At 39.1% G+C, this 142,621-nt stretch overlaps 11 protein-coding genes across 18 annotated transcripts in view; 6 read left to right on the forward strand and 5 right to left on the reverse strand.

Moving 5' to 3' along the window:
* The window catches only part of nsfa (N-ethylmaleimide-sensitive factor a), a 19,218-nt gene extending 6,536 nt beyond the window's left edge, over window positions 1-12,682 (forward strand). Inside the window, exons 2-22 of one of the 2 annotated variants that reach the window (XM_060892932.1) lie at window positions 1,522-1,607; window positions 2,403-2,502; window positions 3,130-3,169; window positions 3,266-3,432; window positions 3,920-4,027; window positions 4,262-4,337; window positions 4,431-4,586; window positions 4,877-5,076; window positions 5,245-5,410; window positions 5,596-5,670; window positions 6,124-6,311; window positions 6,465-6,560; window positions 6,651-6,807; window positions 7,362-7,495; window positions 8,093-8,159; window positions 8,259-8,338; window positions 8,434-8,568; window positions 9,253-9,366; window positions 9,491-9,546; window positions 10,370-10,417; window positions 11,619-12,682. In XM_060892932.1, the coding sequence (XP_060748915.1) occupies window positions 1,522-1,607; window positions 2,403-2,502; window positions 3,130-3,169; window positions 3,266-3,432; window positions 3,920-4,027; window positions 4,262-4,337; window positions 4,431-4,586; window positions 4,877-5,076; window positions 5,245-5,410; window positions 5,596-5,670; window positions 6,124-6,311; window positions 6,465-6,560; window positions 6,651-6,807; window positions 7,362-7,495; window positions 8,093-8,159; window positions 8,259-8,338; window positions 8,434-8,568; window positions 9,253-9,366; window positions 9,491-9,546; window positions 10,370-10,400 (2,232 nt within the window). In that variant the 3' untranslated portion in view covers window positions 10,401-10,417; window positions 11,619-12,682. The remainder of the gene's footprint in view (window positions 1-1,521; window positions 1,608-2,402; window positions 2,503-3,129; window positions 3,170-3,265; window positions 3,433-3,919; window positions 4,028-4,261; window positions 4,338-4,430; window positions 4,587-4,876; window positions 5,077-5,244; window positions 5,411-5,595; window positions 5,671-6,123; window positions 6,312-6,464; window positions 6,561-6,650; window positions 6,808-7,361; window positions 7,496-8,092; window positions 8,160-8,258; window positions 8,339-8,433; window positions 8,569-9,252; window positions 9,367-9,490; window positions 9,547-10,369; window positions 10,418-11,618) is intronic. The other variant, XM_060892933.1, reaches the window with a different exon arrangement.
* An 895-nt stretch (window positions 12,683-13,577) lies between these two features.
* stx18 (syntaxin 18) lies at window positions 13,578-26,277 on the reverse strand. Of its 3 annotated transcripts, none has more exons than XM_060892819.1 (11): window positions 26,080-26,277; window positions 22,438-22,505; window positions 21,747-21,848; window positions 20,912-20,989; window positions 18,003-18,069; window positions 17,818-17,903; window positions 17,389-17,471; window positions 17,245-17,303; window positions 16,376-16,445; window positions 16,205-16,285; window positions 13,578-14,335 (listed from the first exon to the last, which is right to left on the reverse strand). In XM_060892819.1, exons 2-11 carry the CDS (start codon window positions 22,445-22,447, stop codon window positions 14,240-14,242), a joined length of 732 nt encoding a protein of 243 aa, XP_060748802.1. In that variant the 5' UTR covers window positions 22,448-22,505; window positions 26,080-26,277; the 3' UTR covers window positions 13,578-14,239. The 3 variants fall into 3 exon arrangements, with proteins under 3 accessions (XP_060748802.1, XP_060748801.1, XP_060748800.1); XM_060892818.1 differs by having other exon boundaries at window positions 20,912-20,986; window positions 21,747-21,862; XM_060892817.1 differs by having other exon boundaries at window positions 21,747-21,862.
* A 20,011-nt stretch (window positions 26,278-46,288) lies between these two features.
* Window positions 46,289-48,075, forward strand: msx1a (muscle segment homeobox 1a). The gene is made up of 2 exons (XM_060892390.1): window positions 46,289-46,859; window positions 47,250-48,075. The coding sequence occupies exons 1-2, from the start codon at window positions 46,577-46,579 to the stop codon at window positions 47,678-47,680; spliced, it is 714 nt and encodes a 237-aa protein (XP_060748373.1). The 5' UTR covers window positions 46,289-46,576; the 3' UTR covers window positions 47,681-48,075.
* A 4,802-nt stretch (window positions 48,076-52,877) lies between these two features.
* Window positions 52,878-57,975, reverse strand: LOC132861353 (cytokine-like protein 1). The gene is made up of 4 exons (XM_060892840.1): window positions 57,757-57,975; window positions 57,592-57,636; window positions 55,784-55,930; window positions 52,878-54,063 (listed from the first exon to the last, which is right to left on the reverse strand). Exons 1-4 carry the CDS (start codon window positions 57,919-57,921, stop codon window positions 53,962-53,964), a joined length of 459 nt encoding a protein of 152 aa, XP_060748823.1. The 5' UTR covers window positions 57,922-57,975; the 3' UTR covers window positions 52,878-53,961.
* A 1,287-nt stretch (window positions 57,976-59,262) lies between these two features.
* Window positions 59,263-76,695, forward strand: LOC132861352 (serine/threonine-protein kinase 32B-like). Its single transcript, XM_060892838.1, has 12 exons — window positions 59,263-59,690; window positions 66,745-66,800; window positions 68,161-68,312; window positions 71,842-72,015; window positions 72,189-72,226; window positions 72,776-72,865; window positions 72,952-73,055; window positions 73,632-73,748; window positions 73,830-73,955; window positions 74,225-74,350; window positions 74,480-74,544; window positions 74,925-76,695. Exons 1-12 carry the CDS (start codon window positions 59,639-59,641, stop codon window positions 75,064-75,066), a joined length of 1,242 nt encoding a protein of 413 aa, XP_060748821.1. The 5' UTR covers window positions 59,263-59,638; the 3' UTR covers window positions 75,067-76,695.
* Window positions 76,696-78,906: 2,211 nt separating this feature from the next.
* gpc2 (glypican 2) lies at window positions 78,907-88,288 on the reverse strand. Its single transcript, XM_060893184.1, has 11 exons — window positions 88,132-88,288; window positions 85,267-85,425; window positions 84,753-84,887; window positions 82,725-82,900; window positions 82,005-82,085; window positions 81,495-81,660; window positions 80,611-80,741; window positions 80,338-80,511; window positions 80,000-80,136; window positions 79,621-79,790; window positions 78,907-79,543 (listed from the first exon to the last, which is right to left on the reverse strand). The coding sequence occupies exons 1-11, from the start codon at window positions 88,286-88,288 to the stop codon at window positions 79,314-79,316; spliced, it is 1,716 nt and encodes a 571-aa protein (XP_060749167.1). The 3' UTR covers window positions 78,907-79,313.
* Window positions 88,289-91,938: 3,650 nt separating this feature from the next.
* LOC132860910 (cohesin subunit SA-3) lies at window positions 91,939-108,847 on the forward strand. Of its 2 annotated transcripts, none has more exons than XM_060892221.1 (32): window positions 91,939-91,990; window positions 93,009-93,113; window positions 93,217-93,319; window positions 93,867-94,049; window positions 94,651-94,747; window positions 94,917-94,993; window positions 95,108-95,312; window positions 95,821-95,972; window positions 97,413-97,610; window positions 97,700-97,798; window positions 97,896-97,975; window positions 98,291-98,398; window positions 98,482-98,581; window positions 98,790-98,904; window positions 98,971-99,074; window positions 99,165-99,251; window positions 99,511-99,603; window positions 100,880-101,080; window positions 101,932-101,999; window positions 102,221-102,308; window positions 102,564-102,647; window positions 102,844-102,936; window positions 103,479-103,641; window positions 104,299-104,435; window positions 105,007-105,108; window positions 106,012-106,142; window positions 106,322-106,438; window positions 106,557-106,711; window positions 106,786-106,930; window positions 107,147-107,227; window positions 108,350-108,449; window positions 108,632-108,847. In XM_060892221.1, the coding sequence occupies exons 2-32, from the start codon at window positions 93,085-93,087 to the stop codon at window positions 108,677-108,679; spliced, it is 3,543 nt and encodes a 1,180-aa protein (XP_060748204.1). In that variant the 5' UTR covers window positions 91,939-91,990; window positions 93,009-93,084; the 3' UTR covers window positions 108,680-108,847. The 2 variants fall into 2 exon arrangements, with proteins under 2 accessions (XP_060748204.1, XP_060748205.1); XM_060892222.1 differs by having other exon boundaries at window positions 106,789-106,930.
* A 738-nt stretch (window positions 108,848-109,585) lies between these two features.
* mcm7 (minichromosome maintenance complex component 7) lies at window positions 109,586-118,358 on the forward strand. Of its 2 annotated transcripts, none has more exons than XM_060892223.1 (15): window positions 109,586-109,796; window positions 111,432-111,511; window positions 111,949-112,113; window positions 112,212-112,336; window positions 112,781-112,961; window positions 113,084-113,221; window positions 113,314-113,463; window positions 113,637-113,751; window positions 114,042-114,173; window positions 114,261-114,344; window positions 114,436-114,647; window positions 115,086-115,351; window positions 115,909-116,077; window positions 117,265-117,374; window positions 117,940-118,358. In XM_060892223.1, the coding sequence occupies exons 1-15, from the start codon at window positions 109,766-109,768 to the stop codon at window positions 118,148-118,150; spliced, it is 2,169 nt and encodes a 722-aa protein (XP_060748206.1). In that variant the 5' UTR covers window positions 109,586-109,765; the 3' UTR covers window positions 118,151-118,358. The 2 variants fall into 2 exon arrangements, with proteins under 2 accessions (XP_060748206.1, XP_060748207.1); XM_060892224.1 differs by lacking the exon at window positions 109,586-109,796 and adding an exon at window positions 110,828-110,986.
* Window positions 118,359-126,367: 8,009 nt separating this feature from the next.
* Window positions 126,368-129,188, forward strand: LOC132861466 (uncharacterized). Its single transcript, XM_060893001.1, has 4 exons — window positions 126,368-126,417; window positions 127,589-127,633; window positions 127,744-127,877; window positions 128,460-129,188. The coding sequence occupies exons 1-4, from the start codon at window positions 126,369-126,371 to the stop codon at window positions 129,186-129,188; spliced, it is 957 nt and encodes a 318-aa protein (XP_060748984.1). The 5' UTR covers window position 126,368.
* Window positions 129,189-130,292: 1,104 nt separating this feature from the next.
* Window positions 130,293-136,630, reverse strand: cops6 (COP9 signalosome subunit 6). Its single transcript, XM_060893003.1, has 10 exons — window positions 136,470-136,630; window positions 135,591-135,716; window positions 135,376-135,507; window positions 135,204-135,292; window positions 135,015-135,077; window positions 134,878-134,925; window positions 134,679-134,793; window positions 132,598-132,690; window positions 132,405-132,505; window positions 130,293-130,608 (listed from the first exon to the last, which is right to left on the reverse strand). The coding sequence occupies exons 1-10, from the start codon at window positions 136,510-136,512 to the stop codon at window positions 130,468-130,470; spliced, it is 951 nt and encodes a 316-aa protein (XP_060748986.1). The 5' UTR covers window positions 136,513-136,630; the 3' UTR covers window positions 130,293-130,467.
* A 943-nt stretch (window positions 136,631-137,573) lies between these two features.
* LOC132861372 (evC complex member EVC) overlaps window positions 137,574-142,621 on the reverse strand; it is a 7,683-nt gene continuing 2,635 nt past the window's right edge. For 2 of the 3 annotated variants that reach the window (XM_060892864.1, XM_060892863.1), the window contains exons 5-22: window positions 142,048-142,226; window positions 141,836-141,920; window positions 141,672-141,731; window positions 141,317-141,445; window positions 141,045-141,197; window positions 140,469-140,685; window positions 140,225-140,367; window positions 139,987-140,085; window positions 139,689-139,901; window positions 139,485-139,594; window positions 139,156-139,285; window positions 138,920-139,078; window positions 138,636-138,771; window positions 138,425-138,527; window positions 138,194-138,299; window positions 137,978-138,053; window positions 137,816-137,884; window positions 137,592-137,687 (exon numbers count right to left, since the gene is read on the reverse strand). In XM_060892864.1, the coding sequence (XP_060748847.1) occupies window positions 137,680-137,687; window positions 137,816-137,884; window positions 137,978-138,053; window positions 138,194-138,299; window positions 138,425-138,527; window positions 138,636-138,771; window positions 138,920-139,078; window positions 139,156-139,285; window positions 139,485-139,594; window positions 139,689-139,901; window positions 139,987-140,085; window positions 140,225-140,367; window positions 140,469-140,685; window positions 141,045-141,197; window positions 141,317-141,445; window positions 141,672-141,731; window positions 141,836-141,920; window positions 142,048-142,226 (2,175 nt within the window). In that variant the 3' untranslated portion in view covers window positions 137,592-137,679. Of the gene's footprint in view, window positions 137,688-137,815; window positions 137,885-137,977; window positions 138,054-138,193; window positions 138,300-138,424; window positions 138,528-138,635; window positions 138,772-138,919; window positions 139,079-139,155; window positions 139,286-139,484; window positions 139,595-139,688; window positions 139,902-139,986; window positions 140,086-140,224; window positions 140,368-140,468; window positions 140,686-141,044; window positions 141,198-141,316; window positions 141,446-141,671; window positions 141,732-141,835; window positions 141,921-142,047; window positions 142,227-142,621 lie in introns of all 3 variants that reach the window. The other variant, XM_060892865.1, reaches the window with a different exon arrangement.

Genomic DNA, 142,621 nt, shown 5'->3' on the forward strand with positions numbered 1-142,621 from the left:
CTTGTTTCTAGTTACTGCTCATCGCTTTTGGAGTAGCCATTTTATTTACGATGGGAATTCACCACGGTTTTCATTGTCGGAGTGTACATTCCCCCAGTGCTGATGCTAAAGAGGCGCTATGTAAACTCTATGGGGCTATTAGCAATCTGCAGAAGGTTTATCCCGATGGACTGTTTATCATCGCCGGATTTCAATCATGCAAATCTCAAATCAGTGCTCCCTAAATTCCATCAGTATGTGTACTTTGCAACAAAAGGGGAAAACACGCTAAATCTTGTTTACACATTCCCGTCATGTATCGTGCGGAGCCTCGCCCACACCTCGGCTACTCAGACCACATCTCTGTTATGCTAATTCCAGCATACAAACCACTTGTCAGATGCTCTAAACTGGTTCTGAAGCAGGTGAAAACCTGGCCAGCTGGAGCCACCTCTGCTCTTCAGGACTGCTTTGAGGGCACTGACTGGAACATCTTCAGGGAGGCTGCAACCAGCAGCGATTCCGTCAACTTTGAGGAATGCACGGCATCAGTGACCAGCTACATTGGCAAGTGCATTGATGACGTGACCATCTCCAAGACCATCACAACACGCTCCAACCAGAAGCCATGGACGACCGCTAAAGTGCGTGCGCTGCTGAAGACTAGAGACCTAACCTTCAGAACAGGGCGGCCCTAAGAACAACCCTAAGAACCTCCCCCAACGATCAGGTACTCTGTCTATCCACGGTCGACGTGAGGAGAACTCTATGCAGAGTTAACCTACGGAAGACTGCTGGACTAGACAACATTCCTTTCAGGGTGCTCATGGGATGCACAGAACAGCTAGCGGATGTCTTCACTGACAGATTCAACATTTCCTGGAGAAGCGCTTTTGTTCCTACGTGCCTCAAGAAAACCGCCATTGTCCCTGTCCCAAAGAAGTCTACAGTGTCCTGCTTCAATGACTATCGTCCTGTCGCACTCACACCCATCGTTATGAAGTGCTTCGAGAAGCTCGTCATGAGGCACATCAAAACCCAGTTACCACCCTCACTGGACCCCCACACTTCGCGTATCGTCCAAACCGCTCCACGGATGATGCCATTGCCACGGCCCTTCATTTAGCCCTCACCCACCTGGACAATAAAGACACTTATGTTTGAATGCTGTTCATAGACTTTATTTCAGCATTTAACACAATCATCCCTGAGCATCTGATTGAGAAGCTGAGCCTGCTGGGATTGAACAACTCCCTCTGCATCTGGATCCTGGACTTTCTGACTGCGAGACCTCGGTCAGTCTGGATCGGGAACAGCATCTCCAGCACCACAATCTTCTTGCAGAGTCTCAAGATTATCAAAGCAAACAGAACATTTTGGAGTATCTAAGGATTTGACTCTGTATGAAAAGGTTTTCTATTGCGAATGTAGATGTTTGACTAGAAATATGATTTGAAATTGTAACCCAGGAAGGTAAGACAATAAAAGATCACTTTCTCACACTTTCCAGATTACTTACTCTCTTGGTTTGTGTCATTTCAGACAATGCAAGCGGCGCGATGCCCCACTGACGAGCTGTCATTAACAAACTGTGCTGTGGTAAATGAGAAAGACCTGCAGTCTGGACAGTGAGTATTACTCTAATATACCACATCATTCATTTATTCATTCATTCATTCATTCATTCATTTTCTACCGCTTATCTGAACTACCTTGGGTCACGGGGAGCCTGTGCCATTCTCAGGGGTCAATGGGGATCAAAGCAGGACAATTTTACAGAGATACCAATTGACCTACCATGCAGGACCGGGGGAGGAAACCGGAGTACCCGGAGGAAACCCCCGAGGCACGGGGAGAACATGCAAACTCCACACATACAAGGCGGAGGCGGGAATCGAACCCCCAACCCTGGAGGTGTGAGGCAAAAGTGCTAACCACTAAGCCACCGTGCCCCTATACCACATCATATTTTATTAAAAACAGTATTGATACAGTATTTGAAATATATGAAGAAGGTATTTAAATAAAAAAAGGATCTAAAGTTAAAAAGCTTTAACTTTAAGCTTATTATTAATTATTATTGGGTCTCTAACTTTAAGCTTATTATTATTAATCTTATTAATAACCATGGCTTATTAATAAGATTAATAATGTTTGACTAAAATGTTTGAATAAGAGTATTAATATATATAATATATATAACATATATAAATATATAATATAACATATATAATATAATATATATATATGTTAATGTGCCTTACAAACAAAACTGTTGTCAGAGATGTTAATCAACACCTTGTGATCATGATCCTGTGCATGTTCTCCCTGGATGTCTGTCCCACAGACATGACCATGACCATGAGTGGTTTCTAAAGACAAATGAATGAATTAGTGATTGTGTAATGCTTATCTTTCTGCAGGCACGTTAGTGTTAAAACCACTCCGAACCACAAGTTTGTGTTCACGGTGAAGGGTCATCACACGGTAACACCTGGAACTATAGCATTCAGCTTACCACAGGTATACAGACACACACACACATTATGTTCTTGGGGTTGTATTCAGAGTTGAGTGTAGTACGTGTAGTAAGGATCTAAATCCTAAATTGAATATTGTGGCATTCAGACCTCAGTCATAACTACTTACAGTGAGCATTTGTCAGAATATACAGACATTTTGACTGTATTTCCTTAAGAGAAGCATAGTATTAAGACCAGAAACTATATGTCACAGGAATACAATGAAAAAAACTATGAAATACCATTCAAGACCAATATTAAATATATACTGTATACAAATCATCAATGTAGTCTCTGTAAAGTTCACAATAAGGACATTAACATCTTAGACAGCATCTTAAAGATTGTGTATCTTTTATTAAAATTCTAACCAACACTAAAGTTATCTGAATGCTCAGTCAGCTTCTCTGCCAATCTGTGGGCTCCTTGAAACATAGGTCAATTGTGAAATTAAAAATTGTACTTAAGCAGCTGCGTAACCCGACTCTAAACACGAGAAACTTTCCTCACATATCGTCTTTAACATTTGGACTGATCACCGACTCTGAATGCAGCTTTCTCTGTAGATTTTTCATCTGTTTATATAAAAGCTCAGGGTTACACTGTGACACTGTTATCTCTCCGACAGAGGAAATGGGCCGGACTCTCTATCGGACAAGAAGTGGAAGGTGTGAATAATAATAATAATTAAATCATTCTTGGTTTAGAATACTGTACCTTTCATCTATCAAGTTAAAAAATGTTCATTTCTACCCTGATTTTAGTATTAAACTATAACTTTGACAAATCGAAGCAGTGCATCGGTGCAATGATGATCGAGATCGACTTCCTGCAAAAGAAAAGCACCGACTCATCTCCATATGATTCAGACAAAATGGCGAGTGAATTCATTCAGCAGTTCAATAACCAGGCTTTCACCGTGGGACAGCAGGTACAAAATAATTAATTCATTATTTATATTTTAAACATGAATAACTTAAAGGCTTATAATCAAATTGATATTCATAAAGTGAGGAGTCATATGTATTAATTACCCTCTGTTTAAATGTTGACACACAATGTGCACACACATTGAATAATGCTCAGTGAATCTATTACAGTAAGTTACAAAATGTCCTTAATGTTGGTCAATGTGGGTTTTAATTCAGTTTATTGATAGTGTGAATGATTTTTTTAGGTTAACGGTTTAAAAAAAATCAGTTGATACAAGTGTTTATTACTTTGGTAATGTTAATTATAGTTATTATAATATTGTTATTGAATAATGTGTTAAATAATATCAGTTAATGGAAGCTGTAAGTAAACCAGTATTTTTTTTTCTTCTTCTTCTTCTTATTATTATTCATATTATTATAGTATGTATAGTAAGTAGTAGTATTGAACATGCTGATTGTGTGTGTGTGTGTGTGTGTGTGTAGTTGGTGTTTAGTTTCTGTGATAAACTCTTTGGCCTGCTGGTGAAAGACATTGAGGCAATGGATGCGAGCATACTGAAAGGAGAGACAGCAACTGGAAAAAAACAAAAGGTCTGTATCTATCTATCTATCTATCTATCTATCTATCTATCTATCTATCTATCTATCTATCTATCTGTCTATTTGTATGTCTGTCTGGCTGGCTTTCTGGCTGGCTGTCTATCTATCTATCATTGATACAATTTAATAAACCCAGTCAAACCTTAGCAGCAACTTGTTTATTTAACCACAGCGCAATTGTTTTACACCTTTATTTCTGCTGTTTTTGTATCTGTTTCCTATCAGATTGAGATCGGTCTGTTGGTGGGAAACAGTCAGGTGATCTTTGAGAAAGCAGAGAATTCCTCCCTTACGCTCGTTGGTAAGATTTGCTTCATGAAGACAGATGGAAACATTTGCTTAAATCTCAAACACTGAAATATTTCCTATGTATCCTTTTTTTGTCATACGCCAGGAAAAGCCAAAACCAAAGAGGCACGTCAGACAATCATTAATCCAGACTGGAACTTTGAGCGCATGGGCATCGGTGGCCTGGATAAAGAGTTCTCCGACATCTTTCGGAGAGCGTTCGCCTCGCGAGTCTTTCCTCCTGACATAGTGGAACAGCTGGGTACAGTCAGTCTTCTTACCGTCCATCTCCTCCTGTAGTCTACACTAGTTTGCATCATTCAGTCATATAAAGCCTAAAGTCCATGACTACTAAAAATCCTGTATCAGTTATTATTTTTCTATGGATTTTTTTTCTTATGAGGCGGTGAGAAACAGGAAGGTCAGGCGAAAGCTAAACACGCACCAAAGCGAATAAAGATTGTCCCATGGCAATTTTTCCCCACACTTTAAACACAGTAGTTTAAACTGTGTCTATTAGTGAGTGTGCTTTGTCTGTCTCACTCTGTGCAGGATGTAAACACGTTAAAGGCATCCTCCTCTTTGGTCCTCCTGGTTGTGGTAAGACTCTGATGGCAAGACAGATCGGTAAGATGTTGAACGCACGAGAGCCAAAAGTCGTAAACGGACCAGAGATTCTCAATAAGTATGTTGGAGAGTCTGAGGCCAACATCAGGAAACTGTTCGCCGATGCTGAGGAGGAGCAGAAGAGGGTATGTAACAAATAAACATGAAAAACATCACTCAGTTAACTTCCAAGGTTATATGACTAAGAGACATGTTCTTAGATTTGCCCTTTGGGATGGAGCCTTAACCTTGATTTGGTTGTCTTCTCTCTATTTCTGTGCATGTGTGTGTGTGTGTGTGTGTGTGTGTGGTAGCTGGGTGCTAACAGCGGGCTGCACATTATCATCTTCGATGAGTTGGATGCCATCTGTAAGCAGCGTGGTACAGGAGCAAGCAGCACCGGAGTCCACGACACTGTGGTCAATCAGCTGCTATCCAAAATTGATGGTGTGGAGCAACTCAACAATATCCTTGTTATAGGTATACAACACTACACACAGACACACTACACTACAGTATGTAACAATGAGTCTCACTCTTCATTTAATTCACTACACACTAAAGATAATAAAGTAGAGTTACGTCCTTAATCCCTCATTGAACATCAGCAGCTTAAAACTAACTACATGTCACACTTCTCATATGTGTCTGTTGTTCTTGTACAGGAATGACTAACAGACCTGATCTGATAGACGATGCTCTGATGAGACCTGGCAGATTTGAAGTCAAAATGGAGATCGGTAAGACAATAGATAATTCTCATCTCATTTTCTACCGCTTTTCCGAACTACCTCGGGTCACGGGGAGCCTGTGCCTATCTCAGGCGTCATCGGGCATCAAGGCAGGATACACCCTGGACGGAGTGCCAACCCATCGCATGGCACACACACACTCTCATTCACTCACGCAATCACACACTACGGACAATTTCCCAGAGATGCCAATCGACCTACCATGCATGTCTTTGGACCGGCGGAGGAAACCGGAGTACCCGGAGGAAACCCCCGAGGCACGGGGAGAACATGCAAACTCCACACACACAAGGTGGAGGCGGGAATCGAACCCCCAACCCTGGAGGTGTGAGGCAAACGTGCTAACCAATAAGCCACCGTGCCCCCACAATAGATAATTGATTTAAAAAAAAAATCAACCAGTTTTTCTTTCTCATCTCTCATGTTCTCTCATTCCTGTAGGTCTGCCGGATGAGAAGGGTCGTGTCCAGATCCTGAGCATTCACACGGCTAAAATGCGCGAGTTTAAACTGCTAGGGGATGATGTTGATTTGAAGGAACTGGCAGCAGAAACGAAGAACTACAGCGGTGCTGAACTGGAGGGATTAGTGAGAGCTGCTCAATCAACCGCCATGAATCGACACATCAAGGTTAATAACGCAGCACAAAGAATAGCAGCACAACATACATAGCATTGTAACTCTATAACATACCCAAAACAAAAAATATTTTTCTTTAACAGCACATTCTACTTCTATCACAGCAAACATACAAAATACTTTGGTTATTGTGTGTGTGTTTAGGCCACAGCCACAGTGGAAGTAGACCTGGAGAAAGCTGAGAAGCTGAAGGTGGTCAGAGACGATTTTGTGGGATCGCTCAACAACGACATCAAACCTGTGAGTAAGATGCAGCATTACGACTCCTAGTTCTGTTCTTTCTCTTCTCGCTCTGTGTTCAATCACATCGATTTTATCCATTTGTTCCAGGCGTTTGGTACGAACCAGGAGGATTATGCGAGCTACATCATGAACGGCATTATTAAATGGGGCGATCCAGTGAGTCACGTGCTGGATGACGGAGAGCTGCTGGTTCAACAAACCAAGAACAGCGACAGAACTCCGCTGGTAGCCGTGCTGCTTGAAGGTCAGGATAAATCACATCACACATAATAAAACGATATATTTAGAAATATAAAAGATGTATCAGCTAGTATTATTGTATAATGTGTGGAAGAGTTTTGAGTCAAGACGGTCAGTAATATTAGTGCTTAGAGCTATTGTTTATCTCAGCTCTACATTCTGAATGGATTTAGCAAATGTTAGCTTGATATTACTGTGTGTAGGACTGTTTAGCATCTTAGCCTTGACTTGACTCATTCTTCAGGTGTGGATTTGTCCATGAATTTGCCAGAGAAAGGAGTATTTTAAATTATGAGTCCATTTGTTAGACACACCAGACACAACACGCTGAGACTGTTTTCTTGTTTATGACCTAATGATAATATCAGATGACCTTGAAATTTTCAAAGTGGCAAATAAATAAATAAATAAACCAGCAATGTTTGTTTGAAAGACAAACATTTATAATATTGATTAAGTTAGCTTTTATGCTCTGTACAGATTCACTACTAGACAAAATATCCTGGCTTTCAGAGAAGTTGTTGTGTCTATTGTTGATTTTTTGTGTCTGATATTTAGGTCCTCCTCACAGCGGGAAAACGGCGTTAGCTGCTAAAATTGCAGAGGATTCACAGTTTCCCTTCATTAAGATCTGCAGCCCAGATAAAATGATCGGCTTCTCCGAGATTTCAAAATGCCAAGCCATCAAAAAGGTCTGTTTTTATCTGTAATATTGTATAAAATATATTTGATCATTTTATGTACATGTCACGGGCGCGGGGATAAAAACGGATCCAAATGCAGGATAGCATTAAAAAAAAAAACAGGATTTATTAACTACAAAAAAACATGAAACAGACACAGACTCGAGACAGGACGACAACAAAAGACAACAGAGGATTCTGCGCTGCTCAAGGCAACACGGCTCAACTAAATAGAAAAATCACAACAATTACAGTAGACACATGAGGAACAGGTGTGCATAGGCGGGGAGGAAGAGACAAGTGACACAAAACAAACAAAAGTGTCCGGTATGAGTCCTGACAGTACAGTTTTTAGGCAAGGAGCTGAAATTGATTTAGGAATAAAATAAAAATTAAATGTATAAAAGTACTGAGAGAATAGTTTAAATCACTTTGAGGTGGACTTGTCACAGAAGTGGTCTGATCTCACACACAGTGATCTCAACCTCAGTCAAATCCTCACTTCATACATGGAAACATCTTTCTTTACTGTGTGTGTGTGTGTGTCTGTGTGTGTGTGTGTGTGTGTGTGTGTGTGTGTGTGTGTGTGTTTGTTATACAACACAGATTTTTGATGATGCTTATAAATCCCAGCTCAGCTGTGTGGTGGTGGACGACATTGAACGCCTGCTCGGTGAGTCTCACTCACACCCTGATTGTGCCTTTGTGTTATGGTTTAGATTTCCCACTTTTTGCAAACTGATTATCCTCATTTCCTCATAACGACCCACAGATTATGTTCCCATTGGCCCGAGATTCTCTAACCTCGTCCTCCAAGCATTGCTGGTTTTACTGAAGAAAGTGCCGCCTCAGGTGTGTATCACACATCTCTTTAACATTCCCTTTTAATATTATGTGTGTGTGTATAGGTTGTGTATAATATGTGTTTGATGTGATAATGTCTGCAGGGCCGTAAGCTGCTCATCATCGGCACCACGAGTCGTAAAGACGTCCTGCAGGAGATGGAGATGCTCGACGCCTTCAGCACCACTATACACATCCCTAACATCAGCACCGGAGCTCACCTGGTGGAGGCGCTAGAGGTCTTTTATTAACTATACTCTGCTCTCTGGGTGGGAGGAATGTGACACTTATGCCAAAGAGTTTGTGATGTTACATAAGTTATGACAAAACATCTGCTTCCCATATCAGAAGAAGACAGTAGGTGCTTTCATGCAGTTAGCCAGTGGATGAGAATTGGCTAACGTCTAACATTAACTCGATGATATAACTCAACATTAACTCGATGAAAATGATATAAACTAACACTAAATGGTCACATAATTTCTAGGTGTAACCTGCCCCAGGAATTGTGAAGCACTTTATGAAAAGGTGAATCCAATATAAACAATGCCAAATAAAATAGTCCAAAATCAACTAATTCAAGTTACTAATCAAAAAAAGAAATGCCATTTAACCAATGCCACTCATTCAAATCCAACACACCCAAAACAAGTTAACCAATTAACATATTATCTTCTAAACTGATTCTTTCTGTTTAATTCTACACAAAATAATGAACACATATGAACATAAAATAAATTGAGTAATCATGACTGAATGACTGATGAAGGTACAATAGATCTACATTTCCACAGCAGTAAACAACAACAGATATAGTTAGTAACCTTTTTCTCTTAAGTAAGAGTAAGAGTTGGGGCAATGGAAGGTCCTCTGATAGGTGCTAAAACCAGTATGTGTGTGTGTGTGTGTGTGTGTGTGTGTAGTTGTTGGGCTGCTTCACGGATGCAGAGCGAGCAACTATCGCCCAGAAGGTGAAGGGAAAGAGAGTGTTTATTGGAATTAAGAAACTCCTCATGCTCATCGAGATGTCAATGCAGGTATCTTGTTTATAAACTTTTACTCACCTGGTGTTGAGACCATGCAGACCAGCAAGCACCAAGTGCCGAGACTGTACTGAGTTTAATGCAGTGTTATCACTAAAGTATGTGTGTTTATCTGCAGATGGAACAGGAATACCGTGTCAGCAAATTCCTCACCCTGCTCCAGGATCAAGGGGCGTGAGTACTCGAAACTTTACTATATATATGTTAATTGGATTTTATTTCAATATAATCCTTAATAGTGGGATCTCGCAAGCTGGAAAAATGCTACGTTCACACATACAGTGATTTTAATCGCTGCAAAAGGCTAGTCGATGAAGTCTATGAAGTCTCTAGTAGGCGTTCTTACTACTCGTTGCCATAACAATAATGTTTATCAGAGGGTGGCGCGTAAATGAAACATTCTTGAGGGAGTTTTGGTTTGTGTATAAAATTCAGGAGTGTTTATCTGCATCATTTCATATGAGATGTGTGCTGTACTGTCTTTGGTCCCGTTGATAGACGCTGCAATAAGTTGCAATCATATTTGCATAACGTTCAACTTTTCTCAGTTTTGTCATGTCACTGGAAGTCGGCAGCTCTAATGAAAACGAATGATCTCCGGTCGTTGCCGCTGTGAGTTGCTGTATGTGTGAATGTAGCATTGTTGTTCCATACCTATATTCCGTGGTCCTCCTTGATGAGGCAGCACAGGAACGTCATGTTCTATAGGATTTTTTTTTTCTCCACTAACATAACACTATTTTGTTGTTATATTCTCACACACTTTACATACAATTTTAATCAATACCAGAAATCAATACCAAAGAGAACATTTATGTACAGTATAGCATTAAAGGTATAGTTTGTAATGAAGTTTCTGAAGTGTGTTAATAGGCACAATACTAACAATACTAGTAGGTGGAAAGGTTTGTCAGTGTTTTCACTGTGATTCACTGTGCAAATAGAAAAATGACAGACTGCTCCTCTGGTTTGTTTTTGTAAATGTTATAATCATCAGGCTGGATGAGGGCAATCACATCCGAATTTAACATCTCCCTGCCTTCTGGTAAGACAACTGATCAGAAAAGTTGTGCTTTTAGAATAGATATAGTAGAAATATTAATGGGTAATAATATGTTTAAGTGATTTGTGGCACGGTGGCTTAGTGGTTAGCACGTTCGCCTCACACCTCCAGGTTTGGGGTTTGATTCCCGCCTCCACCTTGTGTGTGTGGAGTTTGCATGTTCTCCCCGTTCCTCGGGGGTTTCCTCCGGGTACTCCGGTTTCCTCCGCCGGTCCAAAGACATGCATGGTAGGTTGATTGGCATCTCTGGAAAAATTGTCCGTAGTGTGTGAGTGTGTGAGTGAATGAGAGTGTGTGTGTGCCCTGTGATGGGTTGGCACTCCGTCCAGGGTGTATCCTGCCTTGATGCCCGATGACACCTGAGATAGGCACAGGCTCCCCGTGACCCGAGGTAGTTCGGATAAGCGGTAGAAAATGAATGAATGAATGAATGAATGAAATACTGAACCCCCTCTGAGCTTTAACTGTAGTTAATTCTGTCATCATATCATCTCTTTAAGAGGCTCATGTTACACAGCAGATTTTGGTTCAATAATTAAACTGTGAATTGAAGAGGAGTGAGATGGAAAATACCAAAATACAAATTTTGTCTAGAAGCACAGTATTTCTGTGTATGTAGCATACTCCAATATACGGGCAAAAAGCTGTCTTTTTTTTCATCAGAACATCAGAAAACATCTCTGCTCAAGCCACAATGAACAAAATGAACAAAAACTCCTTAACTCTTTTTTTCCCAGAGGCCTGTTGTCTTACTCCACAGCGGTGGTTTATATGAAGCTCATATGAAAGTAGAAACTCAAATCTTTCCTACTATATTAATAGAAAATAGATTCAAACAATTCAAATGAGTCGATAACGTTCCAACATCCATATGTTTAACATTGTTATTGTAAAATCGAGTAAATAGAATTTAAATAGAAAAAATAGAGGATTTAATCATCATCATCCATTATACAAGTAACTGGAGCAACTTACAGTAGAAGATAATAACTGGTGACGGTGTACATGAAAAACACACACAAGAGCACAGGAAGTAAAGAAATTGTGTCCTGAACTGATTGAAATATTTCACATCAAATATACAGAAGAATACTTTCAACACAGTGACAAAGAGACGCTTGATAACTGCATAACCGTGTCGAACGAAATGTGAATTTTTATTTCTGCTCCTCTTTCTCATCAGGAATCTCAGCTTCTAAGAGGAACGAGCGGAGCACCGACTCGCACCTTTCCTTTTTCTGGGCCCTTCGTCGTAAACCCCTTCACACACACACGCCACAGTACGTGTAGCGTCTTATTCTTTGTGAGCTACTGTTCTAGATATTTAAAAAAAAAAAACACTAAAAAGATATAAAGATGTACAAACTCATCAATATACACACTATTCTGTAGTTGCGTGTGTGTGTATGAATGTGTAACATATACAGTATAAAAATATATATGAGCCTAATATGTAAGCCTAATATGTGCGTACAAATTTTGAAATCTAAGTGGATAGTTGTGTTGTTACACACACTGACGGTATACTGTTACATTTATGACTTTGAATGGAGTGTAAGTTGTGGAGTACAGTTACAGAGTGTGTGTGTGTGTGTGTGTGTGTGTGTTAGAGCTTTAATCAGGACTGAAATGTTGAATGTTAAAACCTTCTCTCTCAGCTCTTGAAACCATCATGGAACTGTGTAACCGAGGAATTTAAGTTTTCTAGTTAGACTAAAGTGCTAACTGAGTTTTTAAACAGCATGGCCCCTCAACAGCACACACATGTGATACGTTACGTAGAATTACAGATCACTGTGTGTCCAAGTTCAAGGCTTTTCATTTACATTTACAAATGCATGATTTAAACTCAAATGCGCTCATTATGGAGCAAACAATGGCAGAAAGGGACAAAATGCAAAAAGGTCGAACGAATGGTTTAAACTGTCAGCTCAAGCTCTAGTGTGTGTATATGTGTGTGTGTGTGTGTGTCACATATGGCATTTTGACAAGTATAAGATGAACATTCTGAACCCTAATATCTCTCTCTTTGTATTGTTCTATGTCATTCACTCTCTAAATCATAAATATGTTTGCGTGCGTGAGATTGTAATGTTGTTTGCCGTGCATTAATATTGTTTAGTAATGATCAATGATGAGTTCTTTCTTTGGCTTGTGTACCGCTCAGTGATTAGTGCTTGAAGTTCACAAATGTGATGTCAAGAATATTAATGATCTTTGTGAATATTCATTCTGTATTACTGCAATAAACACACAAACACAAACCATGGCTCAAATTCACTTATTCTGGAAATTGGATTATTGTGGATTAAAATGGGTCGGTTGAGTGGGTCGGTTAGGAAGTCTCCGGAAGCAAACCCGGGAATAAATAACCACCTTTACATCTGAAATGTTGTTTCACCACATCATAGTGGTAGTGTTCATAACCGTAACCCCGATCAGGATGAAGCAGTGATGAAGATGAAGGAATATCTTCGATCCAGAAGAAAAAGTCTGTATTTTTCAGAGCACAGAGAGGGTTACGGGATTGATTAGGGGTCCAACAGCTTGGCAGCACTGGGGCTTGAACCTTGAACGTCTGATCAACAACCTAGAGCCTTAACTACTTTAGGTACCAATGTAGAAGGTTTGCATACACATGCTTACATGTGCTTTTATTGATACCAAAGTTACCTTTCAGCTTTATCCTTGTTCATAGTGGATCTGGATCCTGAGAGCCATTTGACTCCATTATTTCGACTCTGGGGGCAATTTATTATAGTTTAATTTATTACACTTACTATATTTTTTTGTGGGGAGGCAGAAGAAACTAGAGAACCTGGAGGTAACCCACATGAGCATGAGGAGAAAATGAGGATCATGAGAATCAGACCCGAGGATCGAACTGGGAAGCTGGAGCAATGAGACAGCGACGTGACCAACTACACACCACTTTAGAACCCATCTGACAGTAAACATTCAAAATGTGAATAGTCTTTTATTTATTATATATTTACTTATATAAGTTGTGCAAGTTTCCAGGTTGGTTTTATTCCATCTTATCGTTAAAAAAAAAAAAAAAAAAAAAGAAAAAAGACTGATTACTTCGGTTTACAGGATTTACATTCATTGCTAAAGCAAATGAAGCAAGACTAGACAACACTGACAAAATCATAGTTCATTTTATTTGTACAGAGAACTAATTATTATATACATAAAACTCCAAAGGTGCTCTTTTGCTAATGATCCCACTTTAGAAAAGTCCTAGCGTGCATAGTGAAGTCACACATACACACACAGACACACAGACACACACACACAGACACACACACACAGACACACACACACAGACACACACAGACACACACACACACACAGACACACGCACGCACGCACGCGCACACACACAGACACACACACACACAAACAGACACACACACACACAGACACACACACAGACACACACACACAGACACACACACAGACACACACACACAGACACACACACAGACACACACACAGACACACACACAGACACACACACACAGACGCACACACACAGACGCACACACACACACACACACACACACACACACACGCGCACACACACGCGCACACACACGCGCACACACACGCGCACACACACACACGCACACACGCACACACACACGCACACACACACGCACACACACACACACACGCGCACACACTCACATTAACGTGTATTAAAGTTCTGGACACATGGAATCAGCTTAAGCATCTTAGCATCGTCAGTCCCATCTGGCATCGTGTCCGGTTGGATGTTAGTGGATGTATTTTCAGAATTTAGCTGTCATACCAGTCCAGGAAGAGCAGAGAGAAGGAGCACATAACCAGGAAGAAGAGGATCCAGACACGGAAACCTGCATTGTTCTTAATCGCCTGAAGGATAAAGAGGCAAATGTCACTGTAATGTGTAACACTTCAGAATTTGTAACGTGTGTCATTTGCAATCAGGGTTTATGTTAATGACATTTTAATAAATTGTATCATGAGTTTAGAGGCTGTGTGAAGTGAGAACACATCTGATGTACCAAATATAACCACTGGTAATGAAACTGATTTTTGTCTACAGTTGAGGCCAAAATTATTAGCCCCCCAGGAATTTTGGAACATTTTCCTAAAGATCTTTCCAATGTTTGCAGCATTGATAAAACTTGATATAATCAAACATTCACCAGTGCTATTTAGTAGCTTTTGGTACATTTTGGAATATAAAATACATTTTTAGGCTTGCTTTATAATCAAATATAGTGAAAATGGGGTGGTCAAAAATATTAGCCCCTTGTGAATATTTGCTTTCAAAACACACCCAATTAATCAATCAGCTTTCAAAACACACCTAATTAATCAATCAGCTTTCAAACCACACCTGTGCAGTCAATTGGCTTCCTAACAACACCTGGGCATTCAATCAGCATTAAAGGACTCCAAGGAACAGGGCACTTGAACACATTATTGGGAGAGACTACTTTTACTCACCATGCCAAAGACAAAGGAAATCAGTCTTGAGCTCAGAAAGAAGATAGTGGAGGCTCATGATAAGGGGGAAGGCTATACTGCCATTTCCAAGCTTTTCACAGTGTCTAGAACCGCCGTACGTTGCATCATTGCCAAGTACAAGGAGACAAATTCTGTAAGAAACAAACCTGGGCGTGGTCGTAAGTGCAAGATTTCAAGAACCCTGGAGAGCAAAATAGTCAGAGATATCAGCAAGATGCCCCAGACATCTGCCAAGATGATTGTTGCTGACCTGGCCTCTTCTGGAGTTGATGTTTCAAGGAACACAGTTGTGAGGGCTCTTCATCGTGGTGGGCTTCAGGGCCATCGTCCCAGAAGAACCCCTTTACTCAAACAGCGGCACATCACAGCTAGACTGAGGTTTGCCCGTGAACATTTGAAAGGTAAAGATGAGTTTTGGGAGTCTGTGCTTTGGTCTGATGAGACTAAACTGGAACTGTTTGGGCACATGGATGTTGCTTATGTTTGGCGAAGAAAGGGTGAGGCCTTCAACCCTAAGAACACAGTTCCCACAGTTAAACATGGTGGTGGGAGCATCATGCTGTGGGGCTGTTTTGCAGCTTCAGGCACAGGGAGCCTTGTTCGGGTGCATGGCATCATGAAAAAAGAAAATTATGTTGACATTTTGAGGGATAATATGCAGAAATCTGCTCGTAGTCTAGCCTTAGGTCGTCGCTGGGTCTTCCAACAAGACAATGACCCAAAGCATACATCGAAATTGGTCCAACAGTTCCTGAAGGATACCAAAACAAAGGTCCTGGAGTGGCCCGCACAGAGCCCAGACCTCAATCCTATTGAGAATCTGTGGCGAGTGCTCAAAGTGAATGTCCATGCTCGGAAGCCACGTAATTTGGACCAGCTGGAGCAATTTGCAATGGAAGAATGGGCTAAAATCCCTCAGGAAACCTGTGCCAACCTAGTAAAGAACTACTCTAAGAGGTTGTTGTCAGTTGTGGCTCAGAAAGGGTTCACTATTGACTATTAATGACCGGGGGCTAATAATTTTGGACGTTTCATTTTTGCCCTTTCTTGTTTCAACTCACTATTTCAATTAAATATCCTAATCAAACTTAGTGGAGATTTTGTCTTTGTTATTTTGGAAACAAACACACTATAAAACACTTGTTGTTAATGGTCATTTCCATGGAGAAATCAAGAGTTTTGTCTAATTTCATAAGGGGGCTAATAATTTTGGCCTCAACTGTATATGCTGTAATGTGTGTTTCTCACCTCTCGAATGTCTTCATTCCCTTCTTTAACATTTTCTGTGGCTCCAACAACCAGCTGATGAATATTATCGATTTCGGTCTCCTACATCACAGACAGGAGACATCTTAATTCTAATACTGTACAGCTAATGCACCCACACACACACACTAACACACACACACACACACACACCTGTTGCAGAACTTTCTCAGAAAAAATCTCCTGTAGCCGAGATATTTCCACCACCTTTCCTTCAATCTGCCTGTAAACACACACACACACACACACACACACACACACACACACACACACACACACACAGTTCACTAAATTTCAGTAAAATATTAACTCTTTCTGAAGCTTCCACAGACATTTGTGAACAATTAAGATCAGTACAGAGACTGTTCATCACAGGTTAGATATGCCTTAGTGAACAAAACAGGAATCTGTGGCAGATTAATCTTGGAAAAAGCTCCAGACTAAAGTACCCGATATGCTAAAGCTAAACCAAGCAATATTAGCCTCTGTTCCTGTTCTGAGGCCCAGAAACTGCTGCCCCTGTTCAGCTCTTTCCAGATCATACTCTTGCATTTTTCATGCAGATCCTACTATTTCAATCCTAAACCCTCAATTCTTGCCATCCTGTGCCTTTAATATGGACATCCTGGGCCTTCTGTTGAGATATTATTCCCACCATCCTGAGCTTTCACTTCTGATCCTATTCCTTCACTCCAGATCCTATTCTCTCCATCCTGAGCTGTACTGTCTACCCAAATCCTACTCCTGCTGTCTTGCGTCCTTCATGCAGATCCTACTTCTGTCATCTAGAGCCTTCTGTCATCAAGCCAGATCCTACATACACTATTCTGAGCCTTCAGTCCTGCTATTCATATGTTACTCTTCCATACAGATCCTACTTCTGCCATCTGAGGCCTTTTTGACTTAACTGACTGCCAAACATTAAAAACCCTGTCTCATGAACCAAACTAATGTCTGTAGTTCTGCTTCTATAATAGAATACAATAAATTCTGTGTGATGTGTGTGTGTGTGTTTATCTTACCTTACTTCATCCACCAGGCTATTCATCTCACTCACCAGCCTTTGATTCTCCTGCTCAAACTGGACACAGAGACACACATCAATAAACACAATGCAACAAACTGTGTGTGTGTGTGTGTGTGTGTGTGTGTGTGCGCTCATATACCATCTGAATTTCCTCAGGAGAGAGATCATCCTCCACTTTGCTGTCCTCCCACAGGTCAACACCAATATCACACGTTGGCTTCTCTACAACCATCAATACACAGACACACATTCAATATTTTAATGCTTTTTTTTTTTTTTATCTGAATTTACACCATTTATACTTTTTTGAATGCTCCACTCTGATTGGTCAGAAGGTCTTTATTCTAAAACCGTATCATTTCTTTAGTAACAGCTAATTCACAGGAAAGCTCAACATATCCTGAGGTTAATAATAAAGGGATTTAGTGTTGTTCAAGAAAGAAAAAAGACAATCATTCACATGCTGGAGTTCTCTCAAAGGAAACGATTTTTTGAATGTTTATGGAAGGAATCTCCAGTGCCATGTCTTCTGGGCCATGTTTGTTTCAAACGGATGTGTGTGCCTTACCACTGCTCTCCTCTGACACAGTTTTCTCCGTATCTTCGCTTTGAGGTTTTTCCCTTTTTATTTTCTGTTCCGGTTCCAGCCGAGACCTGAACACACAAGCGAGCAGAAAAAAGATCAGAACGAGCTCGTCGCCATACGGTATACACAATAAAGCACAAGTGCCATGAGTGTGATGTATGACTCACAGCCTCTTCTTATCCACCACTCTCTTCACACGGATCGCTCTTTGCTCCGAGTACAGCTTACACACGCCTGCAAAAACGCACAAACCCACACTTGTGTAATATGAATGGCACAATTTATACAAACTGTTAAAAAAATAAAAACAAATCTATTAGCATATATTACAAAAGTGACATACTGTCCAGACAATAATCATTCTGTAGTGCATCTGTGAAATGAGTCAGTCAGGCTGCTCGCCGCTTTGAAGGAAATATATAAAGCATAAAATCAGATGTGTTTGTTTTGATTAATGAATTATGGATAGTACACCTGACAAAGAAAAGAAAGGTGAAGTAGTAGGTTGCTGTGAATGTTCTTTCTATTGTTTCTCACTGGAGCTATCGACTCTCTCGTTTCTTTCTTCGTTCTGTCTTGTATTTAGTATATTAGGTTTGTTTTTCCATCTATTTTCTGTTCAAAAAGTTTCATGTACAATTATTATTAACCACATAAACTCCCCTGGGCTGAAAAGAAATTGCAGTAGAAGAAGGAAAGGTTTGATACAAGGAGAAACACATAGATAAGATCAACAGAGAGTCGTAAAACCCACTAAACAAACTGATTCTCCCCCACATCTGATACTGTTATTTACGCTTTTCAATTACCGCTTGTCTTAATTCATGTGCAGTCTTAGAGATACTGTCACTGATAAAGTTAAACAATCTCATGACTATGTTTTGGAGACCCCTGGAGGAGGGATTGAGTAAAGAGAGAGGACCAAGACCATGATCTCAGAGTCTAAGTACGCTTTGATCACACTAGAAACACATGGCTTTCATAGCCTAGGGATGATCTTTAAGGAGGGGGGGGGGGAAACCCTAACCAATATAAACTCACTGAGTATTCTTTATGTAACTATGCATGCTGGATAGATTATATTAGGTCACAAGGCCCACATGACAAGGAAAGAGCCTCCTTACATAATTTCACTGATACTTGGCAATAACTTGACTAACACAAGAAGACTTCTTCTCATAGACTGTTCTTCATTTGTTGCCTTTGAGAACAACAAATCCACAGAAGTCTGAAGACATAAAGGTGCACAAAGAAAACACCATCAGGGTTAGAAATACTTTACACTTAAGGATCAACAACAGGATCTGATAGCAGGATACATACACATGAACAAGATCCTGGTTTCAGCACAAGACACATGTCAGGAAGGTAAAATCCCAGGAGGATGAAAGCTTCTTGGCCCCAAGAACAAACGAACAAATGTCGAAGGCTGAATTAGGGGACTGATCTCTGAAAAAGCAGCTGATCAGAATATACCATGGCAAAGGACACTGTCATAGCTGCAACATATCAGGGAGTGTTGGGCCAGACTCTAGAGCAGAGAAAGATGCCTGTAACCACCTGAATTATCACAAAGATGGCAAAACACAAAGAGTTCCTCAAACAAAAGCCCAAAGGGAAAAGTAACAGGCTTAACTTGTGATGTTTTGTATCCTCTCCACAGACCTAGTAGTAAGCATCAAGCATCAAGTCTGCAAGGTGGAGACAGCAAAATCCAATTCATGATAGATAAGGCAGCCTTGGTGAAGCAAGGTATCTTCTGAACAGCCTGTAGAATATTGAACTCTATTGATACGACAGCCAGGTTGATGGCCCTTTGGAATCACATTGGCCAGGCACATAATACTGGCGCTCTTTAAATACCTCTAGGTATTATTAGGACTCGCGACTCAGAGACTGACTCTGTAACAAGCAATCCTGAGACATCTACAGATCTACCAGCTCCAGTTGGACTCTGTGATACTAAGAGGAGATCTGAACTCCATGTGATCCCTACACCAGTACAACACTTGTCTGACTGTATATTTATAATCACACCCTCCAGTGTCACCCATATGAGGATGAGGTTCCCCCTTGAGTCTGGTTCCTCTCAAGGTTTCTTCCTTTACCGTCTAAGGGAGTTTTTCCTTGCCACTGCTGCCTGAGTCTCCTCAGACTTGCTCATTGGGGATAAATACACACACACACACACACAAATACACACACACACACACACACACAGACATACACTGTGAACTATATATTTTTTGAATTTTTATTATATTAATTCTTTATATTACTCCTTATGTTTATCTTCTGTTGTATGTTTATGTTCTGTAAAGCTGCTTTGAGACAATGTCCATTGTAAAAAACGCTATACAAATAAACTTGAATTGAATTGAATTGAATTGAATTGAATTGAAGTATCGACCTGCAGCAATTCTGCCCCCAGAGAGCAGATCCAACATGCCATAAACAATGACTAATACGAGTTGGATTCACAGAGAAGCCCGTAATGATAAAAAGGGAAGAAGATGGGCAAAGATGTTACAACTAATGCCAAACCACTATTAAAAGACATATGAGAGATGTGAAGAAGGAATACTCCAGCAGAAAAAACTGCTCATGGCACCCTAGATGAACCAAGTGAGAATAAACGAGCCTGGGTGGACGTTTGGCCAACTAATGTGGGACAAGGGTTCACCAACACGCTCTGGAACCTGGGAAGGAGTGAAGGTGTCAGCATGAATGCGAGTGTTTCTCCTGACTCGAGACCTTTTTTAAATAAACAAATCTTGTGCAGTGCATAGACTGATATTGGGTCAGACAGGTTTAAGTTCAACTCTGGCAATTATGGACGGGCCTGGGATTGGGTCTGAGAGGCATTTTGTGCCAGAAACAGAGGAGCACATTCTGGTAGAATGACAAAATAAAATATAGTATCAAACTTAACAGGTTATTGGAATGGGTTCTGAAACAGTTCCATGAAAAGCTTCAAGCGGATGATGGGGAAGCCAAAACAATACGGTATGCAGTAGGTGTCAGTAATAAACTAAAACAAAGAAGAAAAATATCTGGGATGTGTTTGTTTTTGTACCTTTAAGGTAGACTTCTATCAAGTCCAGCACAGCCCCACGATGCTCCTTCATCTGAGCAGAAATCACCGTCTTCTCTGCTACACACACACACACACACACACACACACAGACGACCTTTTCAATATAAAATAAATATTCATGACTTGAAATGAGAAAGAAATATAAGGGCCTTTTTACACCTGGTCACTTAATGTGTTGTCTCTGTTCCGATAGCTATCTGATTTGTTAAATCTGTTCCAAATTTCATCAGGCCACATAAATGCGTCTCGGCGAATCGGAGATCAATCCGCTCTTTCTACTCCCGCCCAAAATGCAAATATATTTGACCTCATTTCCGGGGTAATTGAAATGGAACACGCTTTGGTGTATGCGGTTTTCAGAATGCAATCAACAAGAAGACTAAAAAACTTGTTACGACGGTTATGCTACAAAAACCAGCATTTACTGTTTGCTGCATTTTCGCTGGCAGCAGCAGCGCATTTTAAGACCCAACGAGACGCCTGGGTGAAAGATCACCTGCGAGTGACGTACTTCCGTTTGGGAGGAGTATAGCGCTGACGTATGTGGCTTGAACAACCACGTTCATTAACACCTGTCCAGTTTAATCTGAAATGCGTCCCAGACCACCTCCTGAAGTGGTTTGAACCATCGGATTTATATCCGTCTCGAAAACGTTTCGGAGGGCATTTAGACCTGGTCTTTTTACCATCGGGTAGCTATCAGATCACAGAAAACGCATGAAGTGACCAGGTGTAAAAAGCCCCTAAGACAAAAAGCAACAAGCTCCTTTCTTTATTGGCGCACTGGTGTGTATGTGTGTCTGTGTGTTTTTACCTTCCGTTCTCAACTGTTTGATGGCATCCGAACACGTTCTCATGAAGATCTGAGCGTCCTGATCAATCTGGTCTCTCTCACAGTCAGTCATATGAGTCACATCTGAGGAGAGTAAACTTCTCTCACACACACACACACACACACACACACACACACACACACAAGAATGTAAACCGTTTCAGTCTAAATTGGGTTAAAATGACAGACCATGTTGACACACAGTGCTTTTAACCTCAGTTTAATTTAACACTTCTGTCTCACTTCAGCGGCTGTGACCCATTCGGAGGCTTTTTTTTTTCCTAAATGTATTTTTCGTTTTAATTTCCTTCTGCCATTCCTCTTTGATCCAGGTTCATTTGGGGGGGGGAAAGGGAGGGTGTGTTATGAGGAGCCTTTCAAGGACTTTAAAATACACAAAAATACACAGCAGATTCAAAGTGCTTGTGTGTTAAATAACTTAATAGGGCACCTAATCGCTTGGGATCATAACTGCTTGAATAATACAATTAAAAGGGGGTGCAAGGGGGTTAGTGGGAGACAGGGCTGGCATTTGTTCACCCGCGCTGTGTTTTTTTGATAGCTATACTCGTGTATGACGGGGACTGCTGTGTATTTTTCCGTAGACGTTCACTTAAGGAATAACGAGTCAGTTACAGGACGTTCACACCTGCAGACTGAATTTCAGGCTCACCTGCCGGCATTCACATAGTCCTTCCTGTGCTGTAGCAGGAAATCCTTTAGCTTGGTGATGTTGGAGATCTAAAGACAGATCAATGACATCATTAAGCGTCACACAGAAACAAACCGGTGTATTAACTGTAAAACTGTTCATTTTATCTGTTCATTCCCTCCCTAGATTGAATCATGTTATCATCAGTAATAAGGATGAAATGAATTTGAATGAATTTAACTCTGAGGTTTTTTTTCTGCAGAGACAGACATTCTGCATGCGGTCCCGGTTAACATCTCATACAGAACGTCATGGTCTAGTCAAACTGTAAGCTGTTATTCATACTTTGACTGCAATATTTCAGGAAATAATTTCAATTAAGTGTGCTTCGACAAGCAAGAAAAACAAACAAGGGGAAAGTAAGAGCCTGACATAGGTTTATAAAAAGAAGAAATTGTGAGGAAGATTACAGAACGGATCATGCACACACACACACACACACACACACACACACACACACACACACACACACACACACACACACACACACAAGGAGCTATGTTCAGAGAGACCCAGTTTGACAGCTGACAGCAGGATTATTTACAGAGCTCAGTGTGTCAGTGTTTAACAGCCGTAATCACACCGTTTATTGAATTACTGCACCACCTCAACGACTCCAATTACACACTAACACTGAAACTGTGTGTGTGTGTGTGTGTGTGTGTGCGCATGTGTCTCACCCTATGTCAGCATTCTTAAAGCTTTAGGCTATATGCTTACACCATAACCTTCTCCAACAGGACAAAAGACATCCATACCTCAAACTGAACAGTTTTTACAGATTAAAATACACAATAGAGAAGACATTTAAATGAAACCCATGCGACTGTCCTGTATCGATGTGCGTTAAACTTATTTTGCCGTTAACAATATTTTAAAAAATATTTAAATGAACGCTACCATTGTTGCCACTTATTAATGATCTCAATGTCTAATATTGTGATGTGGTTTAACAAATGGACAAATTATCGCTGAATACGGTTATTGGTTTCCACAATGATGTTGAATTCTATATTCGGAATGATCTGTTTGCTTGAAAGGCAAAAATCTAATTGGATACAAAATGTTGTTGTTGTTTGTTTTAGATGATAAAAATCAATTCAATTTAGCATTTAATACATTAGAAGCAATCCTAACTAAATGAGTTAGTTGGGTGCATAAATATGTACACCCCTTAATTAACAGCTTTTACTTGTACTACAGCACTCTTTGTTGTTGTTTTTTTTTCCTTCAAATTGTAAGGGGATTTGCATCCTATGTTGACTTGGATTCCGGGAAGGTTTGGAGCTAAAACAGACTGGTATTTAGAGCAATTCATTCCTTTATTTGGACCAGACATTCAGTCCCAGCTGAAGAGAAGCAGCACCAGAGCAGGATGCTCCCACCACCATGATTCACTGTGGTTATGGAGATCAATGGGGATAAGCTGATGAGACCATCAGACAAATACCAAATTGTGCCACATGGTATGAATTCATTTAGGCAAACCTGGAGTTGTTGTTTTTTTTTTTCCCCTTAGCCAACATACCCCATAAATAGACAGGTGAAGAATACAAGAGCTCAGTCTGACATACAGGTTTATTCCTGCAGTCCATTTAAAGTCCCCGAGATCTCTTGCTACTTCCCTGATAATGCTTGTACTCGAAGGCTGTTAATCAATATATCGCATTAAAGATAGAAAAAAGATCTGACATGATTTATCTTGTTTTTTTTTTTTACACCACTAAAACCAGAGAAACAGAGATCAAGCGAAAATAAGGGAATGAGGGAGGAACAAGGTGAGGTAGAGACCTCAGATTGAAAAAAAAAAACACAGACTCTGATGGTGGCTGTGTGTTAAATAACTAAACATAGTGTCTACTAGCTAAAGGGTGGAACTGCTTCAATAACACAATTACACAGTCAGAACAATCACAGTGTTAATTGCACACAAGTAGAATAAAATAATAACATTATATGTTCATAGAACAATAAGCGCATTTTTTTCCAGCACGGCTTATGATGTCATTGCGGGATTTTGAATCGAGTGACAGCGCTCCATCTCAGTGAACAGAATTATAGGATTGCATCCCAGACACATTTCTTCACATCTGTTCAAAATATGGCACACCAAACTCCTTCCTCCTTCTGAGTGGAACACAGGGACAGTGACGGAGAAGTTGTCTTAACATCATAGTTATTAATACAACCGATGAATTCCAGCCTACACAAAAAAATCTAACCCTAACATTAACCCATGTGAACTTTTTTTGGCTTTTAGCTTTTTCCCCTCATGGGAATCAACCAAATGTCTCTGTGAGGTCAAAACTGCCAGATATTCCTATTCTTGTGGAGACATTTGGTTGATAAAAACATGCCCCCACACAGAGACACATACTGAGTAAAGCAGCAGCTCAGACTCGTGGGCGTCTTGTCCTCTTTGTGTGTGTGTGCATGTGTGTGAGTGTGTGTGTGTGTGTCTGATTCCCACAGCTCAGCGTGAGGTCACAGGGATCAATTGCACCAGTAATTTAAGTCTCTAAAGAGCAAAGTAATACTAAACAGACTGTGTGTGCATGTGTGTGTGTGTGTGTTGGGGGGCTGAAGGAGACAGTCTGCCTGGCTGCGTTTAATCTCATCATCAGGGACCCCCACTTTACCTCTCTACCTTTCCTCTCTCTCTCTCTCTCTCTCTCCCTCTCTCTCTCACACACACACACACGATTTTATCTTTACATGAAAAACAAATGTGGTGAATCAGTTTTGCTTGACAGACAGGTTTTATACACACACAGCTTCACTGTTCTTTTTCTCAATTCAATTTAGTGTATCTTATTTACTACAGAATCTCTTTGTGTTTCTCGGTCTGTCTTTTTTTACACACACACTCTTGCGCGCGCGCGCACACACACTCTTGCGCGCGCACACACACACACACACACACACACACACACACACACACACACACACACTCTTGCGCGCGCGCACACACACACACTCTTGCGCGCGCGCGCACACACACACACTCTTGCGCGCGCGCACACACACACACTCTTGCGCGCGCGCGCGCACACACACACACTCTTGCGCGCGCGCGCGCACACACACACTCTTGCGCGCGCGCGCACACACACACTCTTGCGCGCGCGCGCACACACACACACACACACACACTTGCGCGCGCGCGCACACACACACACACGCGCGCGCGCACACACACACTCTTGCGCGCGCGCACACACACACACACAAACACACTCTTGGGCGCGAGAACACACACATTCTTGCGTACGCACACACAGAAAAAGATTCATGACCATGTGTATGTGAATGTATGTATGTATGTATGTATGTATGTATATATGTGTGTGTGTGTGTGTGTGTGTGTGTGTGTGTGTGTGTGTGTGTGCGCTCTTAAAAACTCGAAAAACACCTTAAATCACTGCTATTTATTCTAAGTCACATTTAGCTTGTGCTTTACGTGTAGTTCGAGGCGAGCAAACACAAATAACACGAATAAGAAGCACAAACAATATAAACACGGCTGTCATTCATTCACACTGTAGTTCTACCTTCATACAGCGAGGCTAAGCTACTTAGCATTTAGCACAACAAGCTCCTCACCACTTCTTTGGCTTTGCTGGAGAAGCTGTTTTTCGGTCTGTTTCTCCGCAAGAGCTCATCCTTTGGACTCTCCGGCCCGACGCCGATCGCCTTGTTGCGCGTCTTCACTGTTTTCACGCTCGCCTTGAACAGCAAAGTGATATCCACCGCCATTACGGCAACACACATCAACACAGACACGTCACCGGCGCCGGCACGTCGCTGCACTTACGTCATACTACTGCGACTAGCACCCGTAATTATCCGAGCTGAGGCAAGATGTGTAATCGAGAAAACAAGCAAAAAATAGGATGTAACACAGAATAATTAAATCAGATGACAGAATATAGCAAATACACAAATACATGACGTTATTTTTTATTAAACGCACTGTCAACGAGCGGCCGCAAGAGGTCGCGATTCAATTCTGTCTCTAACATACACCGCTTAATCCTCATAAAAATCAGATCAAACTAAACAAAACTCAAATTGAAACTTTGTTAGCTGGTATTTTGATTGTCCAGAAGTCCGTACTTTTCAAAACTTCCAAAATTATATAATTATATTTGAAGGTTCTTTAGTGATGTTGATGCTAATCTGCGTTAGTTGTTTGAGAACTTGGTGGTTGTGTCTCAGTCACTAAAGCATTTAATGATTATAAACCAGTTTAACATTAAAGTTGTCCTGTTAAATCCCAAAGACTAAAGCACAAGTTCTGCTTTTCTCACCTGCGATTTTTAAACAACACCGAATTTTAGCTGAAACTCGTGGCTAGTTGGCCGTGTAGATGATGATAAAGTAATGATACTTTTGAGTAAATGTGGAGCTATTCATCATGTAATTCGTTCACGAATGGCTTTTTGTTCTACAATTCACTTAAGTCAAAAAAGTTCTATTTATTAATTGATCTATTTTTGTTCGATTACATGAACTAACCATGTGAGACGTGCTGAGGGAAAATCCACTTCAATTCTATATAATAAGTTTGCTAGCTAACTAGCATTTAGCATTGCATGTAGGTTGTTGTGACAAATAGTTCTATTTATTTAGTTATTAAGTTTAACACATTTTTATACTTCCAAAAAAAAAAATCTAAAGATCTGGCTAGCTTGTCAAGCTCATGCCGGCTAGGTAATGGGCTGCATGTACCTGTTTCCATAGCTGTGAATAACTGTCTTTCAATATTTGTATTTGACTTTACAGGATTAAATGTTTTATTATGTTTTTCTGTGTAATGGACCATGTACTGAAGGAGAACTGTAAACATAAGAAAAATACATGTAGTTCATTACTTTCCAAAGAAATGTATGACCAATGGGGCATGACCGCAGGTTGCTAGAATTCCTCTTAATTTGCTCTTGTGTAATGGAGACAATATGCGATCTGTACACCACACACACCCACACACACACACATTGTCTCTCTCTAGAGAATTATGTAAGGCCTTTTTAACAAAGTACTGACACAGACTGTATATTTATGTTTACACATACACACGTGCGCACACACACACACACACACACACACACACACACACACACACACACACACACACAGAGTTAACGTGCCCTTGAAATGGAGTTGGTGGAGATCAGATTTCACTGATAAACCATCAATACACTCATTCAGGCCGCACACACCAATACACACATGACAAGGGTTTCTGCTTCTACCTTGGAGCAGGCCTGTCTATAATCTGATCAAACACTGTCTGTCTGTGTGTGTGTGTGTGTGTTAATGAAGTGTATCTCAAGTGTTTTTAAAAGTTTGCTGCCTCATTAGCGCGTCACGACAGTGAGTAGAAAAACATTTTCACAACCACCCACTGAGTCCACACACACACACACACACACACACACACACACACACACACACACAAACACACACACACACACAGACTGTTGATCTAATAATTAGGCTAAATTCAGCAGGTTGACTTTTGGCCACATGTGTGTTAGCATTAGCATTAGCGTGAATTAGCACTGCACTGTTTCAAAGTTGGTTGAACATCTGTCGCAACATCAAATCTTGTTTTTTTTCTAGAATTCAGATGAACTGATGATGAGGTCTTTCTGAGAACGGAATCTATGTGTTCCAAAACTTGAGATGTCCAAGAAATAATAATAATGATGATGATGATGATGATGATGATGATTATCATTTCCACTTAACATGTATTATTTGTTAATTATTGTGTCGTGTCGTCTGAAAAGTGTGTTGCCTGCATTGTGTCATGACCAAACACCAAAAGGAATTCCTAATACTAATGTATACATAGAATAAAAGGATTCTGATTCTGATTTCATGATGAACTGATTAGTTGGCGTGTTTCAAAATAACTAAAACGTTCTCCTTTGCTGAATAATGCAACATATTGTGCTGACACACACACCCACATACACACACACATTGCACACAAAGAATACGAATCAGACTAACCGGCCAGCAGTGTTTGTGTGTGTGTGTGTGTGTGTGTGTGTGCGTGCGTGTGTATGTGGGTGCATGTGTGTTTGTGTGTGTATGTGTGTGCGCGTATGTATGTGTGTATGTGTGTGTATATGTGTGTTCATGCGAGTGTGTGTTTGAATCTTTAAAGTCTTTCATTAACATTCTCTAAGATTTCCTTTAAAAACACATATACACTTGAATAAAACCATATTATTACATTTCATAATATTAATTATTGTTTCTATACTACAGCTTACTCACAGGGACGTGTATGAACAAAGAACAGATTTAAAAAAAAAAAAACTTGCAGTCATTCAACCAAGAAAATCATTTAATCGTCGATTGTGACGTTTTCTCTAAGATGTTTAACATGTAGGGAAGAAGTCTCCAGTGTCAGTGCTTTTTTTCAGCACAAGAGAGTCTTCAGAAAAAAAACATTTAATAACAAACTATGTTTAAAAAATGTTGATGTTATTAACATCAACATAATATCCAAAAGATATTTTAAATGAATTAATTAACTAACAAATTACTAAAAGACTTATTGACTATTCTTAGCTATTAGTCTTAATTTTTAAAGCATGCTTTTAGCATGAATTTATTATTATTATTATTATTATTATTATTATTATTATTATTATTATTATTATTATTATTTCTATTCTTTTTCTTTAAAGAAAGTGTGGTAATTTCATGAATTTATTTTCATTAGAAATTAATTAGTTTCCATTCGGTTTCTTTTTTAACTTTTAACATTTAATTCTTTTTTGTTTAATAAAAGTGTGGAAGAAGAAATTCTCTTAAATTCATTAGAATCATGTTAATTTCATGTTCTTGCTTTCATTTTACATGAACTAGATTTCATTCATTAAATTTTTCTTTTACTTCAAATGTATTTTAGAATTTGAATTTGATTTGTACTTTTTTATTTTTATTTAATTTTTTATATGATTTTTTTTTATAAATGTAAACAATGTAAATGATACTAACAACACAAAAAAAAATAAATCATTTTATTTATGGATTTTTTATTCAATATATAATACTTCAAATCCTGCACTGGTCAAGAGCTTCAGTTAACATTTACATCAGACATCATATGAAGAAAGACATGTGATCTCTGTGAATTTGTAGATCATGGCATGGGTGATGGTACCAGGTGGGTTGGTTGGGTATAGAGGATTTCAGCAACTGATTCTGAAAATTTCCAGAAACATTTAGTGAGTGACAGTTTTGTCGGTGGAAAAATCTTAGACTGGTGGTTTAATCTGCCAGGAAGGATATAATAACTAAAATAATCACTCTACAAATGTGATGAGCAGAAAAGCATCTTAGCATGAATCAAACATCAAACGAAGAAGACCACACTGTGTTCAAGTGTCACGGGGATAAAAACTTCACAAGGAACCAAGTTCTCAGGGACAGATGAAAATTCCTCTTACACAAATACCTAAACTCAATAAAAACAATACATTAAAAAGTACACGAGAACATGACAGGGTCTCTGGTATAGTCAAATACTGTAGTATTTTGAATGGATTAAATAAGGAAAATAAGCATCAACATGGTAGAGTGATACAGCTAAATTTTACACTATTATATGTCCTTTAACATCACAACCCAAAGAGATTTATTACTCAAATTGTCATGTCAAAATGCAATCGATTCTATTGTCGTTTATTATTTCAAGAACAATGACGTTATACATAATTGTACCTTATGTTATAGCCAGAGGTGGACAATACTTGATTGTATGTACTTAATTACTATACATACATACTGTAGGTATTATTTGGGAGGTATTTATACTTTACTTGAAAATTATATATTAGTATATATTATTATTGTATTGTATTATATTGTATTAATCAGGTACAGAGTACTTTACTTCTGACTAATTAGCACTCATTTCTATATCAGGAAGATTAGAGGCTTTAATAGTTTTGATCTCTTTGTCCAGTCTAATTTCATCTAGAAGTCTAATCCCATAATAAAAATTCCTTTTTATATCAAACATGACATTGCTTAAGTTCCTTGGTTTATATTTTAATAGCTCCTTAACTTTCACTTGAGTACAGTTTTGGATAGATTCTACACTTATTTTTCACTTAAATTCTATTGGCCGATGCTATTGGTCTAAAAATCATACATTGTGTGCGACTGAGGTCTTTTTACTGTACACCGGTTCAAAAAAATTCCACAGCCGTTAAAAAAAAAACCCAACAACTTTGTCCTACCTAATAATCTGCTTATGTTGTTTATCATGTCAAGCTATCTTCCCATGCTTGTTATATTCCACATTTTGGTATAGAAACATCAGCATCCATTTATCCCTGAGTAGAAACACAGCAACACATGAGAAATGAGAAAAACAATTGGAGAAGAACAGAACACAACATAATCCTTTATAACATCATCAGCTTCACGTTCCCCAACATTCCATCAATGGGTTTAAATAAGAAACATGACGTGGTTTTGACACATTGTCTATACTTTCATTTAAATAAATTTCTTGTTTCTTTTTCCTCTCGTTTGAAGTTAATAGGTTAAAATAAAAGCAGCTTGTCATATTACCAAGTGCAAAATCCACTGTTGTAAAATCTTTCCTGTGCTGGAAAAATTACTGAGTAATTGTCGGACCCAAAATTATGGTCTTCAGCATGTTATGGTATCTGGTTATAGCTTCCCAACATCGGAAACAAGAAACCATTAAACACTATATGCAGTAATGTTGCTACACTACAAATATATCATCACAGTCAGACTAAACGTAAGCAACTTGCCTGTGTGTGTGTGTGTGTGTGTATGTGTATGTGTGTGTGTGTCTTATGGTCATTACTGATGGCGCTAATAGGAGTGTTTACGGCAGATTAAACTGCCATGTCCGTGATGAAAGCTCTGTCCAAACATACAGGACTCTTCACTGCTGGTTCCCATTTACATGGTCCCCTACCTTCCCCTACACACACACACACACACACACACACACACACACACACACACACATATGCACGCAGATGTAAATCATATGAAGGGGTAGTGAGTGGTGTGTTTGGCGCCAGCTGGGACTGCACTGAGTAACCAGATCCGCTTTATCACAGTGCCGCATGTCACTGCTGACAGAGAAACAAAGAGATGGAGAGACCAAGAGAAAGAGAGAATGAGAAAGAAAGAAAGAAAGAAAGAAAGAAAGAAAGAAAGAAAGAAAGAAAGAAAGAAAGAAAGAAAGAAAGAAAGAAAGAAAGAAAGAAGAGAGTTTAAAATAGTGCATTATTCCCAATTCGCTGCAAATGGGAAAGTGCATCTGTAACCACTATGCTGCATGATTTGTAGTAACCATTTGCTTTGGGTGCACAGTCATACAGGGAGTCATTCCCAGAGAGCTGAGATTGATGCAAAGTTGGTTTACGTATGAAGCTTTTGTAGAGCCTGTACAATTAATAGCCTAATAAATCACTTTTATTCCACAGTGCAGTTGAGATCTGGAATCTGATTGGTCTAAAGGTGATGATTAATTTTTTGATAACAACAGCTCTGACAGTAGTTCCAGCTTTAAGCCACAATCACACTGTTTATATTAATATCCTGATTCTATAGAAACAGCAAATGCATCATATGGCGAACGCACCAAAAAAAAAGATGTTGGTATGGTGAATATTTCATAATAGTTGTGACTCGGATTTTTCTGAACATTCTGGAACAGAGACTCACAATTTTATTGAAACATTCTAGAACAGACTCTTTGTTCAAATTTTTGGTGCAGTCTGAAATCAAGACTGGTTATAGCACTCTAGAGCAGCTAAAACTCACACATATTGTAACATTCAAGAACAGCTGAGACTCACACTTTATATTCTAGAAATGAGACTCGTTGAGATTCACTCTTTCTGAAATATTCTAGGACCGCAACTTGCTTATAGGAACATTCAGACGCTCTACTAATTGTTTCTCTCTAAACGTCACCTGGATAACCAACAGCACACACACAATTCACGATACACACATAAACACAATAACAATTATCTCACAATCATCAGACCACTGTGGATCTGTCCCAAAACACACTAATTGCAGAATAATGTACACAAATATTATCACAGATGTGTGTGTGTGTGTGTGTGTGTGTGTGTGTGTGTGTTTGTGTGTGTGTGTGTGTGTGTGTGTGTGTGCGCGGGTGTGCGTGTGTGGTGTGTGTGTGTGTGTGTGTGTGTGAGTGTGTGTGTGTGTGTGTGTGTGTGTGTATGTGAGTGTGTGTGTGTGTGTGTGTGTGTGTATGTGTGTGTGTGTGTGTGTGTGTGTGTGTGTGTGTGTGTGTGTGTGTGATTTATTTGTCCTGGTTATCCACAGTAATTTTCAGCTGTACAAAATTTGAAGTAACCACCACACACACACTCACACACACTTTTCTCTCCAGCTTATCTCAGCTCTTCATATGGCCTAATATGAGTCCACCAATCAAGAAAACCTGTAAATCTGTCCCTGTATCTCCCACACACTCCCACACAGTTGTGTGTGGGTGTGTGGTTTCTATCATAAAGCTAAAGTAATCTTTTCTCAGGCTCATAAAAATCGCACACTCACACAGACACACACACACCATATATACTACACACAAAATATTATAGTCATGGGCCCCTCATTCATTCTGCTGTGATCCCTTGGTAGGCAGCAGGTTTAAAAGATAATGTCAATCTCCTCCTTTAAGGCTCCTCACTTTGGACAAATGTAAACCTCTTTCTATACTATTCCAGCACATAAGCTATACTTAAATCCAGTTGGTTTTCCTTTAACAGCATGTCATGGATTTATTCTTATACTACAGTGATTTGCCAACAATTTAAATTAGAATTTTTGTGAACAATACCTTATCCTTAATTAAATTTTAAAGGAATAGCTTTACCATTAAAGTGCTTACCCTGGCTGATGTCTTCTATCAAAGAAGTTTACTAAAGGTCTTGACGATAACATCTTCAAACATAACATATGAACCTGCAATTTGTTTGCAGCAGACACTACATCATAGAAGCCATTATTTGTCACATATACATTACAGAACAGTGAAATTCTTTCATCACATATAACTTTGGAGGTTGGGGTCAGAGCGCAGGGACAGACTTTATACAATTCCTCTGGAGCAGAGAGGTTTAAGGGCCCAACAGTGGCAGCTTGGCAGTACTGGGGCATAAACCCCAATCCTCTGACCAACAACCCAGAATCTTAACCGCTTGAGCAGCCACTGCTTCTTATATATGTCCCTCGTTATAGCCATGTGTTTATAGTAAATGAATCAATACTTTTTGACTAATGAATTTTGAATTCATAGACTGATTTTAAAGGACAGCCTGCATACGTGGGTTACTGGGCTATCTGGATTAACTGATACCTGCCTGGGAACAGGGTTATTTAAATGATTTTGAGGTGGTCTCACCATTCTTCAGTCTCTAAATTACATCATTACACCTTTTCCCTCATAGTTATTGTTCTGTTACACATTAGTAAAAGTGTAAAAGTAAGAAAGAACAAAGTGATTAGAAACAATATGTTTAAAGTGTTGTTTTTAGAGGTAATTTATTTTGTACAATTTGTCCCAACAGTATTTAATCCAGTAATTAATGGTTAGCACGTTCGCCTCACACCTCCAGGGTTGGGCGTTCGATTCCCGCCTCCACCTTGTGTGTGTGGAGTTTGCATGTTCTCCCCGTGCCTCGGGGGTTTCCTCCGGGTACTCCGGTTTCCTCCCCCGGTCCAAAGACATGCATGGTAGGTTGATTGGCATCTCTGGAAAATTGTCTGTAGTGTGTGAGTGCGTGAGTGAATGAGAGTGTGTGTGCCCTGTGATGGGTTGGCACTCCGTCCAGGGTGTATCCTGCCTTGATGACTGATGACGCCTGAGATAGGCACAGGCTGCCCGTGACCCGAGGTAGTTCGGATAAGTGGTAGAAAATGAGTGAGTGAGATGAGTGGAATTTCAGGAGCTAGTACGCCTGTCATGACCAGAGAGTGCAGGATTATGATGTCTGAGTGATGGCTAATTCGCTAATTCACTCATTTTAATTGCATACATCATACGCTTTTGGTAGCATCGTGGGTATATACTGACTGTCATTATCCTTATCCATGAAATTGAAACAGTGTTTGAATGTCTGTTTTACGTTTTATGAGAGCTAACACAACGGTAAGTTAAGTACATGTGGGGATGCGTACTGAATAAGTTAATCAGCAATCTCATACCATACAGTTTAAGTTAAGTGCAAAGTAAATATATTCTGTAAAGATAAAAGTAAAAGTTGTTTATTCAGTTTTATTCTGTATACACCTGAAACCTGTGTATACAACATATTCATTATGCTTTATGCTTTATTGTACATCGCAGTTTCACTCTTTCTTCACAACAATAGACCTGCTGACAGAAACAAAAAAGTTGTCTTCAGAGCCTTGATGTTGGGAGGGAGTTCATCTGGCTGCTAAATTATATTAGAGCAAAAAAACCGATGGCAGCGCTTTGCATGATTTTAAGGCTATACAACTCATCACACCTGTGAAAGGTTCTCACAGGGATTTGAAGAAATAAATTAGCCTATTTAGAATGATAGTGATTAGTAAACCTAGAGATTTTTACTTCTGATTTGTTAAGTGACAGAATGAATTGTGCCCTAATTGAAATCCAACACAATGCTAGCATTAACACTATGTTATGTCTACAGCTACACTGAATTTAAACTCTTAGCTGGCAAAGTGCAAGTGTTAATTCCAAATGTACACTGAAATTAATGTCAACATGCTAAATGAACCTCTAACTAGGTTCTAAGCAGGTATTAAACTCATTGCTAGCATAACATTAGTGTTAATTTGACCATGATGTAGCAAAGCCAGTACTTTGATTCCCTGCTGCAGCAATAAAAATGAATCTTCTTTTCATTGAAATACTATCATCATCACTATTTCATCAATTACTTTAATACACAATAGGACAATACAGCTCTTTTTTTCTACATACAAAGCTGTCTGTCTCACTGTGTCTCTCTTTCTGTCTCCTTTTCTCTTCCTTTTGTCACCTGTCTTTTTTAGCTGATTATTCACATTTACCTTTCATTCTGCTTTTATTCCTTTTTTCCTGGTCTTTCTGTTCTTCCCTATGTGTGTGAGCCTTGCTTTTTGTTCCCCCTTTTTCTCCCTAATACTGGTAATGATGCAGAAACTTGAAGAGAATGGTGTGTGTGTGTGTGTGTGTGTGTGTGTGTGTGTGTGTGTGTGTGTGTGTGTGTGTGTGTGTGTGTGTGTGTGTGATTTCCATCAGGTGTAGAAGACTCGAGTATGTCATCATCACCATACAAAGTGCATGTGCTGCCTGCCTGTGACTTTTAGAAAAGGGCCACAAAATGATCCTGGACTTGGAACATCAATAAATTCTAAAAATTTGGATTTATATATTGATTTTTTTGACATAAGTTACATAACTTTCCTGGCAGTCTGAGACTTTGAAGTCATGATCTGTGCTGGAAAGTTGTCATCAGGGACAAACTAAGAAGGATATATTAATTGGATTTAATTTCCAAAATGTTGCTTGGGGGAATACTGAGTTTGGCTTTACCAAATAAAACCCACAGGTACGAACTGTCCAAAAAGACAGTGCTGGTTTTACTTTGTACCCTTGGTTTTACATTGTCCTTTGTAATGGTCTCCAGCCAAATCCAAATCAAATAAACTATTTGTGCAGGTAATGTTTATTAAAATATATAAATGACATGGGGGGCACGGTGGCTTAGTGGTTAGCACGTTCGCCTCACACCTCCAGGGTTGGGGGTTCGATTCCCGCCTCCGCCTTGTGTGTGTGATGTTTGCATGTTCTCCCCGTGCCTCGGGGGTTTCTTCCGGGTACTCCGGTTTACAAAGACATGCATGGTAGGTTGATTGGCATCTCTGGAAAATTGTCCGTAGTGTGTGATTGCGTGAGTGAATGAGAATGTGTGTGTGTGCCCTGCGATCGGTTGGCACTTCGTCCAGGGTGTATCCTGCCTTGATGCCCATTGACGCCTGAGAATAGTTTCGGATAAGCGGTAGAAAATGAATGAATGAATGAATGAATATATGACATGTAAAAAGACTCAGAAAAACAACACTCCTGTGGCTTTATGTAAGTTACTTTCTTCCTAGCACAGATGTAGCCTGCATTTTTTTGTAAAGGGAAAAAGTAATCAGTATCAATTAAGGATTCATTCTGTCATTTATTTATTTTCCTTCCACTCTTCCATGTGGGGGTCACAGTGACAACAAGTTGGGAAGGTCCGTCCAGTCTATTACCAATCATAGGTACAAGCTGCTCCTGGCAATCCCAGACATTCTCAAACCAACTGTGAGATAATGGCCTTCTTCATCCACTGGCACAGTCCTACCTCCAATGCGAGCTGACTAGGGACATCCTTCTAAAGTAACCAAACCCCCTCAATCTGTTTCTCTTAATTCTGGAAGAATTTAATGTGATTTATCGAGCTCCTCCCCCTTTCACAGAGACTGTATGTTGTTTTTCCATCATTCATGAATAAGATTACAAGAATCTCCTTTGCCAGGGACAGGATCTCTTTCCTCTCACATGAAGAGTGCATCCAACTTTTTTTGGGAGAGAACCAAATCCAAACAAGGTATCTTAGATTTGTCCTTAATTTGTATCCTGTCTAAATAATACTTAAGGTTCACGCTACCAAAAATTAAAAAAAAATAAACCCAGAAAATTCCCAACCGAATAACCTTGCCACAATGTTACTGCCCCATCCTTTCTGGGAATGGACATCCAACCTTATGTCACCTGCCTGTTATATCGCTTTCTGCATTTTCTCATATTTCTGTCTGTGCTCCTCCAGTGTCTCAATCTTCAACTCTTATTTCAAAAGCTTTACTTTCCCTCTCATCTCAGTCTCCATTATTATCCTCCCAAACCCCCTTCACACACCCCAACCCTTCCATCACTCACAATTCTTTGACTTTTATCCAAACTTTCTTCCTTTCATCCCAACCTCTCCCATTCAATCCCAAACTCTCCTCTATTCATCCCATTAACATCTCCCCATAAATCTAAACCCCTCCCCCTTCAGCTTCAGCTTCAACTTGCATCCATTAATCCAATAGGCAGGTGTCCTTCCGCAAGCATTTTCTAGGAGATCCAGGTTCACCATCTCCTACATTTGGTCATCAATCCCATCCAAAGGTGCTTTCTCTAGTCCCCTCTTGATTTAGCTTGCATAGAACACAGGGTAATGTCTTCTGAGGAGCAGACGTTACCCTCCACTCCTTATAACGCTAGCCCTTTAAAGCCTTACACTTACCTTTGCCGCCGCTCATACAGAAGTAGAAACAAGTACTGAAACTTGTGGGTCTCTCCTTTAGTAGAGTCACTGTGAAGTTGATGTGCTCAAAATAGGAACTGAATCACCAACATGCTTAGCTAATTTTCTCTACTTTCATTGAAATTTTCTCTTCTCTACTTGCTTTTTTTGTTGTTGTTTTTTTTTGTCATTTTTTTGTTTTATTATTTAGGTGTTTGATAAAAAGGAAGAACCTAATTAAACACACATGTATGAGGTAGAGGTGCCAATGAATTGCTTGGAATACTTGGAATAAAACCTGCACCTTGTGCTAGTCCTGTCCAATCCAAAAGGAATTCAGTTAATCTTGTCCTTTTAAGCTAAATTTAATGTACCTTAAATCCTTGCACTGTGGGATAGCTGAATTCCATCACTGTGTAAAATACCATAGTTGCTGTAAATTGAAAGTGAACTTCATGTTCCAATCCCTTTCACAAACTTTAGAGGGTGTTAGCCAATCCAGACTCATTTTTTTAGACACTTCGGCCATCATCATTTTGGAAAAACCTTGTACCATGTATATACCACACTATAGGCATCCTCCATCTATAATGTGATATGATAAACAGCCTATTATTTTGCAAATATATTGCTCTGATTCATTTTCAATATTAACACTATGTCTGTTAATCTTTGTGCATTGCTCATTTCTTTTTCTGATAAGCGAATCAGGGTTGCTTTTAATTTATTTAATTTATTTTTCAATTTCTGCCTGTGAAATTGTGCATAAATGTTGTCTATGGGAATGTCATTGTACTTTGTATAAATGCTGAAAGCTTTTGTTTTGGTCTATATGTTCAAACAGCACATTTACCCACAGACCCTTGAAAACATAATGAATTGCTAAAGAAAACTGATCTCAGAGAGAATGCGCACATATCTGAGTGAACACACGCATCAGCAAACTGAGTGTGACAGAGGTCAGAGGCCACTGTGAGTGTGGATGAAGCAGTAGGGGGGGATCAGTGGGAGAGCTGAAAGCAGTGAAGCAGTAATCAAGCAGAGCAAAGCTCCAAGCCATGACATCATGACATCACACATCATGCTGTGGGGTACACTAAAGAGTTTCAAAGAACAGAAAAGCTACACGCAAACAGAAATTTTTCTTTCTGTGTGTGTGTGTATGTGTGTGTGCGTGTGTTTGTGATGCATGCACATCAAAATGCACGCATTAGAACAATTTAATAACAAAAAACACATTTTGAATTTTGAATAAATTATTTTATGGTTCTGATCCTTAAAAATTCTGATTCTCACAGGTTCCAAAGGTAACTTTACATTTATTTGAAACAAACAATTTTTCTCTTTCAACCTACTAGAAAATATATGTATATATATTTTTTTTATATATTCAATTCAACACCCAGGATCTAGTACTGGGCCTCTCCCCCAATCTTCATTTTTTTCTGCACAACCTTTTTTTTTGCACTATTTCACTTTAACTCTGGACTTGGAGTGTCACTTTATACCGCACCATACTGCACATGAACACTTTAAGGACAATCACTAAAACCATATGCATTTATGTATATACATATATTTTTCACATATATTTTCAGGTATTTTATATAGTTTATACGTTTTATTTATCTACCTCCTTTTGGTTATATTTTTATCCTTAATTCCATTCCTTTTTATGCTTGAATACCGGACAGATGTAAAAAGCGTTTCACTGCATGTCGTACTCTCTATGCATGTGTATGTGACAAATAAAATTTGATTTGATTTGATTTGAATTTCAATTCCGAGCCAATATATTTTCTTGGTCATAAAAAATGGGCCAGAAGCAACATTATTTTTTCCCCACTGTGTGTGACCAATATTTTTACTTTCCTAGGCATAAGTTGCAATGTGTCTGAGTCCAAGCATATAGTCCTGGGATCTTGAAGTTCAGTTTTTACATGTATTATAATACATGTAAAATGATAATTCCATCATGTAAGTTCTTAACAATAAACTGATAAAAATAACAATATTAAAATCAAAAAAATTATTGCCAAATAAAACTAGTCTTTTTTATTGCAATATTAGTAGAAGTTTCTTACATCCTGTGTTATTGCGTTAATAATTATAAATGCAATAACTACACACTACTATACTAGTATACACTACTGTTAGATGTTTACACAATAAAATAACTTCTGCATGTTACTGTGATATGTTTTTTACTGTGTTCTTGAGATGGTAATTACCTTGTTTTTAGTTTATCACTGTTAGTGTAGCACCTGATTTATGGTTGTGGAATAATATTAATATTCATATAAATGAGTGAAATCCATTAGTGAACTTACACCAACACATGACACCCATGAACATCAGCAGAGTATAACATCAGCTCTAACTGGTCAAGAGACGCATTTCACGTGCAGTCACTCTTTGAGCTCGCGCGCGCGAATTAAAATGTCAATACAATATATATAACAATAAGAATTTGTCCCAATGACTTTCACCATTAGGCCGTACTGGTAATCTACGGCCGAGCGCGAGACCCTATCACCGTCTCACTGGGTCTGTGAGAGCGCGCGGTTTAAATCCTGGCGTTATAAATCTGTCGCACAAATTAAACAATAAAGAGCTGTCCGATCAGGGGTTAATTATGAGTCGCGCGGGGCCGCGGGGGCGGGACGGGGTAACCATCCGTCAGCGCGCGAGGCGGGACGAGGTGGCGCGCGCCACATGTGGTGAGCGACTGATAAGAGCGCTCGAGCCGATCAGCAGATTCTCGCGCTTCATAAATCTGATGTAGTAACAAGCTGAGCTGAAATCAATAGAGCCTTAACGGACTAATTAACTCATATTCACTCCGTGTGTGTCTGTGTGTGTGTGTCTGTGTGTGTGTGTGTGTGTGTGAGACAGACAGTGAGAGTGAGTACTTTTTCTAAAGTAAGTTGAGGGGCGTGGCCCGCATGTTGGACGGGTTTCCTGGCGCACTGTTATTCAGTCCGCAGGCCTGGTTTATAGCTCACTTCCGGGGGAACTTATTTGCGCATGGCTTTCTAGTGTGTTGCCTATATACATGCATTAAAAAGTAAAGGTTAGTCATAATATAATTAGCATATTCTTTCAATCGTCATGATCATTAGCACATCAAATCGTGTTACATGAAGAACAGAATAGTATAGAATCCATTAGAATAGATGATAATAGATTAGAACATGCTTCTTGTGGAAAAAAAGAAATCTTTTATCATGACAACACACACTAAGTATTTAAGTATTTAAGCAGCAAATGTTGCAAATCTCTTTATTTATATATTTGTGTGTGTGTGTGTGTGTGTGTGTGTGTGTGTGTGTGTGTGTGTGTGTGTGTGATTTGTTGCTCATTAAGTTCCATTCAGTGCACGAGGCTATAACGGCACACACGTATTGAGAAGATATAAACCCTATATTTTCCCCCTGACTTCACTTAATTAGTGTAATTAGATTAATGACAAAGTGTGAGCTGCAAAATTAAGATAATTTAGCATGCAGACTTCTCTCATTTAAAAAGAAAAAAAAATCCCAGAGTGTCAAACAGAGGTCAATTCCCTCTGGTGCAAAGGCGTACAACTTCTTGCAAGGGTTAAACATAAGCACCCACGCACTCTCTCTCTCTCTCTCTCTCTCTCTCTCACACACACACACACACACACACAAAACACACACACACAGGTGGTGTACAGGGTGTTAAATGAAAAAAGAGAAACATCCCTCCTTTACCGTTTCTGTATTGGTCGCTGATAAGCAATGTATTTATTTAGCTTCAGATCAAATGTACTTACTCCACAGTGTGAGCTGTTCCATATCTAACCTTTTGAATGTCTTCAATTATATATAAATAAATATATAACATAAACTATTGCCAGTAATATCCTAATTTATTGTACAGATAGATCAGTATGAGATTTATGAGATTTAAATATAAATCTCATAAGTAAACATGCCTGTATTGTCCGAGTGCACAATTCTCTCATCAGCCCAGAATGTTCAGTGTAGACCTTTATTAAAAGGCCATATATAGCAGTGTGTGTGTGTGTGTGTGTGTGTGTGTGTGTGCGTTTGTGTGTGTGTGTGTGTGTGTGTGTGTGTGTGCGTGCGTGCGTGTGTGTGTTAAATAGCCGCAAGGTCTACGTAAAAGTGGCTCTTTACGCCTGATTGAGCTAACTGCTTTGAAATAGGAGACATTATCCGTAATTACAGAGATCTTCGGGACGGGCCTTTCATCTGAAGCGCGCTCATCAGAGACGCTGCTATCACATTAATTAGGGCCGCTACATTCCACCCATTAGACAAAACACACACACACACACACACACACACACACACACACACAGAGTTGAGTTTTAAAGCTAAATGTTGTCCTAGCTCATAATCACAGAAACAAAGAGCGGCATTGTACACACACACACACACACACACACACACACACACACACACACACACACACACACACACACATCCGCGCGCACTTTAATTGGAGCCATGTGTCCTGGGACGCTGAATCATTCCCATTTTACTACACTACCGAGGGCAAGCGGTTCCCAGCAGCGGTCTTTGATATCCGCGTGCGCTTTAAAGTCCGAATGAAGGGACCTCTGCGTAAAAAGGGTTAAGACAGGAGGACCACAAAGGGCCTTTGTCACTGCTGTCCTTAGACTCCGTTCCCCGATTAAAGCAGGAGTTTTGAAAGTCAAACAAAGACTGAATTAGTCGTTTAAGGAGGTTATTGTGCTGAGGTTCGGCTCTCATTTGTCACTCTGAGATAAAAATAATGAATCGATACAGTAATAGTTTCTGATGTCACAACACTTAAAAACAACATAGACTGTGCATAGGTTTACTAGCATGCACCAAACAGCACACACTGAGCTGGAGAAAGTAGCATACAGATCCCAAAACATCAAAGTGCTACACACACACACACACACACACACACACACACACACACACACACACACACTCATTTTGCCCTAATGGGCCTGCAGTGTCTCCACACACGGTAATTGCAGATTTTATCCCCCTTAAGTACCGGATGTGAGGTGGAGGAAATGCTAAATTAAGCGCTTTGCGTGTAATTTTATCAGCTACAAGCGATTAGTGTTTATTGGGAAAAAACTGCAGCCTGGAGTCACAGAACGAGATTCCCAGTGGAAGTGGATTATACCCCAGATACCCCACCCGCAGTTGGGAAAAAACATACAAAGGTGGAAATTTGGGGAAATATGAAGGATGATTCTGGACTCTGTTATCTCTGGAAATTGTTTATTTACCAATTAAATTATGTAACTTAACAGTGTCGTTTGTAGCAAGTATAAAAAGAGCTTGGATTCTGGGTCCGATAGGCGAATTGATATGATATAACAATATTTGGAATTCCAGTGGAATTTTAAATATTTCCATTACGCATGATTAATGTCACTGTAGGATTTTGCTGTGGTTTTGTAAAGTGCCAGCTGTAATCATATTTAATAGACAGTCCGTTGCTTGTTACTGAGGCTTTGGCATATTTATACATACAAATACAGCACTTTTGAATAGTAGCAGTAGTGATGGTAGATTAGTAACGAGACAAAAAATAAGTCAAGGGGACATGGCAAATTATTTATGCTATAACGTATATAGGATAATATAAAATATATATACAATAAAAACGGTTCTATACATCAGACACTAGCACTAGATTTTATTCTTTACATTTGTGTGTGTGTGTGTGTGTGTGAGTGTGATAGAGAAAGAGAGAGAGAGGGAGAGAGAGAGAGAGATCGTCAAGTTCAGGTTCAGACGTCTTTGCTTGTTTTAAGAGGACGCTCGACCACACAGCCATCACCTCAGTGTAAATGTATTACATTTCATTGAAATTGTTTATTATTTTAAAACGAGTTTTTAGAAGCCAGTGATTGTTTTCAATCTAGGGGAATGTTGGTGAAAATCAGCGAACCTGGCAACATTGTTATTAACCATCTAGACAGCTGAGGCTTTCATAGTGTGTATGTGGGACTCCGTGATTCTGGCCTCAGTGGGCCTTTACTAAAACATATTTTTGTGCATTAGATGTTTTTACTACAGTAACAAACCCTGACACTCATGCAAAACACTTCTTCACCTCTAAACACTAGTATTAGTATAAAATCCCATTCCATAATTTGTTAATACTATATTCTATGCAGAATTTACATTCTATGTGTGGACAACTGTTTTTTCTGAACATCTGTACATTTACATATAAAGAAAATATATACTTAAATATAGTAAATCACACAAAAATGTAATTACCATGAACCCATTAATTTAAAAAATATATATTAATATTTAGTCTATGGCATAGAAAACATTTTTAAACAAAAGTGAGAGGTAAAATCCTGAACAGACATGAATTTTACATATGGACATATTGAACTTGTTATATTCTGTAATACCTTAAATGTTTTTCTCCAAATTTTATGATACATTTATTTTCATTCATTCATTCATTCATTTGTTCATTCATTGTTAACAAAATGTAGTGCATATTTTTGTGTCAAATTATAATTTCATTTAAAATTTTTGAATTTTCAAATTTTTTATTTTTTTCATTTATTTTATAAATGTTTTTTCAATTTAAACTTTCATTAATACACTAAGTAGATAAGTTTTTTGAAGTTTTAAGATGACACTGAAAATATTTACTATATTTTAATATATATGTATATATATATATATATATATATATATATATAATATATATATATATCATTTGTTCTGTAATTTTACAGAACAGATTAAATATATTTTATATAATCTGTTCTGTAATCTTACAAATTTACATTTCAGGTTAGTTCAATTTACTAAATCTACTCTGAAGCTGATTGTGAAACAAAACCTTTCACTTTGAGATTTTAAAATAATTTAGCAGTATAAGTATATTAATATTCATAAGATCATTTTCTCCCTTTTTCTGTGATTTGTTGTTTGAACTTGTTTGTGCAATAGCAACTTCTTGTGCAATTTAATAGCTTGTATTTGTTCTGAATAAAATAATTTTTTCAGGTTCTTTTATTCGAAATTTGAATCTTTGACAAATTTTCAGCTGTATATTTAAAGCAAATGAAAAATTGCACTTGTGATTTTTCACAGAAAGTTTTCACATAGAATTTCTTGAAACATAAATAGTTTCTAGTATTTTGTTTTTTAATGTTTTCATGTTAAACTTTTTTTTTAACTTAAAAAGCACTCACAGCCAATTTAAATGCCCCTTGTGTGATTTTCAGTTCAATTGGCTCCTAAATGTGTTTCTTCCGGCCAGTTTGCTGCCCCGCCTGTCTGTCTGCCTGCTTGTCTGTCTCTCCCTCACATCATTTTTTACTTTAATTGGTCAGTTAGAGGGGAAACACACCAGCCCTGCATCATTACCACTGCTTCTCTGCGCACACACACAAACACGTGCACACAAATGCTGTGATCTGCTATTTTACTGCACTCAAACTGTGAGGTCCACACCGTACTCAAAATGAAATCTTCACATCAGAAAACCAAAATATCTGTCATAAAAGTTTCTATGAATATTTGTTTTCATTTATTTTTGTTTCCACAATTGTTCCATCTGATCATTCTAAAAATGTTGTGGTGTTAATCCAAAAGTAGTTTTTAATGTTTTACCCTCAGTAAGATCAGAGCATATATGTTTTGTATATATAATGTGTATATTTTTACACTTATAAGCAATGATTTGATGAAAATGTTATATGCTTAGTGGTGTTTGCTTTGCTTTTTCATGTTCTGATTGTAGACATCCACCTACTTTAACTAAACCTACACTACACTTCCAAAAGACATGAATGAATGAATGAATGAATGAATGAATGAATGAATGAATGAATGAATGAATGAATTGATTAAAAAAGGAATGAACAAGCACTTAACAGCAGGTAAAGGTTAATCAGTTTATCTTCTCTTGTGCATTAATGTTGCTGATGTGGTACCATGAACTCCCTTGTAACTGTTTCAATCCTTGGCCAAGGCTTCCTCCAACTTATCCTCGTACTTTACCTCTCTCAATCACAGCCTCTTTATCATAATTTACTTACAAATTACATTCTGAAATTTCTTTATAGTGCACACAAAATGAAGCCTACAAAACTATGCAGAAAAAAGAGGGATCTACAGTAAAATACAACAAAGTGGGTATTGAATAGTAAAAAAGGAACTGTATATATATATTGGATCCTTCTTGTCACATAAAACTTATATATATAGTATTTTTTTTTTTAAAGAATAGGATACATTTACATAGGTCTAAATGTACAAACGATCCTTGTATCCTTCTGAATGCCACCCCAGTAAGAAGGAAAGGTCCTGTGGGTGGAGGGGGTCGGGGGCAGTCTGGGGTGGCTATTATTGTAAATGAGCACGAGCTTTACTGCAGATCCAAAAAATGCGACGCACTAATTTACTTTGTTCCGGAGAGTAAACAACACTCCTGCTCGAAATGTCAGTCTGGAGACGATTCCTGCGATTATTTAAGCCACGCCCACTGTCGCGCTGCAACTTTCTGAAGGTCTCAAACCAAGCTATACAATTAGATTTTATGGGAAAAGCTGAAACCACGCCCCCTACGCTCGCTGATTGGACGGTTTTTGGTTTTTTAACATAGCCGTACATGCGCGCGTGGCTGAAATGAAAGCAGCGATGTGCTCGCGCTAGGCTCGTGTTTGAACAGAGTGACTCGAAACTTTATGGGACCCGAGCGGCTCGAGCATGAAAAGCGAGGACGTCACTTCTTCGCACGACATGCAGAGCGCGAAGCCCGGAGCCGCGGTGCTGCCGTTTAGCGTGGAGGCGCTCATGGCGGACCGGACACCAAACCGGGCTGACAAATCTGCCGGGTCGCGCGCACTCTGGTGCGAGGACGGATCCTCTTTCTCTTTCTCTTACTCGGTTGTGCGCGAGGGAGACGGGTCACTGGAGGCAAAGAGCCCTGAGCGCGCGGACCGGAGCTCGTGGACGGAGAGCTCAATTTTCTCCCCTCCTCCTGCTTCAAGTAAGTGATAACAAGAGGTTACCAATACAGTAAATTCCGCGATTAAACAAATATAAAAACAAATAAAAATATAAAAAGTTTAAGTTAAAGAAAAAAAGGGAAATATATTTATTATATATTTATTATATATAAATGGTTGTTTACTGACTATTACATCTAAACATTTCTTAACACTAACAGGGTTTATTAACCTGTCCATTATTTATTTACAATTGCAGTGATTATCACTGTGTTAACTGCTTACAATGTTTATCACTGTACAGTATTTACAGCCTTTGCACGTGTAAATAAAACGTGAGAGGAGTGATTTACACACCGGATGTTGACATTATCAGGTGTAGTTGGCATAGGCTCTTCCGGGTTGCTTCATCACTTTTGTATCATCTTCAGGGCGCCTCAGTCCTCCCGCGTGTCCCCTGAGGAAACACAAGACCAACCGGAAACCTCGGACCCCGTTCACCACGTCACAGCTGCTGGCACTGGAGCGGAAGTTCCGGCAGAAGCAGTACCTGTCGATCGCGGAACGCGCCGAGTTCTCCAGCTCTCTCAGCCTGACGGAGACGCAGGTAAAGATCTGGTTCCAGAACCGGCGCGCGAAGGCCAAGAGGCTGCAGGAGGCCGAACTCGAGAAGCTGAAGATGGCCGCCAAGCCTATGTTGCCTCCGGGCACTTTCGGGATTTCCTTTCCGCTCGGGGCGCACGTGCCCGCGTCCTACGGAGGAGGAGGTGCGCACGCGTTTCAGAGACCTTCTGTGCCCGTTTCACCCCTCGGACTGTATGCAGCAGCGCACATGGGATACAGCATGTATCACTTAGCATGAGGCGTGTGTGAAATTGTTCCTTTTCACCCAGGGATTTAGAAGCACGATAAATCAGACGGAAAACTGGCGAACATTAACGCTTCCACTCATGCGCCACCAGAGCCGACAACTAAGTCGCCAAGTGTCATTTTTATTCACATAAATCACTGAGCGCGTGGCCATAAAGCACCCAAACACATTCACACGCGCACCCGCGCGCTATTTCTATGCATTCTTTGCAATGCGGTGTAGGAAGTTCTTGAGCAGTTACAAAAAGTTCTTTTAAAAATACTACCCTTCTGAAGGGATAGGGTGATTTGTAAAATATTGTATATTAGGGGGAAAAGGCTTTTATAATATGATTATATTTGTTGAATAAATTAACAATAAATTGTTTATTCATTTTCCATGGCAAACAGCATTTATTTATTTATTGCTTGCTTGCTTGTTTTTAAAGCGATTTCATCAGTTTGGTATTATTCGATATGAATACATAATTTGTTCTTTTTGCGTACATTTCACTACAGTAAATACTCAATATATTATTTGATGCATTTAAATAATGAGCTTAACGTTCGAGTCGTTCGATGATCTTCTTTTAATAAGCTGTAATGAGGGGCATTGGGAGAAAACCCTTCTTAACCATCTGCTTTAGAGGATCTAGAAAATATAGAACTTAATTGGACCTTAAAGATTCTCAATCCCTAAAAGACTAAAGCAAAATATAAAGTGGCTTATAGCTGTGTGGAAATTGGGTCTAATAGTAATAGTATGTAATATCTCGCATATATCGGCTCCAACATGGAGAATATGAAAACTTCTCGTATGTGGGTTCTCTGATGGAATTCTGATCGAATGGCAGGATGGAGCTTTTTTTCCTTGCCATAAACACGTCATTAAAAGTGTGTGATTTACGTTTGCACAGTTTATAGGCGTATAAACCTAGACACACAAATAGTACTAAACCTTTCCTTGTCACTGAGGAGATTAATTTAACCATCGTTTGATCATTTAATAAGTATCTTTCACAAATAAACGAGAAAATAAAATGATCTCATTAACAATTTTACATTCTCGTTAACATCTGGACACACAGCGAGCACCTTACAAAGCATGCAAACAAGAAATTGTGGGTTCGGATGGCTTGCATTTCAAATTGAAAAAGTTTCACCACGTAAATCTTTCGTTATAAATCGCTCACACTATAGATTTATATATATAGCTTAAAATAATGTCCGTTCGCTCAAAAAGCAAAGTGAGCTGCTAATGAACTGATGGAGGAGTTAATTAGCTCTTCCATTGGTTCTTTTTTGGATGGCTTCTATTCATTACTGTTATTATTAGTAGTATTAGTACTATTATTATTACTAATAATATTATTAGTAGTATTATTAGTTGTAGTTTGAAGAAGAACAAGAAGAAGAAGAAGAAGAGAAAGCGCCAAAACTACATTGCCTTTACATTACTATTTAATCTAAAAGGACGACTCAAGGTTAATAATATAATACTTCAGGAATAAAACAATATACAAAGGAAAGGAGAGATTAAAAAAAAAGGCCACAGCATTAAACAGTGGTTTTAAGTATGAAGACTCTGTCAGTGTCTCTTGTCGGGTGATAAATCTGAAAATGTTTATTCTAACGACTCACGATTTTCTTTTTGAAGAAATTATTTTTTTCTTTTGTAATTCTTACTAAAAACATACACACACATTTATATAAGCTACAGTACAGTTTTATCTAGGTTACTAGCAAATAAGGGGTCGCATTAAAATGTCGCCTGTGAAAAACTGTACATGAATATTCGTGTAAACATCTGGATGATGTTGAGTAATGCGTAATTATAGATGAAAAAAATACACAAATAAAAACGCACGATCTACGTGTGAAAATCAACGCCTAAAAATAAATGAAACACCTGAGGTGCTTAGGCAAATAAATAACTTAATTTATTCATTAATTAATTAATAAAGAAATAAATAATTATAATGACAAAAAAAAAACTAAATAATTTTAATGTAAAAAATAAAAACATAATAATGAAACTTAAGCAAACAGTAAAAAAAATGAAAAAATAATACAGGAAGATAAATGAAAAAGTGAAAATGCATGGAAATTTCTGAATGGTGCAAAATCACATGAGAAAATCAAATCAAATCACACTGTGAAAAATGTGTGAAAGTAAACATGAGAATTTTCTAAGAATCACTAGTGCACATTTTTGGACGTTATTCATATGTGCCGTTCTTGGGAGTTTTGTAGATGAAGTAAAATGTTACTCGAAGCTTCCAGATGAGAAAGAAAGCTGTTTTTTCGCTTTCTTCATAAAAGGAGAGATTATAACTAGCGATGAATGACATGTATATTTATTTTAGCTTTTATATAAACTGCAGTATAAATCTACACTTACCCGATGTGTGTACTTTAATCTGAAACATAACTGCACAAATTGCCTCCTGGTTTTAACATTTGCACTGGTTATATTATAGTTTTGAACTTATTTGTGTGTGCACACCACAAACAGGCCTCATGCTCTCAGCCTGCTTGATTTTGTTCAACACTTGAGACTCACTCCAGCTGTGCATGCGTTGTTACGTGTGGTGTCGCGCTCATAATGACACGAGCCCCGAGAGAGAGAGAGAGAGAGAGAGAGAGAGAGAGAGAGATAACTTTATACACATATTAATAATAACCTAAAACAGATTTATGACCAATAAAATTCCAACCAAGTGATGTGACTGTATGATCATAGGATCATTGTCTCTCAGTTTTGTATTTTGAAGGAACGCTTATGCACTCAACATTATAAAAGATTGCAAAGTAAAATACACCTTAAAGTATGAAATGAAATCGATTATTGTTATTAGAAACGAAAGCACTATTTGAGATAAAGCAGAACGCAGTTCTGACATCTGTTTAAAATGTGTTCATGTGTACTGAATTTTAAATGCATTTTTTCTCATCATCATTGTTTTGAAATATTTATTTTCACCTGCTCTCTATCTCTCTCTCTCTCTCTCTCTCTCTCTCTCTCTCACACACACACACACACACACACACACACACACACACACACACACACACACACACACACACACACACTCTCAGAACATGCGTGAAGTCAAATGGCTAATAACTCGTTCAGACTTTCTCAAAGAATTTGGTTTAATTAATTTCAGAATTTTATTAATTCTTGTGTCTTCTTTCTGCTGTTTTAACTATTTGGGTCTGGGTCTTTTCCAGTGGAGCTCTGTGAGATTTGATTGATATTGTCATCAAGTCAAACAATAATATATCTAATTCTTGATTTTTCCGAAGTGTCATCTGTGAATAATATGAGAATGAGTTAATCGGGTTAAACAGTGTCTTACTGCAAAACCACACTGGAAGGAATCATGAGTAATCAGTATCAGTATCAGTAATATCATATAGTCTGCTGATGTCAGCTCACCTGAGCCTCCAAAAAAATTCTCAGAATTGATTAATTTATGAATTGTCAATTCAAACTTCGTGTAATATAAGATTCATTTTAAGATTGGTCAGAAATGTAGTGGTTATTAAGGGTGGTTAATTTCTATAGTTATAACAGGTGCATTTGTGACAGTAGCCTATACTCTGTATAGGCTATTAACGAGTAATAGTCTTATTTGCACGTATAGAGCTGTGTAACAGCAGGTATAACATTGTTAGAGACAGTTTCTGACGTTTCTTCAAGTACACAGCTATTTGGGCCTAGTTTCTACTGTTCATTAAAAAACATGCGAGTGTGTGTTGAGCTACACGTGAACTGTACATTACTTACAATACATTTATGGACCTCCTGGGGAAACAAACTGGACCAAGCCGGACAACTCTGTTTGTAGAATGAAATGGCCCTACAGCCCCCTAGAGGGTGAACAGGAGTTGTGCATCCTGATGTAAAGTCTTATGATATCCATTGAAGTACTCACTGGCTCCAAACAGAGAAATCTATGGCGCCTATCCCAGGGTACTCGGGGCACAATTTGGGGTGCCAACCCATCACAAGGCACATCACAGACAATTTACAGATAACAATTAGACTACAACTCACTCTTTAACCTTCCCAGGATTCAGTCCAACACTGCGCACATAGAGAGGAGGCGAGACTCGGACCCACAACCCTGACCACCGCGTACCTCAAACTCAAGACAGTGTGTCAGAGTGAGACAGGGAGAAAGTGAGAAAGAGAGAGAGAGAGAGAGAGAGAGAGAGAGAGAGAGAGAGAGAGAGATAGTAGTAGAGAAAGGCAGAGAAAGAAGATAAGGGTTGAGGGGCAGTGTTGGCCCTGGGGTAATGATCAGAAGGTCGGGGTACAAGCTCCAACACCCCCAAGCTGTCACTGTTGGGCTCTTGAGCAAGCGTTTATTATGAGATATTATAATCACCTCTATTCTAGCGTCATATCAAACTAGGATATGTGAAAAAAATAATTTAACTGCTCTATAAGAGACAAATAAAACGGCGCTTCTGCTTTTCCGATTACGCAAAAAACATTGCCATGTTGTAATTCCACCAACAGGGGGCAGCAGTGTATAACATAGTGAGAAACCACCAACTGTGCAACGTGATTTTTAAGCCTAAATCCACATTCTGTACCTTTTACACCATTTAGTACATTTTACACCTTTGTAGAACTACTGAAAAACAAAATCATGGACAATTGATTTTTTTTTTTTTTTGCATGTACCATGTGAAAAAACAAAAACAAAAACAAACAAAAAACAAAAAACACCTTTGACACTTTTTCATTGTAACTTTGAACAAATGTTTTAAACTCATGGTATCTTAAGTTACGTATCGTAACTTAGTGAGCCAGCATTAATGTATTCAATGTTAGAAATTTAAGCACTTATGTACGTCGCTCTGGATAAGGGTGTCTGCCAAATGCTGTAAATGTAAATGTAAATGTGTGAACTACAGTATATTAGTATGGGTTCATCAGACAAAAAGACAGCTTGGGTCTTATTACAAAACCTTTTCAGGCAAAACAATGATGTCATGTGTGTCTTGTAATGAAATATAGTCTTCTGTTCACAGAACATTTTAGAATTTTTATATCTGTATTTTTCTGAGTCTGTAAAAACAACAAAAGCCATCCAGCACAGCTGTTGTGGGTGTGTGGGATTGATGATAGATTAAATCACATAGCCAAAGAATACACCCAGTGTGTGTGTGTGGATTCATGAGAGGAGAAATAATCAATCTTATACATTTAATACAATTTACATATGCATATTACATTATATCAGTGGAGCTCATTTTTCCTAAGAGTCTGACCACAGTTCGCTCTCTGATACTGTTCATGATCAATTCTTTGGTAGGATTTAGGAAAAGTGTAAAAACCCAGTACCCTCATGGAACAAGATTCATTCTGCATGCCACCTAGTTTCAGATTAAACAAGAACTAGTTTTATAGTTACATAACATACTCTATGTAAGTAGAGTTACTGGTAAATTCGCATTAAACTGGTGAACCAATTAACTAGCATTGTATTAAGCAGCTTAATTCACAAAATTGATGTATAGATAACTGTTACTGTAATTAAACAAAAACCCGAAATCAGCCATGTTTATTTTTAACATTGTTAACGTGATTGTTTGCAACAAGCTCAGAAATTTTTACCAATCAGCATTATCATAAGTAACAATCAGTTCATTTCATGGTCACTGGAACTATGAATAGATTCTAATTAACATGTGGTAAGCATCATACAACACGGTTGTTATTGGAGAAACATACCATCAATAGCTAGAAAGTTAGCTTGTTTGTGTAGTTATCCATATTCTTGCTATAAAATAGTTAGTTACACTGAAAGACTATGAGTGAAAGGCTTTAAAAGGCTTTAAAAAACTGAACGTTAAGATGAAGATGATTTTGACCCATCTAATGAAATGGTGCATGACCATCTGTGGTAAACAAGGAGGAAAGCGTGAAGAGTTAAGCAATGAGCACTATATACCCAAAGCTACAATGGGAAAAAAAAGAACTCAGAGTGCTCATAACACTGTCTCAGTGGACCATTACACAATTTACACACGAAAGTGTGTGTGTTACGATAAATAAGCCACGGTCAGCGGCTATTCAAACTGTTTCCTGTGGAAAATTTTCCTTTTGCTGCTGGAATGTAATCTCTTTTTCCCTCACTCTTCTCACACACACACACACAAAAACTTGCTTTTGTTTGTGTGTGTATGTGTGTGTGTATTTGCACGTTTTCAGCTTTCTCAGTTTTCATTGTGTGAGTGTTTGTATGTGTGTGTGTGTCTGTCTGTCTGGCTGTCTCATATTGTCTCCTCCAGTAGTTGCAGTGTGTCCTCCATGTATCGTGGTTGACTGATACCTGTATCCAGAGCCTCACAGTCGTTTGTCAGGAACACTAGGTCCTGAAACACAAACACATATTAAAAGTTACTGTATGTGGTGCTTTTATGGAATGAATGACATGGAACACATAATAAACGATATTTGTGACAGAGCACTTCACAGTTTATGTATTCACACACACACACACACACACACACACACACACACATATCTCTCCAGCTGTATAAAAAGCCAAACGGTGTTTCAGTGAAAATGAAATCTGTAATGAAAGACAGCTGAGCAGTGAGAACAGCTGACTATAAAACAGTCAAATTACTGTTTACATTAGAATTACTCTTGTGGTAATAATATTGTGATAATGCAGTCCAAATGGGGTGGTAATAAGCCAGTAATATTGTGAAATATGAGAAATATGGTAATGATTTAGTGATAATATAATCATCATGTGAGGATAATCAGTGGTATTAGTATTCATTTACACTGATGATAATAAAAGTAGTGCTCAAAAAATCACTCAGGTAAGAGTGAATAACTGACAACTAATCCAAAAGGAAACAGAGAAAATACAAAAAAGTACAGGAAGGTTCAGGTTCATTAGCAAGCTACGTAGCTCATGTTAAGTCATTAATGTTTCTAGCATTGTAGATCCACATGTGGCCCTCACACATTATTCTGTGTTATGTACGAACTGTAGCCACATTCTAGACATATTTAACACAACAAGCGTTCGCTAGCTAAGTAACATTTAAGTAAGTTTTTCATACCGAAAATAATTATTATGATCGTAATAAACAAACGTTGTTTATATAAGGCACTTACATTTTCATACATTTAAGTCTGTAACAGTGATTAAAAATACACTAAATGTAGCAAAAGTTGAATATTAGCTGAGGTAAAAATTCTATGATTCATCTGAATGATTTATTTGTACCAATATAAAGTATTTCTTTCTGGCAACACAATATAGTGACTTAGTCATCTCAAAACAGCCTTGAGACTTCATGCCTTAGATTCCACCAGATGTTTTCCCTTCAGAGTCTGGTCCATGTTGACGTGATTATATCACACAGTTCCTGCAGATGTTTTTAAGGTGCACTTAATGCCACAAGTCTCCTTTCCCACCACTTCCCAAAGGTGATCTACTAGATTTAGATCCGGTAACTGAAGGCCACTGAAGAACACTGAACTCATTGTCATGGCTATGAATCTAGTTTAAGAAGACTTTGTCTAAGTGTCTTGGACCATTATCTTGCTGAAAGCATTAGTTGATGATTAATTGATGAAGGGATGCACAAGGTTAGCAATAATACTCAAATACCCTGTGGGATTCAAGTGATGATTCACTGGTATTAATGGGCCGAAAGTGTGGCAATACAACATTTCCCACACCGTTACCCCACCTCCGCCAGTATAGTCTGTTGATGCAAAGCAGGTTGCTACATTTTTCAAGTCTACAAGTGGAACCTAACATGTTCTTCTTGTATAGTCCATCCACCTCAAAGTTCACAATGTTGTGCATCTGAGAGGCATTTCTGCTTACCGCAGGTGTAAAGAATGATTATTTGAGTTAGTACATACATCCTTTCAGGCAGCTTGAACCATTCTGTCCATTTTCCTCTGAAGTCTCTTGTAGCAAGGATTCAACCCACAGAACTGTCGCTAACTTGTTTTTGTTTTTTTGTTTTTTTCTCACTATTCTAGGTAAGACTGTTGTGTTCTGTTGTAGATAATGTGTTGTAGATAATGTGTTGACAATGAGGCATGAGAAAAGTACCCTACCCGATAGCAAGCACGGCTTATGATCTCAAAAAGCGAGCGGATTTTGCGTTTCAACAAGGCAATTCGAGGTCGCGTCCTGCAGTGCTCCGTTGGCAGATTCTCCAGCACATAAATGAAGTCTCGCAACTTAGATGTCACACAGGAATTCTGGAAAAAATATTCACATAAGGCATGTTATGTGATATCAAACCAGAAGGAATTCCTCAACACTTAATGTCTTTGGGTATATACAAGAACTGTTTGAGTTGTACATATAGCCTGGGGACTTGTTTCTACAGTTCCTATGAAACATATATAAGTCGGGTCTATTAGTGTTGGGATGTTAACAAATGTATTGTTATTTTAGCTGCCTACCAGAGAATATAGTATGTGGAGATCTTTTTGCATTAATTTGAGGATATTTACATCCAAATCAGGTGAACTTTGTATGAATTAGGTTGTTATTGAAGTGGAAGGTTACATTTTTCTTACGCTTTAACTTTCTAAAATACTAAATCTTTTGGACTTGTATTTGGAGCTATCCATGGTCCCCACTTTGAGACCATGGGAGACTTTGAGACCATTAGAGCCCCTGTCCTAACTATTAAGAAGCAGCCTCATAGTGAAGTGACGTGACATACAGCTATGTATGTATGGTGACCCATACTCAGAATTCGTTCTCTGCATTTAACCCATACAAAGTGCACACACACAGCAGTGAACACACACGCCGTGAACACACACCCGGAGCAGTGGGCAGCCATTTATGCTGCGGCACCCGGGGAGCAGTTGGGGGAGTTCGGTGCCTTGCTCAAGGGCACCTCAGTCGTGGCTGGCCTGAGACTCGAACCCACAACCTTCGGGTTACGAGTCAGACTCTCTAACCATTAGGCCACGACTCTCTAACCATTAGGCCATGCTGCCACCACTATGCTATGCTACAGGTCCAAACATAACTTTTAGAAACTTTTAGAAACCAAAAACATCTACCTTGGTTATATCAGACCTTAATGCAGTTTGCTACATCATTTGGGGTGAATTACATGGGCTTCTAGGTTGGATGTTATATTTCTGTCTAACCAGTTTACCCCATAGCCTAGATATATGAGGAACACTAGAGATTGTTGCCATATGTATGGACTGATCATACATGGTTTTTAAGCTCTGTGTGGAAAATGGCTTTAATGTTCAAATGAAGCCGTAATCTTACAGGAACAGTCTTAATTTGAAGTTAATAAGAATCACTTCAGTTGAGAGGTGTACTAGAGATATTTTTGAACAAGAGTTAAAAACAAAAAGATGGTACTGTATAGTGTGTTATATTATTAAACAGAATGTAAAAAAAATTATGATAAAAATCAGACAAAGACGTACAGAGAGAGCAAAAAGCTTCAAACCGCAGAAAGAGAGAAACGCTTAGAAATGTAGACTGTTAGCAAACAAGATGGCAAACAAGATGTAGCAATGAAATATGGGGTTTAGGACGTGTTTATACTAAGGGATAATGAGAACCAGGTGAGTTTTATCAGCAGGCCAGGCAACAATAGCTGTAACGCCCAAGTAAGGGATTCCTGGAATTAGAGTTTCTTGAGCATTTCTGACCATTTTTGATGCAACATTTTTTCAATATTTATTTAATTTGAAATTCAGATCATGTGCTTTGCATGGTTAGAAAGATTAGCTTGGTGGTTGTGGATTTTTTATGGTTTGAAGCAATAAAATGTGGGAAAGAGAGAGGAATCAAGAGGAAGGATCATTGTTAAATTATTATTACTGTAAATATTACAACGTGTTTAAAATGACGTAATGGGTGGGAATGACATACTTACGTGAATATCCAGAAACATTTTAGGGAAAATCTCAGCGCAGTCTTTCTGTGAATATAAAATGAAAAACAGATGGAGTGTGAGACGTGAACGCAGTGTGTGTGTGTGTGTGTGTGTGTGTGTATGTGTGTGTGCGCGTGCGTGCGTGCGTGTGTGTGTGTTGCTCACCGTGCGCGGAGACCTGTGCGTCTTCTCCAAAACGTCCATTATCTCCTTACTGAGTTGGAGAGCGCGTGAGTAACAGGTCGGTGGCGCGCATTTTCCGACCCGCACTGCACTCAAAAAGACGAATAAAAAGAAGATAAAAAAGCAGTAAGCGCGTGAAGAGCTCATTCCGGTTGAATATTTTTAAGTATGTTCTGTCGAAAGCAACTTCGCTCTGCAGGAAAGTGCGCAGCTTTGGTTTATAAGGGACCGTTATGACGTCATAAGACGGAGGCGCGTGTAGTTAAGACACTAAGCACCTCATTAACTCTTGGTGGTGAAGTGTGCACTTCTTTCCCCCATTGCTGTCTATGCATTTAGTTAAATCAAATTAGTTTTATACTATTAAAGTTCAGCATGTGCTGCATGGCAACCCTGATACCTGTGGCTCAACAAGATTGGACACAATCAAAGCAATTACACACTGTCACACCTACATTAATGACGTGTGCTTAATTATTTCCGACTGTGTTTGTGTGTGTGTTTGTGTTTGTGTGTGTGTGTGTGTGTGTGTGTCGCCATCTAGCGCCACTTCAGCACGAACACATAGTATGTTTACAAAGGTTTGGCATACATATTTATTTATTTATTTGTTTGTTTGTTTGTTTGTTTGTTTGTTTAGTTAGTTAGTTAGTTAGTTAGTTTTAGTTAGTTAGTTAGTTAGTTGTATTTATTTGAGCTTCAGTTAACGTTCATATCAAACATCAGAATGGGGCAAAATGGTAATCTTTGTCATTTTCATCCTGGCTTGGTGTTAAGTTGTTGCTTTCAGTACTTTAGATACAGCAGCTCATCTTCTATTTGTGGGATTTTCACATGCTACATTTTCCAATCTGTTCACCCAGATTGATTTGAAAAACATCCAGTATGCAGCAGTTATGCTGCTGTAATGCCCTGTTCATAAGCGATGGTCAATGTGGAATTGCCAGACTAGTCATAGCTTAGAGGAAGTCTACTGTAAATTAAATAACTACTTATTAAAACCACATTGAGCAGAAGAGCATCTTATAATAGATAGAATGGGCTACAACAGAAGAAGACTACGTCAGTTTTGGGGTTTTTTTGCCAGCCAAGTACAGGATTCTAAGGTTAACACATTTGGCTCACCAAAGACTAGAGAGTTGAAGACTGGAAAAGGTTTAGGCACCAACTGTTGTAGCTGTTAAGGGAGATTCTTTTAAGTGGCATGGAAAGGTGAGGTCTGTTGTTTGTTGACTTGATATCTTTGAGCTGTGAAAGACTGAGATTTCATTGAAACCATCTGAGTCCAAGTTTTTTTATTCTTTTAGCATTAGGATTTAGAGAAATGCATCTGATTTTATGGAATGTAGCACTTTGTTTAAAATGCAATAAGAAAACCTGACATGTGACATCGCCTACAGTAATAAAAAAAGATTTTAGTTTGTGCCCAAGTGATGGTGTCATGGGTCATGATGTCAGCAAGTGCAGAAAACCAAGCTCTACCAGACTTAAAAGCTAATAAAGCTAATTGTTTAGATGCTCCTGGCATACTCTCTCCCTTCCCCCCCTTCCTTTCTGTCTCTCTAGTCTTTACCCACCCCTGGCTCTTCCTCTTTCTGACTCATCATGTAAACCCTCTCTCTCACGCTCTCTATCTCTCTCTGAGTCAAGGCAGGTTTCTCTCAGAGTGCAAATGTTCAGTGCAAGCAGCAGTTCGCTCTGAAATGGATCGATAGTGGATGTATGATGGGTGTGTGATAAATGTAGCATAGCTGTATGACTGCTGTGGGATAATTATGACGTAAATTTGATGTAAATGTTCTGCATCTGGGGATGTTGGTTCCCACCATAAGGGAAATCCTGCGCGTGGGCTGAATGCAAAAGAATGGGCGTGAATCAGACACGTGAGTTGCCGGCATTTGATCAAGATGAAGACGGTAAGGAACTAGACTGACCACACACACGCACACACAGACACATGACTAATAATTTGAGGAGGTGCTGTGATTAACTGTAATTTTAGGGCAGCATCACTGTGTAGAGATTCTGAATGGAGTGAGTTAAGTTATAGGAACCCGTTACAGATGTGTGTGTGTGTGAGTGGGGAGTGAAAGAGAGAGAGAGAGAGAGAGAGAGAGAGAGAGAGAGAGATACACTATTCACATTAATCATTCCCTGTTTTTGTTTAACTGGTTTATGCTTTTTTTTCTTCAATACAACAATTCAATACATTTGTTATTGTATTGTTTTCCCCATTGTGAGGGCGTGCAAAAGTGTTTGTGTGAGGGCTGACTAGCTCTGTCTAAAAGATGATGAACTACGCTCTACCTTGGTTTTGTCACACCAGCTCTCACGCCCTGACATTCACAAAGATGTACACACACAAACACACACACACACACACACACACACACATACACACACATGCTTGTCTTACTATCCTCACAAGCACCTTCCACTGACACGATAAATGCAGTTAATTAATGCTATGCTTCACCTAAATCGAACCCTATCATTAACCACAGAAGCCAGAAAGAAACATTTGTCTTTTTTTTAAGAAAAAAAGTGATGTAATTTTCCTGAACATAGAGAACAATTGAGAGAGAGAGAGAGAGTGAGAGAGAGAGAGAGAGAGAGAGAGAGAGAGAGAGAGTGCATGTGTTTGTGACATTTAAGTGGCTACAACACAGCTTTCCACCTGTCCATGGATCAGAGCAGATCAGTGTAACCTGAGGACAATAGTCACAGGGATAAAAACCCAATTTCTGCTCAACTTCCCTCTGGGTCAGGGCTTTTCAGGTTGCTGCTGTTACACAAGAGTCTTGCTACTCTGTGACCTTTCAGTAGCATTTAACAAAGTCAGTCACACAATGCTGTCCATCCTCATGAGTCTTCATATTATTTGTGCAGACTCCCCACTGGTGTTCCAATAGGATCGGTACTGTGACATCCTTGTATCTTGTGTCTTGTCGATCTGGACAACTCTCAGATCACAGCATATGGGAACACACACAACTTTGGGGTAATTCTGGACAACAAGTTACAGTTCTCATATTGCTAACCTGAGTAGGTCAATAACATTGACAATATCCAGACATTTATATCAGAGACCAATATAGCACTTGTTAAGTATCATCATCATTTCGAGACTGGACTACTTCAACTTACTCTTAGATGGTTTGCCCCTGTGTGCCAACTGACCCTGCAAATGTTCCATAATTTAACTGCACCTCCCCAAGTTCTCCCACACCACCCCATTATCCTCCGACTATGGCTCAACTAGAAATACCATTTCACCAGGTAAGGAAGAAATTCATCAAGGCCCTTCTCTGTCCTGGGATCTAAGTGGATGAATGAACTCGCCTGTTTGTCTGGTTGTCTTCAAATTAAAAGTAAAGACCTCCCACTTCACCAAGCACTTGAATAAATGCTATGTTAATCTATCTTTCTATCATCCTTGTCTTGTTTAATCATCCTTGATGATTTCAGGCTCATACCCCTGGCCTAATGAACTAGCATGAGGAACTTGTTTATTCCCTCTTGAACAAAAGTATGCGGTCGAACAAAGGATTCTACTCAACATTTCTTTTTCAGAAGAAATATAACATTTTACATGTTGGCATTTGGCAGACGCTCTTACCAGGAGCAGCTTACATTTTAATCTCATTTTATACAACAACTGAGCAATGGAAGGCTAAGGGCCTTGCTAAGGTGCACAGCAGTGGCAGCTTGGTGGACCTGCTATTCAAACTAACAACCTTTCAGTCAATAGTCCAACATCTTAACCACCAGGCTAAAACATCCCCAAATAAATGTTTCTGATTAGGTCTTCCCTATCCATATACTGTACTAATCACAGGACTGAATCAATTTTGTTAATCTGCACAACTCCTACTTACATGTAAGTCAATTACAAACTGAAGAATGCAACCTAGCAGTCCAGGAAACACTAGCGAATGAATTATATACCTTTTGGTAAAAGTTGTTATACAAATTATGTAAACCTTGTCATCTGGACGTGGTACACTGCTTATTTCCCAACATTTTAACTGCTTAGTAGCATCCTAATGTACTATTCGGACAGGACAGCAGACATTCACAGATATACAGTTTCTTTGTCAGGGAGGAAAGACATACAGTAAGGGGCTTCCTTGTCCAAACAGAAAATTGCCATTTGGATCTTGGATGCCCAACCCAAACCTTGACATGCCATGTCTCCTCCAAATGGGCATTACTTAGTGGTGTGCTAAACCTGGTTGTTATGCCTCAATTGTTTCCTGTGTGTCACTATGCATATCCTTTAGGTTCAACACCACTTGAGCTAGCCCTAAGGTTTTGCATATCATTGTGGCATAACCTTCAGGAGATTTTAATGACACCTGGCAGATAGCAAGGGTGATATTCAACACCATTTTGAGAACCCACTCTTTTGTTTCTGTTGGAAGTGAATTTCCTTTTTTTGCATCCAGAATCTTTTCATATCCAGTATGCTTTCAGTGAACAATGAACTGGCTTTTTTTTAATTGGCAGACCTTTTTATTTGCTTTTGGAATGGGGCTGCTTTAATCAAGTTTTGGATGGCTGCATTACCATGTAAGGTAGGTCAACACAACCCATACAGGCAACCAAGCATCTCACCTCAACATAATCAAACATAACATAACGAAGCTTTCTGGCTATACCCACATAACCCACCGAAACTCTCAGGCCAAGACTGTTGCTAAAGGCACAGTAGAGGGAAAGCACATATTGGAGGAATTCCCTCAGTAGAATGTCTTATAATGAAGATGATGGCAATGATGCTGGTGTTGTTGAGGGTAGTGGGAATGTGTTAGCTTAGTAGTCTGGGAGTTTAAATCCCAGGTCTGTCAATCTGCTACTGCGGGGCCTTTAAGCAAGACCCTTAACCGTCAATTGCTCAGTTGTATAAAATGATCCTTATCATTGCTCTGGATAAGGTTGTCTGTCAAATAGCGTAAGTAAAAGTTTACTTAAATCTCTCTCATAAGTGTTTATATGGGTTGAGATCTAGTGACTGTAGATACTAAAGCACTTGATTTACAACATCAAACCTCATCCTTCTCAAACCATATAGTGAGACCTGTAGATGGGGGCTGGGTCATCCTAGAAGAGGCAACTTCTCTCAGAATAGGAATAATTCATTATAGAATTAAGATGATCAGTCAAAAATATCATTAAATGCCTTTCTTCAAGTGTCTCTGAGCCATGTCAACAATTTTTTTCCTGAAGGATAACCAAGGCATATTTATGTGTTGTATTTGCCACATTCTTGTATGTAATGATGGTGGGGTCTTTCAGAGCAAAACTGAAACAGTATGTTTTGGTTTGTTTATATGTTATATGTTGCACATTTATATAATTGCATATTAATTTTATCTTCTGTCAAACATCATGATTAATAAAAAAAATTGTTTGTGCTAGTCATATTTTATCTTCATATCATGTTGCCCCTCTCTCTCTCTCTCTCTCTCTCTCTCTCTTTCTTTCACTCTTTCTATCCCCCACTGACTTTTCCTTTCTCTTTATGTGTCTTTGTAATTTTGTTTCTCAGTGCCACTCTTTTCCTCCATTCACTCTTTCCACTCACAGTCCTTCTCTCCTTCTTATCTCTGCCTCTTTCTCTCCTGCTTTTTTTTTTTTTTTTTTGGTGTTCTCCTTTCATCCTGTCTCAGGGGTCAGAGCTTTTGTGCTGAACTGCTCACAGAGCAGATCTAAGCTTAAATCACATTAATTATTCACACAAACACACACACACACACACACACACACACACACACACACACACACACACACACACACACACACACACAGGGACAAGGGGCTGTTTATCGTTCATAAATATTAGATTTCCATTTTCCTCTTCTCTCTGACCTTCGGACTATTTAATAATGTATACAGTATATTCTTATGTAAAACATATGCGTGCCTGTCACAACATAGCAGATTGTGTTAGAAACGCCTGTGCTGTAGGGTATCTTATTGTTTTACTTTGTTCCTGCTGGCCTTTGAATAGGCACTATAATTGAAAGTGCTTGTAATAAATAATATAATATTATTATTATAAACGTATTGACACCCTTTCTATCCATTCAACTCTATACTATTGGTGCTCTATCTATCTATCTATCTATCTATCTATCTATCTATCTATCTATCTATCTATCTATCTGTCTATCTATCTATCATTTTTCTAAAAACTGCACGTTAGAAACTACTTGACATTTTTAGACTGGCTTTGTCAAGCAATGTTTGTTGTGACCACTTATCTTGTAGTATCCTTTTCCTTAGAGTTCTAGATAGTGTCCTACCCTTCACCACCAACAGACACAATGCTTTGAAAATAATACTGGCATAAATGGGAATAACTGGCTTTCCTGATATAAAGCATAATGTTCAGATTCTGTTGGACTGCACTAAAATTGTCCTCACAAATGTGAATGTTAGAAAGCAAGCAGCACCTAGCTGGACACAACCTTCATCAGATGTTCACATGCTTCATCAGATATGAGGAAATATATTTTGTTCTGACATATCATATGAACGCACAGTAAAGCTGCCAGACAAACCTACTATACCTCAACATGTAGGATGCCTCTGTCTGGAATAAACATATTTTATCTAAGCACCCATATCTAAGAAAGTTTCTCTCATGCTCCTGGATTTGTATCTAGTGAAATTATGACTTGATTTCAGAAGAAATTGCAAATTCCAGCATACTGGACCATAGGAAGCATGGGAGGTTGCTAATCCAGTAGACCAAAGATGGAAAGAGCTCATAATCATGTCTACCAAAGTATTCAATAGGAGGTGCTTCAGGAATATTAAGTGTCATGGCCAGAACTGTGAAAAATGCAGCTTAGTATGCTTTTGAGGGGGCAGTCACTGATAAAAACGATCTCACATAGGGCCAGAATATGTGGAAATATTCTCTGTGATATGAGGAGGCGCTCAACAATCCTGAGGGTACTCAGAATAGAGCTTCTGCTTAGCTGCATTGATAGGAGCCAAGTGAGGATGCATCTGATAAGCATGGGTGTCATTGAAGGGTGTAGCAAGGTGCTGGCTGCTAGATAAGTGTGAGCTAAATGATAAGTGTGAAATAAATAATGAAAAAATATATTTACCATCTAAATGCAGTGTAGTGTCATTACATGTGTAAATCCCCTGCCAATGCCGAGAACAGGCTCCATTCAGTGTATACAGTAACTAGCCATTTGGCTTGTATCTGTATGTATTGAAAAAAATTCAAGGGTTTTCGAAAAAAATTGATGGATAGAACAAAGAATAAAATAACTGTTATAGGAAAATAAGTGTTTTTACTCCTCTTATCCCACAGCAGGTTGCCAACATCTTTTTCTTCATTAATGACTGACACATTGTACTCTTCATATTTGTAATTAATAATGTGAAGTGATTATGTAGTCTCTCTGTATAACCCATTCTACTAGGAGTGCTCAATTGGTCCCACAGTGTCTCATGGTAAGAGGTAGGTACACATGAAGACTCTTTTCTGTTCTGGTGGTGGAATGAACTTCTGAACAGCTGACTCAATAAGTTATCTTCAAACAACGGGTGATATACTTAAACTAGCGATTATTTGCCCTGTTAGTTTTATGTGTATATTAAAAAAAAAAAAAAAACAGACTTTTAGGTTGATGGTATCCCAAGTTTGTAACCTTGTGAACCAGTGTTAATGTATTCATTGATTTTAAAAGACTTTAAGCACTTTTGTACATCACTCTGGATAAGGGTGTCTGCCAAATGATGTAAATGTACATGTCAAGTTAGTTCTCGTTATCTCAGGTGTTGCAGTGAAACTGAAACACTGGCCAATACAGCGCTAGACACAACATAATTAGATACATTTTTGGCTCGCAAATTGTTGGAGCGTGTCTCGTTGTGGTGTATCGAGAGCCACAGTATAGAGGGTGATATTGACACCACAATGGGTGAATCACATACTGTACAACAGGAGCAACTATCCACTTAAGAGGAAGATATCTGAAAGTGATGTCAGGTTACAAACACAGATTGTATCCAAGAAACATAAAACCACAGCTACTCAACCCCTGTATACGGTATTTCAGCAGATACAACTTCTTATTCAATTATCATGCTCTCTCTTAAGACCTTGCTTCAAGCTTGTCATGTTACATAAGAATCCAAAATATAGTCTTTTCTAGTCTATAGTCTAAAGTCTATATAAGACTATTGTCTATCCTATAGTATGTTATGCAAAAACTGAAAGAAAGAAAGAAAGAAAGAAAGAAAGAAAGAAAGAAAGAAAGAAAGAAAGAAAGAAAACGTCACCATATCACCGATTATACATTTGTCTTAGACAAATAACATATTTTTTTATTCACTTAATGTAAGCTTTTATTGAGAATGGTCAAGTCCTCTGAAATAAGAAATAGAAATAATAATGCATTGAAACTAGCACATTCATATAAACCTGCACCAGAAGTACTGTCAGTTCTGCTGTTATAGAATATTAATCTTCAGACCCAGTCTTCTGATTCTTCTATGAGGGATTCATAAATGTTGTATACAATGCTATAGCTACAATAGTTAGAATTGTGTCAAGTCTTTTGACGTCTAGTTTTATTTACTGTCATTGTTTCCAGACATGCACTACCCTGTACACATAGGGGTTGTTCTGCATGTTCAACAATGTGAATTTGTGAGGTTTACGTAGTGAATTTGCAAGACTTGACATCACTGCTAATCACGAGTGAACCTACAGATAGCGATTTACTCGTCAGAAGAGGACACTGTTAAAAGACACTGGTATCAGCCCAGGATGTGCTGGAGGGGTTATATTTCCTGCTTGGCCTGGGAATTCCAGAGATCCACAGAATGAGCTGGAGGACATAGACAGGGACAGATGTCTGGGCTTTTTGCCTTAGGAGTCCTGAGATTTGAGCTAAACATTTTTTATTAATATTAATAACGATGTTCTTTTTTTTCCAGTGAATTTTGACCACTTCCAGATCCTCAGGGCCATCGGGAAAGGGAGCTTTGGTAAGGTAAGGACAAAAACACACAAAAAAGAAGCTGTAACATTAAAACGGTCATGTCTGCCTTTCTCAATTTCTGGCTGACATTTAATACAAATGTCACATTAAATTACAGACAATTAATGGCATTATCTTCTTACACCAACCGCTTCGCTCTGCTTTTTCTATTAATGACTCCCTGAATGAACCTGAAGTTCATGTCTCCATCTGGAAAAGATGGAAAGAGAGAGAGAGAGAGAGAGAGAGAGAGAGAGAGAGAGAGAGAGAGAGAGAGAACTAACAAACAAATCATTATACAACACACACTCAGGCTGTTCTGTTTTCACAATCATATTGTGCTCCAATGAAAACATACTGTTTTACAAAATATTCACCCCACTGAACTTTTCCACATTTTGCACTCTTATAACCTGGAAACAGATTGGATTTAAATCAGATTCAAAATAAATATTTTTTATGGTGACATCAATGTTAATTAAACAAAATATATGCATTTGTAGATTGCATAAGCATTCACACACCAAAATAATATATTCCTACATCTATTTTTACCCTCCACCCTGAGAAACTTTACCACAACATGATGCTTCCACCACCATACTTCACCATGGGAATGATGATCTCAGGATACTGAGCAGTGTTGGGTTTCTGCCAATCATAGTGCTTAGTGCCAAGGCCAGATTTTTCTTCCCTACATGTTTGTTGAGGCTTTAACATGTTTTTTGGCAAACCCTTTGGTTGCCATGTAAATAGCTTCTCCTTTCAGAGCATGTATATCTCCACCCTTTGCTCCTGACTAATTTGCTCCTTACCAAGCCACTGACTTACAGTATGGTGGATTGTCTTCTTTAGGTAGAAACAATGTTGTGCCATATTTTTTCCATTTGTTTTGGGATTTTCATGGGAAAATTCTACCCAAAGTTCTTGGATTGTTTTAATAGCTCCAGTTTTTTTTATGTTGTTTGTTTGGGAATGTTCTTTAACATTGTCTGGTGCCTTCCAGGACATAGAGGGTTTCATTGCACAAAGTTGGACTCCACTGTACTGCATTCAACTAATTATGTGACTTATTTGACAACCACTTGAGCCGCAGCTAATTCGGGAGTTTCACACCAACGGGAGTGAATAATTTTTTCCTCCCACTTTAATATTATGAGTCATTACATGTATTTTTATGGTATTTCATCCCTATTAAATTCATTTCACTTCCACTTTGTAACAGTAAACACAAAACACAAGACTCTAAAGAGGACACACTCACTGGCATAATTTCCACCAATCAACATCTACACTGCCAGCTATCTCAGATGTGTACCTCAAGTGTATATACTCTTTAAGTCTATCATCTCTTCATCGATCTGTGCTGCAGGTGTGTATTGTGCAGAAGCGTGACACCAGGAAGCTCTATGCCATGAAATACATGAATAAACACGTGTGTGTGGAGCGTGATGAGGTGAGGCACGTATGCAGGGAGCTGCAGATCCTGCAGGAGATACAGCACCCGTTTCTTGTCAACCTGTGGTGAGTCCTGCACACAGAGTATAATCAAATACACTCTCTACACATAAAGAGACCAGAAAGTAGGACAGGATATTTTATTCCGCACTTATATAAGAAGGTCTATCAGTGTTTGTGCAGTGTGTGCTCTTTAGACAAGCACAATGTCCATATGCACATTAGACAGCAGCTGCAGCCTTGTGTGTGTGTGTGTGTGTGTGTGTGTGTGTGTGTGTGTGTGTGTGTGTGTGTGTGTATGTGTGTGTGTGTGTGTATGTGTGTGTTTAGCCCTGCAGGAGTAATTGGTCTTCTTTTTTTGGAACCAAGACAGAATAATACAGAGTGAGTCACTTTATCCCCTTGTGTCAGTTTGTGTGTGTGTCTGTGTTTAAAGCCTGAAATGCACTAAATAAAAGAAGATTACAGATGCATTTCTGGAAGCATTCATTTTTTCTGTTTGGTACTGGACTGAAGGAGTTGACCTTGAGTCTGTCTCTGTTCTGTGTGATAATAGAATTAAAACTTCCTACACAATCATTTCCAGTTTCTCATTTATAGCCCACCGTTAAACCTCACTACCGGTACGCATGTGTGTTTGTATGAGACAGACTGGCACAAAGATGTGCTTTGACAGCGTGTAAATTTAATAATCCCATGCAGCTATAGCGCAACTTTGGAAGAATATGTTAGTAATGGAAAATTTTTGTTATGTTACAGGGATGATCAGATTAGGTGGTTTTTTCTATCCACTTCTCCTTGGATAAATCATTGTCTTCATTGTAACACACACAGACAGACACAGGCACACCCACATGCTGGGATTTAGAAGGTCTGGATCGTCTATATTGATGCTCTTGGAGGTTCCCGGGAGGTGCTGCCATGGCAACCTATGACCATCTCTACCGAAGAGTATGATGGGTTTCTTTTCCTAATGGACACACATTGTGTGTGTGTTTGTGTGTGTGTGTGTGTGTGTGTGTGTGTGTGTGTGTGTGTGTGTGTTTAGTAACAATAACAGACAGGTCACGGTGACATTACTGCTTCTTTGGCCTTTGCTGTCTCAATCTACCTGACTCACTCACCTTTTCTGGTGTATAAGAAGCAGGAATTAAGTACTGTACATTTTATTTGCATAGCCTAGCTCTATTTGGCTAGAAAGAAATAGGTTGAACAGTTAAATTATTTAACAGAAGAAGTGTGTACCAATGCAGAATAACATCTGGAGGAAGCACAACAATCATTTGTGGAAATCTGTGAAACACTGCATTGTTTCACTACATTGAGAAGATAGAAATTAGCATACATGCTGATACGATTGCATTATACATGCAATTATTATTATTAGCTTGTGTTTTTATGATGTTACGTATACTGTATACATTTTTTGTATGTCTTAGAATTACTGATGCACACTGAAAAAAAACCTCATTGAATTTACTGCATTTAATTCAATTCAATTCAAGTTTATTTGTTTAGCGCTTTTTACAATTGATATCTCAAAGCAGCTTTACAGAACATAAACATAGAACAAAAGGTTATTATAAAGAATAATATAAAGATTGATAGAATACAAAATTCAGGATCAATATTAGATATATTTAAATGTGTATGTATTTATCCCCAATGAGCAAGTCTGAGGTGACTCAGGCAGCAGTGGTGAGGAAAAACTCCCTTGAATTGAAGGAAGAAACCTTTGAGAGGAACCAGACACAAAGGGGAGCCCATCCTCATATGGGTGACACCGGAGGGTGTGATTATAAATATACAATCTGACAAATGTTCTATTGATGCAAAAGACCACATGGCGTTCTTATCTCCTCTTTAGTATTGCACAGTCTAACTGGAGCTGGAAGATCTCTAATGCCTCAGGATTCTCAGAGTCAGCCTCATCTCAGTAGAGGTCCAAAATCTTCATCGCACTGAAGACAAACTGAGCTGATACAATGTCTGGATGCCTCGGGATGGGTAGAAAGAGAGAAGCAGTTGAGAGATATTAACGTAGCTGCTGTTCATAATATTAGCAAGCACTAGATGATAATGTGCATTTGGTCAGATATAATAGAGTACAATATTATGGGATGTATCATTTAAAAATTTCAGTTCATTTAAATTAATCTGTATAGCACTTTTTACAATTCACATTGTCTCAAAGCAGCTTTACGTAAGTATGGAAATAGTATAAAATTAAGTTTCTATTTATCTCTAACATCTATCCAAAATGAGCAAGCCTGAGGAGACTGTGGCAAGGAAAATCTCTCTGAGATCAGACTCAGAATTGAACCCATTCTCATTTGGGTGACACTGGACAGGAAAAAATGTCAATGTAAATAATTTCCTTTCTACAACAGTTTGTAGTCAAGTGGAATTGTCTAACCAAGACCTCCTGAGGAACTAATATGTCAGCGCAAATTCACCGGAGACACAACACTAATTCCTTCCTGCTGAAGTCTTCAAATGATCGCTGATGAAGACCCAACCACAAAGCTCAAACAGTAGCTCAAAGACCAGGGCCGGCCCTGCGCATAGGCAGAATAGGCAAATGCTAAGGGCGCCGCCCACCACTAGGGGCGCCCGTGCGCCCAAATTATTATTTTTATTAATATATATACCTGAGAAGTATTTTATTTATATATTTATTATATATATTTTATTGCTGTAAGAAAGGCAAGGAAAGCAAGGTCTCCGTAATATAGTTTTTTTTATATAGTTTGTGTGTTTTTCCAAAATATTTTCAAAATAAAGAAAAACAGGACAAAGCTGTGCAGTTTGTTTCTGTGTAAGTTTATGAACAAAATGATCGGAACACAATTGTCTGTGATTCCAGGGGCATCAGGTGAAATCTTGCCTAGGGCAGCAATTTGGCCAGGGCCGGCCCTGTCAAAGACAGTTTAGAATCGGCCCCATCTGCAGAGTGCACACAGGTGACGAGACTCCAACCAGGGGTAGGGCATCAGGATTGATGAAGTAGGTCCGGAAGAAGAAGCAATCAGACTGAATGCACACATTGATTTGAATAACGTTAACACCATTCATTTTTGCACATCTAATATGAATTGAACATGTAGTTTTAAAGCCCTGAATAAAAATCAAACACAAAGCTCACAACTAGCTGAGAATGGAACCCACAATGCTTCTGAATTGAACAGTTATATTTCTTAATTATATTCCATAGTGTTATTTGTTCATGCATTTTAGCAGTGGCTCAATGGTTAAGGCTCCAGGTTACTGCTCAGTGGCTAAGGCATTGGACTACTGATCAGAAGGTCATGGGTTCAAACCCATGGTCCACCAAGCTGCCACTGCTTGGCCCCTGAGTAAGGCCCTTAACCCTCAGTTGTTCGTTTGTAAGTAACTCTGCATAAGGGTGTCTGGTAAATGTTATGAAGTCTAATATTTATATACAAACTGTACAGAATATATTTTTCTTCATTCTGACTCGCAAATAAAAAATAATCAACCAAAAATAAAGATTAAAGGAAAAAAAGTGAAGATAAGTCAACATGTGAGGTTTGTGTTACTTCTCTGTAAGGTATGTGTCTCGGTCTGTGCACAGGTACTCGTTCCAGGATGAAGAGGACATGTTTATGGTAGTGGATCTGTTACTGGGTGGAGATCTGCGCTACCACCTGCAGCAGAATGTCCAGTTTAAAGAGGAGACTGTAAAACTTTACATCTGCGAGTTAGCATTGGCACTCGACTACCTACAGTCCTGCCATATTATCCATCGGTGAGTCCCATACTGTATAATGAGACACAAAAATGAGAAATGACATCTGAATTATGAATTACATAATCTCTGTCCCAATCTGTCCCTTACAAATAAATAGATCACATAGGCTTTTTTTTATCTAAACTGTGTGTTTTTTATATAAATCTTAACACTCTACTATTCCTCTGCAGTGACATAAAACCAGATAATATTCTGTTGGATGAGCATGGTAAGCCTTCAGCCCTGAACCTTTAAACTATATTCATGCCACATTTTGAATATTACCATGTTGTTTTTTAATTTAAATAAAAGCATAAATGTTTGCATTATGCTAGCATTGTAGCTTAGTTTTAATGATTAGCCAAACACTGTTTATCTACACTGCATTATCTATTTGGTTACTCTAAACTTTGGTTTAATGTGCGCTTCGATGTTTTGGTTAACCTGAACTTTTGAAGTTAGTTTATTTTACATTACGTATGCTTCATCCCAGACAAATAACTGACACTGGGCTAACATCAGCCATTCTGTTGAGCCAATGATGGCCCAATATTGGTAGGGTTATGTAAAGATTGACTTTACTCAAATTTGGCCTACATTGGGCTCTTTGAATTTAGCTTCATCTTAGATTAACTTGATGTTTTGGACTTCCTTTAAATCCACCTAGCCAATGTTGGTACAAGGTCAGCCATTCCTTAAGTTAAATTGGTTCCTTGGGTGCCAACATTGGCAGGGATGTTTTTTCTCTCCTTCTCTAATATTTTCTCTGTGTGTGTAGGACATGTCCACATCACAGACTTTAACGTTGCCACATTACTAAAGGACTCGGCAAGTGCTTCGTCTATGGCAGGAACCAAACCATACATGGGTGAAGAACACCACTCCACCACAGAGTTGTGTTTATCAGACAGTATCATGCCACTTATCACTTACCAAAGTGTGTATGTTTTACAGCACCAGAGATGTTCCAGTCTTTTGTGGATGGAGGTCCTGGTTACTCTTACGCCGTGGACTGGTGGGCTTTGGGAATCACTGCCTACGAGCTCTTACGAGGATGGGTATGTTTACTACTGCACTGCACATTTTAACACCTGGGGTTGTAACCAATGTTTGATAAACTCTCTAGCACCAAAATATCCACAGTGATTTATTAAATCTGCTTTGTCTAAATCATTTCCAACAGCATGTGCTTGTCTGTCTAAATAATCTCTCAGTCTTTGTTGCTCTCGCTAGATGTAGATGTTACATGTTATCTTTAATCTCCGTCTCTGTAGTTTATATCTAATAATATATGTTTACTCACAAATATAGAGAATGGTCATTACAAATCAGTACAAAGGTCTGGCTGAAGGTTGTTTCCCTATTTCCAGCCTGGTGCCTCTTTCACAGGGCATGAGGGCTCACTGATAATAGCCTTTACAGTCACTAGATCTCAACCAAAATGAGCACCTATAGGAGATTTTAAAACAATCACACAAACCAGCTGAAAGAACGATGTTCATCCCTCCAGTACAGTTCCAGAGACTTTTAGCAACTATTCCACAGTGCATTAATGCGGTTCAGGCGGCTTCTCTTGACTGAAAATACTAAGAAGTCTCTCTCTCTCTTTCCCTCTCTCTCTCTTTCTCTCTCAGAGGCCATATGATATCCACTCTAGCACAGCTGTTGAGGACATCATCAGCATGTTCCGCTGCGAACGTGTTCAGTACTCAAACTCCTTGTCTAATGCCGTGGTGGCTTTGCTGCGACTGGTAATGCACATTATGAAAAAGATCTTTACTTATTTAGTGCAGCTACTGTATAAAGATTTGTGTGTATCTGTGTGTGCATAGCTGCTTAATAAAGACCCAGAGATTCGGCTTTCATGCATGTCAGACCTTCAGCGCCTTCCGTATCTGGCCGATATGAACTGGGATGCTGTGCTGGAGAAAGCGGTTTCACCAGGATTTACACCCAACGTGAGACAGCACATGTACACACACAACTCGCATTAAAAGAGACAAACGAATTTTTCATATACAGGTGTGAGGTTGAGAAACTGAATCAATTTGAACTAAATGTGATTAATAATATTATACTAAAAATACACATCCTAATTACGTAGATGTTCTAATGTTATTATATTGTGTGTGTGTGTGTGTGTGTGTGTGTGGAATCTTTACTTTTATTAAAATGCAAATCTCTGTCTGTCTTTGTTTCTGTTTCTCTTTCTTTGTCTGTATCTCAGAGAGGACGTCTGAACTGTGACCCGGTGTTTGAGTTAGAAGAAATGATTCTGGAGTCAAAGCCGCTGCACAAAAAGAAAAAACGACTAGCCAAGAGCAAACATGCCAACAAATCTTCTAGCACAATGGTACACATACACACACATACACACAATTGTATCACACTTTCACAATCACAGTCACAATCACAATTGTTATTTTTAACTTATATAATAATAAATTGTATGTGTGTGTTTGTGTTATTTGTGTGTGTGTAGCCACCCCACATGCAGCAGCGTCTAGAAGCAGTCAGAAAAGAGTTTATTGTCTTCAACAGAGATAAGTAAGTAACGATATTATGGAACCTTATAAAGTAGAGACCATATACTGCTAAAAATACGATTCGAATAGTTTGCATGTTCTCCCAGTGCTTCAGGGGTTTCCAACTGGTACTTTGGTTTCCTCCTCTAGTCCAAAGACACACACTGTAGACTGAGTGCTATCTCTCAGTTGTCTGTAGTGGGTGTTTGTACCCTGCAAGTACACCACCTAGTATCTCCCCTGGCTTATCCTCAAAAGTTCACTGGGGTAACCAACAGGTTTCCTGAGACCATGTGTAGGATAAGTGGTACATAAGCAGACTGATGGATAGATTTAAATCAGGCAACTGTTTTATTCTTTCTCTCTTTCTCTCTTTTTCTCTGTATCTTCAACGTCTCTCAGGTTACAGACACTGAGTGACAGCGGAAAGAAAGGTTCTTCGCTAAAAAGACTGGAAAACCTGCAGGAAGGAGACTTGACTGTCAAAACAAAAACAATAACACACAGAGGTTTGGCGAAAACATGCAGTCCAGATTTACACTGAACTATACCCTGACCTCCTTAATACACACACACGGAGCAGTACACACAGCACAAAACCAGACCTGTTGCCTTACATTGACTGTGTGTATATACACTGTGTGCACAATTATTAGTCAAGTGATTATTTTGACCATATCATCATTTTATCCATAATTTCCAACTCCAAGCTATATAAAATTGAATGCTTATTGGATTTAATGCATATCAGATTATGTGTATTTGTGTAACGAGGGAGGGTGTGGCCTAAGGAGATCAACACCCTATATCAAGGTGTGCATAATTATTAGGCAGATTCTTCTCCTCAGGAAAAATGGGCCAAAAAAGAGACTCAACTGACTCTGAAAAGTCAAAAATTGGAAAAAGGTCTTTCAGAGTGATGCAGCACTCTTGAAATATCTAAGATTTTGGGGCGTGATCACAGAACCATCAAACGTTTTGTTGCAAATAGTCAACAGGGTCGCAAGAAACGTGTCGAGAAGAAAAGACGCAAATTAAGCGCCAAAGATTTGAGAAGAATCAAACATGACGCTACCAGGAACCCAATTATCCTCCAGTGCTGCTATATTCCACAACTGCAATCTACCTGGAGTGTCAAGAAGTACAAGGTGTTCAGTTCTCAGAGACATGGCCAAGGTAAGAAAGGATGAAACCCGACCACCTCTGAACAAGACACATAAGTTGAAACGTCAAGAATGGGCCAAGAAATATCTGAAGGCAGATATTTCAAAGGTTTTGAGGACTGATGAGATGAGAGTGACTCTTGACAGACCAGATGCATGGGCCCGTGGTTGGATCACTAATGGACACAGAGCTCCACTTCGACTCAGACGGCAGCAAGGTGGAGGTGGGGTACTGAGATGGGCAGGTATTATTAATGATGAGCTAGTTGGACCTTTTTCGGGTTGAAAATGGACTAAAATTCAACTCTCAGACCTACTGCCAATTTTTAGAAGACACTTTCTTCAAGCAGTGGTACAGGAAAAAGTCTGCATCTTTCAAAAAGACTTTGATTTTTATGTGACAACGCTCCATCACATGCATCAAAGTACTCCAATGCGTGGCTGGCCAGTAAAGGAATTAAAGATGAAAAACTAATGACATGGCCCCCTTCTTCACCTGACTTAAACACTATTGAGAACTTTTGGGCCCTTCTTAAGCAGGAAATTTACCATGAAGGTAAACAGTACACCTCTCTGAACAGTGTATGGGAGGCTGTGGTTGTGGCAAAAATCTTTGGTTTAATTTAGTTGCATAATAATTCTGCACACTAATAGTTGCCTAATAAAGGTGTACATATAGATATTCTCTTAAGAAAGCCAAAACTTCACTTTTACTACTTAAATGTTCAGGTTTGAGGCTTTGTTAACATTTTGGATTGACCAAGAGCACCGTAGTTGTACAATAACAAAAGTAATCCTCAAAAATACAACTTGCCTAATAATTGTGCACACAGTGTATATATATGAATGTATGTGTGTTATTTTGAAGAAGAAAAAAAAAAAGATTGAACCAATGCTATTCTGTAACTTTCCTCCGAAATGCATTTAGCAACTATTAGTATTTATTAGCGTTAGCACCAGTGCTAAGTCTTGCAGCATTTTGTTTGATTATGCAGTTCATGTTTCTGTTACTGTGGAAATAATGTGTTTATAATAAACTATGATATGTATGTATAATTGATTCATTTTATTGTACAATCTTTACTTTTATTTATTTATTTTTTTAAGAATGTCTTCAGAAAGTAAATTTTACTATTGTTTTCTACATGTTTTGATTCATTTTTAACATAAATTACATTAACTGTGTATTATAAAATTACTATATTTTGGTCTCTTTTGATCATAATCGTTACTAATAGTTGATATGGTTAATAATTTTCCTTAAATACCTTAAATACTATTATATTACAAATAAGGTTCAATCTTAAAGGAGTAAGGTGGCTCAACTGCCTTGTACACGTTTATAGTTCTTAATATAAGCTGAATTAAGAACTGTTGAATGCAACCCACAGAGAATTAACATAAAATTATATCAGGGACAGTCTGTCCCTTCGTGGTTTCACAAAGCTGCTGTACTATGTCCAACTGCCAGTCATGAACACTACTCAGCACTCCTGGCAGCAGACAATGCCATCGAATAGGCTGACTTGTGCAGGCACAGGGGTATTATCCCTGCGCAGGTGCAAGAAGAGAGGTCTTTGCCCCAGAACAGAAATCGAATGACTTCCTTTAGAGGTGCTGGAGACAATTAAAAAAATAAAACACCACGTTATCATCCACTCCTGAAAAACTACTTGCTCATGTGTGGTGGCATCCTGTACAATCCTGCTAAACACTGACACTCCATAATCTAATATCTGCATACCCATATCCACCAATTAATGCTCTAGATTTTACATAGAAGTTTACTTTATTCCAGAAATCACCACTGGGTATCATTATGCCCTTTAAGTGAGTAGAAATGGACAATGGATTTTGTTGAAAAATCATTGATATGGCAACAGCCACCCAGGGCAAAACAATGTCAGGTAAAATTACCTGGAAAATTAGTGGTACTGTTCATGTTCACATTCATGTTCAAATTCAATTCAAATTTATTTGTATCCCACTTTTAACAATGTACATTGTCTCAAAGTAGCTTTACAGAACATAAGAAATATAGTACAATATGTTATATGTGTTTGTATGTATCCCAAATGAACAAGCCTGAGGTGACTGAGGTGACTGTGATGAGGAAAAACTCATCCTTAGATGGAAGAGGAAGAAACCTTGAGAGGAACCAGACTCAAAAGGGAACCCATCATCATTTGGGTGACACTGAAGGGTGTGAATATAAACTGTTATAAACACCAGAGTATTATAAATAATGTCCTTTCTACAATCAGATACAGTCGGACAATAGGTGATACTCTCAAATTATGGCATCAGTTTCACTTCTATAAGTAAGCCATCTTTTATCATCCACAGACAGTTGAGTTAGTGGAGAGTTTGTCTCCTTGCTGCTTTATGTGTTGCTTGCTGTCCATGAGGTCCTCCAAGACTTTCCCAGGGTTCGCCTAAGTTGAGTTTCTCTTTGTCAGGGGCCTTACAGTCTGCTGGATATATGGTTAAACAAGTTTGGGAACAGCAACTCCTACTTCTGAAGTGTGTGATGTCAGGTGTCCACAAACTTGTGCCCATATACAGTAGCATACTTCCACTAGATACAGTATTTCAGGTATCGAAATGGTATAGCCAGAGGGGCTAAGGGGCCCTCCGACCTGACCCGTGAGCCATGTAAACCATTTGCGTAATTTGCGGGGCCCTACGCAACTTGCGTAGTGAGCGTACAGGGCCGATCGGCTCTGGGTATAGCTTGTGTTTCGAATGAAAAGAACTTGGACACAAATTGGAGAACAGGCTGTAGTTTATTAGGATTTTCTTTACAAAATTCTATTAGTAAAAAAAAATCATTAATTTGTTCTAAAAAATGTGTAGAAATGCGTACAGCTCTGATCTTGAACACTGCTGAGAGACATATGAACATTAAACATTTTCACAAATAAATACAATAAATAAATACACATACATAAATAAAAATAAACACATCAATAAACACAATCTGCAGTCACATCAGGGATTAAACTATTTCAACTGTAATCCTAAACCTTACTATAAAACGGAGTCCTACCGTGTGGTAATGCAGTACAAAACATTTAGCAGAAACATTCACTAAGGCTCACTGGAGCTGAACAGTGTCTTTGTTTCTCATTAGTCTTTGTTCCAGAAGTTTCCTTCCCATTCATAATCTCCATTACATTCCAGAAAATTCTTATCTAAATGTACAAAGCATTGACTGACAGACAAATAAATCACCACCCGTCTGTTGAAAAAAAGGAAATGTATGTGTTTCCCTTCTGAAACTTCTGGAACCGAGTCTGCTGAAACACGAGCAAAAGATCACTGTTTACCTTTGAATCCATGGTCAACAGCAACAATTTTGATTGATTGGTGAATATTGCTTTTTGAGATTTAAGGTTCACCAAAATTTTAAGCACTTTATTCACTTTAAACATTCATCATTGCCTTCACTAACATACCAAACCTACACAATAAAAAACATACAAAATTAGTGTGACATTATCAGCTACATCATCCTTGATTCTTTCTCATTTTTTTCCCTTTCTGTTCTTTCAGTCTGTCTCTTCATCTGTCTGACTCTCAGTTTTGTCTGTGCTTTCTGAATCATTTTAATATAAACTGCATTAACCTATTTTCTCCACTGGAGGATGAGAGAGAGCAGCAGAGAGAGGCAGAGTGACAGAAAGGAAAGAGGAGATAATGTCTGGACGGCTGATTTGACCGAGCCATTAACTCTACTCCTGTCACGAGGGCGGGGTTTATAAGGGTGGGCAGGGTTTTGTGGAGAAATGGGCCAATCATTCCTGTAGAGCTCATTGGCTCCAATCATTCCAGATCCACTACCATCCTCATCATCACCTAGACAGACAAATACACATTAGTGAATGACAGAAACAATGAAGGACATTCACTCATCCTCACATAGACACACTCACTGTGCAATGTGTCTGTGTCGATGCCTTGATGTGCGAGTGTGAGGCGGTGTGTTGCCACCCGAAGCTCCATGAGGATCTGACGGGTTCTGATGTCCAGAGAACTTTCAACATCCACTTCTGGGTTGTTCAGCTGATTTACCAAGCCATCTGCTGTGACACTCATAAGATACCTACACACACACAGATGTCACCTCTGAGATATTTCAGCACAACAAAAAATTACTTGTGAGGGTTGTGTGCTACAGAAATATTTGATAGATAAATCTCTGAGTTGATATAAGTGCTTAAAGACAAACATGCCAATATGCAGACTCTCCATTAGATCTTCCATTACCCGATTAGATAGTATACAAACACACACAAACACACATAAGCACACCTTCCACGTGTGTATCCATTCCAACAGCGCTCCTCGTTGGTAACATCTGCAGCCATTTTGTCTTCGTTACAGAGAGAGTGAGGCAGCATTACCCAGAACTCTCTCATTGGCCTCAGACGCTGTTGCAGATCCAACACCTGAAAACGACAATACATACGGTATACGACTGTAATATATCAACACCCAAATACAGTGAATTAGTGACTATACAAATTAACCTCTGAACACACTGATGTAACACAGATGTACATTAACAAAGAAACACCTTAGCACAATTTATGTAATGAGAAACAGCAGAATACAAAAACATATGAACCTCAGCACTAACTGTGTCTTACCAGTCGGTCCATATTGGTTCCTGCAGCAGTTGTAGGCTTTTCTTCTGGACTAAAGGTTCTGAAAGTCTTTCTGCTGTCTCGCTCTCTGTCAATCTTACGCTCTTTCTCTCGTTCTTTAGATGAGCGTTTGTTCCTACTGGGGGCTGGACGAGGATTCCCACAACCCTGAAACACCTGCACTCACACACACACACACACACACACACAGTTACGTATAACACCTGCTATGAGGATTGATAAGCGATCAGGCATGTGTGTGTGTGTGTGTCTGACCTTGGTGGAGATACTAATGCTGTTCTCCTGCATGTGCATGATGGCTTCAGAGATTTTCACAGCTACAGAATCAGCAGCCAGTTCCACATTAAACGGTCCATTGAGTCTCTCCGCCAGGGAGAGGAGAGAGTCTGGCACAGACAAACACATTAAGTACTTCATTTTACCGATAATACAAAGGAAAAAATAAAGCTTACCCAAAAACCCACTGAAAATATTAGTTTTGTACTCCTGCAACAATTGTTCCTTTCGACCACGGCCTTTAACAACCCTTAGCCATAAATTATTCTAAAACCCTGCCCCTAGTAGTAGTCTTACCCCTTAGTCAATTAGCAACCACAGCCCCTTAACTGTAACCTGACCCCCACATTAACAAAACCCTAATCATATTTTTGCCTGTTAGGTATTTGCCCCAAAATGTACTCAACTCACTATATTCCTAAATGTAGCCCTCAAAAACAACTTTTACATAATCACTCCACAAATCACATTAAAGCCAGGCACCATAGTCCCACTCCAACCATAACCATAGACTGTGAATTATATTCTTGCTCCACTCATATTCCCTGAAATATATACTGGCCTATATAATGCCACAAACCACAATGATCATGATGATACTTTTGTCCCAACAACAATTCCGAAATAATAATTTGCCCCAATATTAGCGCCATAGCTGTAATTATACCCGAGCTATAATAAAAGTTAGGTTAGGGTTAGGGTTTTCCAAAGTTATTGAATATTTTGGTGAAGTTTGTCACTAGAGTTTTAATTGTTTTATAATAAAAAAACCTAATTAATTTTAAGCCTGCTAATTACAGTCATACTACAAGCATAGTCGTAAAACACAACCCCTAACTGAAGCACTGACCCTTGTCGCTCACCAATGAAGCGATTCCACTCCGTGTTAAGCTCTGCATGATTGGCCAGACAGCCCTTCATGACGTTGAGGCACAGTGGGTGGCAGGACCTGATTGAGGGACTCCCACCACATAGAGGACAGTACAACTGACGCATCAAAGCCTTACCACACTCCGCACTTACACTAAACTACAGAGAAAAACAGAGATCAAGTTAGAGAGTTAGAAAAAAGTCACTGGAAAATGAAAACATACAGGACATATATCTCCTGTACTATAACTTTTTGTCATGCATCTTCAGAGTGCCCTAATAAATAAATGACATGAAGAGTTCATGTGGAACTGGAAAAAATGTCAGAGAATTTGGGATGGAGTTCAATGCTGCTAGTTATAGGGAATAAACTAGGGAGAATCTGGAGTATGTTCTTTTTCCCCCCAAACTTAACTTGTGTCTTAACTTCACTTCTTGGAGTTGGCTGTGAAAATGATGGACTGGTTAGAAATAAATCTGCTACCAAGTGTGTTAACACTTACCTTAATGGCTTTGTTAACAATGTCTTTGCCGGTAAAGAGGCCCTGCACTAAGGCCCTTGCAGCGATTAAAGCACGAGACAACTAAAAACAGAGAGAGAGAGAGAGAGAGAGAGAGAGAGAGAAAGAGTGAGTGAAAGAAAAATGTGCATAAATATTCACCCTCTGAATAAACATTTGGTAGAGCTATAATTGCAGCTGCAAGCCTTCTAGAACATGTCGCTATTATCTTCGCACACATGGATCCAGATATTTTTAAACATAGTTTTTTTCTTTGTCAGATTAGATGGACATTAAACATTGGTGATTTTATTTTTTGGGTCTCTACAAAATTATGCTACCAGCACCATGTTTATAGCATATAGCACATGGTACCGAGGTTGAAAAGGAAAGGTTTGAGCAAATCAGACTTGTTTGCTGAATCTCCAAACTCCAGATTTATTATTGCTTCTGTCAAGTATTCAATTATTTTCCAAGCTGTGTTGCCCGATGAAAAGATTCTCACATTTGGAGTGTGATAGTGTTTGATTAGCTCTCTTCTGTTACAAACTCTGGAGACTTATAGGACCTTGTGGATTTTAAGTCAATTGACACATTACTTGTACAAATGTGGACTCAAAGTAATGATTATATATAAGATCTTTGCATGACTGTAATTAAACACATCGAGTTGATTTTTATACACACACACCCTACACATTTGTCATGTGTCATGCATGTTACCTGTGTGCTGAGTTTGCGTTGCAGTTCTCCAAGTGGCTGAAGATGTTGTGTGTGTTTGCTTACACACTCCAGATAATCCACACTGAAGTGATAGTGAGGGTTCAGTAGAGTGAACACGCGCTCCACTAACTCGGTCCAGAAATCTGACACAGCTTCTGATACATATGCACCACCATCTACACACACATGCATACACATAATTACACCATTGTCATATCTATGGATTGGCCTTATTTATCCTTATTAGTTGCTAGTTTATGTGCTTCAGGAAGGTGTAGGATTTTAGTCGTCATCATTTGAATACAGGGGGCACGGTGGCTTAGTGGTTAGCACGTTCGCCTCACACCTCCAGGGTCGGGGTTCGATTCCCGCCTCCACCTTGTGTGTGTGGAGTTTGCATGTTCTCCCCGTGCCTCGGGGGTTTCCTCCGGGTACTCCGGTTTCCTCCCTCGGTCCAAAGACATGCATGGTAGGTTGATTGGCATCTCTGGAAAATTGTCCCTAGTGTGTGATTGCGTGAGTGAATGAGAGTGTGTGTGTGCCCTGTGATGGGTTGGCACTCTGTCCAGGGTGTATCCTGCCTTGATGCCCGATGACGCCTGAGATAGGCACAGGCTCCCCGTGACCCGAGTAGTTCGGATAAGCGGTAGAAGATGAATGAATGAATCATTTGAATACAGCCAGTGACTCTCTAGAGTCAGTGCTATGTGGGTGACTCATCTTTCTGTTACCTGCATACACCACCATTTGCTAATAACTATGCTCTGACTATTAAACTGTCCTAAACTCATCCCAGTACATCTAGAAGCCTTTACTATCACCATTATATATATTACAGCACAGTGGAATTCTTTTCTTAACATATCCCAACTGAGAAGGTTGGGTGTCGGGGCACAGGGGCAGCTATGATACAGTACCCCTGGAGAAGGGAGGGTTAAGGGCCTCGCTCAATTGTCCAACAGTGGCAGCTTTCTCATGCCGAACATTCAGTACCTTTTTATTATATTCATAAGTACATAAATACATAAATTGCACACTAACACACAAATGTATACAATTTGAAGCCAATCAACCAAGTGTCACTGTAGTGAGTTTCCTTATACATACATTCACACAACCCACTGATTCATGAGGTAGTAACTAAAAATGTCAAATTTTGTCTGCAAAGAAGTACATTTGCTCATATGCAGCTTGATTATGTGTATTTATTTACACTTTTTTGTAATTGAGAACACTTTACCTTAATAGTCTTATTATTAGAATGGCTTTAATTCACATGTAATACTACACTGGAATAATAAAAGCTCTAAAATGCCCTCTTGTGGTACCCGGGGGAATTGCTGTATAATTCAAATACAACATAAAACACATTTCTTTGTTATTTGTTTAAACATAAACAAGACAGATTGACCAGTAGGAGGCAGTGTGCATGTGTAAAATACACAAACGATATATATAAATGCTATATACCTACTGATGTGAATATATAGACCATGGAGAAAAAACAACAACAGCTTGGTTCTGTTACACTGTGGTGCACATTGATTTTTGTGGCCATGGACTGGGTCACTTGTCCCCTTAGAGAGGAGCGTCACTGCAAATCAATACAAAGGTCTTCTGACAGATAACATTTATTCCCTATGAAGGAAGTGGTGCCTTGTCCCCTTAGAGGAATGTGTCACTGCAAATCAATACAAAGTGATGATATCCAATGACGAAACATTTTTATCTGAATGGGCGGGGTCTCTTCCAATATGACTCCACACCATTCAAAAGGGGTGAAGGGGTCACTGAATGGTGAATGAGAATGAAATAATGTAAAATCATATGCAACAACCTTCATGGTCACCAGATTTCAACCCAATCAAACTCCTATTGTACTGTAGATGTTGGAGTGGCTTGTTGTCTTGTCTTCCCAGCACCTTACTAAGACACTTTCTGGAGGGTTTTGTTTGTTTGTTATTTGTTAAATGTCTATATTTTTCAAGGATCTTACCAATATATACTATTACACACATATACACATACCTGTATAGTATTGTCTCAGTTGTGCGAACAGTTGTTGAAAGAGCCGTGTGTTCTGTGTGTACAGGCGTCCATAGGTCTTGATGAACATCTGATTCATCGACTTCTCTGATACACCAATTAGCTCACGGAAAAATTCTGACAACACCCACAGAAAAACAGGAAAAAAACCTGGACTGAAACAGTTTCTACAAAACTACACATCACGAAAGACCATGTTAATGAAATTAGCATTAGCATTAGCAGTGTCTAGACTAACAGTGTGCATTAATTCTCCTCTAGCCTGTTATCAATGTTTAAATTCTAGCTATAAGATTAATGCTGGCTAGACAACCCACAAGTGGACAAAAACATGGTCTTATGTTTGGTATGAAGAAGAAATTTAGATTTAGGGTGATTGTTAAATAAGGGCAGATGGGCGTATATATGTACAAGGTAAGTGTACCTAGTAAGTATAGTTAAATAAGTAATCAAACTAATTAAAAATAAGTTAAAATGAGAACATGATCTGTCTCACCATCAAAGCGGCGGTGTGTGTGGGTGAAGCTTGTCAGCAGGAACTGACTGGTCTCCTCAACAGAAGACAGGAAGTCAGCTTCGCTCTGCCGTACAAGCATTTCTTCCATCTCACTTGTACAACATGTGTAATCACGTGGACAGTAACGCAGGTGTTCACCTGCCAATTAAAGCACCAGATAAGTACACAATCCTGTCCAATCAGAACAGAATATGGTCCACAAAATACCCCACAGTGACCAATTAAAGCACATTATATTTCACAACAGCCAATATGAGAAAAATGTATCACATGCTGACTAAAAAGAGACAAAACATATCAAATGTTGTCCAATAAAAGAAAAAACATATCACAAGCAGACCAATAAAAGACAAATCACATACATAACACTCAGTATCCAATATGAGCAAAATATATCACACACTGACCAATCAGCACAAACTATATTCCACATCAGCCAATCAGAATAAATCACCTCACACACCAGCCAGTAAGAATAAAATATATCAGGTAAGGGTTAGTCTGAGCAAAATACAGTGTATTAAACAGACGAAAATCACTAAATAGATCATCCTGAACAATAAGACCTTATTATAATATTACAGTATAAAAGTTAATGTAGATTAGAAAGAGGTTGAATTAACATTGTGTAACTTTTGTTTGAAATAATTGAAATGTTCTGGTCATCACTTTATTAGCATTGCACAATCATGTCCATTAAACTAAGGTTAAACACACACAGGCACACAGATGTAAATCCTCCAGTCTCATCCGGAATTCTCTTCACACCTTCAGTTCTCCCTTTTGTTCTCTCTTCTACTGCCATTAATGACGCTCATCATCCCTCTCTTCACCATCTGCTGCCCTGACCCATGGGACCTCTCACACACCCCTAAAATTTCTGACCAAAAATGTCTATGCAACTGTTTCTGATAAATACACTCCAGAGAGTTAGCTGTCACACACACACACACACTCACACACACGCACACCACACACACGCACACCACACACACTTATCACTCTTTGTTGAGTCCCCCAGCCAAGTAAATGTAAATGAATCCAAACCCACTGGTATTGATCTGCTCAAAGCACAAATCATTCAGTATTGCATGCACACACACTTTTCACAGAAGCTAAAATGTTAAAATGTTAATTCATCAGTTCATTCAGTCCTGCAACATTGTTTAATATTTAATGTGTTAACTTAATTTCCTGGACCTTCCAGAAATCACTTGCAGCTGTCCAGATGTCCAACTCTGAGTTGGACATGAAACATGAAGAACACAAGCCATCAGACTCCTTAATAACTGAACTGAACTGTATTGAGCATAACACACATGCACATCAGATGTATGGACTGCACAGACCTACACCATATATAACTCTTCCAATATACATCCATCAAACTGTTTATATGATGTTTTGCACACTGTTTTTACTCTTTGCACATGCTGTCTCACATTTCAGTTGATTAATAGTGATTAAACATGTTTATTGTCTTTTGTGTATTGTCTAGTATTTTTTGTTTGCACTGTGTTTTGTTCTTTAGTGTCTTGTTTGTCTTGTCTTGCACTGTTTGCACCAGGTTGCACAGTTGCACTTATTGTGGCTAGGAATACTTATTAAGTCCTTATCTCTGTCTTTGTTTTATGTAGCACCACGGTCCTGGAGAAACGTTGTCTCATTTCACTGTGTACTACAACAGCTATATATGGTTGAAATGACAATAAAAGCTTCTTGACTTGACTTAGCATGAAGAGATAGCTGTTATTTTAACCCATTAAACTCACACTACATTTACCAGTATGTGGTGTTGTCTTGTTTAATACTACCAGTGATTTTGATTTAAAACCCTGACTTATACACAGGTTTACAAAGTGGACAAAACCCTTACATTTTAAAATTCATTTTTGAAATGAAATGAAATATAGAAAACTCCACAATGTCTGACGTTTAATCTTACATTATTAAAATACTGTAACAGTAATATAAATACATAATCTATACTTTTGTGTAGAAATGTAATATATTTCATAGTGTAATGAAACAAAAACCTTTTCACCAAAACCATTTTTTAGACATGCTAGGACTATTTCTGGCAAAATTAAACTGAATTAATTGTATTTAAATGTATATTCTTTTCCAATAACATGAAACTGGGCAATGTACAACAAAATCCCCAGTGGTGAATTAATACTGTACAGTGTTTATATATATATATATATATATATATATATATATATATATATATATATATATATATATATATATTAACAATACTTAGTGGGATCTGCTAAGCTACTGCCAAGTTTATGGGGGGCATAGAAGCCTTTATTATCGCCACATATGCATTAGAGCACAGTGGAATTCTTTTCTTCACAAATCCCAACTGAGGACGTTAGGGTCAGAGTGTAGGGGCAGCTATGATACAGCACCCCTGGAGAAGGGAGGGTTGAAGGGTCCAACAGTGGCAGCTTGGCAGTGCTGGGGCTTGAACCCTGATCCTCCGATCAAAAACCCAGAGCCTTAACCACTTGAGCCACCACTGCCCCTACATACAATGGAAAGGAACTGGAAAGGAACATGTGTTCAGATTAATTTTAGATTCAATAATAATTCATATTATTATTATTGTTGTTGTTATTATTATTATTAGTAGTAGTAGTAGTCGTAGTAGTATGTTTTATGTTTTCTTTGTTTTTTTTGTACCATTATTTATTTAGTTATTTATTGGTGTAAACATATGTACAAAAGTAATATGGAATATGTAAAATATGTGTTAATATATATATAAAAAACACTGCTCGAGCGCACATGTGTTGTGCTTCAGGGGGAGTGTGTGTGTGTGTGTGTGTGTCTTACCGGACATGGCGTTGAGGGGAGCAGCGCTCGCGCTGTAACCCCGTTCTCCATACGCACGCCGGGACTCGGAGCAGCTCCGCGCATTAACGGAACCGAAAAGCACGCACACGAGTACAACACGCAGTCCCAGTGTCTTTCTCATTTCCATCCGGCTCATTATCAACATCATCATCATCCACCATTCACACTCACACACTCGGGAACAGCGGACTACTTTAAAGTTTGCTCTTTGCTCATCAGTTTTGACGGTAAACACAATATATCTCCCTCACGATGATAAAACACATGAGCACTTCTCACCACACGCGCACCGCACCGGAGAAACTACGGGACCTTCATCGGATGCTGTTTTCGGGGGCTTGTATTTGCACGAGCTCCTGCTGCTGACGGTCTTTGTCTCTGCGCCTGAAAGATCAATTCTCCAGCATCCCTCCCTCTACACAGAACAATGGGACAAAGAGTGTGTGTGTGTGTGTGTGTGAGAGAGAGAGAGAGAGAGAGAGAGAGAGAGAGAGAGAGAGATGGTGGGATGGGGAGGAGAAACAGATGGAGTCAGATGTTTAATGAAAAGAAAATTTGACTTGCACTGCATCTGAATCTAAAGCTTGTGTGTGTGTGTGTGTGTGTGTGTGTGTGTTTGTTCCCTATTCAGCACTGACTTTGGAATTATTTCAATTAATCACATACTATTAATTAGGTATAATGAAAAATAATAACAAAATGATAGTGTTTAGGTTTTTCATAAATTAACAGATTTTTATAGTGTTTTATGATGACACAGACTCCCCCACCTCTATCTCTCTCTCTCTCCCTCTCTCTCTCACACAGACACACACACACACACAGAGAGAGAGAGATAATACACTAATACTGTAATTAATATTTAATATGTTCCTTCATGTCTTCTTGCTCCCTTGTTCTCTTTCATGAGAACATCATGAGACTCCTAATGCATGCTGTTAAAACTGCATTTTGTATATTAAAATGTTTTACATATTTAGAATAAAATATTGGTTATATTCCAGTTTCCAGGTACTTTTAAATAAGTCATTGTAAAAAAATATTTACAAAATCTTAAATTATCAAAACAAAATTGAACAAACACAATGTATAGTATAATGTTAAGACTTCATCAGAGGTAAGTAAGATAATATCAAACATTTAAAGCATTTAAACATTACATCTTTATGACAGATCTGGTTTAATATTATAAACATTAATATTCTCGTGGCAAGGGAAAGATCAAGCACATGAAAAAACAACAGAAGAAGCCTGCACACTGATAAACTGCTATAATAAATTTAATGGTGCAACGTTTTGACCATCAGGTCTTCGTCAGGCACAATATCATGATGATATTGATATTGTGATATGATATCACAATGATATTTTGCCTGACGAAGACCTGATGGTCGAAACGTTGCACCATTAAATTTATTGGAGCAGTTTATCAGTGTGCGGGCTTCTTCAGTTGTTTTTTCATTGATTGTTTGTTGCCCAGCACCTGTACCCTAACATTTTTTGTGGTTTTTGGATGTGCAGTCCTCCTCGCAAGCTAAAGATCAAGCACAACCAGTACCTCTTTACAAAACTTGAGTCGGAAACTGCCTGTATTCTACTTCCAACACCTCCATATTTGTCAGAATTTCCTCCGTTAGCATTTGTCATACTAGACTAACCTATAATACTGTGAAGCAGTGGGTGCTAATTGCTGAACACTGGGCCTTTGGAGCCCTTTGCAAGCAAAGGAGACCCTTATGGATGTCTTCTAAGTCTTCTGCCTGTGCTTCAATATTTTATGCCTTGGGAGTGAGAACGCATTAAACTGTAAGACCCTTCACTCATTTAGCATAAGGTCATAGGCTGCAAGGGGGCAGGGCAGGATTAATAGATAACAGAGCTGGGACCCTACATATTCACCAGTTTAATAAATGATTTGTGCAGGTATTCACCTATACCTTCATAACAGTAACAAAAAAATAAAATCATGTTGATGTTAATATGTCAAAGGTTCAGTTGCCTGTGGACAAAGACATGGCATGACAGGGACATGTATGAAGGCAGGGGAAATGTTTGAATATGTAAGAGGAAAAATCAATTTTATCCCAGTCATTGCTTTTTCTTTTGTACCTTCAAAAGTCACCTTTACATTTAAAAATGAACAAAACATCAAATGTTGGCTTGCTTGTGATGGTCCAAATACAGTGCAGAAGATGGAGGAGGTGACAAAGAACAAGATGGAGAGTCCTTCATTACAGCAATTTTCTTTCTGTTATTGGCACAACCCAACTGATATTTGCAATATTTCCAAAAGGACTTGAATATTGCACAAAGAGGCAAAGCTACCTGTTACATCACTGTGCTACAATAAGATGGGACAAGTTAATATAAAAAATGCTTCTAGTGTCAATTCATTTGGTTCAGGGAACCAAAAAAGTATTTATTAGTCTACATTTACATTTGTTCATATTTTACAGTGTGAATACAGTGGTCAGTTAAGTGTTCTCAATGTAGCCTATTTGAGATGCAGTCACAGTTTAGATTTACAAAGGTAGTAAATATTGTCCTCTAAAACTGTTCTGCTGCTATGATATGATAAATCCTTATGTTAGGATGGTGTGATGATGTATAACATAAAACAAAATGGAATTCTTGACCACTACAGTGATTTACCGCTATCACTTCTGACTAGCCTGTGCTCACCTTTGCCAGCATGAGCGAATATTTCATGAGGAATCATCAACTGTTATAGTATTTACAAATGCCAGAAACTGTCCAGTTTACCTGAAGCACTTGACATGTATTTGCATGCTTTTTTTGCGCACTGTAACATGATAATTTCCTGAATGAGCATTCCTACAGATGCTCTATTTAAAGTGGCCATTTAGTGTATATCATGAAACAAGAATGTCAACGATATATTATTTAATGTGGTTGGACTGAGTGGAATGGGCTTACAGTCTTTGTCTTCTTCAAAATTGGGAATTTTCAATAAAGCGGTGGTTTATTATAGAGGACATGTTATAGTTGTAATTTATCCTGAAATTTTAAAAATTGACATAACCATAGTTGTAATTTCTTCCTGTAGTGTTTTGTCTTAAATTAAATGTCCTGGATTCCTTCCTCATAGGTTGAAACATGGAGTTCTTGCACACTATATTGATTACTGACATTTATAATGTTTAGTTTATTGAATGTGGTGTCACACGTTTTAACTGTATATTGTTAGAATCTAACGTTAAGGAACATCCTCGAGACAAGTTAATTCCTGTTATCACTTAAGTTGTAGCAGTAATAAACACCAGGAACAGAAAGCTTAACCTCCCTGTTCTGAACGTACTGCAAAATACTGTGGTTGTTAAAAAGTGCTGAGAAACATCTCAATAAATGTTAAGTATATATCACCTATAAAGGTGAGGCATCTCTTCCTCCCTGTGAATGAGATGTTACTAGACACAATAACATATGAAACTCATTAACGGTAACCTAATGATATGTTGTTACATATAGTCAATGAACTACAAGTTTATTAAAAAAAATAATCTATATACATATAGATCATTAAGCACAAAGCTCTGTATAGTCTGTGATTCATCTGACATTTAGAAAACCTTTTTGGCGCCAAATAAACAGCTGATAGCGGTTGCTGGGGTGAACTTTATGAAACAACCAATCACGTCTTATCTAATACTGTTTCAGGCCAATCGTATTTATTGATTTTTTACCCAATCAGAAAACGCGATTTCTGAGGCGATTTTTTTTTTTTTTTTTTTTTTTTTGGTGAGTGGAAAAAAAAGTTGAAACGCTGATAGACTGAGCGTCAGATTGGACCGAGCAATATTGTACAGCAAGGAGCAAGGTAAACGTCTCAAAATGATGTTTCTGTAAGATAAAAAAAAATAACAAATCACAACAATTCGCTGGTAGCAAAATTAGCTAAGGATAAGAAAGTTCTAGCAATACAAAGTTAGATAGTTTTACAATGAAACATAGCCAGTTAGCTAGTTGGAGATGACATGTAGCTGTCATATTTCTTGAACTTGTGCGATGGGGATGATATATCTTTATTCGCTTTTATTAAAAAATGGTTTTAAAATGTAGAAATACATTTTGGACGTTTGTTAATTGAGAGCGTTAGTTAATTTCTTCACAGGTAGCTTGGTAGCTAACTGAGCAACCGTTATTAGTTCTGATTGGCACGTGCTCACTTTGGCCAGTAACTACAGGTTACTACGGTATTTACAAAACAATATCAATCTCAAGCCATGTCAGGATATAAACTTTAATTAACATGTGAGGGAGAAATACTTACAAAAAAGTATTTAATTATTGTTGAAGCAAAAAAAAAATCATGACGGAGGGAAATAGGAATAAAGAAAGTTTGGTAAATGCATCTTGTTTTTGGTTCTTCGGAGTCAAAGAAAACTGACATGTACACTGGCCAGTTTAATAGGAATTAAACAGAGTTTAATTTAGTGTTTGGAGAAAATGCAGATCTCAAGGGATTTAAACAGAATGATGTGAAGAAACATTCATTGTGCTTCTGTTTTGCTAGTGGAAATGTTTATTGTGAACGTTACCTGAAGCACTTGACATGTATTTGCATGCTTTTTTGCATACTGTAACCTGATTGGCTGATTGTATAATAATAATAATAAGCATTTCTAGAGATGCTCTAATTAATAATGTGGCCTTTTAGTGTATGTCATGAAACAACAATGTACATCATGAAGCCGTAGTTGTCGTAATTGTCATTTCTACCTGTTGTGTTTTGTCTTAAATGGAATGGCCTGGATTCCTTCCTCATAGGTTGGAACATGAGAAACAGCTATGTTAAGTAAAAATGGTAATATCTTATATTGTTTTGTCATTTAAAGAAGTTAGTGCAATCTATCTTCATTTGATGAATCACAGTCATCGTCTCTTCTGTGGGACAAGAAAAATCCAAACAACATGGTGCTTGCAGAGTCTGACCTGGAAAGGTAAGTTATTTATATTATTCAGACTTTGCTTGTGTAACAGTGCCATACACATTTTATTTGATTAATAGCAGTTAATAAATTATTATACAATGTGTATGTATAGTTTGAGCCCTGTGGAGCCTGATGATGATTTAGGATCAGATGAAGACTTTGAACCCAACATGAAAAATGCAAAGAGAAAACAGGGACCAGCTCTGGGAGCAACAGTGAGTACAAGTGCTTTTTCAATAAACTATGGCAACAAATGGGAAAACCAGGCTATCAGTATCCTGTTGTTGTGGGTGGTTTTCCCATCAGAAATCTCTACCTCCAAAAGTATGGGTAAATTCTCAGGAGGTTATCTGACAGTGACTTGATTGGCTTGAGAAACAAAATACTTGAAATTTTGAAATGAAACGAGCATATCGCTCATTTTAATACTGAAGCTTTTTATGCTGATTGAGAAGCAGAGATAAATCAGGATGTCCATGCAAACAGCTCTGCACTATTTTAGCTTCACTCATTTGTTCCAGCTCAGCACTCATGGTATCTGGACAGGAAGGGTTCAGTTCAGCATGTGTACTGGGGTGTGGCATGGCTTCCTTGGAGGTAGAATTAGTGATAAACATGGAGGATTGTTTGTTTGTATTTTGCTTAGTGGTGCTCTGCTGCATTATCCACTGGAAATGCACCATGTGTTCATTGTATTTAACACACACACTATTAATAATGATGGCCTTGTGTGACTAATTAGTCTGGTTGTCTCTTCCTCAGCTTTCTAAACGGCGTAGACGCAGAGCAGACAGCAGCACCTCCAGTTCTTTACTCACACACACACCTGGAGCTTCTCACACACCAAAACACACACTTACCCCACAGCCAGACATGGCTGGAACAGACAGGAGGAAGAGCGGGAACATGTTTGAGGCTGTGATATCAGGACGCTCTGCACTGGTGGTGAGAGAAAGGGGAAAGTGATATAACAGCCTCATGTTCTCATGTCTAACAGATGTCAAGAAATTTGGTATATATGAAAAAACTATCACTTGTTAAGTTCTGGGAGCTCATTAGTCAAATAAAATGAGTCATAAAAATAAAATCATATTTTTCAATAATTTGCAAAAAAACATGTTTTATATGGCTTAAGCTGTCCGGTTTAAATAGCTTGTGAACAGTGAGAAGCATAAGAAATACAGTTATAACTTCAATTAAATTCTTTCACAAATAGTCTAACGTCTTTTGTGAAATCATGAAAGTGTTTGACTCTTCCAGGAGAGCAAAGCACAGAGCATTTTAAGTGACCATTTATAAAATTACCATTAAAATTGTGTGTTGCCTTTATTGTAAATCTATTTAACCTTTTTTAAAAAAATCTTACACATTAGTGAAAATCATTAACCTATTTTCTAGTTTGGTATTTTATGGTATTTAATGCGTATTTTTGATGCAAAGAACTCTTCTATTCTCTATAGTCTGATGTGCAATCAATGCACACATTAAAATATACATTTTTCTTACCTGGTTTGGCTTATGCAAGCTTTCTAATTGGTTGCTGCAGACGGTGGTTGATGATTGGCTGGATGACTATAAACAAGATCAGACAGAGGGTCTTCTTGAGCTCATGAATTTTGTTGTTGAGTGCTGTGGTTGTAAAGGTAAGTTGTACTCTTATCTGGTTGAACTGGTATACAGAGAACAGGCAGTACAACACAGCAGCATTACATTTATTATTAGCATTATATTTTCCTTCATTAAATGTATGCTGAAGTGAAAAGTGATTCTGTGAAATCTCTAAAACTTGTAAATGTGACTATCGTTCCTTAGGCATTGTAACAAGGGAGATGTTTGACAGAATGCAGAATGCTGACATCATCAGTCACCTGACCAAAGAGTTTAATGAGGTGAGTAGAGTATGGATCAGGGGCTGGTGTAAATATAAATGAAATGAAGACTCCACAGATTTTAATCAGTACTTAAAGTATTTAAATGTTTCCTGTATGTGCTCTGTGCTGTAGGACTCAGTAATTTACCCGCTGTCAGCAGGGGGTTCTCAGGGTCGCCGTTTTCACGATGGACTGAGGGAGTTTGTGTATCAGCTGGTGCAGCGCTGCAGAAACAGTCTGCTCTATGATGAGATTGTTTTCTCAGCTCTGATTGCCTTCCTTACGGGGCTCGCTGATTCCCAGGTCCGAGCCTTCAGACATACAAGCACGCTCATTGGTGAGGGTTTATATCACATTTAACCTTTTTTTTTTAACCCTTCTTAGTCAAATTCAAGAAACAAACCTCTTACAGTCCACTGGAAACAATAAAATGTAATAAGGATGGGTGACAGCAATTACCTCTAATCAGGCTCTGTGGTGAACTGTTGTGTTGCAGTTAATTGTATTATCAGTTTAGTTAATGTACAGAAAACTCTGTCGGACGTTTTGCTTATACTTGCCCTATTGTGTGAACGTGTATGTGTACACAGTGCACTTTAATAAAATTACATTCCATCCAGGGTGTTATCTGGTCTCACTGATCTAACTAAAAGTCTAATTAGTAGTTAGAAAGCTGGGCAAATTAGGGAGACGCAACACATTTTGCCTGCAACTCTTTAAGCATGAGAATAAACTTACAGCTGTTTAATGAGATCATAACATTTCTTACTTTATTATTCTTGACAAACAAATTAGCTATAGACAATTAAGGAGGTGCTAACTCTATAACGTGTGTGTGTGGCTAGCCATGCATCTGATGTCTGCTATAGTGGCGGTGTCTGCAGTGGTGTACACTCAGGCCGACACTACACAAAGACGCTATCAGCTGGAGAAAAGCAAGAGTGCTGCACATCGAGCAACTGAGCGGATGGAGGAGCTCCATAACTCCTACAATGAAGTTTGTCACTAACACACACACACACACACACAGAGGTCTGTCTCAGATTGCACTATTTATTAGAAATGTAGCAAGCAGCATTATCTGTGTCTGGTAACTATGGTAACATGTCATGGTGTTATATTCTGGCCCATCAAGCTATTATATTTTATGTAATGTGTTTTATGTAAAGTGTTTTACCCACTACAAAACTATGTGGTTTATGATAAGAGCTGCTTGTTGACTCCACTTTACAGTATGCCACATACACTTACTACAGTATCAGTTGACGTCATAGAATTTTGGGCATCTTGCTTCAGCATAACCAGAAGGTGTTCATTTTCAACAGCAGCAGAGGCAGTATTATGCCCTTTATAGCAAACCAGGGCAGCGTACAAGAAGCATTTATCGTCCGTTTTTAGAAAATGATTTCTTATTTGTATTCAGAAGAGCAAAGAATCTCATTTTTGCATCTGTTTGTTTTTGTCAGATGGATGTTTTTTGTGTATGCTCTGTGAAAGCTATGTAGGTGATGAAATTGTGTGGCATCGGACTTGCCGGTTATGAGTCATTTGTGTGCCTGGGTAATTTATTTGACCCATAACAAAAAGGAATTTTAACATATTAATAAGTTTAATTTGCTCCTTCAACCTCATTTTTCCATGTAAGTGAACTTTAACATAAATTTGTGACAACTTGATTAAAAGTCATTATACAATCAGAAAACAATGGACAGATAATTTAAAAAAACAGGGTTTGTACAAGGTGCTGAAAGTGCTTGAAATTAGTAACTAGAATATATATATATATATACACACGTGTGTGTATATATATATATATATATATATATATATATATATATATATATATATATATATATATATATATATATATATATATATATATATAAAATGAAGGAAGAGAGAGAGCTTATGTAATCTATATATAATCTCACGTCACCCACGATAAGTTGTCTTGGAGGTTTATGACTGGATAGGAAAGGTTATTTTTGTTTGATATTTTATCTATGGCTTATTAGATATGGAGATTCTGCTTCTTAATACAACATTTAAACTCTACCTGTCTTTGTGGGCAAGTGTCACTCTCACCTTGTGATGGCTTGGAACACACATTTGCATTTATTTTCTTGAATATTTTATTATATTACAGTGTTTTAACATTTTGTGTAAATTGATAGTTCCTATGGAATGTTTTCATGGATTGTTGAGAATACATTTCATGTTGCCTGTTGGTTTTGAAAATAAACAATCCGTGCTAGAAAAAGTGCTTAAAAATCCTTGATTTTTATTAGATGGTGGTGCCTATATGAACCCTGGAAAATGTTTTGCATCCCTTCCATAAATATAATATTTTAACAGTTTAGTAAATCTCAGGGTTCCTTTATTGTGTGTATAATGAGCAATCAGTAGTTTTGATGTGTGTGTATGTGTGTGTGTTTAGCTGTTGGAGCAGCAGGAGGAGCTGCGCTCTCTGATGAATGGGATCTTTAAAGGAGTGTTTGTTCATCGGTATAGAGACAAAGTTCCAGAGATCAGAGCAGTCTGTATGGAGGAGATAGGGGTGTGGCTTAGAGAAAACCCCACCTCCTTCCTTAATGATGGGCACCTCAAATACCTCGGCTGGATGCTGCATGACAAGGTACGTACACACAGAATATGGAGAACTACATCAGAACTGTGTCCAAGTAAGTTCCAAGTGCTATTACTGGGGTGTGTGTGTCTCCACAGCAATCTAGTGTTCGCTTGCAGTGTGTGTTATCCCTTCAGAAATTGTATAAGGAGAAGAGTTTCATTGGCCGTCTGGAGCTCTTTACCAGCCGCTTTAAGGTATTCGTGGTTATGGCTGTGTGTTTTGATGGGTTTTATTTGTTTGTTTTTGTTTTTTGCTGTGTTTGTGTTAACTTTGCTCTGTGTGTATTTTAAGGAGAGGATATTGAAAATGGTACTGGATAAAGACCCTGATGTTGCTGTGGAGGCAGTTAGACTGCTGCTGATCATAAAGCAGTAAGTGTGTTTATCCGCATTTATCCTGCGTGCATAAACTATTTATCCATGTCATAATTCAGATACAAGTCTTTAATTGAATTAATACATTTCTAGAACAATAATAATTTCCCTTGGCAATTACTATTAAACTATAACATTTCTTGTGATGCTATCAAACATCTCTGATTTATTTGTTTATTTTGTAGTCTTACATCTATTGGGACACAGACTCATTTTGCTTCTGAGCAACAGCATTTTTGCAATCAAAGAACTTTGGGAAAAGAGAAGGAACCATGTTGGTATTTTACATTCATTTTGTTTGTGTATGTGCAGGATGACTGAAGATGGTCTGACTGAGGAGGAGTGTATGCGTGTGTATCCACTAGTGTTTGCTGCACACAGAGGACTTGCTTCTGCAGCTGGAGTGTTTTTGTACCATGTGTGAGTTTATCACAATCATCATCATCATCATCATCATCATAGCTATACACTACATGTACAATCTGGTGTGTGTGTGTGTGTAGGCTACAGACTGAGGTTAATCATCTACTAGAAGAAGGGGGGAAAGAGAGCCCAAATGTCACTTTCCTCAACCTGCTCACATGCTTCTTTATTCAAAGCAAGGTATCAATATCAGGTCACATAGCACATTTCACTAGTCTTTTATTTTTAGGAATTTCTAATTTAAGACTAGCAAATTTTACCAACATTGTTAGGGCCCATGTAAACAAACCATTCATGTACCTGGATTACTTGTTTCACTTACTTATTTAAATCAAAACTAGCATCTTTGCTAACTTTTGATCTGTAAATGTGTATGTGTGCGCACCAGTATCATGAACATGCTGCCTACCTGGTGGACAGTCTCTGGGGTGTGCCAGTGTTGGAACTTAGAGACTGGGAGACAATGACATCACTACTGCTCCAGGAGAATGGAGAGGAGCAAGGTATGTCTTCACAAATGTGAATGTTACATATGTTTCAGCTACGAATACTAATTGTGTGTGTGTTAGGGCTGAGTGATGACGAAGAGGCTGCTTTGATTGAGCTTATGATGTGTGCAGTCAGACAAGCAGCAGAGGGAACTCCACCTATAGCTCGGGCCCTCGGGAAAAAGGTAGAGGTAGGGCGGGGAGAGGGAGGGAGGTAACATGATACTGGCTGACACACTGACTGATGTGAATCAATGTGCATATGTGTGAGTTAGAATTTGAAAGCCAGAAAGCAACAAACTCAGGAGAGGAAACGCATCACCAATCACTTCATACCACTGCTGCCTCAGTTACTCACTAAGGTAAACAGGACACACTATGGAAGTTTATACTTGAACTCAGTTTCACTAAAAATTCTTATACAACTGCTCTAAAAATCTAGCTAGATTGGCACAAGTATTTAACATAGTAACAGAAAAGTATAGTAGCAAGTTGGCAGGTGTGAGAGTAAAATAATTACGATAGCTTGGATGGACTAGGATGGAGCAGTTACTGAACATGAATCAATGATTTGTTAGTATGAAAGAAGAGACACTGAAATTTCTCCCTGTTAACGCTTAGTTCTCAGCAGATGTGGATAAAGTGGTGTGTTTGCTCAAAGTTCCTCTGCATTTTGATTTTGAAGTTTACGGCAGCACAGGCCGCCTGGAGAAGGTGAGAATTCACAGAAATCTCAACAGCTAATATTACAAACAACAAACATACATAATTTACATATTTGTATACAAAAATTCAATTATTTGGTAAAGATTGAGAAAATCATTGGTCACTAGTAAATATTTTTCTATGATTTCATGAGATCAGTACAGAATTACTACATAAGGTCACATCAAATCAAATATCTTCCCAGTAGAAGTAAAAGACTTGGAGGGAGGTTGTATAAAATGAGTCTCTTCGGTGCATTACTATATAGTGTTTGATCAAGGCTAAAACACTGCTTTCCTAAAATGCCCCTTTTTCACCAGAAAGAACCGGGTGCTGGTTCAGAGCTAGTGCTGGTGCTTGTTCAAAGTTGGTTCTACTGGCGAGCCTTCTAAGAACCGATTTGTTTTTCCATGGGCTAGAGAGCCATCACAGAGCCGAGTGTTACGTCACGTGTCATCTTTCCCAGCAACGTTAGCGCAGCATCGGCAAACACGACACCATCAATGGCGGATGTTGCTTTACTGTTAATACTCATGGCTTTGTGAACCTACATTGGCATCCACAAACGCAGCGAATCCAACGTGTACGTGCAACTCCATGTAATTTGTATAAACGGAGGTTGCAATCGAGAAAGTACATAATATTATTTAATCATTAACACAGAAAAAAGTTAGCCTTAGCATGTAGCTACCTACTATCATGTGTGCTGATAATTGATCATATTGTGGTAAAGTAAACGTGTATTAAACATTAGTATACTTAAGGTACATTATCAAAGGCTCTAACAGTAGCCCCGCCCACAGCCCCTACTTAAGGTACATTATCAAAGGGTCTAACAGTAACCCCGCCCCCAGCCCCTGACAGAAGCGGTTCGTAAGTCCAGACCAGCAATGTTTTGGTGCAACCTAAGAACCAGTGTTCCTGGTTCAGAGCTGGTGCTTTGGGTGTCGAAAAAGAAAGAATTATTAGGCTCTGGCTCCAAACCAGCACTCAAACTGCCTCGGTGGAAAATGGGCAAAAGTGTTTAGTTTACAGGTCTAAGAACATGTTTTACAATCATTATTAAAAAGAAACATACCACCATCTTGCACTCTTATTGATAGTTGCCAAATCACTGAAGTTTTCATCCAACCCGCTTCCGTCTCCACGAGTCGCTTTGCCAATGAATATCACTAAAACCTTTTGTTGTCATATCTGTCAGTGCAAAAATGGTCAAACAAAAATGTTTTGTCTTTGTTGTATGTCATGGTCTCTTTTGTTTCCCTCTCTTCCTTGGGTGTCTCAGTATTTGGAGCTGCTGTTATCTCAAGTGTGTGAGATTGTTGAGAAGCATCATGAGGAGCGTGTGCTGGAGGCATGTGTGCGTGTGTTGTGTGTGTTGTGCTGTGATCAGTACACTTTCTCTGTGCGTGCCGAAAGAGTCGTCAGTCAGCTACTTGACTCAATACTGGAGAGATTTAACACACACCTCGCTGATGTACTGCAGGTAATAACACACATCTTTTGCTGAAGTACTGCACTTTGCTTCTTGAAATGTGAAATACACACCTCGTCACATAAGACCAAGTATAATTGACACTTCATATGCACAGGCTCCGCTTAGCCCTGCACAGAGCCATGACCTCAACCCCACCTTTGGTATGATCTGGAATTCAGTCTGTGTGACAGGCCTCTTCACCCGATATGAGTGCCTGACCTTACAAATGCTCTTGTGGCTGTATGGGCAAATCCCCAAGCCACATTCCAAAATCATAGTGGAAAAGCTTCCCAGAAGACTGGAGGTGTTTCTAAGAAGCGTGCAATACTGAAGAATTTACAAAAATTCATGTAAAGAATATAAAAGTACACGACATACAATTAAGAGTTTGTTTACAGATATGTTTTTTTGATTGTTTAATATTTCCATATGCAGAACATCTATGTATCCATGAATTGTCTAGTTGTTAATTAGCTAAACCCATACCTCAGCTTATCAGCCATACCCTAATAAATACCATCTAATGACTTGTCTAAATAACCCTGTGTATGTTTGCCCTTCAGCTTCATGCTGCTTGTTATCCGGTTGTCTTGTATATCAGTTATGTTTAAGGCATTAATACATCTATAATTGATCGTGTACCAATCAAGCCCTATCTCCTATTTACTACTGTATATTTAATTATTTTGATAGAATAATTATTAATTTTTAAATAATGTCTAATGCTTAATAGCACTTTTTTTTTTTACCTGTCGTACCTTCTGTATGACAGCAAGTTCACATTCTGTACTACAGCAAGTTGTCAGAACTAATAAATTTTTATTTCATTCTAACATCATCTAACCATGTGTGTGATTCAGGGCACCGCTGATGAGGATGATGTGTACAGTACTGTAACTTCCCTGAAGAGATTAGCTATTTTCAGCAGGTGTGTTTGTGTTGAGAATGTTTTATTTACAATGTTGTGTAAAAAAAAAAAAAAAATGTTGGATCACAAAGTTTCAGCAAAACAGTAATACCACATATTAACTGTGTTAATTGGAAAAAATAACTACAAACTTGCATATTTATTATTAGTACTACTAACACCATGTAACTAGTAGTTATTATATTAGTGCACATTGGTTTTTGTGTGTGTTTGTCTGTCAGTGCAAGGGATCTGACTGTGCTGAAGCTGTTTGAGCCTTGTTTCCTGCTGTTGAAGATTGGAGTGGAGTCTAGAGAAGTGGAAACAGAGGTAACATGCAGAGTTCAGTTTTGTGATCAAGTATGTGAATTTAAGTACACTAGAGTCCGACCCCAAAGAGGCCCCGTGTAATGGTATAAAATGTGTGCAATGTTGATTGTGTTGTATTGTTTATGTAAGTTATTCAGATAATGACGTAGTACAATATGTAAGTTTTGTGTATTAGATAATAGAAGTGTATTATATGTATTGGGTAGTTGAGTTGTGTTCTGATTTTTTTTTTTTTTTTGCTTTTGTTAATTGTAGTTGATGATTTGTGCACTGAAATGCACTGTTTTCCACTTGCTGTGGGTGAGAGTGAAGATCTCACAGACTCCGCAACCTGATAAGGTACATTACCTTTAAATGTTTGTTGGCCCTCACACTGATACAGGAGAGAACAAATCAGGAGAGGAGGTTATGCCCAGTGTTAGTATGGTGTTCCTAATAAAGTGGCAAATGTTTTGTTTTCCTAAATTTGAAAGTCAACATGCTGATCAAATGAATGCATTTGTGTTTATTGATTTTCTCTCTCTGTCTTTCACAGACAGAGGTGAACACATTGTTGAAGCAGCTTCATTCGTTTTGTGAGGCGTGCCAAAGCTGTCTTTCTCTGAGCAACAGTTTGATCAGGAACCAGGTCCTTCACAGACACACACACACACACATTTTGCACAATAATTTAGCCCTGTTGGGATCAAAAGTAGGAATAGAATATCTAAATAAATAGTAAATAAAATATTTTGAATTAGGAGAGTCTATAGGGGTTTAAAAAAACATGCTTATACTAAATTCACTGTTTATTATAAATCACTATTCCAATACATGGCATTAGTAAGATGCACATAGAGTTGAAACATATGACTCCCTTTTCCAATGACAGATTTATTTTAGGTTAGATTTGTGTGTTTTTGTGCAGTTTTTATTTTGTAATTAAAACTCAGCTGAGATCTGGCAACCCTAAGGACACTATAAGGAAAATTAATTGTAAATTATTCAGTGCTTCGGTGCTGTTCTTAATACATTGTGTGTAAATCATTGCAAGTTCCTGTTGTTAATAGAATGTGTGTAAATCATTCAAAGTTCCATGCTGAGGCAGTTTTGTGACCACCTCCTCCTCTCCACATCCTTCTCTCCCTCCCCGTTATTTTCCCTGTTTATCTATCTATTTGTTTCTCTTAGGCCTTTGAATGTGTGTGTGATGTTTTGGTGGTGTTTGGACAAGGCAAAGGCAGAGATGCTGCTGCTCTGAGTATGTGTGTTTCTCCTGATGACACACTCAGGGCTGAGATGGCCTCCTTCCTTATGGATTACATATTCACTGACCCTGAGGATGATGACACAGGTACACAAATGGAGTTGCTAAACGTTGATCATTAAGCTGTTATTGTTTGGTATCCTATGTTTTAGTGGGCAGACACGGCATGACACAAAATAATGGCTCTTAGGGTTAATGGACGCTGTGCGTGCCTGTGCTTCTCTGTAGAGCGTGCGGACGTGCGTAATGCAATCTAGGAGCAGTGATTTGCCAAACATCCCTTATTACAGTCGCACACATTTCTTCTGATTTTATTTTGTAGTAACGAGTAACGAAGATGCTTAGTGGAAATATAGCGGAATAAAAGTATACATTTTATCTAGGAAATGTAGTGGAGTAAAAGTGAAAGTTGACATAAATTTAAATAGCGAAGTAAAGTACAGATACGTGAAATTTCTACTTAAGTACAGTAACAAAGTATTTGTACTCCGTTACATTACAACACTGGTGTTTAGACATTTTTATTAGTAGGAGTAATTGAGCATTGTATCAGACCAGTATCAGTGTCCCGATTCGTAACTAGGTCACACACTATGATGGTGTACTGTAGCTCTCTGCATGGAAAATATTGCCAGTGTTATTTTCTCACAGAATTCTTGTTTACTTTATTCAAACAAAGGTAAATAATAATTTAAGTTTTTTAAATACTGCCACCTCAGATGGTTAACCTGTTGTGTTATGTAGGTGTGGAGGAGGAAGCAGAGCTGAAAATCATGACTCTCCAGCTCAGAAGGAATCAGCTAGCAGGTTACTGCAAACTTATCATTTTCGGAGTGTTGGAGCTCAGAGCAGCAGCTGATGTCTTTAAACACTATGGCAAGGTGTGTGTGAAATAAGACACTTCTTTTAAATTCTTTGATATTTTTTCCAACTACTGCAACATGGTTTGCCCTGAATAAACAATAATATGTTGTAATAATGTGGCTAGATCATTTATTTTTAGTGAAAGTGAGCTGAACTGATACGAGTGTGGACAGGCAAATATTAATCATACATAATAAGTGGCAGGAATAGCTAATGCCTAGTGATAGAGACTTAAGCACATTTTGTACGTCGCTCTGGATAAGGGCGTCTGCCAAATGCTGTAAATGAAAATGTAATTAACCGTGTCAGTACTCAGTGAAGTTTCAAGCTGTGTCTCATTAGCAGACTTAATTTTAATGTGTAAATAATAACAAACTTGTTAATATAATAACATACAATAAATGTTAAAAGGTAATATTTATAACTGAATGATGCTGAGCAGCTGCCTCTTATGTTTTTAAAACACAACATTTCTGCTATATTGTCTTATCACATTTTATCTTGTATCATTCATCTGTAAAGGATGAGCCAATCCAGAGACTCTCGGTAACTGTGTGTGTGTGTGTGTGTGTGTGTGTGTGTGTGTAGTTCTACAGAGATTTTGGTGATATAATTAAGGAGACTCTGAGTAAGACTAAGGTTATGAGCCCAGTTGAGAGCGCAAGGACGATCTGCCTCAGCCTGCAGCAGGTGTGTATGTTCAGCAGGCTCAGGTCTGGTTTATACTTCTGTATCCATGTATTTATGGATACATGAGGGCATCATGAAAATGGAATATCAAATGTAACTCGTTGCAGGATGAATGTGAATGTAGTGAAGTCGTGGATGCGATAATGCTGAGCATCCTTACTAACATTTGACTGTTTACACAAGACTTCAGTTTCAAGTTTAACGTTGATGGCTGAAATGAAATGAGTATATCAGGGTATAATCATATTTGTTAGTGTCATGTGTCTTTTCAAACAATGTGAATAACCAACAGGATATCAAATCAAATATTGTCCTGAAAAAGGATTAAATGGGAAAACTTAATGGTTGTGTAAAGTACTTGTATACACTTGCTGATCACATTAATAAGAATCTGTACACCTGCTACTTCATACACAGCCAATCAGGTGGCAGTTGCACAATGCATACAATCATGAAAATACAGATCAAGATCTTTGATTAATGTTCACATTAAATATCAGAATGGAGAAAAAAGTGTAATCTCTGTGACATGGCGTGGTTTTTGGTACAAGGTACCAGATGGGCTGGTTTGAGTAATTCAGAAACTGCTTATCTGTGATTTTCTCAGTTTCTATAGTTTACACAAAATGGTGCAAAATTAGGAATGGAACTACAGGCTGAAACCCTTTTGTTGAGCGAGATTAGAGGTTAATGATCAGAGTAGTTATGAGCTGCCAGAAAGTATATAGTATAGTATCCAAGAAGAAGTATCTGAGGCTAGTTTCTAGTTAGTATGTTAATAAACCTAGAAGTTATCAGCCATTAGTGATTCAAATTTACACTGTTCTCCTCATTTGTAACTCTTATCTGTAATGCATTATTTGTGTACACTGTCCAAACATTTGTGTGTGTGTGTGTGTGTAGCTGTATTTCTCATTAGGTGATGAGGGTCATGATGAAGACATGAGGGACATCAGAGATTTGGCTAAGAAACTGGCTATGAGCTTTGGCGTTAATCTACAGCACATCCGTCAACCGCTCATCGCCCTGCACCAGTCAGCACACACACACACGCACAGACAAATATCTATTACTCCTGCCAAATATGCAGTATAATACAATCTATATCTAATCAAGTGTTTACAAGAACTAACCTGTAACAGTGGAAAAATGTTCCTGAATTGCATTTAAATCTTACTGAAAGTATTTGTATTAATGTATTTATTGTGTGTAGGGATGGTATCCGTTTCGCACTGAGAGAGAATGATGCAAGTGATCATCCTAATCTAAGGTTTCTGGAGATCCTCAGTGAATTCAGCCACAAACTCCTAAAGCAAGACAGGGCACAGCTGTGAGTATCATGCATACATTCACTCAGTATTACATTGTGAAACATGATTATATTTTATTTAATTATTCTCCTCTTCAATTAAATATACCCCATCTCTTTTTACTATCTCTTGTTGCAGATTGAATTATGTGCACAGTGTGTGTGAGAAAGCCGGTGTGTGTGTAAACGCTGTGTGTGTGAGCATGTATGAGCGTTCACTTCGTTCTGGATCCAGAGAGGCTCCTGCTGTCTCTCCACCTCACACACCAGCCAAGAGACGCAGGACCTCTGAGAGTCAGTATACTAAGACGGAGAGAGTAATGCGTTTTCATTTTGCTTGCATCTTTAAAATTGGTTTTGTGTGTTAGTAGGGTCATTGAGTAGCAGGTTGGACACTCCTGCGCTCACCTCCACAGTTATACAGAGCCGAGTTGCACATGCACACCAACGGTCTCGGACACCGTCTACAGAATTCAGCACAGACCAACCATCAGAGGATGATTTTGTAGAGGGGTAAAATCGATTTGTTTTTCTATCTACACGGTCTATTTCCACTCATCTGTTTAGTCAGTCTTTTGGTCTGTCTTTTGTAAACCATGGATGTTTAAATTTTATTATTGCAAGCCAGTATTTATATTTATTATATTTCAATACAGCAGCTGATAACAGAGAAATCAAACAGACATTTGTTCTAAAATTCTTTAACATGGATTGTGTGTGTGTGTGTAGAAGTATACAGAGGAAGGTGATGCCTAGCCAGAGGGAGCAGGAGCGTTCTGAACACAGTGATGTACAGTCTCAGCTCAATATGTGAGCATGTGAACACTCTGCATTAACAATCTCTTTATATGTAACTGCTGTCTGTCTGTTCCCAAACCCTTTACTTGTCTAGTTTGGATTTTGATTACATTTTTAATGAAGCACAACTGGTAAACTGGATCAGTCAGATCATCACCATTGTTCCAAAAATGCCCCATATATGAACCAGTCTCAAAGGGGATGTTTCGAGCTTTGCATATGCCCATTGTCACACTGTCTTTTAGGGATCCAGAATTACTAATACAGATGCAGAGTGTAAAGGTTCAGTTGCTTTCTGTTTGCGTGTCCCTGTGACATCATTCGACCAATAAGAATTGCTAGACAAGGGTAAGGCCTAGTCTACTTCTGAAGTATGCTTGCCATCCATTTTGGGAGCATTGGCATAACTGTTTTAATGCTGGATGCATTATCTTGCCCTTTATTTCAGTCTCTGAATCTGGTAGATCTCAGAGTTTTCAGCTGGCACTCACTCGCTTTATTAAAGAGTGTTGGTGACAAATGCTTTGACAGTAACTTTTACATTGTGTATGTAGTACCTTCAGGAAAGTGCTCAGATTTTACAGATATCTAAACCTGCATTTATCTTTAATGTTGTACTGTACATGCCACCAAATTAAATTATTCATGCTATATTCCCTTATCTTCACCTCTGAAGAGAAAGGGTGTCTGATCAGCTGTTTGTTTCATGAGTTTCACCTCACTAGGGTAAGAACACAAAACTTTAGGAAACTGTGGGCTTGTGTGGTTATTCCCAGGACTTTGTAAATATCAATTGTAAATATATGCACTAAGGCAAACTGATCATCGCTGAAGTTTTATAAACTCAATATAACTAAGCCTTGAGCTCACAAACAGAATGTTTGACTATTTGGTATATGACTGGCTCAGTGAGATCAGTGAGTGAGTCCGATAGTGAAGTATAGAAGCAAAGGCTAAGAGTAGAACTTGAGTGAGGATTGGATTTATTATTCATTATTGTCTGCAACTTAATATTAATACATATGCAGACATAATTCTAATACAACTCTGGAAAGTGGTTTATCTAATATCTGACTGTCAGTCGGATATTTGATAATTATTTTATTTGTATAAAATGTGCGTTTCTTCATTCAGGCTCTCTCTGATTGAGGAGAACTTTGAGGAGGAGGAGGATGAACCTGACATAGAGGACTACGATGATGAAGACTCAGACGGGCTTGGTGCCATGTCTCTGGTAAGATGGAAACAGAGACAGTGCATGGATTCATACTGTGTAGTAACAACAGTTTTAATTCCCTGGCATATCTCTCCTGACACAGTTCAAGCAGTATCAGAAAATAAATTACAATAGATTTTTTTGCTCTCTCTCATGCTCCCCCCCTTGTCCCTCTCTCTCTTACCCCCTGTGTCCTACAGCCATCAACACGCCACTCCACCAGTTTCCTGGAAGACCTGTTTGAGTGAAAAAGCCTCACATGCTTTTGAGACCACACGTGTTTGTTCATGAGTTTGGTTCGAGGGTTATCGTTTATGGAAGTGTACAGATATAAAAGTTTAATCATTGTACACTGTAAAAACTTTTCATTTGGTTAATAAATTGCTTGTGACTAAAATAAAGGCTTGAAACAACAAGACTGATCAGTGGCTCGGATCCTGAAGCCCAGTCTCGGCCAAAACGCACAATGTCTTTGTTAACGTCTTCTTCCAGCAGATAAATCGGCCACCTCAGTAACATGCAGTACAGTATGGAGTCTCCCTCAAGCCAACAGATTTCACTTTGTCCCTGTGTTAGTGTGGATTTCCTGACTTCATGTCCAGGATAAACCTGCTGAACAGATGACTAGTAATAAAACACTGCTCAGGTTCTCAGCAGTGTTTATAACTTTTACACTTCATCATGAGGTGACAAGCTGAAATGTCAGTATTTTCAGTGCACTTTAAACAAACTGCTCCAGCTGCTGAAATGAAACCCCTGTAAATGTACAGAGCAACAAACGGAAAGAAAGACAATTAAAAAGCGTTTGTATATAATGGAATTGTTATGTTGGTGTGAAGGTCATAAGTTTTACGACTTATTTAAACCGTATTTCGCTAATAACAGAACGACCGCCGCCATTTTATTGTCGACTTTAAAGCTCTAGACTCGCGCGCGCTCCGACGCTTTTGTTCCGGCAGCCATTTTGGCGCGCTTCGCTCCCGCAATGCAATTGGCCGCCGTTGTCATGTGACACATTACGTTTATCTCGGTTTTCGCGCCATGGAGAAAACCCGCCCTCGATAAACAGAGTGGTGTAGTTTGATTGGCTTTGTTGGCGGGTTTCCGAGCGATTTCATTGGTTTACGGCGCAGGTCGTACTGCGTTCTCATTGGCGGAGAGTGTGAGAAGACTCGCGCCAGTTTTCGCAGTAGTTCGTGTTTGTGGGTAGCGCGTGCGTCTGTGACTCGAGGATTAAGGTGTATATGTTTTAAAATACCTATCGGTAATTTGTGCCACATTCTGTGTGGATTTTAAGTGCTCGGGTGTCCGAATCTTCTTTTTTTGGCTCGACAATGGCACCGAAAGACTACGCGTCGGAGAAAGGTGAGTGAGTGCACGAGTGAGTGCGCGAGCGAGCGCACGAGCTCTGGGCTTTGGTCATGTTTCATTAAAAAAAAAATTAATAAGAACACTCGTGTTGATATAATATAAATGCAGCTGATTAAATGCGATGCGTGTGTACCGTTTTTTTTGGGCTGGAGTAGATCTGGTAAAGTCTGTAGCCGGTGATTTTAATGCCATCACTGAGCCGGTTAGTTTTAATGCAGTCATTGTTAGCTGTCCTGCTAATAACTACTCTAAAATAAAGACCAACAGCGGTCTAGTTTGTGGAGTTGGGTTTAAGGATGTTTTTGAAACACAAGTCTTAAAATAAGATTTTAAAAGTGAACACACGGTGTAACTTTTATACCTAAGCAGAAGTTTCGTGTCCCCGTGCACTGTGAGCACCCGAAGGACCCGGATGAAGGGGTTGGACTTAAAGTACCCGGATGAACCTCCTAAAACAAAGAGCACAGCGCGCGCGTGCTCATCCATGTAAACACTGACCGTCAGCGGCGCGTTTATCTCCATATTAACGCATATTATACAGTATTATTATTTTTTTTTACCAAACACTTTCATAAACAAGTCCCGAAATAAGTGTGAATTCCGCTTTAATCCCGTATACGCTGTGGTTCCGTTTCAATCCGATTATAAGTACATGATGTCCGAGCAGCGTCCCTGGGTGTCTTGTTCCTACTTTTACACGCTATATGTTGCGTTAGGGCGTTTGTGATGAAGCTGTGGTTTGTCCTCTGTAAGTAAACTACAGTTAGCTCTCAGTTGGGGGATGATGAGCTGTGACGCAGCTCGAGCTCAATGCGCGCGCGCGCACGGTTCCTCCCTGAGCGTCCGGTGTCAGCGCGTGCAGCTTTTATTACACTCATTACGGTAACATTTAACTGCTGATCCAAAGTAAATGCTTGTGGTTTGATGGGATATTTATATATATATTTGCTATTTATATTTGGACCTGAGATAAGGAGGTACTATTTGAAGCAGCGTCCAGTGCGCATGCGCGCGGCGGAAGTGGACACCTCTGTACGGCTCTCAGCCATGTGCTCCTTTGTTTACAAAAACAGCGAAGTTGTGTGTGTGTCCTCAATGCGTCGCGTAACGGGTTGCAGACGTGAAGATAACCGAGACGTCCACATCGTCCTCTGGTTCATCATCGATCTGCGCGCTGGAAGCTGGTTCGTCTACGACAAAGCCAAATCTGTGGGTTTTTGAGCTTTTAAAAGATGGCTGTGAGTAAAAAGGGGCTCCGAGAAGCACAGAGCAGCTCTGCGGGATAAGTGTGTGTGTGGGGTAAAAGATGGGATCAGATGCTTTGTTTAAAAAGTAGCATTGATAACTGTTCGTAATATTTAATCTGATTGTGTGTGTTTTTCTGACTGTATGCTATATAATACTGTTGTTGTAAACGGCTGGAGGATTGATGTGTGTTACACTTTGTTGTTACTTCCTCTGCTGGGGGAGGGGGGACGTGTGTGGTGCGGGGTCACGTGACTTGATGTTTGTCAACGGGCGGGCTCGCGCAGTGCAGGTTTCTGTCGCGCGCCCATGACAGGCCCCGCCCACTCTTGCAGGTTTTACCTCAGAGGGTAATTTTGTTTTTGTTTTTGTTTGTGTGTTTAGAGAAATGTAAGCGCTTCCTGCAGGAGTTCTACACTGAAGATGACTCTGGGAAAAAGGTCTTCAAATATGGTGCTCAGCTGGTGAGAACTTTACTGATACTTGATTATAGTTGTTTTTTTTTTTTTTTGTTTTTTTTTTTTTTTTTTTTTATTTATTTATTTATTTATTTATTTTAGCAAATTTAATAAAGCATCACTACAGTTGTTTAATACAAAATATTGTGCTTTGTACAATTTTCTTTTTATTCTGAATAAAAATAAGATGGTGGCCAAAAGAGAATAAAATGAATAAGTAAACAATGAGTGAATGATGTTCCACAGTCAATAAAAACCTTATTATATTGACTTTGTTGATATGTAAACAATGTCTGTGGAATATTCTCAAAAAAGAGACTAATATCCAGCGTATATGAACATTCACACAATCCCCACACGTCTCTGTAGTTCACACTGCTGACAGCTGATGCTTTTATCGTTCCCAACTTTCCACAATATACCGTTCTTCCTTTTGTTTGTAGGTGTCTTTGGCTCACAGAGAGCAGGTGGCCTTGGTGGTGGATCTGGACGATGTAGCAGAGGAGGACCCAGAGCTGGTTGAAAACATTTGTGAGAACACCAAGCGATACTTCACGCTGTTCTCTGACTCGGTGCATGAGCTTCTCCCTGAATACAGAGAGCATGAGGTACACACGCGTACTTAAGGCAGCACTGCTAAAGTGCCGTAAATCGCCCGATTGTCTGCTGTTGTACATGTTTTTTTACTTTTTATATTTTATTTCAGGTGGTGGCTAAAGATGCACTCGATGTTTACATCGAGCATCGTCTGATGATGGAAGGAAGAGGTCGTGACCCTGCCGACATGCGTGATCACAGGAACCAGTACCCTGCTGAGCTCATGAGAAGATTGTGAGTGTGTCAAAGAGTTGGCTGGGTTTATCATTTTGAGAAGGATTGTCTTAACGTTGACTAAAATTCAGTTAACTAGGCTGTTCCATTAGTAGGGCAGATGTCTATGCACTCTAATGTATGGGACAGGGAGCATTTTGTCACCTGGACCATTAGGGTACATTCCAAGAATGAAGCCAAATCATAAGCTCTTTACATTTCTTACATTTTGACAATCAGTGATGAGTATGTGTTCTGATATTATTATTTTTTTATACTGTGTTTATTGCCTTTTAATGCTTACTCCATTGTTTGGACTTTGCTAATCTTGAAAGTTCATATTAGTGTAGACAAGTGTTGCTTTAGCTTCCAGTGCACCAGATTGGTGCACAGATAATTTTATGCAACTAATGTAACCATCTTCATCCCGTTTTCATTTCTTGTCCCCCTCCCCCTCACTCTCAGTGAGTTGTATTTCCGTCCTCCTTCCTCTGCTAAGCAAAAGGTCATCAGGGATGTTAAAGCAGACTCCATTGGAAAGCTTGTGACAGTCCGAGGCATTGTTACCAGGGCATCTGAGGTCAAACCCATGATGGTAGTGGCCACCTATACATGTGACCAGTGTGGCGCGGAGACTTACCAACCGGTATGATGATTGAAACGAGAGTTCTAAATTAATCGGCTGTGTCATACATGTATTATGAATAATATGGTGGTGTAATTGGCCTGCAAGCTAAGAGTCTAATTAGAAACGGTTTTTGTTGACAGATTGCCTCTCAGAGCTTCATGCCGCTGATCATGTGTCCGAGTCAGGAGTGTGTGACCAATAAATCAGGAGGCCGTCTGTACCTACAGACACGGGGTTCAAAGTTTGTGAAGTTCCAGGAGCTGCGTATCCAGGAGCATGTGAGTGTGTAACATGAAAACACACTTGTATTTAATCTGTCACTGATGGTGCTTAAGTGACTGTATATGATACCAATTTCTACTATGTGCAGAGTGAGCAGGTGCCGGTCGGTAATATCCCTCGCTGTATGACCGTGTCTGTGCGTGGCGAGAACACGCGTGCAGCTCAGCCTGGAGATCATGTGACCATTTCTGGAGTTTTCCTTCCTCTGCTACGAACTGGGTTCAGACAGGCTGTACAGGTATGCACACACCATTATATAAAATAAGACTACATAGCACTATTCATTCACTGAGGGTATTGTGTGTTATTTATTTATTAGTAGATTATTTAACTGTTATCGTATGCCGGTTGGTGTGTGTCCTGTTGCTGGTGCAGCACCATTTCAACAACATGCTTCTGTCTGTATCTCAGGGTCTGTTATCAGAAACCTATATGGAGGCACACTCCATCACACTGATGAACAAGACCGAGGATGATGAACTCGGGGCAGACGATCTTACTGATGATGAGCTCAGACAGATCACAGGTGTGCTGAATGGAGATTTGTTTTTAACCTTAGTCTGTACTGATGAACTGTCCCAATAGGACAGAATATCACACCTATTGTTTCTGACAGGAAAAATAAGAATTTATTTAAATATTTTAATTCCATGCTCGCGCAACATGTATATGTTCACTACGTATACATTTCACACTGTAATGTAATAGCTAGTTAAATGTGGAAGTAAGAATATTTTCAGTACTGACCCAATAATATAGCAGGACCCAACAGTGGCGCTAATGTGGTGTTTATTTGTAATTGTGTGTTTTGTGTAGAGGAAAGTTTCTATGAGAAACTGGCAGGTTCAATTGCACCAGAGATCTATGGTCATGAGGACGTGAAGAAGGCACTGCTGTTGCTGCTGGTCGGTGGGGTTGAACAGAATCCACGTGGCATGAAGATTAGGGGTGTGTACGTTGTCTCCGTTTGTCCAGATAAGCCGTGTTTGATGGCACCGTATTTGAATGATACATTTTGTGTCTGTTTGCATAAAGGTAACATTAATATCTGTCTGATGGGAGATCCTGGAGTGGCCAAATCTCAGCTGCTGTCTTACATCGATCGCCTGGCGCCACGCAGTACGTGTCTGTCTCACTAGCTTCAAAAACAGCACCAGCAGATTTATTGGAAAGGGATTTGATCAAAATGACCTGTGCGCACTCTCTCTAGGTCAGTACACCACGGGCCGTGGCTCATCAGGTGTGGGATTGACGGCAGCAGTGATGCGTGATCCTGTCACCGGGGAGATGACGCTGGAGGGAGGAGCTCTGGTGCTGGCTGATCTGGGCGTGTGCTGCATTGATGAGTTTGATAAAATGGCTGATGCGGATCGAACTGCCATCCACGAGGTCATGGAGCAGCAGACAATCTCTATTGCCAAGGTAACTTGTGGGTTGCATCATTGGGAGTAAATAACACAAGCTATTGTGTCAATGCAAAAGCAGAAAACACTCATTTTAGTGTGTGCATGTTCTGAGGGGTTTGTGACTGATGCCAAGTGTCCACAAAAGGTTTTGCTCATCTTGTTGGTTGGTTCTGGCCTTTTTTTTTTTTGTCCTCAAAGTTCAGGTTTTAACACACTTGTTGGTGATTTACCAACGCATGAGTGTTGAGTGCTTCTATTCTAAGTGGTTCTGTAGTATGCAGTTTTATACAGTGTGAATACTGAGGATATCATGTAGGCATCTGGATGCAGTGTTTCATGACCTTTACCATGGCACAGTGCTTAGTATTCATTATGTAGTATAAATGAATCAAATTAATGTTTCTCTTGTTCTCCATTTCAATAACTGCTAACAAATGTGTGTATTTTATCACAGGCAGGTATCATGACGTCTCTGAACGCACGATGCTCTATCCTGGCAGCCGCGAACCCTGCGTTTGGCCGCTATAACCCGCGTAAAAGCATTGAGCAAAACATCCAGCTTCCAGCGGCGCTGCTGTCACGTTTTGACCTGCTTTGGCTCATCCAGGACAAACCGGACACCCAGAAAGACCTGCAGCTTGCACAGCACATCACACACGTCCATCAGCACTGCAAACAGCCTCCCACACACTATACACCTATCGACATGAAGCTCATGAGGTACACACATGGACCGTTTACAGCATGTCCCAGTTTGTGTTATTTCCTTTTCACAGCAATGTGTCATCCTACATTTATTCTTGTGGAATATCCCTAGAATGAGTGTTGACTATAAACCATTGCTCACATTGCTAACTTCCTTTCAATTTGCAAGAACTATAGACTAATACAATAACAGGCTTAAATAAACCCAAAACATAAGTCCACTTACAGTTCTCACGGACACGCGTTTTATCAACTGGCTAGTTATCCTCCAGACAGTGACGGACCACGTCTGTCTCTCATTTCGGCGGTGTGAAGCGCGTCTGCGCTATTCTCCGAGATGGACTTGACGGCCTTTTGTGCAGCGGATTTTTTATTTTTTTTTTTTTGGACGACCTAGTTAAGGCAGTAGGGTTTCCTAGCTTAGGCGGGCCGCCCGAACTGCAAAGTGCTGCGGGAAACCCTGTAGTTGTAGTATTATCTCAATTGCAATGTACTTAAACAGAAAATAGACTTCACAGTACTCAGGCAATACCTTGACCACATTTTAATGCATCTGTTTGTTTCTGGTTTAGGCGATATATCAGTAAGTGCAAGAAGAAGCAGCCCGTCGTCCCCGAGGGCCTGACTGATTACATCACGGCCGCATATGTGGAGATGAGGAAGGAGGCACGAGTCAGCAAGGATACCACCTTTACCTCTGCCCGAACCCTACTGTCCATCCTGCGTCTGTCCACAGCCTTGGTACGTACACATGCACATTTCTGCTGCTGTCCTGGAGCACATACCTACCCATAGTCTCACTGGTATAAGCTAATGGTTTGTGTGTGATAAAGTGCTTACAGTGCAGGTAGTGTCTCTGTTCTACTGCATTGTGGGCACTTCTGTCTTACACCAGCCACCTCACTGTAACACTCACTCAGGAACTGGAGATGAAACATCATGGAAGAATGTCTGATTAGACCTCCATGTAGCCATGATCGATGTGTACTGGAAAGATGTTGTCAGAACAATGTGTATTGTGATGCATGCAGTTATTGCTTTCTCCTAAATCTCTCCCTATTCCCTACTCATTTTATATTATAATGCAGAACTAGGGTAGATTACAGCACTAATTCTGACCTATAAGTAAGTGCGGTTAGTAGGTAAGAACACTAGGTAGGGAACAGAATGGTGTGCACTCTAGTACACTAACAGAAAAAACATGGCTGTGTCCCAAACTGCACTGTAGATTGCCATTCACCTTCCTGATTCAACAGTGCACTAAATGGAGTGTATGGCTGAATTACCTGTGCACAGCAACGTTCAGTGTGCTTTAAAAAAAAAAAAAGGTGTTAAATTGCGAATGATTTGATGCAGGATTAGGGGTCATGACTTGGAGATCTGAGCGGCTGAGTGTTAAAAGTGCTGTTTGTGCAGGTAGCTGAACACAAGACCTACTGCAGATCCAGCACTTTACACACACAGCTGCAAAACACACACTTGCAGTGATTTGCGGAGTCAATCAGCGTCATGAGTGTGCTGTGAATAGCTCTTCTGACCAGCAGAGGGAGTCATGTGTGTTCATAAAGCCATCTTCTCTACACGCTGGTTGTCGTGGTAGCGGTCAGCTTTGCAGGGTCGGCATTCAGCCTTCATCATTCACCGCTGTGCAAACCCATGCAAAACTGACTGCGCCTTGAACTGTCACAAGTTCGTGAGCTTGGAGGTGGAGCTTGGAAGCAGCGCAAAGCCAATAGAGAGAGTAGCTGGTGTTGAGAGGCGGAGACTTGGGCAATTGCTGGATTTTCCATAAGGCATTGCACTTGTCTCGGTCTGACAGTGCCGGCACAACTCGCTGTGGAGCATCTCAGAGTGTAATGCTTGTTTTATAGATGTTCTGTGAATGTTACTAGTATTTATTGTTTTTTTTGTGTGTGTGTGGGTTACAGGCACGTCTCCGTATGGTGGACATGGTAGAGAAGGAGGATGTAAATGAAGCGATGAGGCTGATGGAGATGAGCAAAGACTCACTGCAGCCTGATAAATCAGCGACCACCAGGTAAACGCATGCATGCATGATATGCACATTGTGCATTAACATCCTTTGTCTTAACCAAAAAAGGTGAAGTGTTTTGCTTTATTTTTTTTGTGCTGTTTATAAAAGTATTTTTTTTTCTTTACCATAACTTTTTTTTAACTTGTTTAACTTTAGTTTTTAAAATAAAATACTGTATCACAGATAAGGGGAGAAACTGCTGTGTTAAATAATCTAAAAAAAATAAAGCTTCACACAAATAATTTCTTTGTATGTACTGGGACAAAAAGTGGTGTATTATGTATGACAGCCTTCCCCTTTACTTTATGCCACAACTATGTGATGACTTTTATTCATGGAGGACTGACCACACTGGGAAAATTGCCTGTCGTATCTGTTTTATTTGTAAATGAGTTTGAGGTTTAAATGCACAGTACCGAACTATGCTCAATGCAAGCAGTTGGCTAGAAGGAGTAGAATCTACACTCATGTTATTGGAATAGAAACCCAGCTGGAGAGCAACATAGTACCTATTGTGTTCAAGACTGGGTTCTTGCTTAATCTTACGTGTATATCTGTCTGTATTTAGGTCCCAGCGTCCTGCCGATGTGATCTTTTCTCTGGTGCGCGAGTTGGTGTCTGAAGGTGGAAAGATTCGGGCCGTGCGCATGGCTGATGCAGAACACCGGTGTGTGTCCCGAGGTTTCACTCCAGCTCAGTTTACAGATGCACTTCAGGAGTATGAAGAACTCAACGTGTGGCAGATCAATAACACACGCACACGCATCACCTTCATCTGATACGCACACGCATACACACTTGCTTTTGCAAATCCTTCTTTTAACACACCCCTATTTGTGTGTTTGCTGTTTAACTGGCTATGGCTTATTAGCATATTGCTATCGGACATTTGTTTATGGCCTTCTTTTCATGATAAATAAATAATATTGAGAGTGTTTTATTCTGTACATATTCCTCCATTAATAAAGCTCTGCACATACACTTCAATGTTGAGGCCAGACTTTTCTTGTCTCCTTTTACTGATGGTAGTGAAGGTTTTTTATTCAACTGATCTTTGGACTGACATGAATTTTAATCACATATATAAAGCAGGGAAAAGAGAATGTGTGCTTATAGAGTACGTCAACAAACCCTTTTACTGATGTATAATGTAAGATATACCTTTAATTTGACCCACAATGGGAAAATTTCACTGTTACAGCAGCAAAAGTAAGAAAAGGCAAATATTTAAAAAGAATAGACATTATATAGTGTATATACAAAACAAAAATGTATAAAAAGAGACCACGAGTAAGTAGTTACACTAACAGACATATTGCACATAGGTAATATTGCATGTTTTTAAAAATTTCTGTTATTGCACTTGTTTAAAATACTGTGTTATTGTTTATTGTTGCATTTAAAACAGCAATAACAGTGTGTATTATGGTGACTGGTTCACTGGGAACAGCATGTATTGAGTTTCTTGATCCAAATCTGTTAATTAATCTATCAAAGAAATCTTTTCAGTGTAAGGAAATGTCAACCTGCCTAGACAAAATGGACTTCTATGGTATTTGTTGCCCTTTTTTTTTTATTTGGTTTGACTGGCATATGATTAATAAATAGAGCAATGCAAATATCTATTGACAGTTAATACCGAACATCTGTAACAGTATAGGATCAATTAGATTTACTAATCCAGTGAGATTAACAGATTATCAGTAATAGCTTCACATTGCTGTACCTTTTCTTGTGTGGTGTTTTGTGCTAGATTACTGATAGCTTCCCCTTTATTGAGTACAGGTTAGAAGCTGGTTCCATGAGGTGCTTCACATCTGATAAGAATTTGATGCCTCTGGGGTCAGTTTTGTCTTTCTTAAAATACTGCTATAATAATATACCTAAAACAAGAAGCAAGCAAGTGAAGAACATTTGACCTTGCTGTGACTTTGCCCATGTGTGGATCAGTTCTAAAATGTGATCAGTTCATCTGCTGGTTACGAATATAAACCAGTCATTTTGGAGATATCACGCTAATGAGAATCTTGGCTGGATGGATGATTAAACAATATCTGAAACCATTAAGAAACTTTTTCTACGTACACTAAATAACCAAAATATATTAAAAGCAAAAAGTTTGCTATTTAAAAAATGATGATAGTGTAAATGTCATGTTTTCATATGAACACTAACATTTATTACTTAGCTAAAACTGCTGAAAACATTGTTCAGTCTTTGAAAATCACATGCCACATAATTTGACAATCCAAAACATAATTTGAATCAATCGAAAGTAAAATCTCCTTTAAATAACAATTAATTACTATTAGCTAGACTTGGACAGTTTATTTTTTTTTTGCCTAGTTAGTTATGCTAGCTACTGGAATGGATGCTAGTCTAACCATTAGCAAAGAAAACAGGATAAGGGTTAAATATAGCTTGGTAAATGTTAGCAAACTTAAAACTTACCTCAGCATTACAAATTACATACAAATTACTTTTATATTTTACCTCATTTTATACTCATCCTCATCCTAATTGCAGTCTTGTTCATCTTTAAACTGACATTGGACATGGCTAGTTATAACACTAACTACAGTGAGAAAAATTACCAAAGCTGACATCCTGCCAGTTCGAACTGGATTCAGTTCTGAACTAAACTGGATATAAAACATTCAGGAGGTTTGATATAAAGTGCAAAGTCACTAGCTAGAAGATGTATTTCATGTATTTTCTAACCTCAGCTTCTCCTAAGTTTTTGCAGTAAAATTATGTTAGATTAAATGTGGTCACTACACCACATGTTATAATGTGATTAAATAGTCTATTGTGCCAAACCACAAACAGTTTATTAAATAAAATTTATTCGTATAGCGCTTTTAACAATTCACAGTCTCAAAGCAGCTTTACAGAGGTAAAGAAACAGGAGAGAGAAAAAAAAGAATAAAATAAGAAGAAGAACTAAGAATAAAAAGAAATAAATGAATACATACATTTAAAGTTTAAAATGAATTTAAGAATATTCATTTAAAATACTATATATTTATCCTATCCCTAATGAGCAAGCCGGTGGCGAAGGTGGCAAGGAAAAACCACTGAGAGGAACCAGACTCAACAGGGAAACTCATCATCATTTGGGTGACACTAGACAGGAAATGATGTAAATGTATATAATGTCATTTCTAAAAAAAAGTTTATAATAGTGCAACTGAAAGCTCCTGAAGAGCTAATGGTCAGCACAAACTCTTGAGTTTCTTTGTAAGAAAAAGCTCTGCTCTCTGCTGTAGCCTTTTGTACTTGAGTTACTACCAAATAGCCTGCACCTTTTGATCAAAGTAGGCGTGATGGGATCATAAAAAAACCCATTAAGGGCTTTATAGGTTAATAATAGTATTTTATAATCAATGCAAAACTTAACTTAGAGCCAATGTATTGAGGATAAGATTGGGGTGATATTTTCATATCTTCTGGTTCTTGTTAGGTTCTTGTTCTGGTTCTTCTGGTTCTGGTTCTTGCTGCTACGTTCTGGATTAACTGGAGCTTTTTTATGCTCCTACTGGAACATCCAGACAGTAATGCATTACAATAATCCAACCTAGAGGTAACAGATGCATGAACTAGTGTTTCTGCATCATGTAGTGACATAATTTTTTTTATCTTAGCAATGTTTCTGAAAGGAAAGAAGGCTACCCTTGTGATTTTATTTATGTGAGCTTCAAATGATAGACCGGTATCAATAATCACACCAAGGTCTTTTACTGCTGCACATCATGTAATAGAAAGACCATCCAGAGTTACTCTGTAATCAGAAAGCAAACTGGCTGTGGACCTGGTAAAAGCACATCTGTCTTGTCAGAGTTAAACAGAAGGAAGTTAGTAAGCATCCATTGTCTGATGTCCTTCACACATCTGACGTAGGTTAAACATATGGAAGCTAATACCATATTTACGAATAATTGAACTAAGCATATATAGGGAGAAAAGCAGTGGGCCTAAAACAGAACCTTGCGAACAGAAACTTTAGAGTAATCACCACATCATCACTTTTAGATTGAAGCACTGTGACTATATTTTCTATATTTATTCCGAGGGTTAGAACAAGATCAAGAGTGTGACCTCCATTATGAGTGAGCCCTATTGCATTCTGGTTAACCCCTACTGAATCTAAGATGGAAACAACTGCTGTTCTCAGAGGATCTTCAAACTTATTAATCAAATCAATCAAATGAGAATTAAAGTCTCCAACAATTACTGCTTTGTCTAATGAAACATCTAGGTTTGAAATGAAATCTGCAAATTCACAGAAGAATTCAGAATATGGTCTAGGAGGTCTGTAAATAACAATTAGAGGAACTGACTCAGTAGACTTATTTTTTGTAGCTACATATGTTAGTATGAAGTACTTTGAATGAGTTAAACATGTGTCTAGATTCTTGCTTGACGTCTAGCTTATCACCATGAATAACTGCGACCCCTCCTCCCCTGCCTGTTAGGCGTGGCTGATGTATATAACTATAACCAGGCTGACAAGCTTCGTTTAATGACAAACTCGTTTGGTTTGATCCATGTTTCTGTTAAACACAGAACATTAAACTTCTGATCAGTAATCATTTCGTTAGCTATAAGAGCTTTAGATGCAGAAGATCAAAGGTGATGGCTGTGCATTCACTATGAACTAATTTTATGCTAATAAGGTTACTAAAAAAAATTCTGAGTGTTTATAGTTTTTTGTTTAGTTCAGGAAACAGTAAGGAACAAAAAAGAATAGAAAAAATCTATATAATAAACCCTGGGTGACGACTCAATGCAGCTAGCTGGCGGTCAAATTAGCCTGCTTGTCTGCTCCCTGGACCTGGCTCCGGATTGTCACTTATTAACTAGGCCTGTTCTTAAACTACGTGCTATGCTGTGTGAAATGAGTGCAGCACCTTCCCAAGTGAGATGGACACCATCCAGTCCAAAAAGGCCAGCCTTGTCCTCAAAAGTGCTCCAATTATCTATGAAGCCCACATTGTTTTTGGGGCACCATCTGGACATCCAGCAGTTCCTTAACCTGCTGTAAGCTACATCGCCATGCCGCATTGGGACGAGGCCAGAGCATACTACAGCATCAGACATCGCCTTTGCTAATTTACATACCTCTACAATATTACTCTTAGTAATCTCTGACTGACGAAGGCGTATATCGTTAGCTCCTATGTGGAAAACTACCTTAAAGTACCTATGCTTGCCTAAGACCCTAAGATTACCTGCTATGTCTGGCACCCTGGCTCCAGGAATACACCTAACCAGTGCTGCTGGAGCCTCTAAAGGCCTAGCTAATTTCACATGCCTTAAGATGAAGTCTCCTGTGAGGGCTCTAATGCAGGAGTTGGAGAGTTACTAACTCTGCATAAGGCATCCAAATTTTTCCCTACCGAAACTACACTACGATCGCTAACGCTAATCCTCTAGTGTCTGGAAGCGTACCTCTAAAGCTGAAATCTTCTCCATCAGAGAGCTAACTACAATACACTTATCACAAGTAAAAATTAATGCTAATGACGCTATTAGAAAAATTCTCACCTTTTTCTCAGTAAATAATGAAATCAGGATTTCTTTTGTACATTTGTACCTTCCAAGAATTCCTTTAGAAATTGTTCAGACACTCTTAAACTAATCCCGGGAATTCTATTCATAATATCTGTTCATACTGAGTCATGAACGCCAAACTTAACACAAGTGAGGCCTGCAGTTCTTTGGATGTTGTTGTGGGGTCTTTTGTGACATCTTGGATGAGTCGTCGCTGCGCTCTCGGGGTAATTTGGGTCAGCTGGCGACTCCTGGGAAGGTTTACCACTGTTCCATGTTTTCACTCTCAATTACTTTCTTTCTCATTTGTTCCTGAATTTCTTTGGATCTCGGCATGATGTGTAGCATTTGAGGATCTTTTGGTCTACTTCACTTTGTCAGTCAGGTCTTATTTAAGTGCTTTCTTGAATGCTAACATGTGTGGCAGTAATCAGGTCTGGGTGTGGCTAGAGAAATTGAACTCAGGTGTGATAAAACACAGTTAAGTTTTAACAGGGGGGGCAAACACTTTTTCACACAGGGCCATGTGGGTTTGTTTTCCCTTCATAATAAAAACCTTCATTTAAAAACTGCATGTTGTGTTTACTTGTGTTATCTTTACCTAATATTTAAATTTGTTTGATGATCTGAAACATTTGTGTGACAACTGTGCAAAAAAAAATTAAAAATCAGGAAGGGGGCCAACACTTTTTCACACCACTGTAGCAGAAAGTTTCGGAATGGCCAAAATAACAATTTGGTACGTTAGAAATGTAGGAAAACACTTTCACAACATCTAGTCAAGTTAAGAACACTCCCAAGGAGGTAGGAGGTATCAGTGTCAAAGTCTAGAGTCAAGAGATGCCTACAGGAATGTAAATACAGCTCTTATAAATTGGGGGATAAAATGGAAACCTCAGTATCCCATGTTTATGTGTTGCTTTAAAAAGTGCACACATTCAAGTTTAACATCACAGATAAATGCTGACTGCTGAGGCCTGCTGAGGCACACACACATACACACACATACACACACACATCTGCATATGGTTTCTGTGTGTGTTGCACGTGGCAGGACATGAATTGTTTCCCAAACTGCACAATACTGTACTGCAGAATATGCACCATAGAGGGGGATTTGAGCCACATGTGGTTTTAAAACTGGTGCCTATATCAACCCAAATATAGTATAGTATAGTATAGTATAGTATAGTATATATAGTATAATATAGTGTATATACAGTATAGTATAGTATAGTATAGTATAATATAGGATAGTGTATATATAGTATAGTATAGTACAGTATAGTATAGTATATATAGTATAATATAGTATAGTATAGTGTATATATAGTATAGTATAGTATAGTATGGTATAGTACAGTATAGTATAATATATTATAGTATATATAGTATGTATAGTATATTATAGTATAGTACAGTATAGTATAATATATTATAGTATATATAGTATAGTATTTGGTTTCTCCCCTCTCTCTCACTCTCTCTGTCTTTGCGTATGTGTGTGTATCTGTGTGTGTGTATGTGTGTGTGTGCGTGCGTGTGTGTGTGTGTGTGTATGTGTTTGATCTCCCTACAACAGACTCTGCAGCATAAATCATCAGTAGTGATAGTTACAATCCTGTTAAGATGGATGTGTTCTGCACTTTTTAACACATCCGGAATGTTGGAGCGTTTTTATAACGTCGCCTTCAAACATCTGGAATTGACACAACGCTTCATTTTGTGTGTGTGTGTGTGTGTGTGTGTGTGTGTGTGTGTGTGTGTGTGTGTGTGTGTGTCAGTGCTGTGTTCAGTTTTACAGGGATGAACAGACACACTAATCACTAAGCTGAAAATATAAAATATGGCACCGGCCACCAATTTTCAAATTTTTTTTTGTTGGTACATGCAGTAGCCTTGTGTGTGTGTGTGTGTGTGTGTGTGTGTGTGTGTGTGTGTGTGTGTGTGTGTGTACCCTGCGGCTAGCCAGTTTTACTACAGTTTAACACAAAGTGCTGATCGCAGGTTTTCCTGCACACTTTTATTAGAGCTCCACAGGGAGGAAAGAAATGGGCGGAGCTGTGTTTGGGGTGGGGCAGAAATGGGCGGGGCCTGTTTAGAACTAACAAGCCAATCAGTCATCTGTCCCGCATGATTGACAGGCGGTGCTGTATTTAACTCACCTGAGCATGAGGTTGAGCAGGAAAAGCGGACGCACGCGCAAGGTGAGTTTACACTGCATGTCCACATGAGAGATAATTATTAACGGTATAAAATGATGAAAATAATTAGGAATGTGTGGTAAATAAAAGTTTTTAGTTTGCTCACTATGCTGGAAGGTTTTTATTTTTAATGCTCTCATATAAAATATTAAGGTATACTAAAACATTCCCTTACTACAATAAAAAGAAATTGGGTTCCTTCTGGAAAGCCATCAGTGACAATGGAATCTTAAATTGCATTTAAAACTTAAACTAAAGTTAATTTGAGGAGACCTTGAAGCCATGCCATGCTTTAATGATCCTTCCTGTACCATTTCTCCATCCTCTGTAATCTGTTTCTCCTTTCTCACCCTTTCCTCTCTTTCTCTCCTCATTTCTTCTTCACTGTTTCACATTTTAATAAATACATTTTGTAAGAGTTTTTCTTCATCATATTGGAGTTTTCTTTGTATTATAATTTTTTTCTCAGAACTTTGGAGTCTTTTAAAATAAAAATGTATTAATTAATGTATTATTATTATTATTAATATTATTATTAATGTTGTTTTAATTGTTGTTATTATTAGTAGTTTAAAAAAAGCAACTTTTTCCTGAAGAAATGTTCTTTTCACCGCCTGTTTATGAATCTACTTTTCAGACAAATACTGAATAATGAAAGCAAAATCTGAAACATGTTTTCAGCTAAATGTAAATTAAAATAATGTGGATTTTTTTTTAGATATATTTGTACATTGTTCATAGCAACTAACACCAGTTTAATCAAGATCTAACATGTATACAATTTGTATGTCATAAATTGGAAACATCAGATGAAAATAAATAAATAAATAAATAAATAAATAAATAAATAATAATACTAAGCCACCGGCAGTCTGTATTGATTCATTTTTTGTTGCCCCTTTTGTTAAATTTACAGATGAATTTTTCCTGCCCTCCAGTGATAGTTATAGCTTTTTACACACACTCACACTGAAGGTACTTAACGCTTCTGTTCTGAGGCGAATCAAAGGAGCAGCTAAAAGAACGTTTCTGTTTTCTTCTTGGGCTCATTAAAGCATCTAAAACATGCTTATGCTTTTACCAATAGGTTAGTCTAAAAGGGGTTGTCTAGTGCTTCTCGAATGTGATTTCTGGTACATTATATTATAAGCTTGTGGTTTGCTTTAGCCATATAGCTGCACAGGTCCTCAGAATGACTATAATTAAGATATTCATGTGTGTATGTGTCCACACAGCCATCATGGTCCTGAGGCTCCTTTGTGTGTTGTGTTGCATCATGCTGCTGCCACGTGAGTATTAATTACACTGATTTTTGAGTTCCTAAGATTTTTGGGTTTAACCCATTCTATTAATAGAACTAATAATACAAAAAAAAATCTATTCGTGATTCATGCAATTGAAAAAAATAAGAGTTTTATGTTTCAGCTTAACTAGTCAGAACCCTGAATGTTCTTCAATGGTCTTGACATCATTACAATCAGTAGTACAAAGCTTGCAACCTTTATTCACAGCCTTGAACCCATTATAAAAAGTCGACATGGGTGTTATGTGTTATAAACATGTTGTTGGTGTTAAAGGGACAGAGCTCTTTATCCCAAACACTTTACTTCCAGTTGTCTTGAACAATTTGTGTTACTGAAAGTATCTGGTTCTCCTTCACATTTTAATCAAGTGAGTAGTAGATGTCCATTTAATTTATTAGCTCAGCTTCGAAAAAGAAAGTTGAACTTGAGTTTAAAAAAAAACTTTATCAAATTAATAAATTTTGTTACTTATATTAAAACATTCATTTACTTCAGTGAGTTAAACCAACCTGACACCCTGCAGTAAAATCCTACCTTGTTATACTACGTAAGTTGCCTTATAAGGAGAATGGCAAAGCTTAGTAGCCTTGTTTTTTTTTTGACTGGATTCAAAGCCAATTTCTTGTTTCAGAAACAATGCTAATAGAAACCTGAAATGAAGAAATGAGCAATACAGCAATGTTGTAAATTCTTATACATAGGGGATTAACGCAGATTTAGAAACACTTCAATCTGATCCTTGGGTTACTGAATTTGTGTGTGTTCTGTAACTGGATGCGTTACGTTAACGTGATTGTTGTGGTCCTCTAACCTGATGTGTTAGTGTCACATGATTTCTATGTTACTAGAACTGCATGTGCTACTGTAACATTATTGGTATGTTACTGTAACATGATTTGTTTTCTACTGTATCCCGATGTGTTACTGTAATATTGTTGATGTTACTGTAACCAGATGTGTTACTATTACATGATTTGCATGTTACTTTAAAGCGATGTGTTACTGTAACATGATTTGTATTCTACTGTATCTTGATGTGTTACTATTATTGGTGTTACTGTAACCAGATGTGTTACTATAACATAATTTTTACTGTAACCTAATGCATATTATTGTAATGTAACTTGTGTGTTACTGTAATCTAACTGCTATGCAGGATGGTCAGACGCGAAGTCGCTGCACGACAACATCAAACCAGAAGGTAAACACCTTCTTATCAGACCTCCACATCAAAACACTATAGCGTATTTATACAGTCTTCAGTAACTGAGGCGACATTCATGATTATCTCTCCTTCAAAATCGACTACAGTGGGTATAGATGCGGATCAGGCTAATGGTTTTCTCTCACGCTCTCGGCGGAACGCGGACCCGCGCTGGCACAGGCAGTATCCTGACTTCCAGTCTTACTATCGCTACTATAGCAGCATCGGTCACACAGAGGGGGTAAGCAGTGACCCTGAGAAAAACTTCAAAAATCAACTCCTACAAACTCACTGCATAGCAATTCCAGTTCTATAGCTAGCTAGCATATATGTAGCACAGCCAAGTGGTACGTTGATATTCCGTATTCTTGCAACAGACAGCTGGTACAGGCAGAACTTTGCCGGTATACCATCAGCTCCAAAGTTCAGCTCTCAATGTGAATCCACACACAAACAGTGGTAGTTTACTTTGACTGTGGAGACCAAGCAGCTACGCAGTGTTATATTTTCTGTATCACTTAAACCACCTATTAAACATAATTTATGAGGCACTAAAACTGGCTAGCGTGTTCTAGCTAATAAATATGGTTAAGTTACAGCGAGGGACTGTTATTGGAGTAGCTAAGCACAAACATATAGCTAAGTAATAGCAGCATTAAAATAACAGCTAGCTGGTTAGCCTTACAACAATTGGTTCCACCGAAGATAGCAAGATTTATAACTTAAAACTAACTTATAACTAAAAAAGTACATAAATTCAGGTGTTGATTAAATTGGTAAAAGAGCGAAAGGCTGTCTCTGAATTAGCTGTCTCCCTGCCTAGCTGTATGAGATCGACCGGATCCGAATGCTGTATCAGCAGATGAGACACCTGGAGCAAGTGCATGGTCCTGATGCTGCCACCTTCCAGAGCAAGCTGGGTGTGCCGATGCTGCCCAGATGTGACCCGTCCAAAGACAAACACTGCAAGCTGCCCCCTCCTCCTTCCTCTGTAAAAGGCCCTGCTCCTCCTCCTGTCATTAAGCAAACCCCTGCCCCACCCCCTGCTGTTGTAAAAGGCCCCGCCCCCTTGGTCCCCTCCCAGGCTGATGTTATTTACCTGTGTAACGCCAAAGATCCACTGTGTAAGCCTCACATTGTGTACCTGCCAACAGGGGCAGTACCTGTGCTCTGTGACCCCCGGTACCATCCCAGCTGTAAGCTACAAGGCCCACCACCTCCTCCACCTATCTCGGTTAAAGGCCCTGCCCCTGCACCACCTCCCGCACCGGTAATCCATAAAGGAATGGAGTACGATTGTGACCCCTACTGGGACCCCGACTGTCTTATCGACAAACCTCCCCGCCCTATGAAGGGTAAATTTCTGCCCCCTCCACCTGTGCCTGAACCTGGAGAGGATGAAGAGGAGGTGGAGGTGGAGACGCCAGCTCCACCCGCTCCCATCGTTAAGAAACCCGCCTACCCCTTCTACGGTTCTCTGTATCCATATGACGTCCAATCAGAGCTGTACAACCCAGCTCGCTTTTCTTACCCTTCCCCCAACACCAAATAAATAAACACGTGATCAGGATGTAGTCATCCTGAGGTTATAATGCTTTTAACTAAGGACGATGCTGCGTGTTCAGTCAGCGCATCGTCCAAATTTTTAAACATCATCAAACATAAATGTGAAGCAATATTGTTAACTTGACGTATGACTGTGTGGAAGTTACGCAAGCTGGTCTGTCCACTAGGGCGCCCCCTATTGGTCAAAGTTGACAAATAAGTACATCAACAAAATATGAGCTCTAGTGTCTCTCCAATATAAAGTGATGTACCATCTTCACCTTTCCTCTGCCATCTTCTCTGTTTACACGTTACATGCTTATGTTTTGGCTTTGGACAGCCCAGCGTGGGGAACTGCCACATAGTCACACCTCAAGCATATCCCCAGCCTTAGACTTTCACAATACAATCATCTACACATCTACAGAGTTTGCCATCGATTTTCACTCATTCTGACTCGACGTGTTTGTTTAATGTGCATGTTACACATCCATTGGAAAATAAAACCTAATTAAAACACACTCGCTGTTTGTTTCTTGTGTTGTGTTCTTGTAACAGCGTGTGTGTAGGAGACGTGGCGGTGTCCTGCAGGGTGTGTAGCTCTGCAGGTTGTCCTGCTCGTTAGTGTCCGTATGTAAAGGCTGGGTTCGTAAAGGTAGTGTCCTGCAGCGGGTTTATTAGTGTTTCAAAAAAATTTAAAAAAAAGCAGCTGCTTCCTTTTAGTGGAAATTTTCCACTGATCCTGCATCTCTACAAACACACACACACACACACGCAGCAGGACACGCAGGGTATAAAGTTAGAAGTTGTTGCCACGTAGCTCTTGCTCTCTCACACAAACACTCACACCTGGTGCACAGACACTAATGAACACCATACCTACTGTGACACACTCCCCCCCCCCCGAGCCAGTGCTCTTCACAGCTTCAGTATTCCCGTCATAAGATAAAATAGAAACAACCGTAGAGAATCTAACAAGTTGTGACCATCGCAGAATCGGGGCGTATCAGAAATAATAAGACGGTAGATTTCTGTATCGCCATCTGTCTCTCACTAAATAAACAAATATTTAAACAAAATATAAAGTGTCTGTAAATCAGAACAGACAACATTCAAAAATCAGAATCACATTTATTAACAGAACACACACTACAGAGCAGAATACATCAGTGTGTGAGTCGATGGTGGTGGTGATGTTGGTTGTATCTTTATATAACTGAACAGAAGAAACTTTACACAATCCCCTATATGAAACCTGCGTGTGTGTGTGTGTGTGTGTGTGTGTGTTAGAAGAACAATCCCCTCATGCGCCGGCCGATCCCCTGTCTGTCGTACAGCACGTTGAACTTGTTGATGAACTGGTTCATGCTGTTGCAGGTTTTTGTGATGGTGCCGAGATACGCCATCAGACCCACGTCATTGCATTGCTGCAGGAACACACAAAAAAAGGACACAAAGACACACAAACACAAAAAGAGACAAAAAAAAAAAAAAAAAAAAGAATTAGGCACACACACAGACCCACACACAAAAACAGAGAGACAGACACACACACACAAACAGGGAGACAGACACACACAGAGAGAGACACACACACACACAGAGAGACACACACAAAGAGACAGACACACAAAAACAGAGAGACAGACACACACACACACACAAACAGAGAGACAGACACACACACACACACAAACAGAGAGACAGACACACACACACACACACACAAACAGAGAGACAGACACACACACACACACAAACAGAGAGACAGACACACACACACACACAAACAGAGAGACAGACACACACACACACACACAAACAGAGAGACAGACACACACACACACACAAACAGAGAGACAGACACACACACACACAAACAGAGAGACAGACACACACACACACACACACAAACAGAGAGACAGACACACACACACACACACACACAAACAGAGAGACAGACACACACACACACACAAACAGAGAGACAGACACACACACAGAGAGACAGACACACACACAAACAGAGAGACAGACACACACACACAAACAGAGAGACAGACACACACACAAACAGACAGACACACACACACACACAAACAGACAGACAGACAGACACACACACACACAAACAGAGAGACACACACACAAACAGAGAGACAGACACACACACACACACACACACAAACAGAGAGACAGACACACACACACACACACACACACAAACAGAGAGACAGACACACAGACACACACAAAAACAGAGAGACAGACACACACAAAAACAGAGAGACAGACACACACAAAAACAGAGAGACAGACACACACAAAAACAGAGAGACAGACACACACAAAAACAGAGAGACAGACACACACAAAAACAGAGAGACAGACACACACAAAAACAGAGAGACAGACACACACACAGACCGACACACACAAAAACAGACACAGACAGAAACAGACAAACACAGACAGACAAACACAGACAGACAGAAACAGACAGACAAACACAAACAGACAAACAGACAGACAAACACAAACAGACAAACAGACAGACAAACACAGACAAACACAGACACAAACAGACAGACAAACACACAGACAGACAGACAGACAAATAGACAGAGACAGAACACACACACAGAGACAGACAGAGACAGCACACACACACACACACACACAGACAGACAGACAAATAGACAGACAGAGACAAACAGACACACACAGACAGACACACAGACAGACACACAGACAGACACACAGACAGACACACACAGACAGAGACAGCACACACAGACAGAGACAGCACACACAGACAGAGACACACAGACACATTATATAGTGAACAAAGTATATAGTTGTGTTATTGAATGTCCTTGTTTACTGTTAGCGATCAATCAGATTATCAGTTGATCAAAGAGAACTGTATAATCCAAGACGGATTAAAAACATGTTTATTTAAGGAGGCACTCATCTAACATTTATGTAAGTGTATGAAAGCAAACAGCTTGTGGATAGTAACAGGAATTAAGACCAATTGTTGTTGATTGCTTTCCTAGAACATCAGGACAGTACTGAGTGGATTGGGATGGTCCCATACAACAAGGAGTATGAACACACACAACCTCTACGTCAACACGAATATACACTTATGTCAGTAGGTGTGCTTCTGGATGACAGATGTGTGTGTGTGTGTGTGTGTGAGAGAGAGAGAGAGACTCACATCATAGAAGTCGGTCTTGAACTTAAGTGTGCTCAGAACAGGTAGCCGATGACACAGAGCGTTCGCCTCACGCAGGATCTCGTGGTTAAACGGAACTTCACCTACACACACACACACACACACACACACACAATGTAAGTATGAAATGCACTAACCATACTGTATAGGAGTGTGTCATGTACCGTCGTCTCACCGGCCTCCACTGCTTTCACGTACTCCAGTATCAGTTTCACTCGACTGTGCAGCATCTTTATGGCACTGTGCTGAGCTATGAGATGTTCAGCAACTGAGAAAGAAAGAGAGAGAGCGAGAGAGAGAGCTTTATTACTACTACTACTACTAATAAAAAGTATTCAATTGGATTTATAGAACACCATTCACAATATCTGATCCTTTTTTATTTAACAACTCGTTGAACCACCTTTAGCAGCAACGACAGTTTCCTGTAACTTCTGAAACGTTATATCTACATGTACGTTTTGGACGATTGACTAATCTAGCTTCTACACACGTGCACAAAATTGTTGGTACCCTTCGGTCAATGAAAGAAAAACTCACAATGGTCACAGAAAAAACTTTAATCTGACAAAAGAAATAATAAATAAAAATTCTATGAACGTTAACCAATGAAAGCCAGACATTGCTTTTCAACCATGCTTCAACGGAATTATTTAAAAAAAAAAATAAACTCATGGAACAGGCTTAGACAAAAATGATGGTACCCCTAGAAAAGACTGAAAATAATGTGACCAAAGGGACATGTTCATTCAAGGTGTGTTCACTAATTAGCATCACAGGGGTCTACAATCTTGTAATCAGTCAGTGGGCCTATATATAGGGCTCCAGGTAGTCACTGTGTTGTCTGGTGACATGGTGTGTACCACACTCAACATGGACCAGAGGAAGCGAAGGAAAGAGTTGTCTCAGGAGATTAGAAAGAAAATTATAGACAAGCATGATAAAGGTAAAGGCTATAAGACCATCTCCAAGCAGCTAGATGTTCCTGTGACTACAGTTGCACATATTATTCAGAAATTTAATATCCATGGGACTGGAGGCAACCTCCCTGGACATGGCCACAGAAGGAAAACTGATGACAAATCAAAAGAGACGGATAATCCGAATGGTAACAAAAGAGCCCAGAAAGACTTCTAAAGAGATCCAAGGTGAACTTCATGCTCAAGGAACATCAGTGTCAGATCGCACCATCCGTCCTAGTTTGAGCCAAAGTGGACAACATGGGAGACGACCAAGGAGGACACCAAATCATAAAAAAGCTAGACTGGAATATGCCAGTACAACACTACATGTTGACAAGCCGCAAAGCTTCTGGGAGAATGTCCTATTGACAGACGAGACAAAAATGGAACTTTTTGCCAAGGCACATCAGCTCTATGTTCACAGACGGAAAAATGAAGCATATCAAGAAAAGAACACTGTCCCTACTGTGAAACATGGAGGAGGCTCTGTTATGTTCTGGGGCTGCTTTGCTGCATCTGGCACAGGGTGTCTTGAATCTGTGCAGGGTACAATGAAATCTGAAGACTATCAAGGGATTCTAGAGAGAAATGTGCTGGCCAGTGTCAGAAAGCTTGGTCTCAGTCGCAGGTCATGGGTCTTGCAACAGGACAATGACCAAAAACACCCAAGAATGGCTAAGAGGAAAACATTGGACTATTCTAAAGTGGCCTTCTATGAGCCCTGACCTCAATCCTATTGAGCATCTTTGGAAGGAGCTGAAACATGCCGTCTGGAAAAGACACCCTTCAAACCGGAAGGTGCAGAAGTCTCACTGACAGTTACAGGAATCTTCTGATTGCAGTGATTTGCCTCAAAAGGTTGTGCAACAAAATATTAGCTAGGGGTACCATCATTTTTGTCTAAGCCTGTTCCATGAGTTTATTTTTTTAAATAATTCCGTTGAAGCATGGTTGAAAAGCAATGTCTGACTTTCATTGGTTAACATTCCTAGAATTTTTATTTATTATTACTTTTTTCAGATTAAAGTTTTTTCTGTGACCATTGTGAGTTTTTCTTTCATTGACCGAAGGGTACCAAGAATTTTGTCCACGTGTGTATAACACTTCAGATGGCTTCAAGTCAGATGGCTTCAGATGGTTTAAGTCATTTTTCCCTTCAGTGATTGAAGTCAAACAGATTAAAGCAACAAAGCAGCTACACATCCTGATGCACCCACCATCATGCTTCACAAGATGTGAAAATGATGTTTGTGTGCAGTGTCTTTCTTCCTCTAAAACACCACTAGACTGTTACCTGTGGAATTCTCTCCTGTTCCTGTCGACGTCATGCGTGCTACGTGATCCACTCCGATTCGCTCAGCCTCCTCTGTCGCCAAAGTGTACGGTAGCTCTGCAAACAACATGGTTGCCTAGCAACAAAACACCACCACAATTAGAATCAGCATAAATTAAAAACCCCAAAACATCAACAACTTCATGACATTCGTCCTCACCTCCCCGTTAATGATGTCAATCACTGACTCATACACACTCACGGGCAACTGGAGAGAAGGAAAGAGTGCATTTGGAATGTGTGGGTTTATTAGATAGTGTACAGTAACACACTGTATTTAGTGAGTGTATGTCTTACGTCCGTGTGTTTAGTCATTGGGTTGAGCTTCAGGAAGAGCGGACTTTCGATGATCTCACACACCTGCAACACACAAACAGGTACAAATGATGCCTTTTGCATTGGACCACGACGGGTGTTACATATCATTTACAGTATATATACACATATTTACATATTCATAAGAGCACACTCCTCAGCTCCGCCCACCTGTTTATGAATGTGAATATCTGACTGATCAGGAAGACCACCAGTTGTGTACCAGCCAAGGAACTCCATGTCCTTAAACACCTGCTTGACTAAAACACACACAAACACTCAGTGTCCATATAGGAATCCAAAGGTTCTCTGAATTCTTCCAACCTACTGTGTATGTACTCACACTGCTCCTCTTTCGTGTAGTAATACTCCTTGTCAATGTGAATTCTGTCCTCCACTGTGTGAAACAGCAGCTCAAACGAGTTCATCACTTCGATGTTACGGCCTTCCTGTTTCCCAATCAAAGCACCGATCACTGGAAAAACACGCATGCACGTTACACAGGTTCCAAAGCATGATCACAGCTCAGTTTCAAATCTCTCTCTCACTCTGTCTAACCTTGTATTATGCGTCCCTCTTGTGATCGTAGTCTGATCCAGTGGTCTGAGATGTTCAGGATCACGAGAGGATGAAGTGCCACAGACACACTGCCAGTGACACCAGACGCCATCACGCCGGGGCTCGCTGTGAAACCCACACACACACACACACACACAGGTTATATGACAGATCATGTATAACTAAATGGAATAAAGTGTAAAAACAACTGAAATTGTTTAAACAACCTTGTAAAGGAGATCAGCTGTGCTCGATGAAAGTGTTAGTTTATTATTTATTTATGAAATGACATTGAATTTCTGCTGTCAGGTGAAGTGAAACGTTAATAAGAACCATGTCTAGCTTCTAAACACTGGCTTTATTACTTTTATATGCAGTAAGCTGTATTATCTCTAGACATTTCTCTGGTCATTTCTCCTCGTTCTGCTTTCAAATACAGTAAGAAACACATTGATGTCTAAATAAAAACGACTTTATTTGGCTTTTGAGTAAGTGTCAAGCATAAAATAACTTTACAAATTATTACCACTGTTATTGTTTTTGTTAACATTTCATCTTAGCTGTGGACAAAAACACAAAATTAATTTTAGACGCTACGGACCAATCACCACATAGATTTTTACACAGAGGCGGGTCAACAGCGACAACCATCCAATCAGAACCAAGCCAAAGTCTGCGTTAGCCAATCACCTCTTTCAAGGCGTGTCTCCAGAGGCTAAATCTAATCAGTCAGTCATTTTAATGTGCAGACAGCTCTGGTTTTAACACCTGGCTGTGTTTCTTACCTACATACGTGTCACACAAACAAAGCAGTACGAGCTGTGATGCCGTGATGTTGTAAAAAGCCCGTGTAAACAACTTGGAGACAGAAACACTCACCGGCCGCGTCCACTTCCATCCCTCCACCATTACTCGCCGCCATCTTCGCTGGGTGCCGCACCACGCATGCGCGGTATTTAGCGAACGTTTACAGGGTAGTAATAATGCGCATGCGTACCGCTGTGTAGCATATTGTCTGTAGGGATTGTGGGAATTGTCTGGAATTCTCTGCTTATAAACATAAACACAGTTAAATCAATAATGTTTAATAGAGATATATATTTTATTAGTATACAAGTTATGTTAAAAATTATATTATAATTTATAATGAAGTATAATGGAATGGATGTGCAAAGGGGAAGTCGTGGACTAATGGTTATAGAGTCTGACTCCTAACCCTAAGGTTGTGGGTTCGAGTCTCAGGCCAGCCACGACTGTGGTGCCCTTGAGCAAGGCACCAAACCCCCCAACTGCTCTCCGGGCGCTGCAGCATAAATGGCTGCCCACTGCTCCGGGTGTGTGTTAACGGTGTGTGTGTGTGTGTGTTCACTGCTGTGTGCAATTTGGATGGGATAAACGCAGAGAACAAATTCTGAGTATGGGTCACCATACTTAGCCGTATGTCACGTCACTAATTAAAAACTACTGTGACCTTTTTAAGATAGATAGACACCCCCCCCCCACGCACACACATAGATAGACACACACACACACACATATATGGATAGATAGATAGATAGATAGATACAACTATATTATCACTGCATAATACAGCATTAGAATATATAAATAATATAAAGCAAAAATACTTTAATATGTCAATCATATCAGCTTAGAAGTTTTAAAAATATCAAAAGGACTTTGCATTAACATTAAAAGTATTGGATCTGATCAGGATTATGCAGTTACTGTCTGTAATGAAAGCTTATTTCCTAGCCTTTTGTAAGATATAATATAGATTTCAGTTAATCTTTTCTGTGTTTGGGGAAAAAAACGCATACCTTTACCTCATATGTTTACCACATACCTTTACCTCATACCTTTGACTCCTTTCAAAACTACATAAACATCTCACAGTTTAATCATTTGATTAGTGATCATTAAAAGTGTCGTAGTTTTTATTAATGTTTCTAAAACCTACAGGCAATTTTGTATGAATGTGTGCGTGTGTGTGCGATTTAAGAGACAGTAACAAGTGTTTTTGTTTTGTTTTTTAAAAAACTTTTAATAAAAATTTACTGCAAAGTGTCTCGTTGGGCCTTATTGTTCATCAGTCTGCTGAGAGAGAATGACAAGAAGTCTGTTAGAAATTGAAACAATAGCAAAAAAAAAAGTGAGATGGTCTGATTAAGCAAGAAATGAATGAGTGTGTGTGTGTGTGTGATATAGGGAAAAGAATAGATTACCTGCAGAGGGCAGTGTGGAATACTGAAGGTTCTCTCTGTACTTTAATGGCTCTAAACTCTGCTCTGTACCTATACATATATACAAAAAAAAAAAAAAACACCCTTAAAGAACAAATACCACACAGCATAGTGTGTCTGTGTGTGTGTGTGTGTGGGTCTGACCTGCATGTGTTTGTGTGTTTGTCACAGGAAATCTTGTTAGAGCTGCCAGTCGAAACAGAAAACTCTCCTCTTCTTTCTAAGCACACAGAATCTTTTTACATTAGTATAAATTTTCATTTTAGATGTTGAACATTCTGATGATCTGATAAAGCTTTCTCATGTCAGTATGCTGTGTGTGCTGCTATTATACATAGCATGCTGTGTGTGTGTACTCACCTGAAGCTCCTGACTAATGGTTCGTATTTGGTGCTGCAGGTCCACCCTGTCACACACACACTCCGCCTCACAAACTGAGAGAAAATGCTGCTTCTGCTGCTCGACTCTGAACACACACACACACACCATAGAGTTAGATTTGGAGGGTTATTGAGAGTTTACATTTTATTTAAAATAAGTGTTTTGACTGCTTTTAATTTTATGTGTGTGTGTGCGCGCCTGTGTGTGTACCTTCTGTAGAACTCGGCTGAGTGCGGTTTTCTAGCCCAGTGGTTGAGTTCCCGGTGTAGAGATCTCACACACTCTGCTGTCTTCTGCCATCTCTCTCTCAAATCTGTGTTCACACACACACACACACACACACACACACACTTCATAAAAAACATTCTCAAACACTTAGGATTTTTAGAGATTCTATAAGATGCATATGAGCAATGCCTACGTGAATGTTGTTGTGGTGGGCGGAGCTGCGTTGCCGTGACGACTGTTTGAAGGTGAGAGCAGTAATTCATTATGATAGTGGAAAGAGTGTCACGTGATACACACACACTGTCACATAGTGCCTTCATCAGCTGCTCCTGTAAAGGCAGAAACACTGGAATATTTGCAGCAAGGCAGAAATAGAAATACATATACAGAAAGAGGCAGATGAGGGAAAAAGTTGGGCTGTGATGCAGCAAAATAATTATCTTACTGTTGCCACCATTTATTTTATTGCTGCCTCACCTTCTGTCTGTCATTTACTGCTGTCTTGTCAGACGGTACTGGAGTGAGCGATCGCAGTTGAACATTACACGTGAGGGCGTGGCCAATCAGAAACTCTGCATGGCTTCGGAGGAGCTCAGAGGATCTTTCGAGGTCTGACAGGAGTTCCTGCTGGAGGCTCTGACCGATCACAGAGCAGAACAGGTAAGTATATAAAACGTGTGCATCTGTGTATCCGTGTAAGTGTGTGTATGTACCTGGGTGTCTGTGTGTGAGAACTGTATAGTCATCATCTCTCTCAGTGTTGTGTTATAGAAGTGTTGAGCAGTTAAATGGTGCTGGAGGTCTGACAGTAGGAGGCGTTGTTTTCCCTCAATCACCGCAACACTGATGGAACAAACAGCAAGGGCAATGATGCAAAATAAAGATGTAAATGACCAAAGCAAAAAATATGGACAGACTATAAAAGAAGGTGCTTAACTAAATGACAATATAGGACAAGAGGTGGGGCTAAAGGAAGGGTGGAGTTAATGTCGGGGATAGATGACAGGCAGGGGTGGGGTTACGGGAACACATCGCCTCTCACCTGTCCCTTAGTTCCTTCTGCCTGGTAATCACTGCTACAGTAACCTTCATGTTCAGGTTGCCTAGATGATTGATGGCTGCAGTAGCTAATGCTTCCTGTTCTGCCCAAATCTGTAAAGAGAAAGAGATATATCCATCATTAATATCCAGGTATACTTCTGACACACACAAACACACACACAAACACACACACAAACACACACACCTGTTTGCGTTGCTCCAGCTGCTCTCTGAGCATCTGCAGCTGATGATGGGTGTGGCTATCCTTCTGCTGCATCTGATTGGTCCAATTAAGTTCCATGTTGTTAAAAAGTCTGGAGCTGTGTTCCTCAGAAAGGGCGGAGCTTGTAGTGAGCATGTTCACAACACATTCTCGCCACAACATCCTGACACTTTCTGAACAACTACAAAACAATTTCTGCAACACACACACACACACACACCTTACATTTTATTTAGACCCTTTAAGGGTAGAGGATTAAGTCAGACAAACCAGCACCCACCTTCCACAGGTCACACACAGCATCAGACACTTTTCTGTCTTGCTGTAGTTCAAATTCGTGTCTCTGCATCCAGTGTTTTAAGTTCAGCTCTGCCATTGCCTGAGGGTCAGACAGTGACATCATCAGTCCGACGTCTTTATTATCTTCACAGAGATTAATTACGTCATACGTAGAAAGTGCTAGTCATGGCCAATTACAGATACGATCATAATGTAGCGCTTGTACGCAGGTGCGTTACCATGGCAACCTGCTGGGTGTCTTGACGATCGTGAGATCGGATCGTGCGACTCTCTTTGTTTTGAGCCTTTACCATCTTCCTCAACCTCACGTCGATCTTCTTACATTGATCACTGACCAGTTGCAGAGTGTGATCTGTGATCTCTAAACACACACACACTCCTTAAGATCATAAAGTGGATTTATTACAGCAGTGTGTCACAAAAGTGTGTTGAATGCAGTGTTTGTTACATTCCGATGCGTACGTTCAGTGCAACGCTGGAGCTCATTACTCATCAGACTCTGCAGCTCACTGATCAGCTTCTCCATGTGATCAAACTCCAGCTGTCCATCAGCTGTCAGCTCCTCCACTGCATGGCTGGTGAGCTGAATTATAAGCTCCGCCTCCTGCCTCATTAAAGCAGTCCTAATTCGTAGCCAACCGGATAACTCCTCCCACCACTGCTGCCTGTCCTTTAGTGCCTGGTGAGAAAAAAGAGAGAGAACCAGTTAATGATCAAGTCTAGTCTCAGTGTTGTCAGTATATATGGCCATGTGTCTGTCTATTTAGAATGTCTGTGTCTTGATCAGTTGCTTTAACTAACAACATCTATTTAAATGATATGTCTGTCTGTCTGCCTGTCTGTCTGTCTGCCTATCATTTCTAAGCACCTCACACGCCATCAGTCTACTAGGTGCTTAAATTTACACAGATCTAGAATATCTGCCTTGTTTATTTATGCAACCTATTACAAAGATCTGCAATCCGTGTGTTAGTGTGTTAGATAATAGTGTAATTAAAGCATGTGTGTGTGTGTGTGTGTGAGTGTCATTCTCCAAACCTGAATGATATTGGAACGAATGACTTTCAGCTGCTTTTCCACCAGCAGCAGGCAGTTGACGAGCGTCCGTGTCACTTCCTGTGTGAGATCACTTGAATTGCTTCTATTGAAACGTTGACAAAGCCGCTCCAACTGTTTAGCAAAACGCAAAGCCTAGACACACACACACACACACACACAGAGTAACACACTGTTATTTGTCAACAAATGTGATAGTTTTCATAGTCACATTTCATCAGTTCACTGTAGACTTCAGGTTTCTGTCCAGTTACCGTGTGTAATGTGTGTTCCAGTTTCTCTCTCCCTGCCATTTTTACTTCTTCTATGGAACAGATTGGCTCTGCCCCCATCTTGGACCTCAGTAGTCCAGAAGACAATTCCTTTTTCAGCTTCTCTAATTCCTGCCGAAAGGTAACATGGGTAAACTTGGGTAGATTTTCTCTTTGTCTTTTATACATGCATACACAAAGCAACAACAAAAACACAGTATACTTTGTGTGTACATTTTGAGGAGAATGACAAATTGTTAAATGGTTGCGGTTTTCATACACACACTCGTGCACACACACACACACAATATGAACCACATTATGAATAAAATCCTCACACACACAAACAGATACACACCTTCTGCTGGTGTAGGTAATCATCTGTGCTGAACAGAGATTGTACAATCTGGAGAAAAATCTGGAATAATAATAGCAATAATAATAGATGAGTTTATAGTAAAGGTGTATGACTTGTGAAAGTAATATACTTTGTGTGTGTGTGTGTGTGTGTGTGTAACCTACTCCCCACTGTTCTTTCTGTAACTGAGCCATATGTTGATGGAGGTTCTGCAGCGTCACATACAGCAGACCGAGTCTCCTTTCATCACTATCATTAAGCAGTTTTATATAAAAAAAAAAAGCAGTGTTATAATTTGTCAGAAAGATCATTAAATGTTAATTTATTATTCCAAATAAAAATTTTCAAATGTGTCCACTTGTTAAATTGTACTCACTCTGGGTAGGATAGTGTGTGTGCATAGTGTTGTGCTCTCCTGAATGTGAGGTTCGCATGTGTATTGTGGACAGGACCAAATAAAACACTCTCATCCTCATCGCTGCTCTCATCCGGCCAATCAGACGACGAGGAGGCGGAGTCGTGGGGTGAGGGATCTGAGGCTCCATCTGCCAGTGGCTAAGAATCAGATAATCCAAATGAGGCACTAGCAGTCTCTCTCTCTCTCTCTCTCTCACACACACACACACACACATGCACCCCCACACACACATACACACAAACACACACACATACACACCCACACACACACACAGAGCAAGCATAGACAAACATCACAAAATTAGATTTGTTATTATTCTTGTTACTGAAATAAGTTGTTTTAATAAATTAAACAGGAAAAGAGCATGTCTCTGAAATGTAGGTACATGTCTCTGAAATGTAAGATTTTTTTTTTCATGTGAAAATGACCTACAACCTAAAATCATGCTTTTGGAAATGTTTCCATAGCAACAGTTCTCTGACAAGGGGCCTTGTTCTATTGATGTAGCTTAAAAAATCTATAATAATAAAAA

Source organism: Tachysurus vachellii, chromosome 18 (genome assembly GCF_030014155.1).
Source record: "Tachysurus vachellii isolate PV-2020 chromosome 18, HZAU_Pvac_v1, whole genome shotgun sequence".
Taxonomy (NCBI): Eukaryota; Metazoa; Chordata; class Actinopteri; order Siluriformes; family Bagridae; genus Tachysurus; species Tachysurus vachellii.

Excerpts from the sequence above, each read along its gene's own strand:
- stx18 (XM_060892817.1), bottom strand. The coding sequence starts at position 26,247 with ATGTGTGTTGCCGTAATGGCGGTGGATATCACTTTGCTGTTCAAGGCG. Across the intron at positions 22,506-26,079 it reads CCAGCAAAGCCAAAGAAGTG|ATCTCCAACATCACCAAGCT; the intron begins GTGAGGAGCTTG and ends ATCTGTCTTTAG. Across the intron at positions 20,990-21,746 it reads CAAACAGTTGAGAACGGAAG|CAGAGAAGACGGTGATTTCT; the intron begins GTAAAAACACAC and ends GTGTGTGTGTAG.
- msx1a (XM_060892390.1), top strand. The coding sequence starts at position 46,577 with ATGAAAAGCGAGGACGTCACTTCTTCGCACGACATGCAGAGCGCGAAG. Across the intron at positions 46,860-47,249 it reads CTCCCCTCCTCCTGCTTCAA|GGCGCCTCAGTCCTCCCGCG; the intron begins GTAAGTGATAAC and ends TATCATCTTCAG.
- LOC132861353 (XM_060892840.1), bottom strand. The coding sequence starts at position 57,921 with ATGAGCTCTTCACGCGCTTACTGCTTTTTTATCTTCTTTTTATTCGTC. Across the intron at positions 57,637-57,756 it reads CGCACAGGTCTCCGCGCACG|AAAGACTGCGCTGAGATTTT; the intron begins GTGAGCAACACA and ends TTATATTCACAG. Across the intron at positions 55,931-57,591 it reads AAATGTTTCTGGATATTCAC|AATTCCTGTGTGACATCTAA; the intron begins GTAAGTATGTCA and ends TATTTTTTCCAG.
- LOC132861352 (XM_060892838.1), top strand. The coding sequence starts at position 59,639 with ATGGGCGTGAATCAGACACGTGAGTTGCCGGCATTTGATCAAGATGAA. Across the intron at positions 72,016-72,188 it reads TCCTGCCATATTATCCATCG|TGACATAAAACCAGATAATA; the intron begins GTGAGTCCCATA and ends ATTCCTCTGCAG. Across the intron at positions 73,749-73,829 it reads TGGTGGCTTTGCTGCGACTG|CTGCTTAATAAAGACCCAGA; the intron begins GTAATGCACATT and ends GTGTGTGCATAG.
- gpc2 (XM_060893184.1), bottom strand. The coding sequence starts at position 88,288 with ATGAGCCGGATGGAAATGAGAAAGACACTGGGACTGCGTGTTGTACTC. Across the intron at positions 82,901-84,752 it reads ACTGAGACAATACTATACAG|ATGGTGGTGCATATGTATCA; the intron begins GTATGTGTATAT and ends ATGTGTGTGTAG. Across the intron at positions 82,086-82,724 it reads AACGCAAACTCAGCACACAG|TTGTCTCGTGCTTTAATCGC; the intron begins GTAACATGCATG and ends CTCTGTTTTTAG.
- LOC132860910 (XM_060892221.1), top strand. The coding sequence starts at position 93,085 with ATGGTGCTTGCAGAGTCTGACCTGGAAAG. Across the intron at positions 94,994-95,107 it reads TGACCAAAGAGTTTAATGAG|GACTCAGTAATTTACCCGCT; the intron begins GTGAGTAGAGTA and ends TCTGTGCTGTAG. Across the intron at positions 102,309-102,563 it reads CTAGAGAAGTGGAAACAGAG|TTGATGATTTGTGCACTGAA; the intron begins GTAACATGCAGA and ends TGTTAATTGTAG.
- mcm7 (XM_060892223.1), top strand. The coding sequence starts at position 109,766 with ATGGCACCGAAAGACTACGCGTCGGAGAAAG. Across the intron at positions 116,078-117,264 it reads TGCGTCTGTCCACAGCCTTG|GCACGTCTCCGTATGGTGGA; the intron begins GTACGTACACAT and ends TGTGGGTTACAG. Across the intron at positions 117,375-117,939 it reads GATAAATCAGCGACCACCAG|GTCCCAGCGTCCTGCCGATG; the intron begins GTAAACGCATGC and ends GTCTGTATTTAG.
- LOC132861466 (XM_060893001.1), top strand. The coding sequence starts at position 126,369 with ATGGTCCTGAGGCTCCTTTGTGTGTTGTGTTGCATCATGCTGCTGCCA. Across the intron at positions 127,634-127,743 it reads CGACAACATCAAACCAGAAG|TGGGTATAGATGCGGATCAG; the intron begins GTAAACACCTTC and ends AATCGACTACAG. Across the intron at positions 127,878-128,459 it reads GCATCGGTCACACAGAGGGG|CTGTATGAGATCGACCGGAT; the intron begins GTAAGCAGTGAC and ends CTCCCTGCCTAG.
- cops6 (XM_060893003.1), bottom strand. The coding sequence starts at position 136,512 with ATGGCGGCGAGTAATGGTGGAGGGATGGAAGTGGACGCGGCCG. Across the intron at positions 135,717-136,469 it reads GATGGAAGTGGACGCGGCCG|CGAGCCCCGGCGTGATGGCG; the intron begins GTGAGTGTTTCT and ends TGGGTTTCACAG. Across the intron at positions 135,078-135,203 it reads ATATTCACATTCATAAACAG|GTGTGTGAGATCATCGAAAG; the intron begins GTGGGCGGAGCT and ends TGTGTGTTGCAG.